This window comes from Rhinopithecus roxellana, chromosome 17 (assembly GCF_007565055.1).
Source record: "Rhinopithecus roxellana isolate Shanxi Qingling chromosome 17, ASM756505v1, whole genome shotgun sequence".
NCBI lineage: Eukaryota > Metazoa > Chordata > Mammalia > Primates > Cercopithecidae > Rhinopithecus > Rhinopithecus roxellana.
In genome coordinates this window covers 35,528,099-35,672,277 of record NC_044565.1, presented here as the reverse complement: position 1 = coordinate 35,672,277, position 144,179 = coordinate 35,528,099, and the positions used below count along the sequence as shown (strand labels likewise).

Below are 144,179 nucleotides of genomic sequence, written 5' to 3'. Positions count from 1 at the left end.
CTGTACCTACAGGTAATGAGCTGTCCCAGGGGAGGATGAGGATGGCATAAGCCTCATGTCCTCCCCATGCTGACCCTTTGGCTCCCAGGACAGGATGTTTGGCAGCACAGAGGTCCTGCCAAGGCTGTTGACGAATAAACACTGGCATGTTCTTTAGGAAGCCAATAAGGTGACCTGCAGTTTTCTGTGCAGAGGGTTGGGGTGGGGAGGAGGTGAGTGTGGCAGGAGAGATGAGGCTTTGCAGAAGTGTGAAGAACTGGGAGCCACTTCTCCTTTGTCTATCCTATAAACTTGCTGTTTCTGGAGGAAAGGAGTTTAGAGGAATGAAGACTGTGTTGGAGTCAGAGGCCAGGGTTTCAGGTCCTAGTTCCGTCACTTGCCAGCTATGTAAGACTGGGTACCTCACCGTCTTTGGGGCTGCAGTCTCAGCATCTGTAAAGCTGGGATGATGTACTTCTCAGGAGTGCTGGGGAAATCCAGAGAGCAAGTCCCTGTGTAAGTGCTGTGTGAAAAACTACACAAATATTAGTTGTCATAATCAGACACACCCTGTATTAATAGCTTTCATTTCACTATTGCACCTTACTTCTTCCCCCTTCTTTGTCCTTCTGTCCTGTTCTTCCCCTCCTATTTGTTTGCCCTGTGTTTCTGTTTTCCTCTTTGGTTGCAAGGGCAGATCTTTATTTAGTCTGCAAGAAAACAGCAGAGGGGAGTAGAGTGCCAGGTTTCTGGCTAGGACCTCTGCTTTCACTTTTCTTTCTTTTTTTTTTTTTTTTGAAACAGGGTCTCACTTTGTCACCTGGGCTGGAGTGGCACAATCATAACTCACCACAACCTTCAACTCCTGGGCTCAAGCGATCCTCCTGCCTCAGCCTCCCAAGTAGCTGGGACTATAAGCACGTGCCACCACGCCCAGCTAATTTTTTAATTTTTAATTTTTGGAGAACAGGTCTCAGTATATTGCCCACGCTGATCTTGCGCCCCTGGACTCAAGAGATCCTCCCGCCTCAGCCTCCCAATGTGCTGCCCTCACATTGAACCACTTTCCTCTACAGCTTTCAGACGGGCTTAGTGCTGAGGCCAAGGTTGGGATGTTCCAAATCCCTGCTCAGAGTTCCTTCTCTGTTCACATGCACTCTTGTCTCCACAGCTGGAGACTAAACTTATTTAGGGCAAATATTATGGTTTGTATTGCTTTGTACAAAGGCAGGTACACAGTAGGCAATCTGTAATCGTTACTCAGTGGTGCTGCTTTTTGGGAAGGGATAAGAAAAATGGGACAAATACTCTTGTAGCCTGTGGATCAGTACCTCTTGAGGGCACACTCAAGCAGTGGCCCAAAGGGACACAGGCTCAGGCTTCTGGCCTGAAAGAGTATAGGGCTGAGAGCTGGTCTCCAGGATGGGGTGCTGGGTGAGGTCCTGGTTGTCCACATGCTCTGGGCTGAAGGTTATTCTTGTTTCCTAGCCAGCAGAGGCGAGTTTGGGCAGGCTTCTGGTCTGTGGGTTAGCTTGTTTGAAATATGCCTCCAGCTGGTGCATGGTGCCGTGCACCTGTAGTCCTAGCTACTTGGGAGGCTGAGGTGGGAGGATAGCTTGAGCCCCAGGAGTTCAAATCCAGCCTGGGCAACATAGTGAGATCTCATCTCTTAAAAAAAAAAAAAAAGAAAGAAAGAAAGAAATAAAGAAATGGCAACCCCAATGATAACAGAACAATGTGGTGTTATGGTCCTGGGGAATTTCATTTGTTGTGTGTGGAAAACCGACCAACTGGACCTCTATCCTGTGGCTTAGAAGCATGGAAACTTAGACAGTTGCCAAATGGGGCCTTAGATATTTTCAGATAGCAGAGGAGAGCTGTTTAGCCATAACAGAAGCCCGTGTGGTTGATTCATTCATTTATCCGTAAGTCACTTCTCAGTTAGTTGAGTATGCCCTCCTTGGTGGACTCAGGGTGACATAGGCTAGAGCATCCCAGAAACTATCACAATTCCTTGGGAACTTATAGTTCATCAGGAAGACAGATACATTATGAATAGTTACCCAAATGTATATAATTATGGTAAGTAACATAAAGGCAAAGTATGGAGGGGTCATGACTTGCAGGGAGACCTGACCTAGTTTGGAGGGTCAGGAAAGGATCCTCCACATGGCACTTAAGAGATCCAAAAGATGAGCAGGGGAAGGGTGTTCAGACAGCCCTAATGCCAGCTAGTGCAAAGACTCTTTGGTAATTAGAAGAACACACCTCTTTAAGCCAGTTTATTGCTGAATCATTGTAGTAACTCTGCATCTGTGATGCCAGTGAGGCAAACGGTGTTCCCTGGAGTCATGCAGTGCACGGCTGGTGCAGTGCAAGGGAGGCTCTGGCTTCAGGAAGAGGAATGGCCCCGGGGTGAGCAGGAGCTCAGGCTATTAGAGGAAAACTCTGTGCAACCAGCTGAATGCAGGCAAACCAGGGGAAAAGAGAGAGTGAGGAGTGGGAAGAGGTGGGCCGGGGTTGAGACATGTAGCACATGGAAGTCTCTGTTAAGGATTTGAAGGATTTTAAGTCATTGAAGGGTTTTAAGCAAAGAAACAACTTGGTTATTTTTATATGTTAAAAAGCTTACTCTGGGGCCGGGCGCGGTGGCTCAAGCCTGTAATCCCAGCACTTTGGGAGGCCGAGACGGGCGGATCACGAGGTCAGGAGATCGAGACTATCCTGGCTATCCTGGCTAACCCAGTGAAACCTCGTCTCTCGTCTCTACTAAAAAATACAAAAAAAAAAAAACAAAAAAAAACTAGCCGGGCGAGGTGGCAGGCGCCTGTAGTCCCAGCTACTCGGGAGGCTGAGGCAGGAGAATGGCGTAAACCCGGGAGGCGGAGCTTGCAGTGAGCTGAGATCCGGCCACTGCACTCCAGCCTGGGCGACAGAGCGAGACTCCGTCTCAAAAAAAAAAAAAAAAAAAAAAAAAAAGCTTGCTCTGGTTGCTGGATGGAGAATGGTTCAGAAGGCCAAAGTGGATGTGGAAAGACCAGATAGGAGGATTTTACAGTCCTGTGCTTGTGGGTAGAAGCACAAAGATTAGAGAAATATTTGGGAGGTGGAATGGATAGAATTTAGGGATGGATGATGTGTATGTGGGAGGCATGAAGGGGAAGGAGGAGTCAGCCTTTAAAGACTGTCCTGAGAATCAGGAGCTGGCTAAGATGATTGCAAGGAGCATTCAGAGAGAGAGAGGACAGTGTCCTGGATGCCAAGGAAGGGTCATCTCTAGAAGGAGGGATCCGTGGGTCACTGTGTCAAAAGCCACAGACGTATCTGTGAGGGGCAACTTGGACTTGGCAAAGTCAGGCTTGGTGGATACATAAGTGTGAGAGTCAGGCTGGAACAGGCTGAGGAGTAGATGGGAGATGAGGAAGAGGAGAGAGTAAATGCAGGCAACTCATGAGATGTTTGTGAAGGAAAAAAGTAAGAGTGGGTGGTAGCCAACGGGAAATGTGGGTCTGGGGGGTCAGGTAGGGAGGATAACGTGGGAGAGAGTAGGATGGAAGGATCTAGTGGAGACAAAGAAATAGAGAGATACAGGACACAGAGAGGGCGAGTAATAATGAAATGTTCTGGAGAAGGCAGAAAGGGTGGGAGCCAGTTATCTAAGGCAAGATTGGCTGTGGATAGGGAGTAGGGGTATCTCCATGGAAACAGCAGTGAAGGAGGAGAGGATGAAGTAGATGCAGGTGGGTCTATCAGTTTGGTGGTGGGAAGCTGGTAGAGTTTCTTTCATGTGGGTTCTCTTGACTCTCTGGAGTAAGAGGCAAGATTGTCTGCTGGGAGGCTGAAGGTGAAATTTATGTGATGGACCAGCACCAGATGAAGCATGAGAAATTTGCAGAAAGAACAAAGGAGTGAGTGGAATCGCTAACATCCACATAACATTGCATAATTTACAAATCACCCACACGTAGTTCATCTAAACCTTATTTCAAACACATGTGTTGGTTGATATTATCCTCTATCTTTAAGATGAAAATAAGGTCCAAATGGGGTTCAAATTATTCTGGGACCTGTGCCCTCCCAGAAGGATGCTGAGGAACCCAATCTGCAATCCACCCTAACCAGCTTAGTGGTTTTTGTCTTTAGGTCTGTGCTGCGTGGGAATCCCCTTCCTACATTTGAGAAACTTCCCACCATGTGATTCTTAGGGTGAGCAGAGCTAGCCTTTCAGCAGAGAAGCCTAGAAGGCCAATCAATACCTGCCCTCCTGAGCCCCCCGGGTGTCTAGGATGCAGGCACGCACTGGTGCCTCGGCAATTGCACGGCACTGCCTGAGGCTCTGAATTGAGAGCTCGTGAGGCCAAGAAGTGGGGATGGTCCCCCTAGGGTGGTGGCAGCAGCAGCAATGGCAGTGACATCAGGTTTCCAGGGGCTGTGTCACCAAGGAAAGCACTTGCAGTGGTGACACAGGCTCAGGTGAACTCTTCAAAATGAGCCTGTAGGGAATCTGGGGCTGTGGTTCCAGGACCTGGCTTTCTTTTGTGCCTGCCCTTTTCCTGAACCTCTTTCTCCAGGCATTCTGGAGTCTTTGAGCTGCCCTTAGTAAAGTCTTTGTTTGCTCGGTTCAGGCAGAGCCATTTCTGTTGTTTATGGCCAACAACCCTGACTGGTACACCTGCTTAAACCAAGAGCAGAGTTATATCTGCAAGAAGAGCCTGCAGCTCACAATGGTGTATTTAAGTTCTCAACATCCAAGTTATGTAGAAGACTCCAAGTTGAGGAGTGGGCATTCACACTTGTTCAGGAAAATTAACCTCATTCAGACTCAGAAGAACAGAAATGCTTTGAGAAATCTCACAAAATAGGTGGGTACCTTATTCACATGCTAGGGGTTTTCATGTTACTGGAGGAGTTTAGGCATAGAGTGATCCTTGTGTCCAGAGCTTTGGAGCCAGTCAGAAATCAATATTGAGCCATTGGGTTGACTTTGCTACCTAGAATTCAGAGACAGTCCTCAGTTTCTTAGATATGCCTTAAGTCTCAAAAGTCAGGGTTGGTCAGGCGCAGTGGCTCATGCCTGTAATCCCAGCACTTTGGGAGGCTGAGGAGGGCAGATCATGAGGTCAGGAGTTCGAGACCAGCTTGACCAATATGGTGAATCCCTGTCTGTATTAAAAATACAAAAATTAGCTGGGTGTGATGGTGCGTGCCTGTAATCCCAGCTACTCAGGAGGCTGAGGCAGGAGAACCGCTTGAACCTGGGAGGCAGAGGTTGCAGTGAGCTGAGATTACGCCATTGCCCTCCAGCCTGGGTGACACAGTGAGACTCTATCTCAAAAAAAAAAAAAAAAAAAAAAAACAAAAAAACAGGGTGGCATTTATTTGCTGTTGATACAAAGGTTGCCAAAAAAGCTCATTCTGGCTTCTGGAGGGCTACCTAAAGAGTGGGTGATTGATTGGTGAGATCTACCACTGGTACAAAGATGGGGCTTGTGCCCATCCCCGATTTAGATTCAGATGTTGGAGGCACAAACTCCTGAAGGGCACATCATGGTTAACGCTACCTTCACATAGACTTACAGGTTTCCCTTGGGCAGATGAAGTAGCCAAGATATTATGTTGCCACTTTGGAGCCCTCAGTCCAAGCCAAGATTGAGTGAGTATAGGCCCTGAATTTCATTCATTTCCTAGTATGAATTCCCTTTGATTTGAGGGGATCTGACAAACTGTTCTCTGTTACCTCTGTTGTTACTCTACAAAATATTCTTTTTAAAAGACATTTATAAATCAACAATAATAGTTATTTTAAGACACCAGGGTTAGAAACTGATAACTCAAACAAAAGTAAGCAGAGGCATAGATAATTTGATGAATATAATAACAAGCTCATGCTATTAGAATTATGTAGAACACTATGCACAGCCATAGAGATACATTTTCTTTTGGAGCACGCAAGAAACATTTGTAAAAACTGGCCACATACCAGGCTGCAAAGGAAGCCTCAATAAATTCTGAGGAATGATAATTATGCAGATTATGTTCTTTGAATATAACACTAGAAGACTAAAAGTTACCTAGAAAAATCCCATCGGAATAAAATTAAAAAATGAAAAATCTCATATGTCTGGAAACCAAATAATATTACTAAGAAATTCTTCAATTAAAAGGGAGGCTTACTTGTTAAATTCCTAATGAGTATAAGAGAAATTAATAAAAATAAATAATGATTAATGCTAAATGACAATAAGAATCCTTCCTATCCAAATAAGCAGGACATAGCTAAAACAGTTGTCAGAGAAGAAGCTATTGCTTTAAATCTACTTTTTCGGAAATAAAAAACTTAATATCAAGTGGGTTAAGAATTCTACCCAAAAGGTTTGAAAAGAATAACAGAACAAATCAAAGTAAACAAGGAAAGAAATAATAAACATAGGGACAAGAATCAATGAAGAACGAACAAACAAATACAAACAATAGACAAACTAGACAAACACAACAAAAAACTTGTTTTTCTTTTTGGAAATATAAACAGCAGGAACTATCTTATTAATATTTCATAGTTAATGAAAATGTGAATCAAAGACTAATCAGCAAAAAGATTAATAAACAAGATACAGATGGAAAAGGGAGAAACAGCTATATGATACAGCTGGTAAGATAACTAAATTATGAATAACTTCATCTTGCTAAATTTGGAAACCTTATATGAACTGAAAATATTTAGAGAACATGATTGGTATTGGTCTATATAGGCAAAAGAAAAGCCTATATTGGTAAAAGAAGAAATAGAAAACTTAGATAAACCAATAGGCACCAGAACATTAAAGTGGTAATCAAAGACCTCCACTCCAAAAAGGCACCTGGCCCAGACAGTTTTACAGTAAAATTCTAGCCATCTCAAGTTAGAAAATAGAGAAATAACAAAAACGACCACTCTCGTTTTTGAGCTGAACATAACATTTGTTCCACAATTAGATAAGGATAATAATAGAAAATTACTGACCTCTTTTGCTTATGATTCCAGATATAAAAACCCTAAAAAAAAGTTGTAGCTTATTAAATGTTAATATTAAAAGTATTTATTGTCTTTTGGTAAGTTTGTTCAGAAGTAAAAGGATGGTTTAACATAATATAATTCACCACATTAATACACAAGATCAGCTTATGTATTGCAATAGAATTTCTCAATACCAGCAAAAACTGATTAGAAAATATAATTTAAAAATAATATTCATGAAGCAACAAAAACTATTACATATTTAGGAAATAAACAAGATCTCTATAGGTAAAATATTAAAACTTTTAAAAGCTATAAAAAGAAGCATGAATAAATGGAGTAATTTTTACATATTTTAGTCAGATGACAATATAAAGTTGTATTAATTCTCCCTCAATTTTTTGATTTTTGAGACAGAGTCTAGCTCTGTTGCCCAGGCTGCAGTCCAGTGGCATGATCTTGGCTCACTGCAACCTCCTCCTCCTGGGTTCAAATGATTCTTGTGCCTCAGCCTCCTGAGTAGCTGGGATTACAGATGTGCACTACCACACCTGGCTAATTTTTCTATTTTTAGCAGAGATGGGGTGTCACCATTTTGGCCAAGCTGGTCTCAAACTTCTGACCTCAAGTGACCTGCCTGCCTTGGCCTCCCAAAGTGCTGGGATCACAGCTGTGAGCCACCGTGTCCGGCCACAATTCTCCCCAAATTAACCTATAAAGTCAAGGCAATCTCAACAAAATTCCAGTAGGATATTTTTAAGGAGCTTGATGATGTATTTTAGAAGTTGTATGGAAGATTAAGAGGTTCATGAATAACAACTTTGAGAAAGGAGAACACAGGGAGGAAGCTTGCCCTATCAGATATTAAGATATATTGTATCAAGATATTAAGACATAGCCTTATTGTGGCAAAATAGAACAGAGTAACAGAGTAGAGCACTCAGTTGACAGACCCATGTGTGTAAGGAATTTAACTAATGATAAAGATGACCTACTAAGGGAATTGGATCCTGTGGCAGATTCCATTCCCAAAGAGGATTGTAGCGTTATCTCCCTCCCATGTGTGCTTCTTTACAAAGTGACTTTGAACCTCTTCCTATTAGAGGTGAAATGTATGTTTCCTCGCCCTGATTCTGGGCAGGTTTGTGATGACACTGGAAGTCATGCTAAATGATTTCTGAAGTTATATATAAAGCTAATATAGCCTGAGCAAGTGATGTTAAGGTTTTATAAAGTCATACAGCTTTTGAATTTTTCTTTGGCTTGGAACTCAGCCATCATAATGTGAAGAAACCCAAGCAGCCTGTGCAGAGGCGCTAGTGGAGAGGAACTCAGGCGCCCCTGCCCTCAGTCTTAACTGAACTCTCAGCTGACAGCCATCACCAACTTGCCAGCCACAGGAGTGGGCCAACTTGAGGGTGGGTCTTTCAGTCCCAATGGAGCCATTTCAGCTGACATTCCATGGTAAAAAGATGAACCATCCTTGCTGATCCTTGCCAGTGCTGCAGGTACATGAGCAAAAAAATGTTTTTGTTGTTTTAAGCCACTATATTTTGGAGTGTTTTGTTATATTGCTGTGTTAAACAGGTCTCTGTGTCATACCGTATACATATATTGGTTCTAAATGTTAAAGATAATACAGTTTGTGGAATATTATATAATAGACTATCTTTGTAACATAGGAGTGGGGAAGGATTTCTTAAGCAAAATCCTAAATACACAAATCGTGTGCCCAAAATGGATGACTTTGATTAAATAGGAGGTAAGCAATTTTGCCCAATGAGAAATTGATAAAATGAACAGAAAGGTAATTGTTCAGGAGACTCTAGTTGTAAATATCAACAGTCTAATATTTGGAATTTATAAGGAACTGTTGCAAATCAAGAAAAAAAAAAGCAGCCCCTATGAAAAAGCAATCAAAGACTGAAAACTTTCAGTTTACAAGGAAGCTCATATGACTAAAAAGCATATGAAGTAGGCAAACTCAAATGAGTAGAAAAAAAAAAAAAATCAAGATTTTATGTTACACGTAGCCTAGTGGCAGAACTTGGAGAGCAGAGGATATTAGTTTCTTAGGGTTGCCATAGCAAAGTACCAAACACTAGGTGGCTTAAATAACAGGAACTTATTTGCTTATAGTTTTGGAGGCTAGAAGTTCAAATTCGAGGTGTCAGCAGGGTTGGGTTCTTTTAAGAGGTGTGGGAAAGAATCTGTTCCAGGCTTCTCTCCTAGCTTACGGTAGTTTGCTGACAATCTTTGGCCTTCTTTGGCTTGTAGATGCCTCATCCCAATCTCTACCTTCATCTTCACATGATATTCTCCTGTATCTGTCCATATGGTCTTCCCTCTGTACATGACTGCCTTTGCATCCAAATATTTTCCTTTCTACAAAGACACCAGTTATGTTATATTGGGACCCTTCCTAATGACCTCAACTTGACTGCATTTTGAAACATGGTCACATTCTGAGCTACTGGGAATTATGACTTTAACATGTCTTTCTTGGGGGACATATTTCAATCCATAACACTGAGTATTGTGCAACGTTGGTGGGGATGTGAGCCTTCGAAACCCTCAGGCTGTGCTGGTGGGAGGGAGAATGGGAGCAGCCTAGCAGTACTCAGTGAAGCCAAGTATACTCACACCATGTGACACAGCTTTCCTGATCCCAGGAATACATGCTGGAGAATTTCCCATAGAGATTTTTTTGTGTGTATTTTTAGTAGAGATGGGGTTTCACCATGTTGTCTAGGCTGGTCTCAAACTCCTGAGCTCAAGTGATCAGCCTGCCTTGGCCTTCCAAAGTGCTGGGATTACAGCTGTGAGTATACCGCTCCCATCATAGCCTCCCATACAGATTCATAAGTACATATATGGGAAGATAATCACAGCATTGTTTGTGGTAGTGAGGAGTTGGAAATATTCTAGTTGTCCATCCTTGTGGGGCTGGATATGTTAAATCTGGTGGGTACAGATTATGGAACAGTATGCAGCATCTAGGAGAAATGACTAGATGCATGCCTGGCAATGTGGATAGATCTCAAAAACATCATGCCAGGTGAAAAAAGGAAGAGACTGGATGATATCTAAAACATGAGAACATAACATTTCTGTACGTTAAAATATATGCATACAAAACAATAGTCAAAGCACATATACATATAAGCACAAGACAATGCTTGTCAATATGGGGAGAGAAACTGGGCTGTGGAATGGAGATGAAAGAGAATTAGTAGAAAGTGGGGCATGCAGGGTTGTGTGTTGACCTCAAACAGTAATGTCTCATGAACAGAAGAATTTGTTCAAATCAACCCTGAATTCTGAAACACACAAACACTTTCCCATGAAATACTCCACTTCCATTGATTGACTGATTGATAGATTTATTGAGATGGATTCTCGCTCTGTCACTCAGGCTGGAGTGCAGTGATGCGATCTTGGCTCACTGCAACCTCCACCTCCCAGGTTCAAGTGATTCTCCTACCTCAGCCTTCCAAGTATCTGGGATTACAGGTGGCTGCCACCATACCTGGCTAAGTTTTTTTTTTTTGTATTTTTTTGTAGAGACGGGGTTTCACCATGATGGCCAGGCTGGTCTCAAACTTCTGATTTCAAGTGATCTACCTACCTTGGCCTCTCAAAGTGCTGGGATTACAGGCGTGAGCCACCATGTCCAGCCTGAAAATGCTTTTATCCTATGAGAGTTTTAAGATCTTAAGGTTAGTGGAATGGGACATCAATTTTGCAACATTAAGAATTAAAAAAACAAAAAAGGAAAAAATATCTTAAGGTTGGAAGAGACCTTCCTTTCAACAGTCCTGTCTTGCCCTGCACTGCTTGTTGAGGGAGATACAAGAGAAGCAAGATGCACTTCCCGTCCTCAGGATGATTCATCTTGATGGGGAGAAAACATGCTCAAGAAACAATTCTGTGATGAGGCAAGTCAGCATGCAGCTCAGCAAAGGGAGAGGGACTGGGGAAGAGCAGGATGTCTGTTCAAAATAAAAATAGGTAGATGGAATGTATTGACTTCAGAAGAATTTGCAAAGGACTCCCCAGGCCCTCAGCTTGCTGCCCACTGCCAGAAGCCACAAATTTCACCTGTTCTACCAGGAAGCTCACCTGTGACCTGCTGATGGTGAAGAGGCTTTGCAGGAGGGTGGGCTCACCTCCCAGCTTCAGTCAGATTACTTTTATACCTAGGGCTCTAGATTAAGATTTTCCTTGACCAGGTGTGGTAGCTCATGCTTGTAATCATAGCACTTTGGGAGGCTGAGGGAGGTGGATCCCTGAGCGAAGGAATTCAAGACCAGCCTGGGCAACAGGGCGAAACCTCATCTCTACAAAAAATACAAAAATTAGTCAGGTGTGGTGGTGTGCGCCTATAGTGCCAGCTAGTTGGGAAGCTGGGTGGGAGGATCACTTGAGGCTGGGAGGTCAAGGGTGCACTGAGCCATGATCGAGAACCACAGGTCTACAGGACAAAGTCCTAGTGCCACAGCAGGGTCTTCTGGGCCCTCTCCTCCTCCCAGTCTGGCTCTAGCTGACCTCTTGAACTTCCTTGGATCCCAGGTACTGCCATTTTATGAATACCTCCTCACTCTCTTGTGCCTCTGTCTGTTGAGTGAATTCCTCATCTCCCTCAAGATTTATCTCCAGCATCTTTTCCTCTTTGGAGCATCTTTTCCTCTTTGGACTCTCTCCTTACCCATCACCTTCCCCTACCTAGAGCTGATCCCTGGCTCCTTTATTAAAGCATTCACCACACCCTGTGCTGCAACTTGCTTGCCAGTCAGCAATGAGCATCCCAAAGACCAGCCACACCCTTCGCCATCTTTGTCGCCTCAGCAACCAACATGGCGCCTGGCACTTAATAAGTGATAAGTGAACATTTGTGAAGGCAACATGTGAATTGCTACATGTTTGTTTTTCTGAGTTCCTGTATTTGCTTGCATAAAAACATATGACATTTATTTATTCATTTTTATTTTTTTACAAAAGTTTATTTTATTTTTTATTTTATTTTATTTTTTGGGATGGAGTCTTGCTGTGTTGCCCAGGCTGGAGTACAGTGGTGCGGATCTCCGCTCACTGCAACCTCCACCTCCCAGGTTCAAGCAATTCTCCTGCCTCAGCCTCCTGAGTAGCTGGGACTACAGGTGCATGCCACCATGCCCAGCTAAGTTTTTGTATTTGTAGTAGAGACAGGGTTTCACTGTTTAGCCAAAATGGTCTTGAGCTCCTGACCTTGTGATCCACCTGCCTCAGCCTCCCAAAGTGCTGGGATTACAGGCATGAACCACTGTGCCTGGCCAAGTTTATTCTTAAATGTGCAAAAGGCTCCAAGACAACTCTTTATTCTAGTTTTAGGTGGTAAAAGATATTATGGCAGAGAATCCAGATGTTTGAATAGAAATGGAATTGACGGTCATCATCATCTCAGGCACAAGGAGCAGCTTATTTTTTGCCAGATTTCTTTTTTTTCCCCATTATAATACTTCTAAAAAAATTGGCACATTGTACATATTTATGGGAACAGTTTGATGTTTACATAGATGTATATGTCGTATAATGACTAAACTAGGGCATTTGGCATATTCCTCACCTCATATATTTGTATTTTCTTTTTTTTGTTTGTTTGAGATGGAGTGCAATGGTGCCATCTTGGATCACTGCAACCTCTGCCTCCCAGGTTCAAGCAATCCTTCTGCCTCAGCCTCCCAAGTAGCTGGGATTACAGGTGTATGCCACCACGCCCGGCTAATTTTTTGTATTTTTAGTAGAAACGGGGTTTCACCATGTTAGCCAGGCTGGTGTTGAACTCCTGACCTCAGATGATCTACTGGCCTTGCCCTCCCAAAGAGCTGAGATTACAGGCGTGAGTCACCACGCCTGGCTGCATTTGTAATTTCTTTGTGGTGAGAACTTTTAAAATCCTTGCTTCTAGCTATTTTCTCTTTCTTTCTTTCTTTCTTTCTTTCTTTCTTTCTTTCTTTCTTTCTTTCTTTCTTTCTTTCTTTCTTTCTTTCTTTCTTTCTTTCTTTCTTTCTTTCTTTCTTTCAGACAGGGTCTCATTCTGTGGCTCAGGCTGGAGTGCAGTGGCACAATCACGGCTCACTGCAGTCTCTACCTCTTAGGCTCAAGTGATCCTCCTACCTTAACCTCCCAAGCAGCTGGGACCACAGGTGTGCACCACCACATCTAGCTAATTTTTAAATCTTTTTGTAGAGTTAGAGTCTCTCTGTGTTGCCCAGGCTGGTCTCAAACTCTTGGACTTAAGTGATCTCCTGCCTTGGGTTCCAAAGTGCTGGGATTATAGGCGTGAGTTGCTGTGACCAGCCTTCTAGCTACTTTCTAATATGTAATACCTTACTGTTAACCATGGTCACCCTAGTGTACAATAGAGCAACATAACTTATTCCATCTTTCTAATTGTAACTTTGTACCCATTGACCAGCCTCTCCCCATCCTCCCTTCTCCTCTCCTCTTCCCAGTCATAACCACTGTTCTGTTCTCTGCTTCTATGATATCAACTATTTTTTTTTTAGAGCCCACATATGAGTGAGATCATGCCATGTTTGCCTTTCTGTGCCTGGCTTATTTCACTTAACATGATGTCTTCCATTTCAACATTCTGTTGAAAATGACAGGATTTCATTCTTTTCTATGGCTGAATAATATTCCAGTGTGTATATACGCCACATTTTCCTTGTCCATTTGTCCATTGATGGATAATTGGTTGATTTTATGTGTTGGCTATTGTGAGAAGTGCTGCAATAAAAATGAGAGTATAGGTATCTCTCTGACATACTGATTTCATTTCGTTTGGATACATTCCCAGTAGTGGAATTGCTGGTTCATACGGTAGTCCTAGTTTTATTTTTCTGAGGAACCTCCATACTGTTTTCTACAGTGGGTGTGCTAATTTTTTTTTTGTGGCAGATTTCTTAACTCCACCTGTGTCCAGGGCCCCTTCAGCTTCTGTTTGCTTCTGCTTGAAAGCCACATCTTCCTTGTCCATCTCCTTGGCCTGTTCCTTGTGCTGTTTCGGGGGCTGCTTTTTGCCACCTTTGTGTCCAGACATGGCACCTGCTGCCTCTTTAAAAACATATGGCATTTAAAATGGGGCTCTTTCTCTCCATCTAGCATGGGGGTTATAGCAAACTATGGCCTGTGGACCAAATCCAGTCTGTGATCTGTTTTAACCCACAGGTTAATAATGGTTTTTACATTTTTAAAGACATAAAAAATAAAAACTGAGAAAATTATGTGACAGAAAACTGTATGTGGCTTGCAAAGCCTAAAATACTTATCTGACCCTTTACAGAAAAAAATTGCCAGCCCAGGGGACACTATCAGAGGCCACTATGAAAAGTCATGGGATTCCATAGGCTGTGAGGAGTGGATTTGCACTAGTTAACACTAGCTGGCACTTAGCTAACATAATCATTTTTTTTTTTTTTAATGTGCCAGCTACTGTTCTAAGGACTTTACATATGTTAACTCATTCAATTCTCCTCCAAACCCTGAAAGACAGGCATTATTGTTAGTCTCATTTTATAAATGAGGAAACTGAGATACAGAACTTTTGATGTGGTTAAGGTCCCACAGTGGGTTTTGTTCTGATTGACCTGAGACTCAGCCGGGCATGGTGGTTGAGAACAATGGGCTCTTGTGCCACTCTGCCTGGTTTTGGTCCTGGCTCCATGATTTAAATGAGTCTCTACTTAAAGTGCTTAGCTTAGTACCTGGTATAGCATGGGAACTAGGTAAGTGTTCCCTAGTATTATTGGGGTCTGCAAAGTCACATTCACAAATAGCTTCTGTTACTATAATGGAATAGAGAAGATCACTCACTAGAACTAGAGAAAAACAGTCAGATTGGGAGAACTATGTTTCCTAGCACACTGTGCATGATGAGGGCAGTCATGGATAGAGAGTGCGGTGTTGACATAAAGGTGTGTGAATTGAATGAGGGAGCAGAATGATGATGTAGGATGTGTGTGTCTGTGTGTGTGTGTGTGTGTGTGTGTGTGCATGTGTGCATGTGTATATAAATGTGGGGGGACCGTGAGAGAGGGAATGTGGGAGAAACTGTGTGTATGTTTAGCTGTTAACATAAGTATAAAACTTTGGAGACAGAATGAGAATGTCTAAGGAGGGTTGTTGATTGGGAAGGTTTTGGGGTAAAACACTTGCATAAAACTTTATAAGAAAACCCCAAGACTGATACTGTTTTTCAAAGCTTCTGGAATGTTACATATGTTTTCTTTGAACACATCTTTGAGACTGGATCACACAGAGACCAGTATTTGTATGGATTACGTTGTGTATTGACTGAACACAGGAATTAGTATTGGCCTCTCCACCCATGATCCTAGAAAGTGATTTTTAGCCCAAGACAGGAATGTCTGAAAACATTCTAGAAACAGATGGCTGAGAGTAAACCATGAGCTCTATGAAGTAGAGTGCCTCTAGAACCATTGCCATAGGTCAAAGGTGCTGGGAACATTTAAAAATCTCTGAGATGAGTCCCAGGCATCTGGTGGTGGTGGTGGAACCGGCTTGTACCACCTTGGAGGAGTCAATTGTCCATAGACATTCCCAACTCCATCATTCAGCAACATCCATTTGGTAGCTTGAAATTGGCCATGATAAAGGTATTTACATTATAGAAATTGACAAATGCTACACATCAGAGTTTTGTTCCCTCACTTGGAGCTGGTTGTTAAATATTTACCAGTGCACCACCACAGACATCAGGCTTACCTCTCTTATCAGTTCCAAAATCCTAATAATAAAATGAGCATGGTAACAGGCACAGAATCACTAGGAGAGGAAACTTATTTTAGTGGTAACATTTTATTTTTAATAGGGTAAATAGCAGTTCTTAGTTTTGAGAGGTTTTTCAATGGCAATTAATCTAATTTTGTCCTATTTTGACATCAGGCATTCTAGGAAAACACAGTGGATGTCAAATGATTGGGTTATGTTTAAATGGTATGTGAGTGAGTGTGTGTGTGTGTAAAGCTTTAAAATAATTGGGTTATGTTTAAATGGTATGTGTGTGTGACTGTGTGTGTGTGTGAGAGAGAGAGAGAGGAGAGGGAGGGAGGAAGGATGTTTGTGTGATGGGTGGGTAAGAGTTTTGAGCAGATGCAAGACAAAGAACATAGTATATGTTACATGAAATATAACATATTTTAAGATAGTTATATGAAATATGTATATAAATTTTTTGGTCAATTACTTGTTTCATTCAGGTTTATTTTTCTTTGTTTTCTGGTCTTTTTTATAATTGTGCATTGACTTACTGTCTTTCCACTAGGATATTACAGAGAGAGAAGTGTATTTTTAAAAGTATATTTATTTAATGCAAGTCATACCCTAGGAGAATAAAAGATTACTGAGTCATTGTCCATGCAGAGTTGAGTATTTTGTTGAGATTTTGAGTTTTCAACAATAGCTAATTTTCAATAAAGAGATTATGCTGTAAAATTGAAATGGATTTGGAAAGGAGTCAATTAAAGTTTCACACAGTTATGATGTAGAAGTTTGTTATTATCAGTGGTTAGCTCTAATTAACACAAGAATGTGATTTCAGATGACATTGAAGGGGTGTGTAAGTGCCTTTTTTGTGTTTCTCACTGTTTATGGAAGAACCAACTCTTGTGGAAAATGTAGACTTTGCAGCCATTGGAATATAATTATGTGTGTTTTGTTTGTTTTTATAGAACAGATGCAAGACAAAGAACATAGTATGAGATATTGGAATGTAATTTCGAAACATATGTTTCCAAAATTATGGAAACGTTCTGGATGATAAATAAATCCTTTCAGCCTCAGAGGGTACAGGCTGCAAGGCTGAGGGAGAGCCGAGTGTTGGATGGGGAAGAACGTGGTTTAAGTAACAGGCTGAATAGTAAGCACATCAAAGCCATTAAAGCATAAACCCCCAGATTTAAAAATGTGAGAGGCGAAAGATTATGTAGCGTGGTCTGTCGGCTTTATAGAACCCGTTTCAAATGAGAGATAGAACAAAAGAATGTGTGATTGAAGCTCTTGAAGAGATTTATTTCAGGAGAGAGGCAAACATTTTGCTCTGATACCAATTAACCAGGAGAAAGCACCACGTCATAAATGCCAATATTAAAAATGTAAATCCTACACCCGAGGGTATATTGAAGACAGGTCAAAATTCTTTGAAGATGGAATGCATGAAGAGATAACAGGAAGAGAGCCTTCCAGCTGCTCAGCCTACCTGTTTAGTTTAGTTCTGTGTCCTGTCTGCTGATGAGATTTTCCATGGGGAAGCAGGCTCTTGTTTGGGGTGGTTTGGCTACTTGACCTATTATGCGGGATTTAGATCTCCTTCAAGAGAATTTATTATGGGAACTCTAGAAGATCTTGTTTATTATACTCTTTTATCTGTAATGACTTGGAGATGCGCCAAGGTTTTTCTAGCATAGTTTGGATAGCAGAGTTCACATAATGGATGTGTAAAGGTATTTACAAAATGCAGAGTGAAAACCATCAAGTGCTATGTATACCACTTTTATGCCTTTTAAAGTATGTTTGCTTCCATTAACTTGGTTGTTCCTCTCCATAATTCTGTGCAAAAGGAAAGGCATACAGAGTCATAGTCTTTAGAGCTTGGGATGAATTTAGGGTGATTTAACCCAACCCTTTTATAGTAGAAAAGAGGCCCAGGGAAGTTGAGAGATTTCATCCCTGTTAGTCTCTTGGGGAAACGAAGCAAGGAGAGATTTGAGCTTCTCGGCCACCAAAAGCATTGCATGTTGGATCCTGGATTTCTGTCATTGGTAATAAGGCAACCCAGTCTTCTGGGAAAGGAAATACACAAAAAAGTCAAGCAAAAAGTGTTGTCTGCAACAGAGATGTCTGTTGCTACAAAAATATTCAACTCCTCTTCACTGAACCAGGATAATAAATCTCTTTACCTTCTGTATTTTGGTGCATTGAAACATTATCTTTTATGATCATAGGTGTTGCTTCATTATTTAAAGCTTACTTGTTATTGCAGGAAAGACAAGCTTGCATTTGATTTATAATGGAACCATTGTGCTTTGAGTTAAATGGAAGTTCAAAGGAAAGTGAATTCTGAATAAGAATAATTGAAGAGATTCAAGGTTCATTTGAGTTTATATTCATCAAGGCAATTGTCTCCGAAATACTCTTATTTAAAGCAACGGGACAGATCGTAACTTACAAACTTCGCCTTTATGACATCACTTTATTCTATATATCATAATCAGAAATGTTAAGCCTCAGCAGTAATTTATACAAAATGTATTGTTACAGAGTTGTAAATGTCATTAAGTGGTAGACTTATGCCTCAGTGTCATGCAAGTTGAACCTTGGATTTAAAAAAATTACCCATAATGCAAGTATTCTATAAAAATATTCTTAGTATTCTCTCCTCTACTGCAGACTCATATTAAAAGTTCAGTTCCATTTTCCACCTGTACTCTGCTCTGGGAAGTGCAACCTTTATTTCTCCTTCATGTTTTTAAAGTCACCTTCTTAATTCTGGTAGAACATAACTCAAACAACTGAAAATGTTAGGAATGGATTTACAGTCCCTCTGGCTACTCTCTATCTGGGATGGAAAAGAAAGTGAAGCTGGAGATAACTTTTCCTGCCATCAGGGGACATCTAGAGAGGAGAGGCGATTAATTGTAATGTGCCAACTAGTTTTGATTATTCAGGGACTTGTGATGGAATTTGTGGATTATTCAGGTCCCTGGTTTTCTGTTTTGGTTAATTTCACTGCTCAGTGGCACCTCCGGAGGTCAGGGACAACTGTTCCCCTATGGAGTGTCCCCAAAGAGACAGTGGCAAAGGAACCACCTCCTTTTGAGCAACTACTCTGTGTCAGACACAGGGAGGATTTATTAGTTTTTTAACATGTGTATTCTTTCATTAATTTCACAACAAACCTACATTCTATTTTATAGACAGTAAAAGCTCAGTGTAATTCATTCATTTCTCAATCTCTATCAAGTGTATTCTGTGTGCTAGTCCCTGGGGTAAAACAGTGAATGAAGGAGATGGGTCCCGGCTTTCTCTGAGCTTAGGATGCAGGAAGGAAAAAAAATATAGTAGACAAATCATCAAATATATAAAATTACAAACAGTGATAGATGTAATGAATGAAAATTTAAAGGGATCACAAGATTTGTAAACAGGGGATCAGATCCAGTTTGTGGAGTCAGAGATGGCCTCCCTGAGGGCATAAGCCTTTGTGCTGATGATTGAAGAATGGAGTAGAAGCTGTCAAAACTTGCATGGCGAGCCCGCAGCAGAGCTGGGATTCCAACTCAGGTCTGCCTGATACCAGACTCTCTCCATACTGCACTACTACAGACAGTTGAAACTATGCCCTGACACGGAGACCTTTGACTCCCAGCCCCTAGCCGTGCTCCACCAGCTGCCCCAGAGATGCCGTGTCCATGGGAGTTGGTGATGGTGGATTGGAAGCTGAAGAGCTCCTGTGGTTTCTCAGCAAGTTTAACTGGCAATATGAAGGAACCCTCACTCTCTGTGCATTCTTTCCATTTTCTTCATGGTTCTGTCTAGATTGGATTTAGGCACTGGCAGGAGGGGTGTCCCTCTGGCATGACTCCTGATGGGGTTGTGTGGCTAATTTCAAACACTGGGAGGGGCTTGATTAATGACCAGCTCAAACCAGAGTTTAGAAACATTGCCTGGAGCCTCTGTAAAACTCCCCAGATCCTGCCTCCTTGTCTACCTCCCTTTACTCAACTCTGCCTCCCCTGATCTAAAGCCATCTTGGAGATTGGCTACCTGCCTGAAAAACTCCCTGACCTGCTGAGGAACTGCAGCAGGCAGTCCTGTTAGCAGCTGTGGGAGGGTTGGAGTCTGACCAGAACATTCCTGGCTCATGTTTCCACCCACTCCGTGTCTGCAGGGTGAAATGCCCCATTGGATGCGGTGGCCACCCCAGAGCTGCACCTTCTAGCTGGATACAGGGATGGGAGTGAAGGCGAGAAGTCTGGGAAATAAACCATTTTCTTAAGTCTTCTGCTGATTTCCACCCCTCTGACTAATTATAGCAGGGGCAATGATTTACCAAAAGGAGGCATTTTTGACTTTTTAAAGACACCTTTCCAAAAAACAAGCAAAAATTCTCCTCCAAGCAAAACTAACCGCCGCCCCCGCCCCCGCCAAAAAACCTAAAAGCCAAACAACTCAAAAGTCCTTCTCTTTAAGCCTAAATTTCCACCATTTGTGACTTACTTTTAAAATTTTTTAAATTTTTTATTTATTTATTTTTAAAATTTTATTTATATATTTATTTATTTTTGAGACGGGGTCTTGCTCTGTCGCCAGGCTGAATTGCAGTGGCACGATCTCGGCTCACTGCAACCGCCACCTCCCGGATTCAAGCGATTCTCCTGCCTCAGCCTCTCGAGTAGCTGGGACTACAGGCGCGCAGCACCACGCCCAGCTAATTTTTGTATTTGTAGTAGAGACGGAGTTTCACCATGTTGGCTAGGATGGTCTGGATCTCTTGACCTCGTGATCCGCCCACCTCCACCTCCCAAGGTGCTGGGATCACAGGCGTGAACCACTGCGCCTGGCCTGTGACTTACTTTTTTGGGTTACACAGCATTACTTTCTTGCTTCAATGTTTTTGTGCAAATGCACGCTGTCTGGGGAGAAGCAAAGTTCTTGAAGTTGAAACCACCTAAATGTGAATGAATTTATCATATCCCTTGTTTGTATCTGGTGAACGGGTAGCTAGAGGGCCTGGGGTATCTGGGGGAACAGGTTGCTGACGTGGGGACAGGATGGGGGCAGCCACTTTTAATCGTTGGTCTGAGCTCTCCAGCCTCCGTTTTGCAAAAAGCAAAAATACGTTATCGTCACTAGGGGGCGGAAGTAGGCCAGCAATTGGTCTCTAGTACTTGTTATCAGTTCTGAAAACCAAAGTTGGCAAATTTGCATTATTAGTGTTTTATTTTTGTTAGGAATCCCAAGTCTCTCTGAGATGGTATGAGTGTGAGAGTTAGGCTACTGTAGTGTAAAGAAGCCACTCCCCAGTAAAAGCCCTGTGTAGGTAAAGCAGATACCCAACAGAGTCTATCAATGGGCTTTGAAATTGTTCACGTTTTTATTACGAAAATTCACTGAAATTTCTCAGATCTAAAATTCAAATAAGAATGTTTGAAACCAAACTGGTTTGTCAGACGCATAACAGCGCCCTCGATTTCACAAAAGGATGAAAACTTACATGCAGATGTATTTTTTTTTTTTTTTTTTTTTTTTTTTCTGATTATAAAGAACAAATTCTCTTCAGGAATGGTTAAAAAAAAAAAATCCACCCCCCCTCAGTAAAATTCATACTGTACTGTTACGGGTGGCTCTGTTCTTACTGAATAAATCTTGCTTAGCAACTTACCTCCAGAGTAAATAATAAATCACTGCTGAAAGCTTCAGGCGTTTAGCTCTGTCTGGGCAGTAAAACTTTGTGATGGTCTTGACAGCATTTTGTAAAATCATAATTGCTTAGGGAAAGTGATTCTGGATGTCTTAAAATGTTCAGAATTAAGGAGTAGCTGTTCCTTTGAGGGAACTTATTCTAATGCCGTGTGTGTGTGTGTGTGTTATTCTTTATATGAATTCTAGATTATAATTTACACACTCTTATCATTTCTATTAAGAATATGTAAAAATTCGATTAGAAGCACAGCCACACGTATCATACCCAGGTTTTTCAAAAAAAAAAAAAAATCTTGTGACAATTAGGGCCAAGATACTCAGTCATCTGTGCATAGTATACTATATGCAGGCCTACCTTTATATATACATATAGTCATGGATTGAATTGTGAGCCTCCCCAAGATTCATAGGTTGAGGCCCTAACCCTCAGTATCTCAGAATATGACTGTAATTGGATATAGGGTCTTTAAAGGGGCAAAAGTGAGGCTGGGATTAGAGCCTCTTTAAAGAGGTGAAAATTAGTGGCTTATCCCTGCAATCCCAGCACTTTGGGAGGCCAAGGAAGGAGGATTGCTTGAGCCCTGGAGTTTGAGACCAGGCTGGGTAACATAGCAAGACCCTATCTCTCTAAAAAAAATTAGCTCAGTGTGGTGGTATGCCTGTAGTCCCAGTTATTTGGGAGGCTGAGGTGGGAGGATTGCTTGAGCCTAGAGGTTGATGCTATGGTAAGCTGTGATCGCACCACTGCACTCCAGCCTGGGCGACAGAGTGAGACTCCAGCTGAAATAAATAAATAAATAAAAAAAAAATTTTTTTTTCTTAAAAAGTGGCTGGCTGGGCACGGTGGCTCATGCCTGTAATCCCAGCACTTTGGGAGGCTGAGGTGGGTGGATCATGAGGTCAGGAGATTGAGATCATCCTGGCTAACATGGTGAAACCCCGTCTCTACTAAAAAATACAACAACAACAACAAAATTAGCTGGGCGTGGTGGCGGGCACCTGTAGTCCCAGCTACTTGGGAGGTTGAGATAGGAGAATGGTGTGAACCTGGAAGGTGGAGCTTGCAGTGAGCCGAGTTTGTGCCACTGCACCCCAGCCTGGGAGACAGAGCAAGACTCCATCTCAGGAAAAAAAAAAAAAGGTGGTAAAATGAGGTCATTAGGGTGGGCCCTAATCCAGTGTGACTGGTGTCCTCCTGAAAGGAAATGATGCCCCAGACATACACAGAGGGAAGACCATATGGAGACACAGGGATCAGGCAGCCTTATACAATTACAAGCCCAAAACCAAAGCCTCAGAAGGAACCAACCCTGCTGACATCGTGGACTTCCAGCCTCCAGAGCTGTTTGATGTGAAATTGTTTTCAGAATAACAGATACAACATTGTTTTCAAAAGTCAATGTGTGAAAATGATATATTGGCATGTTTGAAATAGAGCTTGTGATTTGGTTGTAACAATTTTAATATCATTTTTTTTTTTCTTTTTTTGAGACAGGGTCTCATTCTGTCGCCCACGCTGGAGTGCAGTGGTGCCATCTTGTCTCATTTCAACCTCTACCTCCCAGGTTCGAGTGATTCTTGTGCCTCAGTCTCATGAGTAGCTGGGACTACAGTCACTTGCTACCGCATCCAGCTAATTTTTTGTATTTTTAGGGCATCACCATATTGGCCAGGCTGGTCTCAAACTCATGGCCTCAAGTGATCCACCCACCTTGGCCTCCTAAAGTGCTGGGATTACAGGCATGAGCTACTGCGCCTGGCCTAATATCAGTAATTTTTAAGTACAATTGTTGAAAATGAAATAAAATATTTATTGTTTATTTATTTATTTTATTATACTTCAAGTTCTAGGGTACATGTGCACAACATGCAGATTTGTTATATATGTATACATGTGCCATGCTGGTGTGCTGCACCCATTAACTCATCATTTACATTATGTATATCTCCCAATGCTATCCCTCCCCGCTCCCCTCGCCCCACGACAGGCCCCAGTGTGTGATGTTCCCCTTCCTGTGTCCAAGTGTCCTCATTGTTCAATTCCCACCTATGAGTGAGAACATGTGGTGTTTGGTTTTCTGTTCTTGCGACAGTTTGCTGAGAATGATGGTTTCCAGCTGCATCCATGTCCCTACAAAGGACATTAACTTATCCTTTTTTATGACTGCATTTTCTTAATCCAGTCTGTCATTGATGGCCATTTGGGTTGGTTCCAAGTCTTTGCTATTGTGAATAGTGCCACAATAAACATACATGTGCATGTGTCTTTATAGCAGCATGATTTATAATCTTTTGGGTATATACCCATAATGGGATGGCTGAGTCAAATGGTATTTCTAGTTCTAGATTAGAAATTCCTTGAGGAGATCTAGAACTAGATGTACCATATGACCCAGCCATCCCACTACTGGGTATATACCCAAAGGATTATAAATTATTCTACTACAAAGACACATGCACACGTATGTTTATTGCAGCACTATTCACAATAGCAAAGACTTGGAATCAACCCAAATGTCCATCTGTGACAGACTGGATTAAGAAAATGTGGCACATATACACCATGGAATACTATGCAGCCATAAAAAAGGATGAGTTTGCGTCCTTTGTAGGGACATGGATGCAGCTGGAAACCATCATTCTTGGCAAACTATCACAAGAACAGAAAACCAAACACCGCATGTTCTCACTCATAGGTGGGAACTGAACAATGAGATCACTTGGACTCGGGAAGGGGAACATCACACACTGGGGCCTATCATGGGGAGGGGGGAGGGGGGAGGGGGGAGGGATTGCATTGGGAGTTATACATGATATAAATGATGAATTGATGGGTGCTGATGAGTTGATGGGTGCAGCACACCAACATGGCACAAGTATACATATGTAACAAACCTGCACATTATGCACATGTACCCTAGAACATAAAGTATAAAAAAAAAAAAAAAAGAAGTAAAAAAAAAAAAAGAAATTCCTTGAGGAATTGCCACACTGTTTTCCACAATGGTTGAACAGTTTACAGTCCTGCCAACAGTGTAAAAGTGTTCCTGTTTCTCCACATCCTCTCCAGCATCTGTTGTTTCCTGACTTTTTAATGATCGCCATTCTAACTGGTGTGAGCTGGTATCTCATTGTGGTTTTGATTTGCATTTCTCTGTTGGCGAGTGGTGATGAGCATTTTTTCATGTGTCTGTTGGCTGCATAAATGTCTTCTTTTGAGAAGTGTCTGTTCATATCCTTTGCCCACTTTTTGATGGGGTTGTTTGTTTTCTTCTTGTAAATTTGTTTGAGTTTTTTGTGGGTTCTGGATATTAGCCCTTTGTCAGATGAGTAGATTGCAAAAATTTTCTCCCATTCTGTAGGTTGCTTGTTCACTCTGATGCTAGTTTCTTTGCTGTGCAGAAACTCTTTAGTTTAATTAGATCCCATTTGTCTATTTTGGCTTTTGTTGCCATTGCTTTTGGTGTTTTAGACATGAAGTCCTTGCCCATGCCTATGTCCTGAATGATATTGCCTAAGTTTTCTTCTATGGTTTTTATGGTTTTAGGTCTAACATTAAAGTCTCTAATCCATCTTGAATTAATTTTTGTATAAGGTGTAAGGAAGTGTTCCAGTTTCAACTTTCTGCTTATGGCTAGCCAGTTTTCCCAGCACCATTTATTAAATAGGGAATCCTTTCCCCATTTCTTGTTTTTGTCAGGTTTGTCAAAGATCAGATGGTTGTAGATGTGTGATATTATTTCTGAGGGCTCTGTTCTGTTCCATTGGTCTATATCTCTGTTTTGGTACCAGTACCATGCTGTTTTGGTTACTGTAGCCTTGTAGTATAGTTTGAAGTCAGGTAGTGTGATGTCTCCAGCTTTGTTCTTTTTGCTTAGGATTGTCTTGGCAATGTGGGATCTTTTTGTTTCTATATGAACTTTAAAGTAGTTTTTTCCAATTTTGTGAAGAAAGTCATTGGTAGCTTAGTGGGGATGGCATTGAATCTATAAATTACCTTGGGCAGTATGGCCATTTTCATATTGATTCTTCCTATCCATGAGCATGGAATGTTCTTCCATTTCTTTGTGTCCTCTTTTATTTCGTTGAGCATGGTTTGTTGTTCTCCTTGAAGAGGTCCTTCGCATCCCTTGTAAATTGGATTCCGAGGTATTTTATTCCATTTGAAGCAATTGTGAATGGGAGTTCACTCATGATTTGGCTCTCTATTTGTCTGTTATTGGTGTATAAGAATGCTTGTGATTTTTGCACATTGATTTTGTATCATGAGACTTTGCTGAAGTTGCTTATCAGCTTAAGGAGATTTGGGGCTGAGATGATGGGGTTTTCTAAATATACAATCATGTCATCTGCAAACAGGGACAATTTGACCTCCTCTTTTCTTAATTGAATACCCTTTATTTCTTTCTTCTGCCTGATTGCCCTGGCCAGAACTTCCAACACTATGTTGAATAGGAGTGGTGAGAGAGGGCATCTCTGCCTTGTGCCAGTTTTCAAAGGGAATGCTTCCAGTTTTTGCCCATTCAGTATGATATTGGCTGTGGGTTTGTCATAAATAGCTCTTATTATTTTGAGATACGTTCCATCAATACCGAATTTATTGAGAGTTTTTAGCATGGAGGGCTGTTGAATTTTGTCAAAGGTCTTTTCTGCATCTATTGAGATAATCATGTGGTTTTTGTCTTTGGTTCTGTTTATATGCTGGATTGCGTTTATTGATTTGCGTATGTTGAACCAGCCTTGCATCCCAGGGATGAAGCCCACTTGATCATGGTGGATAAGCTTTTTGATATGTTGCTGGATTTGGTTTGCCAGTATTTTATTGAGGACTTTTGCATAGATGTTCTTCAGGGATATTGGTCTAAAATTCTCTTTTTTTGTTGTGTCTCTGCCAGGCTTTGGTATCAGGATGATGTTGGCCTCATAAAATGAGTTAGGGAGGATTCTTTTTCTATTGATTGGAATAGTTTCAGAAGGAATGATATCAGCTTCTCCTTGTACCTCTAGTAGAATTCTGCTGTGAATCCATCTGGTCCTGGACTTTTTTTGGTTGGTAGGCTATTAATTATTGCCTCAATTTCAGAGCCTGTTATTGGTCTGTTCAGGGATTCAACTTCTTCCTGGTTTAGTCTTGGGAGAGTATATGTGTCCAGGAATTTATCCATTTTTTCTAGGTTTTCTAGTTTATTTGCATAGAAGTGTTTATAGTATTCTCTGATGGTAGTTTGTATTTCTGTGGGGTCAGTGGTGATATCCCCTTTATCATTTGTTATTGCATCTATTAGATTCTTCTCTCTTTTCTTCTTTATTAGTCTTGCCAGTGGTCTGTCAATTTTGTTGATCTTTTCAAAAAACCAGCTCCTGGATTCATTGATTTTTTGAAGGGTTTTTTGTGTCTCTATCTCCTTCAGTTCTGCTCTGATCTTAGTTATTTCTCACCTTCTGCTAGCTTTTGAATGTGTTTGCTCTTGCTTCTCTAGTTCTTTTAACTGTGATGTTAGGGTGTCAATTTTAGATTTTTCTTGCTCTCTCTTGTGGGCATTTAATGCTATAAATTTCCCTGCACTCACTGCTTTAAATGTGTCCCAGATATTCTGGTATGTTGTATCTTTGTTCTCATTGGTTTCAAAGAACATCTTTATTTCTGCCTTCATTTTGTTATGTACCCAGTAGTTATTCAGGAACAGGTTGTTCAGTTTCCATGTAGTTGAGTGGTTTTGAGTGAGTTTCTTAATCCTGAGTTCTAGTTTGATTGCACTGTGGTCTGAGAGACAGTTTGTTGTAATTTCTGTTCTTTTACATTTGCTGAGGAGTGCTTTACTTCCAACTATGTGGTCAATTTTGGAATAAGTGCGACGTGGTGCTGAGAAGAATGTATATTCTGTTGATTTGGGGTGGAGAGTTCTGTAGATGTCTATTAGGTCCACTTGCTGCAGAGCTGAGTTCAGTTTCTGGATATCCTTGTTAACTTTCTGTCTCATTGATCTGTCTAATGTTGACAGTGGCGTGTTAGAATCTACCATGATTATTGTGTGGGAGTCTAAGTCTCTTTTTAAGTCTCTAAGGACTTGCTTTATGAATCTGGGTGCTCCTGTATTGGGTGCATATATATTTAGGATAGTTAGCTCTTCTTATTGAATTGATCCCTTTACCATTATGTAATGGCCTTCTTTGTCTCTTTTGATCTGTGTTGGTTTAAAATCTGTTTTATCAGAGACCAGGATTGCAACCCCTGCCTTTTTTTGTTTTCCATTGCTTGGTAGATCTTCCTCTATCCCTTTTTTTTGAGGCTGTGTGTGTCTCTGCACGTGAGATGGGTCTCCTGAATACAGCACACTGATGGGTCTTGACTCTTTATTCAATATGCCAGTCTGTGTCTTTTAATTGGAGCATTTAGCCCATTTACATTTAAGGTTAATATTGTTTTGTGTGAATTTGATCCTGTCATTATGATGTTAGCTGGTTATTTTGCTTGTTAGTTGATTCAGTTTCTTCCTGGTATCAATGGCCTTTACATTTTGGCATGTTTTTGCAGTGACTGGTACCTGTTGTTCCTTTCCATGTTTAGTGCTTCCTTCAGGAGCTCTTGTAGGGCAGGCCTGGTGGTGACAAAATCTCTCAGCATTTGCTTGTCTGTAAAGGATTTTATTTCTCCTTCACTGATGAAACTTAGTTTGGCTGGATATGAAATTCTGGGTTGAAAATTCTTTTCTTTAAGAATGTTGAATATTGGCCCCCACTCTCTTCTGGCTTGTAGAGTTTCTGCTGAGAGATCTGCTGAGAAACCGCCATGGTTTTCAGCTCCATTAGGTCATTTAAGGACTTCTCTACATTAGTTATTCTAGTTAGCCATTCGTCTAATCTTTTTTTCAAGATTTTTAGCTTCTTTGTGATGGGTTCGAAAGATCTGACGGGCTTTCCTTTGTGGGTAACCTGACCTTTCTCTCTGGATGCCTTTAACATTTTTTGCTTCGTTTCAACTTTAGTGAATCTGACAATTATGTGTCTTGGAGTTGCTCTTCTCAAGGAGTACCTTTGTGGCATTCTCTGTATTTCCTGAATTTTAATGTTGACCTTCCTTGCTAGGTTGGGGAAGTTCTCCTGGATAATATCCTGCAGAGTGTTTTCCAACTTGGTTCCATTCTCCCCATCACTTTCAGGTACACCAATAAGACATAGATTTGGTCTTTTCACATAAGTCCCATATTTCTTGGAGGCTTTGTACATTTCTTTTTACTCTTTTTTCTCTAAAGTTCTCTTCTCACTTCATTTCATTCATTTGATCTTCAATCACTGATACCCTTTCTTCCAGTTGATCGAATCAGTTACTGAGGCTTGTGCATGCATCATGTAGTTCTTGTGCCATGGTTTTCAGCTCCACTGGGTCATTTAAGGACTTCTCTACACTGTTTATTCTAGTTAACCATTCGTCTAATCTTTTTCAAGGTTTTTAGCTTCTTTGCGATGGGTTCAAACTTCCTCCTTTAGCTCGGAGAAATTCGATCGTCAGAAGCCTTCTTCTCTCAACTTGTCAAAGTCATTCTCTATCCAGCTTTGTTCCATTGCTGGCAAGGAGCTGTGTTCCTTTGGAGAAGGGGGAGGCGCTCTGATTTTTAGAATTTTCAGCTTTTCTGCTCTGTTTTTTCCCCATCTTTGTGGTTTTATCTACCTTTGGTCTTTGATGATGGTGACGTACAGATGGGGTTTTGGTGTGGATGTCCTTTCTGTTTGTTAGTTTTCCTTCTAACAGTCAGGACCCTCAGCTGCAGGTCTGTTGGAGTTTGCTTGAGGTCCACTGCATGACCTTTTTGCCTGGGTATCAGCAGTGGAGGCTGCAGAGGAGTGAATATTGCTGAATAGCAAATGCTGCTGCCTGATGGTTCCTCTGGAAGCTTCATCTCAGAGGGGTACTCAGCTGTGTGAGCCTCCCAGTTAGGCTACTCGGGGGTCAGTGACCCACTTGAGGAGACAGTCTGTCCGTTCTCAGATCTCAGACTCTGTGCTGGGAGAACCACTACTCTCTTCAAAGCTGTCAGACACAGACATTTAAATCTGCAGAGGTTTCTGCTGTCTTTTGTTTGGCTATGCCCTGTCCCTAGAGGTGGAGTCTACAGCGGCAGGTGGGCCTCTTTGAGCTGTGGTGGGCTCCACCCAGTTCGAGCTTCCCAGCTGCTTTGTTTACCTACTCAAGCCTCAGCAATGGCAGGCGCCCCTCCCCCAGCCTCGTTGCTGCCTTGCAGTTAGATCTCAGACTGCTGTGCTAGCAATGAGGGAGGCTCCATGGGCATGGGACCCTCTGAGCCAGGTGCGGGATATAATCTCCTGGTGTGCCATTTGCTAAGACCCTTGGAAAAGCGCAATATTAGGGTGGGAGTGACCCGATTTTCCAGGTGCTGTGTGTCAGGGTTTCCCTTGGCTAGGAGAGGGAATTCCCTCACCCCTTGTGCTTCCTGGGTGAGGTGATGCCTCGCCCTGCTTCGACTCTCACTCAGTGGGCTGCATGCACTGTCCTGCACCCACTGTCCAACAAGACCCAGTGAGATGAACCTGGTACCTCAGTTGGAAATGCAGAAATCACCCTTCTTCCGTGCCGCTCACGCTGGGAGCTGTAACCTGGAGCTGTTCCTATTTGGCCATCTTGGAACCGCCCCGAAATAAAACATTGAAAGAGACCCATATGATTGAACTGATCACCCCCCTGTAAGTTGCCAGTGAACTTAGTATGTGTGTCTGGATTCAACACAATTACATGGCTGTTTCAATTTCTCATCCTTTGGAAGTAGGAAGGCACCTTTTTAGATGTTGTTCTTTTCTATCGTTCCCCAAAATTGTCACAGGACATTTAACCCCAAGTCTTGCATAGTAAGTGAAGTCTCTTTCTTTGTCTTATTTTACCCAACAAAACAACAGTTTGTTGTTTCCAGGCTCACGTCTGGAGTGGGACGTGACCAGGGAGGCTCAGGTCTAGCCCAGCCAGAGTCATGGTAACCTTCTGGAATCTCAGCATCTTGCCGCAACATATAGGCATCTCTCTGAGTTTCCTTATAGCACTAACTTTCTCTATAGTAACTAAGTTTTTGAGGCCAGTGAGTAAGCGCAGGGCTGGAAATAGTGCTGTACTTGACAAAACTGCAGAGTTCAACATTCCCACCCTGGCCCATGGCCTGGTGACTCCTTTCCAAGGCTGTTTCTGCATCTAGGAGACCCACTAACTTTACCTGTAGGTACTGTAGGCTGATTCTCTGGGTTGCTCTTCTTTTCCATCTCTCTCCGCTATCAAAACTGGTCCTCCAGAGAGTATTGGATAGGAGTCATTTACAATGTAGTGCAAATTCCTCATAGGTTCCCTGGCCCCATGGCAAGGACACTTAAAATCACATCTGTTATCTTCAGGACTTCCTCCTTCTGAGAGCAGTTCCAAACATTTAGGAGCAGGTGGAAAGGCATCTTTCAGGGGCAGGAGATTTTTCCTATGCATCACATCTGGAAGGCAGTTCCCTTCTTTGCTGGTGGAAAAAGCCAGGTGTGAATAAAAGAGCCATGTTAAGTAGTTGCTCTGAACTCTTAGTGAACAAACACACATTTGTGACCAGGATTAGCAGCCCGGGTCTGGCTGACCTCTTTCGTCTTTGTCCTCTTAAGAGGGGGTGTGTATTTGGATGTATGTTGCTCACTCTGGGCATGGGAGAAGTACCTGGTGTTATACTCTGGCTGCCTGAGTCCTGTGGGTAGTGAGACAGGACAAGCATGGCAAGCCTCTGAAAGATGCTTTCTACACCATGTCTGCCTGATGTAGTTTGGGCAACAGAGCCTGGTATACACAAGGAGAGCAATAAAAATTTTTTTTGGATGGGTCAATGAATGGATGAATGAATGAATGAATGAGTTCTAGGAGCTAACAGGTAAGACCCCACTTTGGATCTTCCCTTTTGCTTTCTTGCTGTCCACTCTAGTTAGCCATCAGTATGATGCCTTGGTACCATCACTGCCATGCTGCTAGGCTCCATACCGGACCTCCTACACTATGTTGTATGTTATACTGTGGAGTATGTATTACAAGTATACATACAAATGCTGTAACCACCATGAGATCTATACAAAAAATTAGAACATTTAAAAGAATGAGAAAATTAAGTGTAAACAAGTTCTAATATTTTTTCCTACACCCCAGTGGATATAAATGCACACCTGGGTGCGAGTTGGGCATTACTTTGGAAAGCACTTGCTGAGGGCAGTGGTTTTATGTCTGGCTAGAATCTACATTACATCTGCTAGATGGAGAGAAAGCAGGATTCAATTGAAATATTCACTGAGGGCCTGCCTGGTGGTGGATAGTCTGCTAAATGCTGAGGGTGATAGTGACTCCATGCTCTGGATTATTCTAGGCAGACCTGATTTAAAATACTCTCTCTCACTTTCCCACAAATACACTCATACTGGCTGGTTGCATGCCCAGATTTTTAGTATAGAAAGTGCTGGCCAGGCACGGTGCCTCATGCCTGTAATCTCAGCACTTTGGGAGGCCAAGGCAGGCAGATCACATGAAGTCAGGAGTTTGAGACCAGCCTGGTCAACATGATGAAACCCTGTCTCTACTAAAAAAAACAAAAATTAGCTGGGTGTGGTGGCTCATGCCTGTAATCCCAGCTACTCAGGAGGCTGAGGCAGGAGAATGTCTTGAACCTGGGAGGTGGAGGTTGCAGTGAGCCGAGATCATGACACTGCACTCTAGCCTGGGTGACAGAGTGAGACTCTGTCTCTTCCAAAAAAAAAAAAAAAAAAAAAAAAAAAAAGTGTTGTGACAAGAGCTTTGGAAGAAACAAAAGATGTAGAAGACTGCTCTTGTTTCTCAGGTCTTATTTTAGGTTATGTTGTTAGGAGAGGCCCCCAAGAAGGGGCACACAGGAGCCTCAAATATCTTGGTAACGCCTGTTTCTGAACCCAAGAGGAGGGTGCTCAGGCTTTCTTTTATTCTTTATTTTTATTTTTTGAGACAGGGTCTTGCTCTGTCACCCAGGCTGGAATTCAGTGGTATGATCTCAGCTCACTGCAGCCTTGACTTCTTGGGTTCAAGTGATCCTCCTGCCTCAGCCTCCCGAGTAGCTGGGATTATGGGTGTGTGTCACCACACCCAGCTATTTTTGTTTTTTTTTTTGTATTTTTTGTAGAGATGGTGTTTTGCTAGTTGCTCAGGCTGGTATCAAACTCCTAGGCTTAAGCGATGGTCCCGCCTCGGCCTCCCAAAGTGCTGGGATTGCAGGGGTGAGCCACTGCACCTGGCTTCCTTTTATTATTCATATCTAATTTATACATATATGCCATAGGTACACTTCTGAAAGAAGTATTTTATGAAAAGCAAAAGAAAATAAAAAAGGCATTTGAAAGCATGAGGCCCTCTGGGACTAAGTGCAAATAGAATGAAGCAGACAGTACATTACACAGATCAATGGGGCTGGGATGCTCTGGGGAAGCTTTGCCAATGTGGTTGTCAACTGCGGGGCCTAGCAGCACAGTGAAACATGGGCAGGTAGAGAGGCACTGGGGACACTTGGGTGACTTGAACAGTGAGAGTTAAGCATGGAGGTGGAGCCTGGCCTGGAAGGTAACATCAGCAGGAGGGCAGCAGCCAGGTGGTCACGCTGGGTTACAGTGGGGATCCAGTAGAGAGATGGGCTAAAACTGGTTGGAGCATGTTTTGAAAACCATATTAAAAGGTTTCAAAATTGCATTGAGGGCACTGAAGAGCCCTTAACCAAAGTGAATGAACTTTTGGGAAGGCAAATTTGAAGCTATGGGGAAATGACAGCTGTTGATGGCATCTACTTGATACCTCCTGATTCCATTTACTTATCTGTTTGTACTGCAACAATAGCCTCCTTACTGGCCTCTTTCTCTCCCATCTTATTCGCTGCTCATCTGTTTCCTATACTTTTGGCTGACAGAGCTTTAAAAAATGCTGTCTGAACATAATATGTCAGTTTCCAGCTCAAAAGTCTTTTGATGGTCCCTGCTGTCTTTTGAATGAATCTAAACGCCATCGCAGGACATACAAGGCCCTGTGTGCCTTTGTCCTTGTCCTCCTCTCCAGCATTGCCCCCAACTTCCCACTCTAACCAAGGGAAGCACCCATGCTTCCCTGAACTCTCTACACACTCCCCTTTGTACCTGGGTCAGGAGGCTGCTCCCCAACCCCAACTTCCTCTTACCCTGACTTCTAGTCATCCTTCAAGAGTCAGCTCAGGTATCACGTCCTCTAAGACCTTTCCTACTCGAAGGGTGGCCTGTGTATCAGCAGCATCTTAGCATCTCCTGGAAGCTTGTTGGATGTGCAGAATTCCAGGCCTACCTCAGATTTACTGAGCCAGGAATCTTCATTTAACAAGAACTCCAGGAGATTGAGATGATGATCCGGAAGCCCTGCTGTGGGCAGCCTGGTCTATCCCTTTGCACCACCCACAAGGTCAGATAGTGGAGCCCATGTACTCTCTTGAAACCCTCAGGGGAAGGCATTGTTGTCTTCTGTTTACTTCCCTGTCTTCCTTACCAGTTCCTGAATTCTGAGGGCTGTGACCACATTTTATTCATCTTTTGTGACTCAGTGACTATTCTAGTGCTAGCATACAGTAGGTGCTCAATAAATGCCTGTTGCCCATGTGAACAATCAGTAATTGACTTTGGTGACCCAGTGACTATTCTAGTGCTAGCATACAGTAGGTGTTCAATAAATGCCTGCTGCCCATGTGAACAATCAGTAACTGACTTTGGTGACTCCGTGACTATACTAGTTAGCATACAGTAGGTGCTCAATAAATGTCTGTTGCCCATGTGAACAATCAGTAATTGAACTTTGGTGACTCAATGACTAGTCTATTGCTAGCATACAGAAGGTGCTCAATAAATGCTTCTTGTCCATGTGAACAATCAGAATAACAGTGGTCTGTTACTCTTGCACCATCGATGACCAGCTTAAGGAGGAACCTGTTTTAGATCCTTTGTTGAAACTTGGTTTAACTTCCTCTTTTCAAGCATCTTTTTACTTCTAAGTGAGCTGCAAGGCCAGTCAGGCCCTTGGTACCTGCCAGAGCCCCGAACTAGTACTGGTGATGCTGATGCTTAAGACCAAGAGACTCTCATGTCTGGCAATGCTTTAAAATGGCCACCCCTTGGGGCATGCACCAACTAACTGTGCCTGAAAAGCAGCTTCTTCAATTGAACATTTTCCTTCTGATCAGAGATCCACTTTGAAGACTTTTAAATTTGGCTTAAAGTGAGGATTAAGGGACTAAGTGACATGGGGCACCACCTTTGCCTCTGTACTGTGGAGAGCCCTCATCAGGACTCTTGACTCTGTGAGAAGAATGGGGAAGCCACTCCAGCCCCAGAACTGTTTTTTTTTTTTTTTCCTTTTATCTGGGAAAGGGAGATGAGTGACCTTCGTGCCAGAACTTCAGCAGAGAGAAACCTTCCAGTCGGCATTGGATTCGAAGGGACATATTCATGGTCCAGTTAAAAGAGCCTAAAGCACCATTCCAAATGGAGGCAGGGAAGAGAGGACTTGAAGGTGGAGGCTTGGCTCAGACATCCTTGGAAGGCTTCTTTACTCTTTGCAGTAGAACAGATTTTTGATTCCTTTCCTTCCTGCCCTACCCTCATGGATTTCCTATCATATTTGGACTCAGGAAAGTGTACTATATTTGTGACAAAAATAATGCCTTGCATTGCTAAGGACTTAACCCTTCAATGTGCTTCCTGATCTTTGATTTCACTTGCCTGTCATGAGAGGTGGCAGGACAGTTCTGCTGATCTCATTTTAGACACACAGGAATGATGACACAGGGAGGGGAAGAGATGAACATAAAGTCATGCTGGTAGCTGGGGACAGAGCTCAGGTTGGGATTCAGGCTTCTGACTCTTGGTCCAGAGATTTTTGCAGCCTGTTTCAGATTTTATAACGTGGGTTCCTGCACATGCATACCATGTGCCAGGCTTTAAATACACACTCTCTAATTCTCACTTCTCACAGAGATAGGTGCTCTATCTTTCCCACTCGACAGACAAGCGAGTCAAGTAGACATCCCTGTCTTAATCAGGCGAACTTTCTCTCCTGCAAGACCAAGCTCAAATGTGACTCCTTAAGATTCTCTCTCCTGATTTTCCCCACAGTGATGGCAGCTCCTCTTTCATTCTTCTTTTGAACGTCTTTGTCTCTCCTCAATTGCATCCATCCTATGGGATCGTAATTGTTTGGCCTATGAGTGGTTTCAGGGTATCATTTCTTTTTGTGACAGGATTCAACACTGGATAATAATATTCTTTCTCTTTCCTTCGCAATTTCATCTAAAGTTTTGTTTCCTTGGGGTCCTCTGGAGTAAAAGAAAGTATATTATACATCAGGGCACATTTGACAGATGTAAGCGATTATACTAATAATGGGATTATTTCCCAACGTGTCTAATGTATTCAGACTTATTTCAAATGAATTGAGTTTAAAACCCATCCCTAAAAATGAAATGAGATCTTTAAGTTGTTCCTACCTACCTATTTCTTTTATCTGGATTTTAAAACCTTTTTGTTTTTAATATGAAAATGTTGTATTGCCTGTAATTTACTTTAAAATACTTTGCCACAGACAGCCTGATATATATATAGAGAGAGTATATTTTTATATGCATATATATTGTATGCATATATACATACATATATATTTTATATATATACACACACACACAATTCCATGCATGTACAAATGCAACTCATGTTGGCATATGTGATATGTGTGTGTTTGTGTGTAGATTTATTTTGCTGTATATCCTAGGGGAAGTCTGTTGCCCTAAAAGGGAACATACACTTTTGGGGTAGGTATTTAGTGTTTTGAAAGCTTCTAATCAGAAACTCACACTCCAGAGATAGACTTTAGCTATCTTTATATCTAACCAATACCAGAGGCTTTGTTATTTTTCACAGGTGAAAAAAGTGGTGTTCAAATCTATTGATTGGCCAGAAATATTGCAGAGGTCCTCTGCCCTTGTGTATATATGGGCCATAGAAATCTAGTCTAGTAGTCTATACCTTTCAGGTATGGTGCCTGAGGCTTCATTCTGAAATGATCTTATGCCCAGTCATTGATCAGATAATTTTGGTCTCCTAAATCTAATTGTAAGGTCAGTTGAAACCTGCTGCTAGATGATTGTTATGTTTGCCTTTGGTGAACTTCAGATTTCCTACAAGGGCAGAAAGCTGGAACTTCTTCAAACTTGCAGACTAGATTGTATGATTGTTTGGAGGCCTGCTTGCTAAATGAATAAATGTGTATGTGGCAGAATTAAGCCTTGACTTAATTACATTGTTATCAAATGGTGAGGGGAGGGATCTGTAGACTCCAACCACTTTTAACTCTTAGATGCCATTCATGTTTACTAGGAAGAACGTAATAATTGCTAACAGTTATTATGTACCAAATTGGCTTAGGTACAATCACAACTGAAGATTATGGAGTAACTGAGTTCCCTCTTTTAGAGTGGGCTTTGACCCATTAGATTACTTTAGTTCCATTTTTATGATATTCAAGGATCAGTCTTCTCAATTTTGCAATGGAGGCTAATAAAGTATCTTCTAAGCAAACAACAATAAGAGCATAATACCTTTAATAATGTCTTCGCTTACTCTTATCATACCTCCTAAATTTAGTTTTTAAAATGCAGTGGGGCCACAGATGAAATGGATGTCCATGTGACAAGCACCTTTCTTTCCAGAGAGGTGGGATCACTAGGCAGTGTGCAAAAAGACGGTAACCATGGCGGCGCTACTATCAATCCAGGACCACGGGGGAGACTCTTCAACTTTTTTAAATTTTTAAATTTTTTATTTTAGCACATTTTGCCACATGGGGCCTGTTAGGATCGAGGGGAAAATGATTGCTACAGATATTGTGGAACTCATGAGAATCCATGGAGGCTCAGGATGGGACGGTCAATTGAGCAAATCCTACCTTGCCAAGATGGGGTTTTCTCTCATTTCTGGTATTGGAAGACACAGTTTTGAAAACACAGTACAATAACAACTTGACAAAAAGAGCTTATACATAGAAGGGAACTCTGGAATGGAATACCCTAACTGTTAATTATGTTTGTCTTTGGATGATGGAAATACGGACCATATTTTTCACTCAGTTTTTGTTTTTTTCCCAAATCATTTTACTGTCCGATGCTATTATTTTGGGACATTCAGTATAAAGTTCTTCAGCTTTGAGTGGGTTCAGAGTCCTCTATCTGAGCTCTGATCTGACCACAGGATGAGAGCAACCCAGGCTGACCCCTTGGGTATTTTATAGGAGGACCTTTTATAGGAGGAAAGAGCCCAGAGAGAGAAGAAATAGATTTTCTCAAAGAGATGGAGGCTTGAATCATCTTAATTTCCTGTTGTAAGTGATGTGACCTTATTTTACATCTGAAGCTTCTAAAACAGGTCATGTTGGTCATGGAGGCATTTTTGCATGTCATTATATACTTTTCATAAAAAAATACATATATATATACACACACACATATATACGTTAAAGTTCCGTTGTGTAAACACAATCACTAAAGTTAAATGTTACATATTATGTCATTTAATGGCTATGTTATTGTTTAATTAATTATACTCCTGTAGCTGGAAACTGAAATCCCTTTCTTTTTTATTATATATTATGATGCAGATGATTATTCATACAGCTTTTTTGTCTTTGATAATAATAATGTTGGTTAGTACTTGTAGAGACCTTTCTATGTGTTGGGTTTTGTGCTAAGCATTTTGCATTCTTTTATTTAATCCTTACCACCACTCTATGATTAGATACAATTATTCTAGCCATTGTACAGATGAGAAAATAAAAACTTACCCCAGGGTTGTAGCCAGCCTTCTTACACTACAGCCAGCACTACACGGCCACTTATCCAGTCTACTGACACTAGATGTTGTCCATGTTTTTACTTTTGCCTTTTATCAAATATTTTCCCATCTCAACTAGCAGAAGTCCACAAAAGTATTCCTAATGGAAACACACTATTCTAAAACGTGGTCAACCACTCTCTCATCAGATGTTTAGATCATTTCAATAGTTTGTCATTTAGTCCTTCACAAAACTGAGTTTTATTACTATTTTTCCTCAGTTGCTTTTAGGGAAGCAGCATCAGTGTCAACTCCCACCAGCAGTCTAGGAGAACGCAGCTTCTCTGCAATTACAATTTTTAAGAATTGACTGCCAGTATGATAGGTGGAAAATGAGATTTCATAATTTAAACAGCATTTCTTTGAGCATCAGAAAAGCAGCATGTTTTTCACAGTGTATTGACCTCGTGTACTTCTTCTTTGTGAATTGCCTCCATGAAGTTTGTTCTTTTGCTATTAGTGTGATCATCTTTTTCTTATTGACACATAAGAACTTTTTATATACGAAGAACACATATTTAATTTTAAATAAGTTTATATTTAAAAGGAAACATGATTAACATGCAAAGAAAGTACAAACAACAGTGTCTTGGCTGGTCTCTAGTCTTGTTCTTCTCTAACTCCCTGTTTGTGTGGAAGAAAAAAATGCAAGTCTGATTAAGCCATTCTCCCTTTAATAGCTCCCAGTTGCATTTAGGAGCAACTCCCAAAAGGAGAACATGGAGCTTTTATGATGATCCTGCTTGACTCTCCAGACTCGGTTTTCTAATCCCCTGTATCTAATTCTAAGAGCCATTCATACTGAATTACTTTTAGTTTTCAGGAAGTGCCAAGCTCTCTCTTTGGGGCCTTTAGCATGTGCTGTATCCTCTGCCTGGAACTCTCTTCCAATTCTTCTTTCTTACAATGACTACTCATAATTCAGGTCTGGATTGGATACCACTTCCTTTAAACCAGTTGTTCTCAACCAGGGATGATTTTTGTTCCCAGGGGACATTTGGCAATGTCTAGAGACATTTTTGGTCATCATGCTGGAGGGGAGTTATGCCACCAACAGCTGGCAGAGGCCAGGGATGGTGCTGGATGTTCCTCAGCCCCCAGGACAGCCCTCCACAACAAAGAATTATCTGGCCCCAAATGCCAAGAGTGTGAGTTTGAAGGACCCTGGTCTAGATCTTAATGGTCTTTACCAACCCTTCCATCCACTCCCCACTATGTATACACACACATATTACATATGCTATAACCACATAGATCCATATGCTATTCTAAGACTGGTTGGGTGTCTCTCCTGGGGCCTCCCAGGACTATCCTGTGCTTACGGCTTTCACAGCTCTACTACACTGTGTTATAACTGTCTTCTAGGTTAGAAGCTTCCTGAGAGAAGGAGCATGTTTTGTAACACCAGAGCCCAGATTAGGATCAGAATATATGATTGTCAGAAGCAGTATAGCATAGTATGGACTAGGGAGACAGAGGGCTGATATTTGAATCCCAGACTCTGCTACTTACTAGCTGTGTGACCTTTGACAAATTACTAACCTCTCTGTGCCTCCGTTTCCTCTTCTGTAAAATGAGGATATTAATAGTACCTACCACATAACATTATTAGGAAGAATACATGGGCTAATATTCATAAGCTGCTTAGAGAACTAAGCTCTATGTAAGAGTTAAATAAAGGAATGATAATGGAAAAAGCATTTAATCCATGCTTGTTGATAAATGACAGGTGTAGGCCTCACTCTGCGTTCAGCCCTGTCTCACTCAGCATGTGGCAATTTTTGCCAACCATTTAAAAAGTTTCTTCATAGTTCTTAATTTTCCTTGGCTCACATTATATCTTTAACTATCTCCGTAGTCACGAGCTGCTAATTTTCCTAAAAATATGTCCCTGTTTCTATTGTGTAAAGAGACAAATGAGAGTGAGCCACTCATCCGATCACAAACACACACACCCCCACCTTGGAAACAACTTTCTTTTCAATAGAATGCACCTCTGGTTCCTAGTTTTGTGTGTGGCATATACCATGGAGACACCTGTACAAATGAATGTCTTTAGAAAGAGAGAGATTTATGCCAGGTACGTGGAACACAGTCTGAGCAGCACTGCATGCCGTATCAAATCAGTGTGTGCTGTTACATATTTGAAGTTAATTTGACGTTGGAGCAAACAAAGTGTGTTTATAGAATAGTTAGGCCTTATTCTCAATGCTGTGGCTAAAAAGTTTTATCACAATGACTGATCAGTGGTTTTCTTGTTTTTGAAATTCCATAGCAACACACAAAAATAAAGCTGTTGTGAATATACCAGTACTTATGTAATTCCAGTATCTTGTAGGAAGAGTACCTGGGGGCGAAGTCAACAAATTCTTAGTGGAATCTTCTCATTTCTTAGAATGTAATGTGGTTGGATGTTTGGAAATTGGTACGAAAGGGGAGAATCTTTTGTAAGCGTGGTCCAGTCTTCCAAAATAGCTATAAAATGTATGCTCCTGCTCATCTTTTGTGTGTATGTGCATCTGCCTTATATGATGTGGCTTTGTTTCCTTGCCATGGGGGGGAATTGGTTCAAGGTCTTGTGAAATGAATGCTTCCATCCGGATCAGCAACAGGAAACTTGATGTGAGAAAACAAACTGTGGGCATGCCGTACTTGGTCAATTTTTTAAAAGAATTTTTTTTCTTTCAAGGAAGCTCATTAAGCTCCCTAAAATAGTGTACTTAATCATATATACAATAGAGGGGCCCTTTCATGGGGGTGCCACTCAATGCCTGAAAGATATGTCTAGGAGGGGGGGTCTTCAAGAGGCTGAAGGTATGCTGCAGGGGTAGACATGGAGACTCCTCTGAGCACATCTCCCTCAAGTCATTCCCATCCACTGGACAGGCCTTTTTCTTTTTCTTTTTTGAGATTTAACTTTCATTTTGGAAACCACAAAAGTAATTACATCGTGCTCTTTTGAAGTTCATGAGCATACATGTTGGATCTTTCTCTTGCACCTTGCATGTCGTTCCTCCTCCTTATCAAGGCAAAACCTCCCAGCTGTGGTGGCGCAGACCTAGGACCCCATTCTCAACACCTGCTGTGCTATTAACACAGGTGGGGGCAGAGCAGATGGGTGCTAGGATGTCAGAGTCAAAGTGAGGACAAAGGGAGAAGAGCATCGCTGTCGAAGGGATGGAGCAGGATTGGGGTTGGGTACAGGGAGGCAGTGCAGCAGACACCAGGTGTCAGCGCTGGTGTCAGGTGTTGCTCTTGTAGGAAGCCAGACTGTGCCTGATTCTCCAAGGCAGGAGCCAGTGCAGGGCCTGGGCAACTCAGAGCGTACAGGGGAGAGTAGCCAAGTGGCCGCCCAGAAGAGTTAGGAGGGCAGGGCCACCACCTGCCAGCCCACAGTGTTCCCACTGAAGAGGTCTTAAGGCTAATCTAACTCTTCTCCTGGAACCCCGTCTCCTCAGTTACTTTCTTAGGATATTCTGGTGTTTTTGCTGGGTGCTTCTACAAAGAACTTGTGTCCCTCCTGATCTCCTTTAGAGTGAGGTGTGGATCACAGTCCTCAATTCTTAGAATTAGTGTCAGTTTCGTCTCTCCTCCACCTAATCCCAATCCCCCTTGACCTTGGCATACAGCATCCTGTTTCCCTGTGGTGTCTTGGTATCCAGAACCTCTCACTACTCATTTGATAACCTTGGGTGATTGTGGGCTCTGTGTGGCTGTCAAACTCTGGTGTCTGCTGCTAAGTATTATTTTAATTTATCTTCATCTAAATTCCTCGTAGCGCAGCTTTTGAAACATAAGATTGTCTTATTAAGAGGTACTTATTGTAAAGTAGAGTGAGCTGCACCTTTGATGAAGACAGAAGAGGCCAAGTTTGATGGGTTGGACATCGCTAGACAAAGACAGTAATTAATGACTTAATTGCCTCTTCATCCTTTCCTTAAAAAAAAAAAAAAAAAAAAAAGGTTTTCTTCTTTTCCTTTAAAAGTTACCAGGCTGAAAACTGGAATTCCCAATGCTATCTTATAGTTTTTTTTTTTTTAAAGACAAATGAAAAATAAATCGGAACACAATTTTTCTATTACATTTTCCTGTAACATCTTCCTCACTTTCTAGAATCATTGTCTATTGATTTTACCTTTAGTGGCTTTGGAAGTTGCAGCTATCTGTTTGTGGAGAGTTCAGTACCTCGTATAGATTTCCTTGTGTTAGTTTAAATGCTGATAAGATACGTGGCAAATTAATGAAATAAAAATAGCTTTGTCAATAAACAGAAGCGAAACCACTTTCAACATTTGTTCAGTACTCACTGCTTTTCAGGGCCCAGACAAAATTAGTGGGTAGGATTAAAGAATATATTCGTCTTTTATCCCATGTTTGAGTACTTGATCACAGAGGCATGGTTTAATCCAAACATCAATAGCACCTTGTCAATACCGTCAGAGACAGCTGTCAAAGTGGACTTTGGGTTTGTTAGAGCTTTGTGTTTTATCCTTTTTTAAGGTCATGGAGTATTTTCTTTGATTTTTGATGCTGAAATCTTTCTTAATCTTCTAAACTTGGGAAACATCTGTTAAGATTTAATGGGATGGCTTTTGTCTTAAAATTAGAGCCCATCTTGCAAATCTCTCCACCTCCCTTCTCTTCCCAGCCCCCAATTAGGAAAATGGGGAGTGGGGGCAGAGGAAATGAAGCCCAGGTTCTTCATCGGACGGAAGTTCTCCGGTCAGTGTGTGAGTTAGAATGAATCTCAGGCCAGGAATGACACTTTTGAGGGCTGAATGCTATAAACCCAGAGTTCAATTTTATTTTGTTTCCTAGTGACATTAGCAATTTCCCTGTAGCGTGTCACTTAGTCTGGGATCTGAGTGGCAGATTTATGGGTCCTATTGAATAATGAAACAAAAATGATGTAAGGAAGAGAAACAGCTGGAAATAGGAATTTTAACATTTCCCCGTAAACCTCCTTGTTACTGGATTGCATGGTGTCAACAAAATTTAGTAGTTAAAATAGCTGGAGGTACAGTAACAGCCTCTAAAAATACATGCCTCCAAATGTGTACAGACAGCTGTCATGTCTGTTGACAGAATATATTAGTCATTATCCTCATCAGTAGATACAAAATCATTGCCGTTTTCCTAATGTAGGTGCTTCATACCACATAATTGCTAGTGATTTTGGAGGTCCTTGGATAAAGTCACCGCCATTGTAATCATGGTGTTTTCATTTAGCTTGATTTTTATATTCTTAACCTGGATGTTAACACCTCAGCCAGAGCTCTTCACAGGGAAGTATTAAAGTATTCCCACTTATTGCTTCAGACACATTCCCACCTACCGTTGGCATGAAAGTCTGGACTAGAAACTTCTGTTCTGAATAAAGAAGGTGATCAAGGCCGGGCACGGTGGTTCAAGCCTGTAATCCCAGCACTTTGGGAGGCTGAGGTGGGTGGATCACCTGAGGTGAGAAGTTCGAAACCAGCCTGACCAATATGATGAAACCCTGTCTCTACTAAAAATACAAAAATTAGCTGGGCTGTGGTGGTGCATGCCTGTAATCCCAGCTACTGGGGAGGCTAAGGTAGGAGAATCACCTGAACCCAGCCCACTTGCAGTGAGCCCACTCCAGCCTGGGCAACAGAGGGAGACCCTGTCTCAAAACAAAACAAAACAAAAAAAAAGTGATCAAGACCTTTCACACCAGAGGTGCCCATATTCCAATCTGAACCTTCTGTAAATGTAGTATTAGAAAAATGTGTCTAATTCCTGAAAATTGGATGAATACCACCATCTGAGGATTTCTTGTCCCTTTTAAAAGGCAGGAAGGAGCCCCCATTGCACAGCATGTGGGAGGTGGAGCCTGGATAGGGGTTTTGGGATTCAAAGCCAATTCAGTGCCACATTTAGGAGCCAAGCATTTTCTAAGCTTCAAATTTTTAGTGGAAAATGGTAGTGATCATAACTACCTTATAGCATTGTGCAGACATGTCGTGAAAGCACTGAAAATGTGCCTGTTATACAATAGATGATTGAAAAACCTTGGCTGATTCATTGCTTTCCTTCCCCTATTCTCTTTGTATTCTTCCCTCCACTGAAGTCTTACCACCCTCTTCTCCCCACCTTCACACAAACATGCATCCTTGTCTGTTTTCATTTAAAGGCTTCCAGATTTAGTTACGGTACCAGGTAAATCTGGTACCAGATTTACTTCTGAAATGGAAATAGAATGACAACCTCAGCTCCCTCTCCCCGGCTGTTCTCCAATTTGGTAAGATCAAGAATTCTCATTGTTATAAACAAGAATAAAACATTAAAAGTTATGAATACTGTATCAGGCACTGTGTGAAGTGTTTATATGTATAATCGCATTTAATCCTCACAATGACCCTCTGAAATAGGTACAATTCTCATCCACATTTCATAGGGGAAGAAACTGAGGCTCAGAAAGGTTGAGTCGCTTGCCCAGGATCACACAGCTGAGAGTAGTGAAGCCAGGCCTTGACCCAGGCAGCCTGTCCCCAGAAGCGGCAGGAACAGCGTGCTCAGAGAGCAAGGCAGCCCCAGGGTCAGGCGGGGGCTGGAGGCCCCTTGGCTGCATCCTTTCTGATGTGGTAGGCAGCGTCTACCACAGACTCAGTCCTCAAGCCGGGGAGGAAGGCCTCCCATGCAGCCGAGGTGGAGCGGGGACCGCCCTTCTGGGAGGGCGTGCTGCTGTTCATAATATGAGAGTGGGGTCCTGTCAAGGGTTGTTGTTTTTCCCCCCTCTGCCTCTTCCTCCCACTTCTGACAAGGTTTTCAATTAGCAGCTTGTAGAGGCCCAGCCTGTGGTCCCCATTTCAAGCTATATGCATAACTGAATTCCCCAAGAGGGGATTAAAGGGCAGAGGAAGGTGGGGGGTGGAGGCTGAGGCCCCTTGAACGGGAGGACCGAAATGTGCTGTGGGTATGGGCTGAAAGTAACACCTCGCCTCGTTTAAACTTGAGTGGGGCCAGGGGTCACCTGGGAGGTGACTCTCACAGAGATGAAAGGGGAGATGACTGTGGCGGCAGGATGCGGGGCCCCTGGGCTGGTGGTTGGGCCTCCCTGCCTCGTGTCTGGTTTCTGGTGGGATGGATACAAAACTGGTGCAGGGAACTGCTCAAGTTTGTAGGTGCTTAGGAAGAAGGAACTTGCTCTCCATTTTGGGAGGTGAATGAAGCTCCCAGCTTCCTGGTGGCTCTGCCCCATGGGAGGCCTTGGTCATTTTGAGCCTAGGCTGTGTGTTTAATGCCTGGACTACTTTGAGCCAGTGCCCTCCTCTCTGTCCAGAGCAGGGAGGACACCACTGTTCTGCAGGTGTTTCCGATGGCTGCCTCCTCTTCACTGCCAGGCTAGGTCTACACTTTCATCCGGTAGCCACATTGACTTTCTTTTTATCTTTTGAAAGCAGGATCATTGTTTTAAGGAAGGAAAAAGTCAAGGTGCACATGCTTCCCAACACACATAATATGCATTTGCCACCTCCAGCACAGAGCTTGTGATCCACCTGAAAACGAGGGCTTGTCCTGTGGAATGCCAGCAACGTGCTGTGGTCCACGCTGAAAGGAATGTCTCATTTGAACTTCTATGGGGCCAGCAGTCATCTGAAAAATATGACGGATCAAAGCCAAATGCTGTGTTCTATCATAGAGGGGTAAAGAGGATTTCTAAAAGAGGTTGTGAGTGGCCTTTAAATACCCAGTATGGGGTTGATGTCCCTTTCTTGTGATCCCCAGACACAGTTTGCTCTTGAAGAGGAATGAGGGCCTGGGATATGTCATTGATGGTCCTGAAAGGGATCTGCGTTTGAGTAGGTCGGAGAAGATGTTCTGGAAGTCCGGAGGCTAGGACACGCTCCCTTCTCTACAGGCTCCAGAGGGCTCTAAGGAGCAGTTCGAGATGGGTAATGAGGATCCAGGCCCTGGACCTGTTCTGTGGGAAAAAAAAGTGAGGAAAGTGAGTTTCTGGATAAATCATGGTGATCCTTGAATTTGAAGTTGTCCCCAAAGTTTATCCTCCTCATCAGAGCATATGGTCGTAGCTTCTGTTTTTTCTGTATTTTCCTTTTCTTCCCCTGCCTTTTTTCCCTCCCACCTCACCACCCACCCCCTCTGCAGCCTCCCCCCGCCCCCCAGCAAACACATTCTTTTCCCCAGCCAACTGCTTGTTGAGGGCTGTGTGGGGGAACTAGTTCCCCACAAGACAGAGGAACATGTGAAAACAGGCCCTTGATGAAGCTGGACTCAGGGCCACCCACTGCCAACATTTTCTAGGTGAACAAGAATGAATTACAAACGCAGGCTGGACCTCGGTGCTCGGAGCCAAGCCAGCAAGAATTGCCTGTGTTGAGGACAGTGAGGGGGGCACACACACACACACACACACACACACACACACACACACACACAGAAACCTGCCTCCCAGGGAAGACTGTGAATCTCAATGGTGTTTCCCTACACATGGTTTCAGCATTTAAAACATCCTGCAAATGAGGCTTTTCCTGTTCTGCACTGAGTGGGCTCTCCCCTTCTCCTGCATCTGACATCCCTGCCACCGCCCACTGATTGGGCGGAATGATTTGATGGGGCATTCATCAGGAGGTTTGGGTGTCCCCGACGAGTAAATCCACTTGCTGGTAGGAGTTCCATACATAAAAGGGAAAGTATCACATTTTCCTCTGAATTCTTGAGGAAATTGCTCTCATATACAACACCAACCTTTGGCTGCGCGACAGAGACGGAGTGTCGTTTGCATGCCATTACCAGGCTGTAAAGTCTGGTCAGGGCTGCCTTTTCGGAGTTTCCAATCTTTTGGGATCCTGGGAGGGTCACCCTGCGGGTCAGGTTTGTTTAGTCTGGTCCGTAATGGTGTAAAGTGGCCTTGACTGTTGAGCCTCCCTAAATAATGCCCTATCTGTTTGATACTTCAGCAGTCCCTCGGACTTGTAGATATGTTTCACTTTCTAATATTCGAGGCTGAATTGGATTTCATTGTTAATAGAAGGGAAATTGTTTCTAAAAACAACCTCATCTTGCTTTGAAAGTTAGCCAGAGTTCAGAGGGCCCCTGCATTTTAAGGGGTGATCTACATTTTCTCTGGGAAAATCATAGCACATTTCTGTGTTTTTGTATGCGTGTTACTCACTCTTTGCAGCTTTTTAAAGGGATTCATCTGAACATATGTCACTTTAAAAAGCTTTGTATTAAAGTATAATGTGCATAGATAAGACAGCACATATAATAAGCATACAGTGAATTTTAACGAACCCAATACATTGTAGCAACTGACCCCAGACTAAGAAACAGAACATCGTCAGCACCCCAAAAGCCCCCTCATGCCTCTCCATGGGAACATATACTATTCTAAATTTCTCTTATTTATAATTTATTCAAGGTTTTCTATATTGCACCTTATTCTGTTTTTCTCAATGGTATAACATTCCCTGAATCATCATATACAAATAAGGGAAAATAATTTGTCTGATCTGCTGGGTCATAATAAACAGCACCTATCTAGAATCCTTGAATATGGCATTGTAATGTCCTATGGAGCTTTGTAAATGCATCAATATCTTGCCAAAGTGGGGTTCATTGTTATAGGAATCCTTTTAGATGCTCAGAGCTTGCTTCTTTATCTATTGTACACAAGAAAAGCCTGGTTTCACAGACGAGTCTAAATAGCATTGGTCTATCTAGCTCACATCCTAGTTTTGTGAAATATTATCTTTATTTAATTTATTTTATTTTATTTTATTTTTTTGAGACAGGGTCTTACTCTGTCACCCAGGCTGGAGTGCGGTGGTGCAATCTTGGCTCACTGCAGGCTCTACCTCCCGGTTTTAAGCAATTCTTATGCCTCAGCTTCCTGAATATCTGGGACTACAGGCGTGCACCACCACGCCTGGCTAATTTTTGTATTTTTAGTGAATTCGGGGTTTGGCCATGTTGGCTAGGCTGGTTTCAAATTCCTGACCTCAAGTGATCTGCCCGCTTTGGCCTCCCAAAGTGCTGGGATTACAGGCATGGGCCACTGTGCCCAGCCCTTTTTTTGTCAAATACTATCAAACCCACTTTATGAATGTTAAGTAATTAAGTCCTTCGGGGTAGAGAGAATAGTGGTGGAAGAAAGTTATTCATTGCAAACATTTTTGCTCGGAGGCTTTTAGAAGTAAATAGGTTCTTCTCCCCAATCCCACTATATTTCAGAAGGAATCTTGTTCGAAGCCCTATAAATGGACTTCTCCCCTCCTTTTTAAAAGTAGTTCAATTTCTTTCTTCCCAAGCTCCTCAGCTCCCAGAGCAGCTTTCATTACGGCAACATAAATAAAAAGTGACATAAAATTATACAGCCCTGTGTAAAGTAGTTTAAGGAAAATGTCTTTTATGGCAGCTTTTATGGTTTCACCAATTAGTTATTAGATTTTCTCCATTTTTAATTCGCTGTCCTGCATGTGCGTTCTGAAAGGTTTCTTCCCCCCTTTCATCTCTTAGTAGTAACAGGGCTGGGGGACGTTGAGCCCCTGTTTAGCTGACTTTCTTGTTTCATGAAGGCTTTCATGACAGCCTGTTGCTAGATGTGGGCAGAGCAAGTCCCTTGGGAGGGAAGCCAGTGTTGAGCCATTCTGTGAAGTGAGCAGAGTTTCACCCCACCTTCCTGTATGAACACTCAGTGTCCTGTCTCCTGCTGAGGGTAGCAGCAGGCCGGCTACAGGATCCCATCACAGCAGGTGGACCTTAAGCTGATAAATCCTGAATTTTTAGTAACTTTCCAAACATTCCTGGGGAGTGAGAATAACAGAGATTTACTGCTGCCAAAATTTAATCATACAGAAAAAGCAAAATTTAGATCGGCATATAGATTATTTTTTAATGCGACCACTCGACAGCGGAGAACAAGGAAGTTGAATACTCAGCGCAGCCGAGTCTAGACCGCTGCAATTTGATTCATTTAGGGGAATTGTATTAGGCTTTCGCTTTGGCTTGGGCTGGGTTGTATCTGTTTGGAAGTGCATGATGTCATCGTGTCAAGCGTGTCATAGCCAAGGCATTCTGGTATTTATGTTGACTTCAGATCTAGCCCAGAGTACATGGCAGGCTCAATTTATTGCTACTTTAACTTTGTTTAGTCATGGAGAGGCTTTATTTATGTTGGTAAATTTCAAACAGTGGCCAAAAGTAACCGCACAATGAAAAGGCCTGCCAGATTCATCATCGATAAATCACCTTGTTGCTGAGTTTCTTTAATTAAGGAAAAATTCCGTCTGTGGATCCCTGTGGTTGCTGGAAGGAAAGGAGGGTGGGGAGTACTTTGATTAATCCATCTATCAGCCTGGCTTTGGAAAGTGAGTCTCCTGTTTCTGATTGTAGCTGGGCAAAGATCTAAATAAAAATTTATCTTGTCAAAACCTATGGGCTAACTGAAAGCAAATAAAGAAGTTTTATGGCATCCACATAAAGTTAAATAAATAACGAGAAAGCGCAGTACGTCCTACGGACATTTTTCAGTACAGTACGTGGCTCTGTTCTTTGGGCAGAACTCATTAACTTAAAAAAAATTACCTTTAATGGGCCACTCGTTATCGTCATCATCAAATGCTTCGCTTATCTAATGTTCCAGTGTTTAATACCTGATTAAAACCAAAGGCGGGGGCTCATGGCTTGGTGCTGTTGGAACTAGCCAGGATAGAACGCACGGCAGGTGGGGCTTCTAAAGGGTAAAATATGGACGTTGCAGACAGCACTGCAAGTATCTGGGGGAGCTTTTAAAATGGATCCCTCTAGAAGTTAACTGACCTTCCTGAGGATGACATAGTGTTGCAGGGGGAGGACAACAGGGTGAAGCTTTTTGTGTCTGAATGAACAAGGGACTTCATCTCTGGTTGAACTTACCTTTCATGTGGGGGCTTCTCTCTGCTAGAAAAAGTCTAGAAAAATATATTGGGATTGGAAGCCTCTTTTCACCAAATGCAGTTTAACCAGACTTCTGTCTGGGTTTGGGCTCATGGTGGAGTCCATTTTACTTCTAGGTAAAAAAAAAAGTCCTTGAATCAGACAAAAGACAACAGGTAGTGACGGAGAAGGCCAATTCTCATACTAGCACATACTTCAAAGTATTTGCTTTTCCTTTTTAGGTTATGGAAAGGAGGCTGTCTTGATACCAAGCTTTAGGATCCACCCACAGGAAAAGGCGATTTCTCAAGTGTCGAGTCTTGGCACACGATGCATTAGGCAATCAGCCCCTGTCTGTTTGATGGAGTTGTACAATAAACATGAGCTTGGGGGAATCAGGAGCATTTCGAGAAGCATCTCTGGTGGAATCCTGATGCTGGAGGCCTCACTTTGGGATGTGACATTTTTGGGTTGGCTGACTAAAGCTATTCCTGGAGGTCAGCTGGTGGTTTTGCAGGTTCTTGGCTTTTTCCTGCATTCTGTCATTGTGCCTTGACTGTTTTAGTGGGGCAGGATTCCCCATGACTGAGGATGGTGGTCGTGGTGATGGTGTGAACAGTAAGACTGCCCTCTGCATCAGGTTAGGAGATGTGGGAATGAGACAGAGATGGAGGGGTAAGTTCTGACTTAATCAACCGGATCAGCCTCACTAAACCAGGTAGGTTTCAAGCATTCCCAGACACTAAGCCTATTCTTAAATCTGCAATGCAATGTTGGTGATTTTAGCCTTCTGGAAGACCTTTCCTTAGGTTAGTGTGACAACAATTTGCTTAAATGTGGGACAATGTAAGGTTCTCTTGGACTCACCTTAGTTCCCCTAATTTAGTGCATCAGAAAGGGCACTTTGATTTATCCCAGCATGGAGGTCAGAGATTAACAACAGGACAACAAGCGTATACTAAACTCTTGCCATGAATGTAGCAAGTGCAGTGCAGTGTGTAGACGCCATAGAATCCTGTCATGGCCTTTGCCCTGAAGAGGCTTCTGATTTTGAAGAGGTAGGATTTATATATGTTAGATTGAAAGTGAGGACTCCTGCAGATGCAGTTGTAAAATGTTGTCATCCTTTCCTTCTAAGCCTGGGCTGTGGGGTTAGCTCTCCATTCCCTGGGTTGGATCTAGAGAAAGTTCCATCATTTTTCTGCCTACTCCAGGATCTTTTGTTTGCAAAAATGTTCTTAATTCAGTATTATCACAGTGGTTTTCAACCCGGCCCATCAGAATTGCCTGGGCAGCTCTTAAAAAATATTGATGCCCAGGCTACCCCCAAGATCAGTGAAATAAGAATCTTCGGTGATGAAAAAAAAAAAAGGATCTTTGAGGATGAAGCCCAGATATCAGTATTTTTAAAGCTTCCCAGGAATTCCAGATGGATAGCCAGGGTTGAGAACCACAGAAATGAAATGTGCAATTCTAGATAAATCATGAAAAATTCCAATTTTATTTAAAATGAAAACCTCTCCTGTTCTCTTTCTCTGGCCTACAATTCTGAGTTAGGGAGGAAGGCTTGAGAAGCCTTGACTTCTCACCTGAACTTACAAGTGTTTTCCTCCTAGCCAGCTTGCTCACCGATGTTGCTGACTGCTCTGAGGTTGGGGTGGGCAGGAGGGGAGGACAGCTAATGGCTGGGAGAGTCTCATGTGACAGGCATCAGTGCCACCTGAAATGGCTTCTTCTGGCTGTGGGAGAAGTTTGAGGTTGATTTGCTTTGGGGACAGAAGCAAAAATTTGTGTATTCTTCGGAGATTGACTTTCATCTCTGGGAGTCTCTTCTCTACAGTTTCTTTGGTTTTCTAGTGATCTGACTCACACAGAGAGACTCTGCTGTGTCCCAGTGGCCCCCAGGAGGCCATCTTAGACAAAGTCCCTTAAGAGGGTGCCAGGCCAGCTCTCCCTCAGTCATGCAGGCCCTCCTCTCCTCTCTCTGCTTTCAGCCCTGGTACCCACCCTTTCCCTTTAGACTCATTCATCCAGCGTTCTGGCACCACCCTCTGGTACCCCACAGACTTCTGGGGACCTTGAACAGGCTCGATTATGTCTCCCGGAAGCTCATTCCACCAGGTTTGAGGTGAGGAGAAATACCACTTTGGCAGAAAACACTAGTTGTCCCCCAATTTTTTTTTCATTTGTTCTCCTACAGTGACAGAGTGAGTTTCATCTGCAAATGTGGCTTTTCAGAATAAAGACAACATTTCTCAGTTTCCCTAGCAGCTAACCACCATGGGACTAAACTCTGATCAATGGCGTATTGAGTCCCATTGTCATGGTACTAAATTCTGATCAATGGCATATTGGGTACAGTACATGCAGTGTAGGCAACTTCCAGGAAATATCTTCAAAAGGAGATGGCATGGCCTTCTCCTCAACCCGCTTTTTTACTGGATGGAAGGCAGTTGGCTGAGATCTTGGTTGCAGAAGTGGGAGCAGCATGTTGAGGAGGTTGGGCAGTAGGCAGGAAGCAGCCTGGGCCCCTGATTAGTCATACACACACTGACTACTGAAACGTGCATGTGTGAGGGAAAAAAACTTCCATCTTTTAAAACCCACTGTTCATTATTGGTAAAGCCTGAGTCCTGTCCTATCTCTGTCTCTCTCCCCACCGGACAGCATGAGCTTCACCACTCGCTCCATCTTCTCCACCAACTGCCAGTCCCTGGGCTCTGTCCAGGCACCCAGCTAAGACGCCCGGCCAGTCAGCAGCGTGGCCAGCATCTATGCAGGTGTTGGGGGCTCTGGTTCCCAGATCTCTGTGTCTCCCTCCACCAGTTTCCGGAGTGGCATGGGGTCTGGGGCCCTGGCCGTGGGGATGGCTGGGGGTCTGGCAGGACGGGAGACATCCAGAACAAGAAGGAGGCCATGCAAAGCCTGAATGACCGCCTGGCCTCCTACCTAGACAGAGTGAGGAGCCTGGAGACCAAGAATCAGAAGCTGGAGAGCAAAATCTGGGCGCACCTGGAGAAGAAGGGACCCCAGGTCAGAGACTGGCCATGCGCCAGTCTGTGGAGAGCAACATCCATGGGCTCCGCAAGGTCATTGATGACACCAATGTCACTCGGCTGCAGCTGGAGACAGAGATCGAGGCTCTCAAGGAGGAGCTGCTCTTCATGAAGAAGAACCAAGAAGGGAAAATAAAAGGCCTACAAGCCCAGATTGCCAACTCTGGGTTGACTGTGGAGGTAGATGTCCCCAGATCTCAGGACCTCACCAAGATCATGGCAGACATCTGGGCCCAATATGATAAGCTGGCTCAGAAGAGCCAAGAGGAGCTGGACAAGTACTGGTCTCAGCAGATTGAGGAGAGCATCACAGTAGTCACCATGCAGTCCACCAAGGTTGGAGCTGCTGAGATGACACTCACGGAGCTGCTTGGAGATCAACCTGGACTCCATGAGAAATCTGAAGGCCAGCTTGGAGAACGGCCTGAGGAAGGTGGAGGCCTGCTACGCCCTGCAGATGGAGCAGTTCAACAGGATCCTGCTGCACCTGGAGTCAGAGCTGGCACAGACCTGGGCCAGGGCAACAGTGCCATGCCTAGAAGTACGAGGCCCTACTGAGCATCAAGGTCAAGCTGGAGGCTGAGATTGCCATCTACCACCGCCTGATGGAAGATGGCAAGGACTTCAATCTTGGTGATGCCCTGGACAGCAGCAACTCCATGCAAACCATCCAAAAGACCACCACCCGCTGGATAGTGGATGGCAAAGTGGGGTCTGAGACCAACAACACCAAAGTTCTGAGACATTAAGTCAGCAGAACCAGGGGACCCTTTGGGGAGCAGGAGGCCAGTGAAAAGTTCAGAGGTTAAAAAAAAAAAAAAAAAAAAAAAAAAAAAAAAAAGCCAGGCACAGTGGCTTATGCCTGTAATCCCAGCACTTTGGGAGGCCGAGGCAGGTGGATCATGATGTCAGGAGATCGAGACCATCCTGGCTAACACAGTGAAACCCCGTCTCTACTAAAAATACAAAAAAATTAGCTGGGTGTGGCAGCATAGTGCACCTGTAGTCCCAGCTACTTGGGAGGCTGAGGCAGGAGAATCGCTTGAACCAGGGAGGCAGAGGTTGCAGTAAGCCGAGATTGTACCACTGCACTCCAGCCTGGGCCACAGACCGAGACTCCATCTCAAAACAAACAAACAAACAACCTACAAGCAAATCCACTATTGTTATGGGTTGTCTGACACAACTGAACCTAATACTAAGTAATTCAGAATTTTGTCTTGAAATGGAGTGCTAAGCATTAGCTTGGGAAGGTGATAGGCTGCAGAAACATAGATGTTGCAGAATAGGAAGAGGGTCATCCCCATTAGATGGTAGCAAAAAACATTGGGTAAAATTGCATCTGCTACACCTCAAAAGGCAGACCATGTGTTAGTGAAAATGGTAGAAAAAGCCTAGAATGTTGGTGGTCAGGCAGCTTTTTGCTGCTTTTAGCAAAGTCCTACAGGAGAGAGTTGAATTCAGCTGAAAGCTAGTTAGTCTACAAGCGGATGTGGAAGGAAATGTCGCTTTGCTAAGGGAGGCACTCTGGGATGCAGCCTGCACTCTAACTTGACTGAGAGTCTAGCAATTTGGAGGTGTTTGAAGTGTTAATCAAGCTGACTGTGTCTGTACCCCAACTTGAACCTGCCCCAAGAGGTGGCTGCAAAATGACAGCCTCGCTGACATGTAGCACTGTGGCCCCAAACCCTCTTCAAGCAACTTACTTTACGAGTTCTCTGCCATCATGGGAATCAGCTTAGCTGGTTGCAAAAATCAAATCTTACCAAACTTTTGTTTCAGTAGCTACTATGTTAAGAGAGAGACAGGTGTGGCCAAACACTGGCCAGTAAGTAAAAAGCCTGAGACTTTAGGCTTAAAAGCTGTGTCTAGATGACATTGTTGTCTGTGGTTTTTCACACATGGAAACAGATAAACTGGAAGCCTACTAAAATTTTGAGGGAATCATATTGGAAACAAAAAAACCTGTGAGCAGCATTCTGTAGAGTAATGCCTGTGTTCCAGAGACTGCATTAGCAGGAAGAGTGTGTCTGTGAAAGGAGATTGTGTGTGCCCTCCAAGGCCCATTTCAGATGTGGTCAAGAGGATGATGGATAAAGGAGAAACTTCCAGAAGGTAAAGCCAGGGCCAGTGGACAAGGGGATTATTCTCAGAAAGGAGAGTGAGAAGCTGCCAGAGTGTCCAACCAAGGAAATGACTTCACTATCAAGGACAGGAGCCTTTGCTATTCCTGCCCAGTGGGATATGATAATAGTTATGGGCCAGTGACTTCTGGGCATTTCCCCTTCTCCCCATTTCCAAATGGGAGTCTTTAGAAATTGTTGTTATCTTGTTTCTTCTCTACCATTTTAATTTTAGGTATGTGATGGGAAGATAACTCACTATTAGCATATAGATCACCTGACCACTGAGAGCTGCATCTGGGCCTGAGGGAGAGGACTGGGCACCAGTCATACACTCTGGATTTAAGCTGAATGCAGTTACTGATTGGGTTATTGCCTTCCTTTATGGAAAGGATGGGTATGTTCTATGTATTTCAAGATGGGTGCACATGGGCATTTTTAGGGTTAAAGAGGTGGATTGTAGGGCTAGGCACAGTGACTCATATCTGTAATCTCAGAACTTTGGGAGGCCAAGGAGAGAGGATTGCTTGAGTCCAGGAGTTTGAGACCAGCTTGGGCAACATAGTGAGATCCCCTCTCTACAAAAAATTAAAAAATTAACCGAGCATAGTGATGTGCATCTGTAGTTCCAGCTACTTGGGGGTCTGAGGTGGGAGGATTGTTTGAGTCTGAGAGGTTGAGGCTGAGGTGAGCAATGATTGTGCCATTGCCCTTCAGCCTGGGTAACAGAGCGAGATCTTATCTCAAGGAAAACAAAAAAAAAAAAGAGGTGGATTATGGAAGAAACACCTAGTTTCCTCACTGTGTCTTCCGCAGTGATGTAGCCTTAGACTTTTGACTGGGCATAGGGCTTTTCAGAATAAAGATTACATTACCCAGTCTTCCTTGTAACTAGGGTTAGTTATGTCACTCAGTTCTGGCCAATGGGCTATAAAGACTGTGTGTGTGCTGTGTTCAGGAAGTGTCCTTAAAAGGACTTAGACCTTTCTCCTTTCTTACTGGTGGGAATGTAGATAGATTCACCATATCAGCCTTGAGCCATTACTTTAGACATTTACATGAGAGAGGAATACAGTTCTTTCTTTTAGAAGTCATTTGCTTTGTGTTTTCTTTCACTTGCAGTTGAATCCAATCCTGTAAGGGGACGTTAAGACAGAAAGCACACTAATAGGAGAATGAAAATGTCTATTTCCCAGGTTGCTCAATTTCAACATTTTATACCATTAAGGACAATGGTCACAAAACTGTTTCTCAGACCATTTCCCCCCCATTTTTTAAAAGTTTTATTTTGTTTTTAATTGACACAATAATTGTACATATTTATGGGGCACAGCGTGATGTTTTGATACATGTATACATTGTATAATGATCAAATCAGGAGAATTACCCTATCCATCACCTCAAACACGTCATTTCTTTGTGGTGAGAACATTCAAAATTGTGAGACCTTTTCCTTGGAATTCTTGCATAGATGGTTTGACATCTTGCTTTGGAAAGTGAGGATAGCTGACACCTATTTTCTAGGTGCTCTAGAGGAGTCAGAAAGAGTTCTATTTTAACATCCTGTTATAATCATGTATAAAAACTAATAGTTCCAGAAAATGCACACTATAGTTAAATGACAGAGTGTGTGTTATAGACTACAAATGCTCAAGGAATATAGAGAATGGATACATTATTGTAGGCTGGATTCGTTAGAGAAGTTTCTGAGGTGTAACAGACTTGAAATGGAGGGAATGAAGGTCTGTGATAAAAGATAAGAGAGTGTGCCAGGTGTGCGTGTATGTGTAGGGGTGAGGCAGTTCAGACTGCACAGGTAAAAGCACTGAAGTAGGAATGTGCATAGTTCACACGGGGCCCTTTGTTTGGATCTTTATAGTTCTTGGTGAAACTTGATCTCTATCCACTTCCTTGATTTTTCTTCTCCTTTGTCTTCCAGGGTTGATTTATGACTGCAGGATGGTGTCTTGACCACCTACTACCTTTATTGATGGAAAGTAACACCCCTCAAAGAACCTTCCATGTATTTATGGGTGTTTCAGGAATGGAAGACACCACTGTCTGCTTTTCCCAAATTCATTCTCCCATCCAACCCCAACACCAGTACATGTCCCCAGTCCAGGTATTTCCCTGCTCACAGACCACAGTTTTGTTTGGGAATCAGGCAGCTGCATTGTTAAGGAAGCTTAGACCCCACTCACATAAAGAGAGATCGTCTTATTCCTGTAAGCCAAGCAAGGGAATCTTGTTCCCCTGTTCTGTGGTTGGTAGAGGAACTTGGCATGTAGTACAATTCTGGCTCTTGAGTTGCAAGGAGGACTGGAGAAAGAGGGTGCTGCTTCTGGGAAAGTTATCTTTGCCAGGGATACAAGGAAGGGGTGTTCTGCCTTACGCGTTGTGTGAGCTTGTGATGCCTAAACCATCCACAGTCATCTCACCACCATGAAGGGACAGCCTGAGACAAAAGCCAACATGCCTGGGAGGGCAGAGCAGAAAGACAGAAAGTCCCTGGGTCTTTAATGGTGTCATTGGATTGAGAACCACCCAACCCTGAAATTACTTGACTTCCAGACTCTTTGTTACATGAGAAAATAACCCCTTTTTGTTGCTTAAGCCATTTTAGCTTGGTTCATTTTTATTTGGTGGATTTGCCAGAGTGCTGCTCCCTGTTCAGAAACGACCTCAGTTCTTCTCCCATCAAGGGTGCTATTTGGCAGCTTCTGCTCCTCATACCACCTGGACAGAGGCTACCAGGGCTCCTCCTGCTGGGGAGCCCTTTGCAACCACTACATTGACCTCAGGGGAAACAGACCCAGCTGTTACTGTTGACACTTAATCATAAGCATGGGATCAGTCTTTGCAGGAATTATCACTTGTAATTCCAGACAATGCAGCAGAGCCTGGGATATAACTTTTAACAAGACTTCACGGAAGGATCGAGGTTGATGGAGGGGGAGTGCATATGCACAGTAGCTTGCAACTGAGGCATGCATGGCTCAGGCCATTTTTAGAGTGTCTTGGTAGCCCAGCTCCCGGTCTTATTGCTGCTTTGTCTGGGGCAACTTAGCTAACACCTCGCCCCCTGCTCCCTGTATTCTACTTCCGCCCCCGGAGAGAGTAGAAAGATTTCCCTCACACTAGTCCTTGGGCTGTGCAAACTGTGGTCCAAGGACTGGCAGTATCAGCATCACCTAGAAAGTTATGAGAAATGCAGAATCATAGTCCCTGCCCTAGACCCAGTGAAATATAATCTGTATTTTAATAAGGCTTCTAGGCAATTTGTAAGAACATTAAAGTTTAAGAAGTTATTCTAGTCTAAGACTTGCCTCTCGCACCTTAATTTCCTATTACAGATTTGAACTCTACCCGGGAGGACTGACTATGGGGACTTTTTTTTTTTTTTTTTTTTCAGGGAAAACTCCACCCTCATAGTGATTGTGGACTTTTGGGCTCAACAAGATACTTACACAACCCCAACACCACTACATAGTCTCAAATCCAGGCTGATCAGTTTAGAAAAATGCTCACTATGTGACATAAAAAGCCCAATCCAGGTAGGGGTTAAGCCTGTTCCTTTTTTTTTTTCAGTTTTTTTAAAATTATAAAAGTAACATTAAAATATTAACATTTAAGACAAAAGTGAATTTTATATAAGTTAATATTACCTTCTCATCCTTCTCCACATACATATATATTTAATTTTTACATATTTGATTTAATATTTAATGATTCAATTTTATATTCTACATTTGTATTCAATATTACACTGAGACAGGCTTCCATTCTGTTATTCTTTTTTTCTTTCCCATAGCCTGTATTTGCTCATTCTTACATCACTGAGATAATTAATGTTAAAAACTTGATTCACATTTTTGCATACCTTTCTCCATCCTCATGCAAATATATGCACACATGTATATGCCCTTTTTTTGGGGTCAGTTTCTCTTTTCTTACAAAATAAATTATATTAAGCATTTATATCAGGTTGGTTTTTTCCCCCCTTAACCATTATGGCAGGCTCTCCAGGTCAGTAGGCACAGAGATAACTCCTAATAGCTGCATAATATTCCTTAGTATGGATGTATTATAACTGATGCAACTCTTTTCTCTTACTAATGAACATTCAGGTTGCTCTGGTCATATGTTTCCTTACACAAAGGGTCTTATGTATTCCATAATTTTACCTCTAAAGACAGATGCCTGTAAGTAATATTGCTGGGTCAAAGGATATATAGGTTACAGTAAGCTAACTGCTGTAACAAATAGACCCTAGAATATATCATCTTTCAAATATAATAAAAGTAAAATAGTCCACATTAGTTCCAGGTACTCAGAGGTCTCTGCTACACATAATCACTCTGGGATTCAGGCCACAGGAGCTTGCTACCTTTGACAAGTAAATGTAGTGTCATAACTGAGCTAGGACTCAGTTGTCTCCTACAGAAGAATCTGGAAAATGTAGTGTAGGTGTGCTCAGAACAAGAGGAAACAAGTTTTTTGAATAGTTAGTTTGTGCTACAAAGGGTCAATGAATATTTAATTTAAATATCTATTACCAAGTTGCTTTTGCAAATGGTGGTAACAGTTTACATTCCCACTAGCAATATGTGAAAGAGTCCGTAATCTGGAATCCTTGCCAGTGCTGGATGGTATCATTCTTTAAATGTTTCCAAATCTATCGGATGAATAATTGTATTGCTTTAATTTACATTTTCTTGATTATTACTGGTTGTCTTTTCATAAGTTTAACAGTCATCTGGTTAATTCATTTCTTTCCTACCTGTTCTATGTTCTTTTGTCTCCTTTCTTGCCTTCTTTTGGATGATGATGATGATGATGAGGATGATGATTGTTATTTTTGAGACAGAGTCTCTGTTCTGTTGCCCAGCCTGGAGTGCAGTGGAATGATCTCAGCTCAGTGAAACCTTGTCTTCTCAGATTTAAGCAATTCTTGTGCCTTGGCCTCCCGAGTAGCTGGAATTACAGGCGTGTACCACCCACGCCTTGCTAATTTTTATTTTTGGTAGAGACAGGGTTTTGCCATGTTGGCCAGGCTGGTCTTGAACTCCTGGCCTCAAGTGATCCACCCACCTCAGTCTTCCAAAGTGCTGGGATTACAGGCGTGAACCACCACGCCCAGCCTGGATTATTTTTTATTATTCTATTTTCACCTCTTTTAGTCTGCTAATCTTACATTTTGTTTTTGTGCTCTTTTAGAGGTTATCCTAGAATTTAAACATAGCTCCTAGACTTTTGAAAGTCGAATGTGATGTTTCAGGTTGGGTCTCCCAGGAGACAGACATTGAGGTGTAGTTATTGTTCAGAAGGTTTACTGGGGAAATGTTCTTGGCTTAACACCAGTGGAAAGGAAGGAGAGGAAGCAGGTTTGTTAAAGGGAGAAGTTGGGTTGTGCTGCAATTAGAATGAAAGACTAAAGCGCTCTCCAGGGAACCTTGGAAGTGGGGATGGCTTTTCAGCATTGTCTTGAGTTTGGGTAAGGGGCCAGGCTTTTATATCCACACATTAAGCAGTTATTGGATGTAGGCTGCCTTGGGAAGGAGGCATGTCACTGGGCAAGGTGGCCCTTTTCAGCTGATGGCAACTCATAAGGAGAGGTGACAGCTGAGGGAGTAAGTCCCTAAGTCTTGAAGGGGAGGTCTGACTGGCACGGGTTAGATTACACCACATGTAAAACAGTACTTTTACCTCCACCCAAGCAATTCAAAGACCTTAGAACACTTTAACTTCATTTGACTTCTGATTTGTATTACTATTGTCATTTATATTTTTTCTGTGTATATTTTAACTCCCTTGACATGATTATTATAGTTTTTACATTATATATTCTTTTATGTTTACCCACATACCTTTTCTGTGGCTCTTAATTCTTTCTGCATTTCTAAGCTCCATTTGAGATCCTTTTCATCTTCTCAAAGAACCCTCTTTAGAATTTCTTTTGGTACAGATCTACTGGCAATACATTATTTCAATGTTTCTTTATCTTAAAACATCTTTATTTCACTCTTTCTCTAGGGATATTTTCACCGGTATAGACTTCCAGGCTGGCAATTATTTCCTTTCCTCTGAAAATGACATTATATTGCCTTGATTCTTGAAGTTTATTTTCTCTGGATGTAGAATTCTTGGTTGATAGCTTTCTATTCCAGCACTTTCAGTGTTTTACCAATGTCTCTGGTATCTTAGTTTCAAGTGAGAAGTTCGTGATATTTTGAATCATTGTTTAGCCGTGTGTTTTGTATTCTTTTCTCTGGTTGTTATCAAGATTTTCTCTTTATCTTTGGTATTCAGCAGTTTGAGTCTGATGATACTGATGTCATTTTATGTGTGTATGTCCTGCTCATGAATCACTGAGTTTCTTGAGTCTGTAAATTTATGTGTGTCACTAAATTTGGAAAAAATTGGAAATTATTTCTTCGTTTTTTTATGTCCTATTGTCTCTTCTTCTTCTTCTTCTGGGATCCAGTTATATGTATGTTGGACATTTTGATATCGTCCCACAGGTATTCAAAGCTCGTATTCTTAGCTAGAATCTGCCTTGTGGTTTTGTGCTTTGGGTGTTACCCAGAGATTTGGGCTGTTTAAACACAGAAATTGTGGTCATTCTTTCTGACTGTATCCTTTCTGAGACTTCCCTCTCCCTTCCAGTGGCTGATTATCATGAACTCTGTCTTCTGCTTTTTTCAAGCCAGTGCAGTAGAGGTTTGCTGTTGGAGTTCTATCAGAACTACAGTGTGCAGCACCGACTTTGGCCTACACTCAGGCAAAATACTGTAAAAATGGTCAACTCACCCCATGCTGTTCCTTTTTTTCAAGTGTCTACTTTCTTTCACAATTTACCTGTGTTTGTTCACTTTCCAATGTCATCAGGTTTTTATTTTTTCTAATTTTGTCCAGAGTTTATAGTTGTGATATGTGGGAAATCTGGGTATGGTAGCAGCTACTTTACCATATTGGAAGTGGAAGCTCAGCTGTTCTTTTTTTCAGCACTTTGCAAGCATCATTCCTTTGTCTCCTGGCTTTGTGAAGCATGTTCACTATGTACTGGTTTCAGTCTCAAGGAAGAACTCTAAACACTGCACTAGTTTCAATTCACTTGCATGAATCTGGTAACACAAGAAATTAAGTGAAGCAACCTTTTTACTCATAGATAGGCAGCAGAGGGCAATAGAAACCTAGGATTCATGATGAGCTGGTTCCCTAAGGCTCAGGAAAGCTGCCCAGGGAGGATGGAGTCTCCTATGCATTTATCCCACTTTTCACCACAGCTGAGGGTGCCTGAAAATGTGTTCCACTTTGGGTTTTATACCAGAGGAGACTGGACTCACTGTGCTAAAGTGTTGCAGGAGATCTTGTTCCAGGAGGGACTGGAACAGAGCCCAGGCTCTTCTGTCTAGTTCTTCCTTATCTCAGGCCGTTGCAATACCAGCATATTCTATAGTTATTCTAGAGAATTGTAAGGGAAAAAAGAAAGTAAGAATTGGTCACCAATGTCATCTGGGGACATGTCCAGCAAGCTTCAGTTATTTCTGTTGGGAATTCAGCTGTCAGTCTTATTGTCACTCTATTAAAGGTAATGTGTCCCTCCACCGCTGTCCCATCTGCTTTTAGGATTTTCTCTTTTTCTTTGACCTTCAAAATTTTACTGTGTTTATTAAGATTTGGATTTCCCACAGCCTGGCTATTTTCTTCTGGCCTATCTTCCATATAACCATTATCTTTTTAACTGCTGCTAAGCCCCACTCTTGAATTTTTAATTGTTGTATTTTGTATTTTTGTTGTATTTTTGTGTTTTTTGTTCTATTTGTTGTATTTTTCTGTTCTAGCATTTATACTTGATCCTTTTAAAAAAGTTTACAGTTTGATATTTTCCATTTCATCATATAGTATCTTGAACAAGTTAATCTCAATTGCTTTATAATCTGTGAAACTCAAATGTCTTGATTTTGTGTTAGTCTGTTTCTATTGTCTATTCTTTTCTGTTGGTCTTTGGTTATTTGATCTCATCTCCTAGCATGCTTAGACATGCATATAAGAGCTGTAGAGCTAATTTGAAGTTCCGTATGATGTTACATTTTTCCAGAGGACCCGTTTTGTGTCTGGCATGAAGTTAACCCAGGGACAGATCACCTTGATCAGACCTGGGATTGAGATGATTGGAAGGTAGGCTTCAGATTTTGAGGTCGGATTAATTTTTGTTCAACATTATGTCTAGGGTATAGCCAGTGGGAGTCCCAACTGAAAGCATAATGTGGTTACCAGGGCACCTTCTCTTTGGTGATCTCGGAACTCCAATTTTTGCTTACCTCCCCACCTGAGACTGTCAATGCTCTGTCTAGTCTTTCAGCTGCCACTTTCTGCTCAGGCTTTCAACCTTTTAGCTATTGCTTTGAAACCTGTGAACACCAAGAGGGCAAAAGCAGTGATGAATATTGGACTCAATTCTCTGCAGTTTTCTGTCCAGGAATGTGGCTCCTCAAGTCTTCCTCAGCTTGGTAGGTCTCTGAAGCCAACAAATACATTTTAAAAAGTATCTTGTCCAGGTGTTCTAGTTGTTTTCAGTGGGAAGGTGAGCATTTAACAAGCATTGCCACCATTGCCAGAAATGAAGATCATCAGTTTTTTGGTTTTTTTTTCTCATGAAGGGGTTTAGTGTCATGAAGGGATTTTTTTTTCTCATGAGGGATTTTTACATGAGAAAAAAAATTTGTTAATTTTCAAAGCTTATGAGAACAAAAGAGAGTAAAAAGGAGAAGACACAGGATGATTGTTCCTCAGTATCCTTGGGCAATTGGTCCCAGGATCCCTGCAGATACCAAAATCTGTATGTGCTTAACTCCCCTACGTAAAATGGCATAGTATTTGCATGTAGCCTATGTATGAACATCTTCCTGTTTACTTTAAATCATCTCTAGGTTATTTAGAATACCTAGTATAATGTAAATGCTGTGTAAATAGCTATTATACTATATTATTTTACAGTTTGTATTTTAAACAATAATTTTTCTTGAATTTTTTTGAGCCTTGATTGGTTGAATGCACAGATGCAGAACTCATGAATATGGAGGGCTGACTGTATACCTTCAATGTCCATGAATTGCATCAACATTTTATTTTATGAAAATATACCTCTGCTTTATATTATTTCTCTGTCAGCAAGGTATTGCTGTTTTTATGTGATCCTTTATAGCATAGGGGAAGGCTCTAGAATCTTACTATTGTATATAAAAGGGGAACAGTTCTCACTGCAGGGTTCCCATGTGGGAAGAATAAAGTAGCCATCAGGCTAACAGCTTTCCTAGCATGGACTGCTGTAACTGTGTAACTAGATCTGATCTGTCATAACAACTCAAGTCATAATGCATCTCCTACAATGGCTGAGTTGTTTACAGGATTTTAGTTTGAGGTAGCAGAGGTTGTGTTCACGGCAGAGGAAAAGGTCATATGTATTCCCAGCCCAAGTGGCCTAATTCCTTATCACCAGGCATGAGACTCAGTGATCACGGCAGAGCTACCACCTTCGCTGTGACACCCCGTCACACCCTGTCTGCTTATCCTATCCATCCATAATCCTGGACTCCCCTGCTTTTGGCTTCATCTACCTATTTCTTCACCCTTTCATTCTCCCACCTGTTGCCTTTTGCTGCTAAACCCACATCTTCATCCCCTTAGTTCCACTGCACAGACCCATGCCTATGTCAGGGAGAGAGAAGGGAGCAGGGTCTCAAGAAAAACAGTGTGTGATAATGAGGTGCACAGAGCGCTTGTGCCTGTGATGTCTTCATTAGAAGGAACATAGGGGAAGACCTGGGGGCATAACAAATCTTGGGCTTCCTCACTGCAGCCTGCAGGTGACATGACAGTGATCTTGTCGATTGCATCAGCAGCCTTTAGGAAAAGTATAAAAATGTTCTCACTAGCAGATTAATAGCTTCTTCAGCTTCTCTATCCCTCCTCCTGTTTAGAGGTTAACTGTGAAAAGTTAAGAACCCTTTAGCAGGCTTTTTGGAAAATCCAGACTCTGGGATACTCAGAACAGTTCGGTTTCTTTAACAAATAAATTGCAAGGGAAAATATTGAGGAAGATCTATAGATGGAAAAAAGACAGAAAAGAAATAAATCAGTTGAAATGTATAGGCATTATTTGGATTCTTATTGAAACAAATACACGGTTAAAGTAGTATGACATTTATTAGACAAATTAGAAATTTAAACATTAACTGGACATTTGATATTAAAGAATTGATATTAAGCTTTTAAGTGTGATAGTGATATATAGTTAGATCTTGCAAATGTGAGTCCTTTTAGAAACACATAGAAAATATTGATGGATGAAATGAAATAATTTTGGGGATGGGCTTTGAAATAATAGGATTGGGGAGAGTGGGTGGGGGTCTAGGTGAAACAAAATTGTCCACGAATTGATAGTTGTAGAATCTGAATAAAGAGAACATAGGGGTTTGTTATACTATTTTGTCTACTTTTGCGTATCTTTGAAGTTTTTCATAATAAAAAAAATCTCTGTATTTCTGGACAACTTTGCAGAAAGAATCCCCAACAACTAATAATACAATTCAAAACCCTGTCCATCCCATTTGCATAAGAGTCCCCAAATGAGGTCTCTAGCATAAAGAAGCTTCCAGGTCTAAAGAGCATAGCACATATTGTGGGGTGGATCTTCAATTTTGCAGAAAATGTGTGTTGGCCTGGAGTCTATTCTCTTTTAGGTTTAGTGCTTGCAAGAGATCATTCAGATTATTCTATTTGTGTGTGTGTGTGTGTGTGTGTGTGTGTGTGTGTGTGTGTGTGTGTGTCTAATACCTACTTCAGTGCCTTTGAAATGTGGTTTCACCACATGCTACAAGATTATCCCCCTTGTTTATAGAAGAGTCCTGGTCCTGAATATTCCAGACAGAGCATCAGTGGATGAAATGGAGTTTCATAGGATTTGTATTCACATAGATAATATTAGCTGAATCCATACTTGGTGTCAGGTGTTAAAGTTAGTATTTTACATGCAGTATTTCCCTGAAATGTTCACAATTACTCTATAGAGAATTATACTTTTTTTTTTTTTGAGAAAAGAAAATGGAAGCTTAGAGAGTTGACATAACTTCTCCAAGGTCACAAAAATAGAAATTAAGATACAGAACCAGCTGGGGCTTGAAATCTAGGTTGCTTGACCCCTAAGGCTGAACTCTGCCATGAATTTTATGGTACTTCAGTTTATTGCAGATTAAATTAACTGATCCTGGGAAACATAGGCAAAGGTTAAAAAAAAAGGTTAAAATAAAAACAAACGAAAAGCCAAATGCCAAAGCTCTAAAGACATCTTCAGGTTTGCTAGAATTTAAAGGTATCTTATGGGGATGGGCCAAATGAAGTGGTTGCCATTCTGGGAGTGACCTTCCATAAAGCTTTCTGGATTCTGCTTCAGAGGACTTCACAACTGCATGTGATACAAATATTTTCTTCTCTTTCTTGACCATTGAAGGCACAGGACAGATGGACTTTCCTGAGCCACAGTAGTTTGCAACCCTGGTGATGACCTGAGACCTTGTTTTCCACGGGTGCTGTTACACTGCTATTGGAAGAACACCAGGAGAGGCTCAGCTTCTTAACAGACTGTCAGCGTAAGGCTTTCTCCTGGGCATGAGACAGTGGCCAAGGTGAGTTTAGGAGGGAAATAGAGCAGCCTTTTGTGAAGGGCTCCAGTGTCTCCTAGGTTAGCTTCATTTTCCAGATGGTTGGGGACACATAAAGCCTGGGAAAGACAAACTGCCCTCCATGGTGGAGGTGGGAGGAATTTTGTAATGCAAATAAAGCCCCAAGATGGAGAATAATTTAAATACATCCCATCCTAGAAAATTCTCTAAGGCTTATTTCACAGTGCTCCAAGTATGCTCATTATTTTTGAATTATTTCCAAGGGACCTGGTAGAAGACTAAAAGAAGCCTGTAATTATGTGACTATTGCCGTAGGATGTTGGTTTGTCTATGAACTTGCAGTCTTGGATAGTGATACCATTGAGAGGAACTCTAAAACTGGAGCTAGCCAAGGTCAAAATCACTTGGAAATATGCACCATGCTGGAGTGGCTGCAGAATAGACTTCAGAAGGAGATATCCATTCCAAAGACCTAGTATGTGAAATACCTGCCATAAAGTATATCAGCTGTTTGTTGCTGTCTTGAGGTCACTGGACTAGAGTCAAGCACCAGGGGTAAAGAGAAGGTCATTTTCTAAGAAATGCTCAGATCACTATGGGGAGCAACACTCATCAGCAAATGAAATTCTGTTGCCCCATAAACTGTTTGTTGGCAGAGGCTCTTCCTCCAAGGGGTGGAACTAGAGACTCAGAACTAATACTCACTCTCCTCCCTGCTCTTGGTATCCAGCTGTTTGGCAGGGCACCTGTTCACAGGAACCCCAGTGATTTCTCTAGAGAGCAAACTTTAGGAGGGCAATGGGATTTGCTCTTTTTTTTTTCCCACCAGAGAGAGGGAGATGAAAAATCTCCTAGGGATTCTTTCAGGATTATTAAGGTGAAAGTTTGAAGCACTGACTTTACAAGATGGGACTCTCTACAAAATAATTCTGTTATTAACAGTGATTCTGGGTGCTTCTTGGTTCTCTGACTCCTCCTTTAATGTGTTTACTCAGAGGAGAATTCAGAGAGTATATTTCTTCCTTCTTGCCACCTTTTAGTTTTAGTTCAATTGCTTATTTTGCCCAATGACTGGTACCACAGAAGAAGAGTTATTTATTTATTTATTTATTTATTTATTATTTTTATTAAGATCTTTAAAAAATTTATTATTATACTTTAAGTTCTAGGGTACATGTGCACAACATGCAGGTTTGCTACATATGTGTACATGTGCCATGTTGGTGTGCTGCATCCATTAACTTGTCATTTACATTAGGTGTATCTCCTAATGCTATCCCTTCCCCTTCCCCCACTCCATGACAAGCCCTGGTGTGTGATGTTCCCCACCCTGTGTCCAAGTGTTCTCGTGTTTCAGTTCCCACTTGAGTGAGAACATGCGGTGTTTGGTTTTCTGTCCTTGCAGTAGTTTGCTCAGAATGATGATTTCCAGCTTCATTCATGTCCCTGCAAAGGACATTAACTCATCCTTTTTTATGGCTGCATAGTATTCCTTGTGCATATGTGCCACATTTTCTTAATCCAGTCTGTCATTGATACACATTTGGGTTGGTTCCAAGTCTTTGCAGCACTATTGTGAATAGTGCTGCAATAAACATATGTGTGCATGTGTCTTTATAGCAGCATGATTTATAATCCTTTGGGTAGATGCCCAGTAATGGGATGGCTGGGTCAAATGGTATTTCTAGTTCTAGATCCTTGAGGAATTGCCACACCGTATTCCACAATGGTTGAACTAGTTTACAGTCCCACCAACAGTGTAAAAGTGTTCCTATTTCTCCACATCCTCTCCAGCACCTGTTGTTTCCTGACTTTTTAATGATTGCCATTCTAACTGGTGTGAGATGGTATTTCATTGTGGCTTTGATTTGCAGAAGAATACAGGTTTAATGAAAACAGAGCTTTTAAGAGAAGTTGTGAATTTGTCTGTTTGTGTGGACTATCCCATAACTCTGCCTGGGTCTCTTGAATTCATATGCAAATAATTTATCGAGACAGTGCTCTCAGGAGAACAGGTAAGGAAGTGGAAGAACCAGGACAGGGAACAGGAAGAAGCCATTCACATTGCTTTGGCTGTATAACAAATTACCCGTAAAACTTAATGGCTTAAAACTATGGCATCACTTACTTTGCCTGCAAATCTGCAATTTGGGCAGAAATCCATGTGTACAGCTTGTTTCTGCTCTAGTTGGCATCAGCTGGAGCAGCTCAAGGACTAGGGGTAGGATTGTATAAGAGACTCATGCACTCTTATGTCTGGTGGTGGAGTCTGGCTGTAGGGTGATGCCTCAGCTGGGGCTGTCAGCTGGAACATCTAAATGTGGCCTCTCCACAGAACATAATATTGAGAGAAAACAAACGTGGTAAAATGATACCATTTTCAATATGATACTGCGTATAGAAATTTAATAAACAGCCCACTGTTATTTATTTACAAATCCATGTATAAGTAGTAAAAGTATGAAACTATGACTAGATACACAATAACCTCAAAATAATTATATCTGGGTGACATGGTTTGGGTATGTCCCCACCCAAATCTCATCTTGCATTGTAATTCCCACAATTTCCACGTGTTGTGGGAGGAACCCAATGGGAGGTGATTGAATTATGGGGGTGGGACTTTCCCGTATCATTCTCATGAGATTGAATATGTCTCACGAGATCTGATGGTTTTATAAAGGGGAATTCCCCTGAATAAGCTCCCTTCTCTTGTCTGCCATCATGTGAGATGTGCCTTTCACCTTCTGCCATGATTGTGAGGCCTCTCCAGCCATGTGGAGCTGTAAGTCCAATAAACCTCTTTCTTTTGTGAATTGCCCAGCCGTGGGTATGTCTTTATCAGCAGCATGAAAACAAATACACTGGAGAATTATAGAGGCTTGAACTTCATCTGTGATATTTTATGTGTCTAAGAAAGATCAGAATCAAACATGATAAACTATTAACATCTGTTATGTGTGGATGAAGACTCTTTCTCCATACTATTTTTTTCTTTTTTTACTAATATACAGACAGGGTCTTCCTTTGTTACTCAGGCTGGTTTTGAACTCCTGAGCTCAGGCGATCCTCCTGCCTCTGCCTCCCAAAATGCTGGGATTACAGGTTTGAGCCATCATGCTTGGATCAAATTTTTCTTCTTATAAAGGAAAAATTGGGGGAAATAAGCACATCTTTTCAATTAGGGATGTTTACATTTGTACTACCTAAAAAAAGGCAGTAGTGTTGACGTAAAAACAAAACAATGTAGAATGAATTAAAAAATATGAAATAATGGAGTGTAAGGAAGTTAGAAATGAGTTGGAGGTTAGAAATTTGTAATGAAGTTATGCAGGGTGGTGCACAGATACTACAAAATAAAACTTTTCTTGGATATGGAGGGAAATAAGATAAAGATTAAAACGATGTGGGGTAGGGTAGAGATGGAGGCCAGAGGAATGAGAAGAGGGAACATGACCATTGGTGCTGTTGAGGAAGAGCTCACGCTCCATATTGCACAAAAGGGGCCATCAGAGATGTAATAAGCAGAAAGTTTCCTGAGGCAAAGAAAGTCTTGAATGTAGATGGAAAGGACTCACAGAGGTCCTGATATGGTCCAAGAAAAGAGGTCTACCCTTAGACTCCTCCTGTGTCTTTTGAATTATGAGGCTAAAGAAAGCTCTTTAAGCATCTGGGTTCAAAATTAGTCTACAAAGGAACAAAAATCAGGCTGGCCTCAGAGTTCCCCCTAGAGAACTAAAGAAGCTGATGCCCACCTACAGAGTTTTGAAGGTTAAGAATTGGGGATGTCACAACCCAAGAATTGCGTTAATTTGTGAAGACAATATTAAAAATTCTGCAATATGCCAAGCTGTACACAACTGGAAAAATTACTCAAAGTTTTACTCCAGCCAATTGAAGGATTAAGGACTTGGAAATCATTATGTAAAAAGATTTACAAACAGCTTTTTATTCTGTTTAGATTCTATAATAAAAAATCTAATTATATTAGGTATTTTCAAATGGATTTATAACCCAGGGGCAAAAAAAGCTAGGGTCTATAACCCTTCCATTAGTTGTTGTTGTTGGTTTTTGCTATTTCCATTAGTTGTTATTGTTGGGTTTTGCTATTTTTTCAGAATCAGGAAATACTTTTTTTTGGGTAATATTCCTTACCTCATGGGTCAGATGGAATCACCTTCTACTTAAAACAATACAACCTACTTCCTTTCTAGTACAAAAAAAGGGCCTGCAATATTTAAATGACAGGGCATTGTGTTTGCAGAATTACTAAACGCAGAAAGTATTTTTTTATCCCTCCATTGAAACTGATTTTTATTCAGCAATACAAAAAAATTGCATTGACAAAGAACTTGAGTAATAATTTTATGCTTCTTAGAACTCATTTTGAATGACCTGAGTATACAGGGTTTTTTGTAATTATGAAAAATGAATAACCTACCAGTGGCAGATATAATCTGTGATTAAAACCTCTTTATAACATCTTCCAACTAGGAATTGTGAATGACTCTTCTTGGGTTAATTGTACTTAAAATCAGAATATGTAATATAATCTTAACCATGTTAAATTATGCATAGAAAAAAAGTTTAAAGAAATAAAATAGTAAATGAGGATATCTGAGTCATGAGATTCTGGGTGATTTTAATTTCTTTGTGTATTTGTATATTTATAATAAACTGTATATTTCTTGTCACAAAAATGAATGCTATTATGAAAATCAGCATGTACAATTTTACCTATGCCATATGATAAAATTATGTGAATATTACACATGAGGAGAAGATTGAGGGGGTAAACTGTTGTGTTAAATGAACAAGACAAGTCTTTGGATGTTAGAGCTACAAATGATTTATTTTCCTTTTTTTTTTTTAAGACTATATGTGTGGCAAGACTATATATTTCTTTCCAATTGAAAAAGTTCTTTATTTTACAAATATACAGAAATAAAATATATTTTATCCAACATAGCAATGCTAAATGGGCATATATAGGAAAGGTATACCATATTTTCTATTTTTAACTCTTTAAAACTCCAGCCGGGCACGGTGGCTCACGCCTGTAATCCCAGCATTTGGGAGACTGAGGCGGGTGGATTGCCTGCGGTCAGGAGTTCGAGACCAGCCTGGCCAACATAGTGAAACCCCGTCTCTACTAAAAATACAAAAATTAGCTGGGCGTGGTGGCAGGCACTTGTAATCTCAGCTACTAGGGAAGCTGAGGCAGGAGAATTGCTTGAGCCCGGGAGGCAGAGGTTGCAGTGAGCCAAGATTGTGCCATTGCACTCCAGCCTGGGCGACAACAGCAAAACTCCGTCTAAAAAAACCAAAAAACTGTAGCCCTCTCCTCTTGCCAGTAAGTTGCTTTTAAAATCAATGGCAGTCCAAACAGTGGGCTAATACAATAATTTTAACACAAATAATTATAATGAAGATAACATAATATAAATAAAATAAATAATAAAGCTCATTTTAATAAACATTATTATTTTAAGTGAAATAACTACAATGAAGTTAGTACTTTTAAATACAAGTATTACAATGAAACAGAAGATCTGAATTTTGGACTTGAAATTCTAAACCACAGGGTTTTAGAGAAGAAAAGGCTTCTGAGTTGAGATTGTATTTAACTTCCTTATTTGATGGATAAGGAAACTGAGTGGGGAGAGGCGAAATGAGTAGCTCTGAGTTTCACATTAATTTGCACTTGAACTCAGTTCCAGATTCCCTGCACAGTAATTTCTCTTCCCATAACCATGCTCCTAGTGAGGACTGCCTTTGAGTGTGGATGCAGAGGAGAGTGACATATGCAAAGGTGAACAGAGACTGTTCACCTGCCCATCTTCCTATGCAAAATAAAATGGGGAGTATTTTTGTGTTTGCAATTATGCGAGGCACCATTTGATTCTCATGTCATAGCTCCATGGCTAAAGCTGCTTGGTGACCATCTTGAAAGGAGGCAGAAAATCTCCAATGCTGTCCTTGCTCAGATTATCACTACAGAATTTCACTGGAGGAAAATCTATGAACATTCTGCTGAAAGTTAAGTAGCTTCCAGTATTAAACTATCAACATGTATTTAGTTTTTCTTAACTACTTTCTAGATTAAAATCAGTGCAAAATTTACTTCAAAAGATATTTCAGGTTTTATGGAACCCACTAGACTTGCAAAATGATTTTTAAAAATTGACCAAAGAACCTATCTCTGTATTCTAGAGTCTGGAAGACAAGAAAGAGAAGAGTGATGAAGAAAATGATCTTACGGGCATGGCAGTGGTGGCCTGGTGCTAATAATGATTTCATTTGCAGTGGGCAGGCGTCCAAGGGTATTCTGGGCAAGTCTTATTTCCCAAGGCAATGTATTCTAGTCTTACGAGAGCACTGTAGCAATTTTTTTTGAGATACATTTGAGATTGGACTCTGGCACAAAGTTTTTCTCAATATGAAGCAACGTAGTGACATATTAGCTGGAATTTGAGGCTCTCCTTTGATGCAGAAGTGATCAGATTTACCGTTTCCACTAGATGGCATTAGAAACTTCTGAAGCCATGAACTAATTACTAGTCACCTTTGTTAGGCTGTAAATTACACCTGCAGGTTTTAAGAGGTAATTGGCAATAGACTGTCTGGTGTGTTTTAACTTTGATGCCAGGTACATGGTTAAGACATTGGTATCAGATCTCACCCTTGACATAAATATCTTCTGGGATTATCAGAATGTCATTCCACATCTCATGTTCCAAGCAAGAGTTTTGAAAGCAACATATACCCTCCCTCACTGTAAATCAAAACCAAGTAATACCAGCTCCTCTTATCCTAGCTAGGCAATCAGTTTAGGGCAAATTTATTAGGTAGAAAGGGTAAACGAAAATTTGTTTTCCCAGCATGCAGAGAATTGTTTTTGTTGGTGTGTTTTGCCATATTTCAAACATGAGGGAGTGAAAACAACAACAGAATCTGAAGATTTATCAGCTTCTCTTAGTGGTGGTTTTAAGAAAACTGGGTAGGTTTTTAAATTATACATGAAAACGTCCGGGATCTAGAATGGATACATGTCCCAGTGTTTCTGAAAAGTCTTTGCCCCTTCAGCTGCTGTGTGTAGCTAAACCAGGAAACGGTAGGTTCGGTGTGTGCATGTGCGAATCTTTTTCTTTTCTCAGTGGTGTGTTTCCGCACCTGCCGCTGTCGCCACTACCACCATTGCCTGCTCCCTAGCCTGGCTTTCATCATTTCTTCCTGTTGATTGGTGTCACCTCACATGCTTAGAATGTCTGCCTGTCTGTTCAGAGTGTGAACACATTCCTCAGAATGCTGATCTGTTCGTTTCACACCAGTGTCAAAATGACTTATTAAATTCGGCACCTCCTGATACTCAGTGGCTGATGTGTTGCTGTCCAAACAGTAAATGACAATAAGCATATGCAGCTGGTGAGCCTAGCAAACTCATTTAATTTGATAAAAATGTCACTGCAACATGCTTTAAATCGCTGTCCTTTTCATCATTGCTAATTGCTAGCTATAGACCTTTTTTCCTATGCTTAATACAAGTGTTAGAATACTACCCCTTCCAGCCTGATTAAGAATTAAAAAAAATGTAGAATTCCTTTTCAGTGGCAGCATTATTTCATCAAGAGATGGATTTTGCTCTTAATTAGCCAACATGCCACTAGGGAAGCTTCAGAGTCATGGGTGTGAAACAGCCTCAAGCAGGAGATCAATCTAAAGGAAAAAAATGGTGGCTGGGGAATAATTGGCAGCTCCGGTGAACGTGGGCTGGTTATAACAGTGACAGTATGTTCCAGTGGAATATCACAAACCTCTCTCTCCTATTTCCAACTTGGCATATTTCAAGCTCAACAAAAGCTGAACAATATATCCCATGGTTATTTATCTATTGTTTTATATTTTTTTCTTGCTGCTTCACTGAGGTTTTTTCATGTGTTGGCCTGACAATCTGGACATTTCTCCGGAAAGGATTAGGGGATTAAGAAGGAATACAAATTCAAAAAATAATAATCCTTCAGTAACTTAGTGCCTAAAAACAGATCTGGAACTGATCCATACACCAGAATCAGGCAAACCTGCGTTAATTTGCTAAACCCAAAGTTGATTTAACACCCCCACCACCCGCCACCCACATACCCATACATTGAACTCAAACTTTTTCAAAGGATGTGCACCAGATTGAACAGGGACTGTTTTATTATACAGGCAAAATGGAAAAAAATTGCAACATAATCCCCCTCCCCGCCAAGCGAACTGATACTTAAGTTGGTTAAAACCTACATTTTTTTCTTTTAAAATAAGCTTTGTGGGTGGAGTCTGACTTCTGGAGCAGGTAAGCTCATAGCCACACAGGCCATCAGCCTCTCTGCCCACCTATTTGCACCTCCTCCCAGCAGGAGGCTTTATCTGGGATTTGACTTATGCAAAATGGAATGAACAAAGGAGGGGAAATTTGCCTCTCCTCCTGATATTCTTGTATTTCAGAGCTTGATAGCCTTTGCTAGAAATGGAGCATGGATTCTGGATTAATGTCTACTTTATTTATGTGGTTGAATGTATATTTTTCAAGTTGCTTATTGAGGAAAACATAATCATTTTGGTGCAGATTCCAAGTGATGTCCCCAGTCATCTTCTGTAGTCTTCCCGCTGTGATTGGCCCATCTAAATAAAACAGTTAACCTAATTTTAAATACAATTTTGCTTTGACTCCCCGTCTATATCTAAAGTAAGGAGGGACATTTTGAGCACTAGGCAATCACAGACTGCCAGAGGTCATTTCGTTTTCTCCTGCTTGTGTGCTAGTGATACCTTTACCTCTGGTGTATAAAAAAGAAATGTCTTTGTGGTATTTCCAGGAAGGCCCATGGAAGCTCTTTTTGCTTAAATTGAGCAATGCTACAGAGCTCATCAAAATGAAGAGGGCAATGGGAAGTCTGGGTCCTGGCTCTGAACTCTTCTGGATCAACATGTCTCCACCTGGGCAGTTCCAAGTGAGAAGAACCAAAAGTTCTGTGCCTTGGTCAACATGGGGGCGGGGTAGAGGTACCATCAATCATATTAGTGCTCCCAGTAACTGGCTTGGGGTGTTGATGAGAGTGTGTGTCCCATGCCTGGCAGGTACATAGTGGATGGCTCACCAAGAGGCCCTCTGATTGACATACTGGGACAGAGGGGACCCCCCAGGCTTTCCTCCCACCTGGGGCTCCCCCAGTCTCAGCTGCAACTCCATTTTTCATATCTTGCTTTACAAGGTCCATTTCAAGTAGGTTTTGAGCCCAGCTTAGTAAGATAGCATATTTACATCATCCTGAACCCAGGGGTTCTCCAAGTTTTGGCCTCATTGTAACCCCAGCTCTCATTTATTGACTGCAGAGACTTTTCTAGAATTACTATATTTATTCCTGAAACAAGCTAGATGATGTTTTTACTGACCACATAAAAGTTTTCTTCTCTCTTGCATAAGCAATGTATACATATATATAAATATATTCTCTTCACTTGCCCTTGCCTAGTTTAAACCTGCTTCCAGAAGAGTCCACCCTTGTGCCTTGGCCTGTGTGCCTCAGTCTACAGTTTTGTGTACCCTTACACATACAGCCAGGGGCCTGTAGAAATCATCCGGAGTTGTCAGGGTGGGTTCTTTTTCCCAAATGTGAATGGTATTACCCAGTATGTGTCATTCCATGGCTTGCTCTTTTAACTACATGCTGTGTCTAGGAGCTGGCCATGTTATTCTATGGAGAGATGGTCATTCCTCTGAAGAACTGCATGGGCTTCCATAAAATAAAAAGAGCAGAGTTTGCTTAGCACTTTCTCTTCATTTCAGAGACGATAAAACAGGGGCCAGGAAGGTTAAGTGACTGATCCAAGGTGTTCTAGCTACTAAGCATTAGAGCATGGGTGAGAGCCCAGGCTGGGCTGACTTTCCTGCATGCCTGGCTCCCCCCATATTATCAGGTTTCCTTGCCATACTGCCTTCTTTCTCCTCTCTGCACTATTTTCTCATCTGCTTTACTCTTGAAGCTACATTGGGCTTGAGGTTCACGTTTCTGCCACAAGTGTCCTAATTCCTGGGGCCAGATCTATACTGATCCAGAAAGTACTTGAGGATGAACATTTTGAACAACATTTTACATACAGGCAGGGGTTGTCTTTCAGCATTTTAAATATTTTATTTCATTTTGCTAACCAGGTAGTTTAAACGCTTGTGCTGTTGTAACCTTACAAATCTTTTAAAGAATTTTTTCCCCAGCAGGGTCTGCTTCCTATATTTAACAGGAAAGCATGTAGGAGGGATGTGGGAAGCAATTGCTTGGGGGAAATGTTGCCCTCACAAACATGAATATGGCAGTCACAGTGGTTCCTAAACAAAGGTTTATGGTGGTATCGTGGGTCAACAGGAATTTCTGTTTGTGAAATGGCTGCAACATCAGAATGGGAGGATAGGCTGAGTAACTCAGCTACTTTCTAAATGAAAGAGCTTTTATCCTCCCCAAAACCTTTCACAGTATTTGAGACTCAGTGGCTAGTTCTAAAGAGGACCCGTTCTTGAAAATGGTCCATTTAGCAGCAGTTTGAGAAGTCGTCAGCGAGTACTCATGGATGGACTATCTCAGAAAAAAAGAATATTGTTAAAAAAGCCCTGTTTGTAAATTCTGTTTACTCATGGAATGAACTCATTTTTGCATCTCAGTACCAAGATTTGGAACTTCACATAGATGTATTTGAACATAAAATTTTAAAGCCATTGTTGCCCCAGCTATGTGCTATAGACCCCCCCACCGACCACCTGGTTAGTTTTCTGAGAGTTTCTGCGGGAAAGGTTTACAATGGCTGGTTCCTGGTTTGATGTCATATCGATAAATTATGGTGCTTTAAACAGATGTGATCTCACAGCATAGAATTCTTCAGGGTAAAGCTCGTGAAAAGGTTTTTTCCCCTCTTGGTTTCACTGTAGTTTTGTTGTTTGGAGGTTTTATGTTGTTCATTTAGTTCCCTGGCTATTGGGGTTTTATAGTCGTATTTCCTTTGTTTAATATAATTTCTTTTTCTCTTTTAGCTGTTTTTGTTAGGGCGCCCAGAGGCTTCAGTTATGAGTGGCTGTAAAGTAAAATATATTATGATTATTACAATGATAAAGTATACACTTTTAAGAGTCTGCTTATATTGACCCATATATTCTCTTTTTTCCTCTCTCCAAGATACATACAGAGGCACATTGGAAATGCAGTAGAAAATGGCTGCAGATTTAAAACCAGAAGTTAAGAAGAGTGAACCCGAATGTATAGCAAGAGAGCTTCAGGCTGGACTGGCTTCCAGCAGAAGTGGGACTGGAAACCTTGGATTCTGTTGCCTCTTCTCTGTGACGTGGGAAAACATGTCAGTATCTGAACTTGAACTTGGTAGTTACTGCTAATTTCCCAACCCTTTCCAAGCCACGTAACTCCCCTGGGGCTTAGTTTTCTCATCTATGAATTGAGAGATGGTATGTTTTTCATCACGAGGTTGCTATAAAGAGATAATGTGTGTGGAAGCACCAAGCATGGTCCCTGGCATACAGTAGGTGCTCAATAAATATGAACTGGAGTACACATGCACTCTGCTCCCTCCTGCCCCCTCATAGTGCCTGGTCTGGCTCTGGGCTCCCTGGGATATGGTAGGTTACCAAAGCGGGCACTAAGGCATGTCTACCTGTGGTACCTTATTACCTAGGTTTCCCATGCTACCTGCTTCATTCTAGTCACAGATTTCAGGCTTCGTTCGAACAGAGCCTCACTTCTGCTGGCTGTCATGCTCAAAAAGGGAATGATGACCACTCAAGCATGATATGATAGTGATTTATGAATGTCATTCCTCCAGACAGCATTTGGATTATTATAGGTTTTGCTTTTATTTTATTTGGCACTAAAAAGGCATTGAGAGCCAAAGGGAAGTCTCTTTAATGGTGGGATTTAGGCGCTATAGCACATTTCTTTATGGAAGGGGAGAAAGATTTTCATCCTGAAACCCTCTGTGTCATACCCCATAGGTCGATGCTGAGTCTCTCTCCTCATACTGATCTCTTTTTGCACTGGGTTGAAATAGTGTCCTCCCCAAATTCATGCTGGAACCTGTAAATGTGACCTTATTTGGAAATAGGGCTACTGCAGATATAATCAAGTTAAGATGAGATCATATTGGATTAGGGTGAACCTTAACTTCAATATGACTGATATCCTTATAAGAAGAAGGACATTAGGCCACAGACGTAGGCTTAGAAGGAGTCAGGCTATTTGGAGACAGCAGCAGCACTAGGAGTGAAGCATCTATAAGCCAAGGAATGACAAAGTTTGCTGGCAACCACTAGAAGCTGGAGGAGGCAAGGGAGGATTATCCCCAAGAGCCTTCAGAGGAGGCATGGCCCGGGCAACACCTTGATTTTGAACTTCTAGCTTTTAGGATTTGGAGATAATACACTTCTGCTATTTTAAGCCACCTAGTTTGTGGTCTTTTTTTTTTTTTTTTTTTTTTTTGAGACGGAGTCTCGCTCTGTCACCCAGGCTGGAGCTGGAGTGCAGTGGCGCTATCTCGGTTCACTGCAAGCTCCGCCTCCCGGGTTCACGCCATTCTCCTGCCTCAGCCTCCTGAGTAGCTAGGACTACAGGCGCCCGCCACCACACCCGGCTAATTTTTTTTTGTATTTTTAGTAGAGACGGGGTTTCACCATGTTAGCCAGGATGGTCTTGATCTCCTGACCTTGTGATCCGCCCACCTCGACCTCCCAAAGTGCTGGGATTACAGGCGTGAGCCACCGCGCCCGGCCTTTTTTTTTTTTTTTTTTTTTTTTTTTTTTTTTTAGAGAGTCTTGCTCTGTTGCCCAGGCTGGAGTGCAGTGGTGTGGTCTGGGCTCACTGCAACCTCCACCTCCCAGGTTCAAGTGATTCTCCTGTCTCAGCCTCCCGAGTAGCTGGGATTACAGGCACATACTACCATGCCCAGCTAATTTTTTGTATTTTTAGTAGAGACAAGTTTTTGCCATGTTGGCCAGGCTGGTCTCAAACTCCTGACTGCAAATGATCTGCCCACTTCAGTCTCCCAAAGTTCTGGGATTACAGGAATGAGACACTGTGCCTGACCTAGTTTGTGTTGCTTTCTTACAGCAGTCCTTGGAAACTAACACACTTGACTGAGCAGGATGCTTGCTGATGGCCTAGTGGGCCCAGTCACAGGGAGGGGTGGAAGGGAGATTTTGGTGGCAGGTAGTTGATGTTGGCTGGGACTGTGCTTGGCGTGGTTAGCAGGAGGAATGCGCTCTTCAGATGGGGCAAAGACATGTGTAGGTTGTGTGGTGGACAGTGTTACAGGGGTTTCTGAGAGCCCAGAAAGTGCTGTGGGAAACAAACTGGGTTCAACAGGAGTGTGCCTCATTTTACAAAAGGAATGCACTCCCGAAGTATTTCAGGGGAGCTAAATTTTTCTTGAACTTCTCTAGGAGAAAGTGAAGTTTGAAGAGATCACTGAAATTTCAAGAAAGTAGAAATCTCCTTGTAAAGTGAAAATCCACCCCTGTCCCAACCTGGGTATTGTTTATTTTGGAAGTTCCATCCGTCTACTTGTGAAAGTGAGGCCTTCCTGAAATGCCAGGTCTCTCCTTCTGAGAGTCCAAGAAGATTTGGGAGAGGGAAGGGAGGCCGACTTTCACTCATTTTCTAGAGACAAGAAAAAAAAAATACCATACAACTCTTCTAATTTAAGAATTCGAGAATGATCTCTTTAGATACTTGATAATTCATTTCTGAATGTTAAGGAGTAGAATTTAGCAAGAAGAGGATATTGTGTGTCAAAATAGAGGAGGGCCATGCTTGATCATTTGAAATAGTGGAGAAAACCAGTGCTGTTGAAACATCCATTCAACAAATATTTCCAAGGCATTCAGTTGGGCACCTGGGGAGAAAGATATTAATAAACTCGATCCCTGGCCTCGATGACATGGTTAATGAGCCTCCCGAGTAGCTGGGATTACAGGCGCATACTACCTGGTGTATGCGGGGATAGTGTGTGGGGGGATAGAGAGATTTGTAAATATGTAGTAATAGCAATAGCTAACATGTTTGAACACCTGCAAAATACTAGGCCCATGCCAAGTTCTATACATGCAAGACAGCATCATTTATCCCTCCATAACCATATGAAGTGGTTCTATTACTCATCCCGTTTTGCAGATGAGGGCGCTGAAGCTTGGAGAGAATGAATAACTTGCCTAGTGTCATTTCACCTAAGTAAATGGCAGAGCTGAGATTCACACTCTGGTCTGGAGCCCTGAAGACTCTATTCTTCATCATGACAAGTGGTTAAGATGTATCTGCTGTATGGGTCCAAGAGCCAGACTCTGTATTCAAATATCACATACCTATCTGCTGTTAACTTGCCCTTGAACAAATTACTTCTAGGTTTCTCCGATGAGGTTATAGAGATGTTGCAAGAATGAAATGGCCTAATGCAGACCAGGTGCTTAATGCAGCACCTGACACGGCAAAGACAGTCACAAAATAGCAGCTTTTGTTACTGTATGGGCAGGGGCTACTGCAGATGATGCCTAGAGAGCTGTGAAGAGTGAGGGGTTCCAGCCGCTCTCAGTTGGGACAGCAGGGCACAGCTTGCAGATTAGGGTCTGCCTCCTTCCGCATTGTACTTTGGCTCTTCTTTTTTTTTTTTTTTTTTTTTTTTGAGACGGAGTCTTGCTCTGCCGCCCAGGCTGGAGTGCAGTGGCCGGCTCTCAGCTCACTGCAAGCTCCGCCTCCCGGGTTCACGCCATTCTCCTGTCTCAGCCTCCCGAGTAGCTGGGACTACAGGCGCCCGCCTCGGCACCCGGCTAGTTTTTTGTATTTTTTTTTAGTAGAGACGGGGTTTCACCGTGTTAGCCAGGATGGTCTCGATCTCCTGACCTCATGATCCGCCTGTCTCGGCCTCCCAAAGTGCTGGGATTACAGGCTTGAGCCACCGCGCCCGGCCTATACTTTGGCTCTTCTTTAGGCATGGATCAGGACAAAAAGACATCAAAAGGGAAGTTAAAAGGGAGACTTGTGTGTGTGTGTGCTTTGGAATGGTGGTGGGGGGTGCGTGGTGAGGTGAGGAAACAAACATCTGTAGGTTGACTTTTATAGAACCCCATTTTAAAAGTGGTATTTAATGGCTTCCGTGGGTCTGTTTAAATGTATTCCACCATATTATTTGGTAGATAGGCCAAATAATGGGATGGGAGATGCAGGTATGCTAGTTAAGTTCCCCTAGCAGAAGTACTTTCAGCCTAGGTGGGTTAAGGGAGTTAAGAACTTGTTGAAAATGAAGTGCTGTATGGTAGCTGCCAACGGTTGGAAACACTTTACCTAAAATCATTTGAATGCAAGAATACTAAAACAAAGTTAGTTCTTTGAAAACAGCAATGGTTTCTGAAATGGTTCTGAGAAAATGGCAGGTAAATTTACATGATAGGACATTTTGCTTGAGACTGAGAATAGGCTAAAGCTGCTGGTTCTGGTGGCATTTTGCAGTGCAGAGTCTTGAACTTGAAGCCAGTGTTTGGCTAACTCCTAATATAACCTTAAAAATTGGGCTCAAACATCACCTCCTCTAGGAAGCCTTCCCTGATCTTCCCAGAGCCCCTATCTATGCTCTCAAAGCACAGTCTGAACACCTCTATTGTAGTGTTCATCATATTTTGTTGCAGTGATCTTTTTAGATTTTTTCCCCCAATTTCCACTACCATCTTATTTCTAGCACCATGGACTAAGGACCCAGTAGGTGCCCAAGCTAGTCAAACTGACGTAGATATTACTAGGTTACCAAGAGAAGAGAAAGGGGAATGAAGACAGAAAGGGAGGAATCTAAGACCGCCGACAATAGTCTCTCATTTAATCATCTTATATCAAATAGACCCTGGCTCTATGTATTTGAATTTAAAATCCAATGTATTGTCAATCTGGGCCCCTTTTATAGAATAATTCTTTATTCCCCATCCAGACCTGGAAAAACCACAAACCTCAGGCAGTTCGTGTTACTTTCTTGGAAGCAAAGCAAGCATGGCTGGCTTGGGTTCAAGAGAAAGGAGGGAAATTGATCCATCTTTCCTTTCCTACCCTCCAAGAGAAAAAGGAGACCAGTTCAGCTTAGGCAAGATCCCCTGTCAGGCAGGGACCAACAACTTAGGAAGTTTCTACACTGTCCAGGTCAGTGGTGCCACCCTTTGTCTCTGAACCTGCTTCTCCAACATGGTGGGCAATGGGGGAATTTTGCATAAACACTTTCTGATCAGCTGTGTCATCTCGGGGGCAGCTCTACCATCTGTGCCTGAGATGTCAAAAATAATTCTTCTAAGTATCTTCTCAGGCAGCTTTGGGATGATTTCAAACTTGAGAAAAGAAGCTGAGGGTAAAAAATTACATACCATTCCAAATCAGAGCAGACAGGCTGTAAAGTTCTAGATTTTGTTTGAAATTTCTCTTCAGTGTAGAACAGCATCTTTGTATTGACAGAAGCAGCCCTTTCCTTAATATAAGCCAAGACACAGCCATAAACCAGGTCGACAGGTATAATGTGTTTGGCATGTATTGTTATTTGTTACCAGGAGGGTTTATAGCCCACAACTCACCCTAAACAGATGAGTTCTAAATGCTTGGATTACAAATGGCTGTAAATTTAAATGTACCCAACTTGTCTTTGTTAGAGTGAACCCAGAGCACATGGCTTTCCACCCGGACTGGTTGGTTACTGCTGCCCTATTCTTTGATGGAGATTAAAAAACAAACAAACATACCTGATTGCAATGGTGCTTTGAAACCCCTAGATCCTGAACTCCTTTGGGGGAGATCTGAGAGTGGGAGCAGGGCCCTGTGCAGCCAATTCAGCCTCCCAAGCTGGCTAACACCTGGTGAGTTTCTTCCCTAAGTTTTGGCGGAGGTGACCACTATGGTGTCAAGACTATGGACTTGGGAACAGATAGACTTGGGTTCAAATTTCAGCTCTACCACTTACTAGTTGAGGGACTTCAGCCCTCATCTAGTTCCCTTTTTCATTATTTGTTTTCTCTTCTTGAATGGGGAATACTTTAACATGTTTGAAGACTTAAACAATATAAGGATATGTGTGCTCGGAATCTGTTCTGTCCTGTCCTTATTCATCGTGCTCACCTCTACCCTGACCATTGTCCTTAGATTCTTAGTGTTTCTTCTGGTGCTTTTTATGCAGACAAAAGCAAATTTATTATATATATTATTATTTTTCTTCCTTCCTTACCCAAAAAGCATCCTATTATATATACACTGTCCTGAACATTGTCTTGTTTTTTATTTTTTCATTCATAGTGTCAGAACACAAAGATGTTCCTTATCTTTAAACATTTAAAAATTATTATTTTTTTTTGAGATAGGGTCTCATTCTGTCACCCATGACAGTGAGCGAACATGGCTGTCTGCAGCCTCTACCTCCTGGGCTCAAGTGATCCTCCTGCCTCAGCCTCCAGAGTATCTGGGACCACAGGGGTATACCACCATGACTGGCTAATTAAAAAAAATTTTTTTTTGTAGAGACAAGATCTTGTCATGTTGCCCAGACTGTCTTCTTTATGTTTCATAGATGTATATTATGCTATAGCATGGATATATCATAGTTTATTCAACCAGTACCCCATTGCATGGTTTCTAGTCTTTTTCTATTAGAAAAAGCACTACAATGAACATCCTGGGTTGTATGTCCTATGTTTACTGGTATGCCTGTAGGAATACCTCTGCTGGGAGAAAGGATAAATGCATCTGTAGTTTAAGTAGAGCTGGAATCATGTGGTTCTAACTTCTTGAAGATTTGTTTTAAGAATAGTGGCTGAAATGATGCTATTATCTCATATTAAAGCATATTGTAACAACAAGTCATCCAAAACTTATTGTATTTACTCCCAGGTAGTACCATGCTACTTGATAATGGAGTGAGCATGGACTTGAGTCCCATAGTCCTGTGTTTTGAATCTTAGCTCCACCACCTACCAGAGATGCTATGTTGGACACACACCACAAGTTTTAAGTCTGTCTGTTTATCCGGAACAGAGTTGACCTCATAGTGGGTGCTTAATAAATATTCCTTGATGGAATACTATAGGGACACTGTTGAAGATGCTGCTGCTTGGTTCATTCCATGTCTTCTTCATGAGGACCCCCAGCCAATCTCTTACTGTCTGTCTCAGGGTTGACTGTATTTCTAAACAACTGGGGTTTGATTTTATCCCATGAACACTGTGGATCATGCAATGGATTATGTTTTTTTCTTTTCACTTTGGCTGCTAAGAGGCTCAGAGCCAAGTTTGCTATTCTCCTCTAGCCAGCATCCAGTCTTTTAGGGCAGACATTTTAAAAACCAGTGTTTCCCAAACTTGGCTGTACAGCTTAATCACCTGGGACACTTGGAAAAATCCCAATGGCTAGAACACACCCCATATTAATTAAGGCAGGACCTCTGGGGGTAGGACTTAGGCGTCAGTACTTCTTTTTTTTTTGAGGTGGAGTTTCGCTCTTGTTGCCCAGGCTGGAGTGCAATGGCATGATGTCGGCTCACTGCAACCTCTGCCTCCTGGGTTCAAACGATTCTCCTGTCTCAGCCTCCCAAGTAGCTGGAATTACAGGCACCTGCCACCAAACTTGGCTAATTTTTGTATTTTTAGTAGAGACAGGGTTTCACCATGTTGGCCAGGCTGGTCTCTAACTCCTGACTTCAGGTGATCCTCCCACCTTGACCTCCCAAGGTGCTGGGATTACAGGTGTGAGCCATTGTGCCTGGCCGGCGTCAGTACTTTTTAAAGCTCCTCAGGAGATTCTCATGCACAGACAAGGTTGAGAACAGGTATTCTAAGATAAACATACCCCTGCTTTTTCTCAGTTTTTCTGTTCTTATTTTTCTTTCATAGTAATGTATATTAGTTCTCTTATCTCCTGCACTGTTCCCATCATCTTCCATGTAGAAAATAAAACATGGCTTTTTATAAGTTAATGGCAACCAGATGCTTGAGAATAAAGCAAGCAAAGGAACAGGGAAGGAAATCAGGTATGTCACTAGGGGAAAAATCATTTATTCATCTATGCACGCATCATTCATTTATATTCAACAAATATTTATGACATACTGTGGGCTCAGCTCTATGTTATGGGGGGTGGGAATTACCTTTCTGTTGAAAATCATGTCTAGGAGTGGGAATTACCTCTCTATTGAAAATCATGTCTAGGAGAGATTCTTTCTAGATAATATGTTTTTTAGGTATGTGATAATTTCAGATTGTCTAATAGGAGCGGCGTTTCTGACATTTCTTTTCCCCTCCAGGGAGAACCTTGGCATTTACCCAGAGAAACATCCTAATGTGTACCGCAGCAGGGCGTGGTAAAGAACCTAGAAACATGTCAGTCAGTAGAAGGTGTGTTGGCCCCCAGAAAGCCAAGCATTTGTCTGATGAAGCATGGAGTGGATTCTGGCTTATAGCTTTCATCACTCGGCTGGGTCCTTTGTCAGCTGAAAAGGTAGCAGCTGAGAGCATTAGCAGAAACAGTCGATGGGCTAAGCTCTCTGTGAGAGCTGCAGACTCAATCAAGGAGGGCTGGGAGCCCAGGTGTTGGCTGTCATGAGAAGTCCACTTGCGGCAGTGGCAGTGATCTTCATAGACACAGGCTCACTGTGCTCAGAGCCCCATTTTCCCACTGACACTGGCCAAGATGCATCCTGGCTGTGCGCAGACCCTGGAGAGAACGAACCGATAGTGGCAACACTGGCACAGTGGCCAGCCAAGGAGGGAAAAGCAAAGCAAAGAGGACTGAGGCAAAGCAAAAAGAACTGAAGATATGAAGACACATACCTCTACTGGGAAGAGCTCTTCATAGAACAAGGACAATGGCCAGCAAGGTGCCATGCCTGAAAGTATTCAATCACCAAGTCCAGCTTCCTGGTCTTACCTATGTCATCGGAAGTGTGTAGATTTTAGGCTAAAGGGCTACTTTGGTTCAATAGGTGGAAACAAAAATTCATTAAGCATCCTGGAATTATTGCTGAACTCAGGGATGAGGGCAGCTTCGATTTCTTCTCTGAACATGGAATTGTTTGCTGGATTTTGCAGGCTTGACTCCTTGACTTCAGCAGTGCAGTTATAGAAACAAGCCAGCAGCAGTGGCCACACCTAAGCTGGGTCGCGCCTTCGAGGCAAGTGTCCCTGCCAAGGTGGGAAAACCTGAGACGCTCCCCGGTGGGTGCAAATATGTGGGAGAAAATTGAATAAAATTTCCCCTGGGGCGCCCCCCAGGAAGCATGCTTCCTTCTCCACTCTCCATTTGGCTCTCATTTTCAGTTCCTCTGTGTCTAGGCAAAACCTTTATGTTGTTTAAAATGAAATTAGAACCGAAAGGAAGCAGGGAGCAGTTGTGGCCAAAGATGACACTGAAAAAAGGTGGAAATTGGTGGCAGCACCAGGTTTTCCCTGCTGGAGTTCGCACCCCTAAAATAAGCAGGCAGAAAGTTGGGAGGAAAGCAGAGCTGCAGGCCGCTCAGTCACTGGGTTCCACCATGGGATACCCAGTGCCGTGCTGACCCCAGAGCAGATCCAGACTCTCCTCCCGACTCCCTCACCCCTTCCTCTCCTTTGGGGGTCCTCACAGCACCCCCTACCCCCAGCTCTTACCCATGCAATGCACAGGCCCTTCCCTAGTTCTGAAGGGATTTATGCCTTTTGGAGGAGCAGGTTTTAAAGCCAAAAGGGCTTTTTGGTGATGTGCAAGAGCCCAAAGGCTGGCACCACGGCCTGGCCGCTGGGTGCAGGCCAGTGAGGCTCATACTCGCTGGCCCCAGGGGTTGGGGGTTGGGCGTGGGGTGGGGGCTTTCCCTGGATCCTAGGTGGACCAAAGTTATCTCAGAGGAGTGAGGACTGGAGCGGGATGCTCATGCTTCCGTCCTCAAGGGGCAAGCGCTGCAGGGAGAGGCTCCCGGCTGACACCCTTTAGGAGGCCTGGAATTGGGGCAGCTTTTCCTGACAGAGGGCTGTCTGGCTTGCTGAGCTGGGCTCTGCCAAAAAGCCATCTCAGCCCTGGCTTTCATGCTAACGTAAGGAAGTGATTATGACTGGAAACTTGAACTTGGAATGTGGTCTCTCCAGGCCCAGGGTACTTCTAGTGTGCCTCGTCGGGTAAAACAGGCTTTTTCAGCTGCCCTGGCTGCCTTGCCATGGAGCGGGAAGAGCCCGTAGCTGCGAGGTGTAAGCTGTGGGTCTGGCCTGGCCTGTCACCCTGAGTGTGAGGGGACAGCACCCTCAGCATCTCTGGGCCTCACAGGAGGGTCTCAGCCCCTTTCTACCTCAATAAATTTTATGTAATCAAGTGTGTTATTCATTTGGTGTCTTTCTTTCCCCGTAGTTTGTGTAGAAAGGAAGTGGAGTTGTGGTAAAAAGAAACCCAGTGCAGCCAAAACACACATACACAAAACCCCCGGGCATCTCTCGGTTGAGTTTCGCTTGTCAGAAAGTGCCGGGAAAAGACAGCTTGATTTTTCTTTATGCAGCTTGTCTGCAAATGGCACTTGAACTGAAATATTCCCTTTCATCTTTGTGACAGAAATATGATTCAGTAATTCTTTGTGAAAATGTAGATGATACGCTGCCGTAGTTATAGTGAGTTAGGTTTAAGTGGCAAATGCCTACTGATAAAGACTTCATTAAAGACACAATAGCAGTGGGAGGTCATTATAGTAATTACAGTCCCGGCTTTATTGTTGGGGTCCAGTACTGAATTGTAGCAGCACATTATCACTACATAGTGTCTTGGTCTGATGAGGCAGTGATCCGGCTCAGTGCACTTAGACTATTTCACTTGCCATGGGATCGGGACTTTCTACAGTTGCCCTGGTTCCACTTTATTTTCGTGTAGACTTTGTGCCTCATTTAAAATATGTGATAAAATAAATCGGTAATCTCCTAAGGGTGCATTCTGTTTCATCTTTTTCTGGATACATATTAGACTGGCACCAGTGGCATGTGAAGGATTACGAAGGTACTCTGGCACTTCTTTTACAACTGCACACCTGTATGCCTGATATTGGGGAATTCTGAAACCTTGGAGAGAAGTCTTGTGAGGCCAGCATCTTTCTCGTTGCCTGGGATAGGACAATGGGTGGTGTCCTGTGGAGGTCTGCAAGGGATCGACTTTGGTTGATTGTGAAGTACATGAAGCTGTTGTCTCTCATTTCGGAGCAAAGAGGTACAGCTCTCTGCACCTCCTGAGGGCCTCTGCTTCCAGGTCTGTCACATCACTTTGAGGGCACTGCTCCAGGCCAGACCGCAGGCAGAGTGCCTTTGTGGATTTAAGGACAAACCTCATGCTTGCAGGACAGGGGCAGGGCCTTGAACTGGGTTGTCATGCAGGTTGGAATGTTGGTATCAAAGAATAAGAGTCATTAGCAGTTTGCTAATGTAGTTGAGAATATTGTCAGCATCATTACAGATGATGGGAACAGTAGTCACTGGGGACTCCAAAAGGAGGGAGGGAGAGAAGTGAGGCAAGGGTTAAAAACTACCTATCTACTATGCTCACTACTTGGGTGGCAGGGTCATTCATACCCCAAACCTCAGCATTATCCAAGATACCCATGCAACAAACCTGCATATGTATTCCTTGCATCTAAAATAAAAATTAAAAAAGAATATTGTCAGTATCATTTCAGAGCTATCCCCAGTTGAATACCATAAGGTAGGGGTGGGTTAATCATGAAGGTGCATCTAAATGGCGCCTTCTGCCTCTTAGAAATCTGGGATAGTAGTTTGTGGGTTATTAGACATCTTGCTTATCAGTTAAAGTTGTGGAAGTCTTACCCCTTTTTCCTGAAATCACTGCCCCTAGACATTACCTTGCCTAATGACGCTTCAACAGGCATTTCTGCTCCTGACCAGGGCTAATGAGATGTCAGATGAGACTCATTTAGAGTGATTTTAGAATATGCAGAAAATATACCTCAAAAATATCTTCCTCGCTGTTTTGTTGCTATGACAGAAATCATCCCAATAGCAATCCTTTGGGTTGTGTTAGAAGTTACGAACACCTTTAAGATGAATAACAGTGTGGCCCAGAAGGTGTTCCTTGACCCTATTGTAGGAGTGCTAGGCCATCAAGGATTAGATAAAATTAAATAACACCCTCACATGTCCTCCCAGGTCCTGGATCCTGACACTTCTTGAGCTTCTTGGCTGGTTTCTGACTTCATTGCTGATTGAGACTCTGGCTTTTGGCTACTCCATTTGGCTCTTGGCCTCTCCCAGCCTACTGGTTGGAATTCATTTTGGCTTTGCTTGGTTGACTCATCTGCTGTCTCCTGGACTGACTTTGATGTGTGGCTGTGTCTCTTCTGGCACCTACCTTCAGCAAGTCTCAGCCTTGGGTTTTACCACATCTCACCTGTGCTCAGGGCCTTGGTGTAAAGTGCCAATAATCCTCAAGGGAGTGGCTCCCCTACTTTAAACCCTTTAAAGGGGTTGGCTTCCAAAAGGCAAAGTATTAGATCCTTGGGTGGAGAGTGGGATTGGGATGATAGATGGGGGGGAGGATATTGAATAGTTGGGGACTTCAACATTTTGCTTTCAGCAATTGATAGAACTAGTAGACAGAAGATCAGCAAGGATACAGTAGAACTGAAAAATATCGTCAAACAATAGGATCAAACTGACATTTATAGAATATTTCACCCAACAGGAGTAGAATCTGCATTCTTTTGAAGTACCCACAAAACAGTCACCAAGACTATATCCTGGATCATAAAACCAGCTAAAATGTTTTAAAGGATTGAAATTGTACAGAATATATTCTTGGAGCATAATGAAATCAAACTAGAAATTGATAGTGGAAAGACAATGGGAATCTGTAGATCAAAGAAGAAATCTTAAAGGAAATAAAACAAAAATACAACCAAATAAAAATGAAAAAAACGTAATCAATATTTGTGAGATGCAGTGTTGAGAGGAAAATTTATAACACCAACCACTTATGTAAAAAAGATAAAAGATTTCAAATCAATAACCTAAGTTCTCATCCCAAGAAACAGGAAAAAGAAGAGCAAAACAAGCCCAAAGCAAATCGAAGAAATGAAATAATAAAGAACAGAAGTCAGTAACACTGAAAACTGGAAAACAATACAAAAAGTAATGAAACAAAAAACTAGTTATTCAAAAGAAATTAATGAAATTGATAAATCTCAAGCAAGATTGACAAAGATTAAAAAAGAGAAAATATACAAATAACCAATATCAGGCATGAAACAGAGGCTATCACAACAGATTCTGTAGCTGTTGAAGGGATAATAGGCGAATATGCTCAGAAATGAGAAACTTAGAAGAAATAGACCAATTCCTTAAAAACCGCAAGTTACTGAAACTCAGGCAAGATTAAATGGGTAACATAAATAGTTGTATAACTATTTAAAAATTAAATTTGTAATTAAATAGCTACTGAAAAAATTTTCCAGGCCTAGATGGAAGGATTTTACTAGAGGATTTTTATCAAATGTTCAAGGAAAAATTAATACCAATTTTATACAGTCTCCCACAGAAAATAGAAGAGGGGGAAACATCATTCAACTAATTTTATGAGGTGAGTATTACTGTTGTTCCAAAACCAGGCAAACACAACAGAAAAAAAGAAAACTATAGACTATTATCTCTCAGAAACTTAAATGCAAAAATATTCAACATAATTTTAGCAAATCAAATCCAGCAATGATTAAAAACAATAATAGACTATGACCAAGTGGGATTTATTTCAGGTATACAAAGCTGATTCAATATTTAAAAATGAATCAACATAATTTACCATTCCAGCATCACTGATAATGTCACTTGGGTCAGAAAACAAATTTAACACAATTTATTCCTATTTATAACAAAGACTCTCAGTACATTATGAATAGATGAGAACTTCCTTAAGCTCATAAAAAGCTTCTAGAAAAAATGCAGGTAACATTGTATTTAATGGTGAAGAACTAAATGCTTTCCCTCTGAGACTGGGAACAAAGCAAGAATGTCTGCCCTCGCTAGTCTTATTTAACATAATACTAGTACTTCTAGCCACTGTAACAAGGCAAGAAAAAGAAAGAAAAGGCATTCAGATTGGAAAAGAAGAGAGAAAACTGCCTCTACACGCACACAGACACACACACACAGACACACACACAGACACAATGCAGGTGTAACTGGTGAAATCTGAATAAGCTCTATGATTTGTGTTGTGTCAGTTTCCTGGGTTTGATATTGCACTGTAGTACAACAGTTCAGCAAGAAGTTAACATTGGAATGGCAGCGTTGGGGCTAGGTGAAGGGTGTCCAAGACCTGCTTGTACATTTCTTCTATTTTCAGATAACATAATTGTGTATATAGAAAAATCCACCCAAATCTATGAAAAAACTTCTAGAAATAAATGAGTTTAACAACGTTGAAGGATACAAGATCAACACACAAAACTCAATTGCATTGCTATATACTGACAATGAACTAAAATTTTAAAAAGCTATTTACAAACGCTGCAAAAAGAGAAATACTTAGGCACAAAATATGTGCAAGATCTGTATACTGAAAATGACAAAATGCTGATGAAAGAAATGAAAGACCTAAATATTTGCAGAGACATGTCACGGATTAGAAGACTCAACATAGTAAAGATGTCAGTTCTCTCTAAATTGATCTATAGGTATAATGTTGTTTCTATTAAAGCCTGCTAAAATTCACATGAAAAAGGAGGGGCACTATTATAGCCAGAATAAATTTGAGAAAAAAGAAGAAAGTGGGAGAAATTATTCTTTTAATGTTAAGGTTTATTATATAGTTCTAATAATCAAGGCAGTGTGGTGTTTACAGAAGGCTAAACACATGAATCAATGCAACAGAATAGGGAACTCACAAACAAATCCACACAAATATACCCAGTTAATTGTTGACAAAGGAGCCGAAGCAATTCAATGGAGGAGGAATAGTCTTCAGTAAATGGTGCTGGGGCAATTGGATATCCATAGGCAAAAAACTGGATGTCAACCAAAATCTCACACCTTATGCAAAATTAACTCAAAATGGATCATGGACTTAAATGTGAAACACTGAACTATACAATTTCTAGAAAAAAATAAGAGGAAATCCTTGTGAACTTAGAGTAGACAAAAGGTTTATAGACTTGACACCAAAAGCATAGTCCAGAAAATAAAATATTGATAAATTGAACCTCATTGAAATTTAAAACTTTTTGCTTTGCAAAAGACCATATTAAGAGGATAAAAAGGCAAATGACAGACTGGGAAGACATTTGCAAATTGTGTATCCGACAAAGGACTTGTATCTAGAATATATAAAGAACTCTCCAAATTGAACATTAAAAAACTAACCATTTAGAAAATGGGAAAAGACATGAACAGACATTTTTAAAGAGGATGTACAGATGATAAGCACATGAAAAAATGTTCATCATCATTAAGCATTAGAGAAATGCAATTTTAAACGACAATGAGTTACACCTCTCAGATGTTTAAAATAAAAAATAGTAATAACTTCAAATGCTGGCAAAGTTTTGGAGAAATTGAATCATTAATATATTGTTAATGGAAATGTAAGACTATACAATCATTGGCAGTGGCTTAAGAAACTAAACATGCAACTAGCATGCAACTCAGCAATTCTTCTCCTTGGGCATTTATCCCAGAGAAAGGAAACTTATGTTCACTCAGAAACTTGTACAGCAATGTTCACAGCAGCTTTATTAATAGCCCCAGATGGGAAACCACACAAATGTCCTTCAATGGGTGGTTGGTAAAACAAACTGTGGTACATTATACCATAGAATTCAACTTAAAAAGGAAAGAGCTATTGACACATGCAACAACTTGGATAAATCTCAAGGAAATTATGCTCAAGGAAAAAAGCCATTTGCAAAAGGATACATACTCCATGATTCCATTTATAAAACATTTATGAAATAACATAATTATAGAGATGGAGTGGTTGCCAAGAATTAGAGATGTAGTAGGGTCAGGGGGGTACAGTAGACATGGATATAAAGGGGTAGCACAAGGGAGTCTTGTGGTGATGCAATAATTCTGTATCTTCATTGCACTGGTGGTTATACAAAGCTACCATGTGATAAAATTGCACAGAGCTACACACACACACACATACACAGACACAGACACAAACAAACACAGGTATAACTGGTGAAATCTGAATAAGCTCTATGATTTGTGTTGTGTCAATTTCCTGGTTTTGATATTGTACTGTAGTACAATAGTTCAGCAAGATGTTAACATTGGAATGGAGGCATGGGGGGCTAGGTGAAGGGTGCCCAAGACCTGCTTGTACATTTCTCTACAACTTCCTGTGAATCTATAATTATCGCAAAATAAAAAATAATAAAAATCCAATAATCCTTGAAGGAGTGACTTCTAAGCCCTAGATGGGAAAGTACTGATTCTCGGGTGGAGGGTGAGGCTGTCATGGTAGGTAGGGGAGATGATATTGAAAAGGGAGAAGGGAGCAGAAAGGTTTCAAAGAAAAATTGTATTTCCCATTTATTTGGGGGCCAGGGATTGCCAGGATGTTATACTGAAATAGTTTCGGGGTTAGGGTGGGTGGGAACAGAGCGTTGAAATGCATAGGGCATGTTTAAAATTTTTATTTATCTAAAAAATTATTTTTTGAACAACTGAAAAATACAGGAGAGTAAAACGAAGAAAATTAAAGCCTATTCGTATTCTTAGTACCCAGAATTGTCCGTTGTTAACAGATGGCATCTTTGTTTCTAGTCTTCTTTTTTTTTTTTTTTTTTTTTTCTGTTTACATTTTAAAGAAAAATCACTCTTGTTTTTTCCAGGGAAGTTATATTTTATGGTGAGAAGCAAGGAAATGGGCTAGAGAGATGGGAGGAAGTAAAGAGATTAACAAAAGCCAAAGAGACTTTTTGCATCTTCTTGCTGTGTTTCTTCACGTCGATCTTTTCTGCCTGAGCAAGGGAGGCTGAATTACTTGAAGTGTTGAAGAGCTCTTTAACCGCACTCGGTTTTCAAGCGGATGTTTTATGGCACCACGATGATCTGGTTTACTGCTAAGGAGCAGATGCCCATGGCACAAAACTCAGGTAATAACTGAGTTTGGAGGCTCAGGAAGGCAGATAATTTTGAATGAATGTAGTATTTAGAAATGATTAACCACCAGAAAGTAGGGAAATCATTTATTATGAGTGTAGTCTGGGAAGTTAATTTTTTTCTGTTTTATTTCTGGCTACTTAGATATTTTCCACTTCAGTAATTACTTTTTAATTCCAGCTAAGTGAATTTGGAATTCCAAACATTCCTGGAAATATAAATTTTAGTATCTGAAAATCAAATAAGAGTGAGTGTTGTACATTCTTTGTGCAACATACATTCCATCTGCGGCTGGGACATCTTTCTGCTTGGAACAAAAGTTTTAAGATGAAAGTTTGATCTCTTAACCTTTTCATCCTTGTCATTTTGGAAGCAGAGTTGCCATCTGTCCTTAAGATACTGTAATTTATAAAGGAAAGAGGTTTAATTGATTCACAGTTCCACATGACTGGGGAGGCCTCACAATCATGGTGGAAGGTGAGTGAGGAGCAAAGTCATGCCTTACATGGTTGCAGGTAAGAGAGCATGTGCAGGGGAACTCCCCTTTATAAAACCATTAGATTTCATGAGACTTATTCACTATCACGAATCCAGCATGGGAAAGACCCACCCCCATGATTCAATTACCTCCCACTGGGTCCCTTCCACAACACATGGGAATAATGAGAGCTACAATTCAAGATGAGATTTGGGTGGAGACACAGCCAAACCATATCAGATACCAAAAAGTGATCTTGGAAAAAATGATGGAATTCTGGAAAATAAAATGTGTCTTAATGAGGAATGTTAGGGAGAACTGTGCATATACAGGGAATTTGAAGGACCAAAGGCACAAGGTTGCCAATGTGAGCTTGACCTGGAAAGTCACACAGAGTTCTTTCTTGAAGGGAGAAGTGAATTCTTTCTTGAAGAGGCACGTCTCCAGGTCTGTCACTGACTCCTTGTCCACAGGAGAACAAAGGTCACCTGTTAATGCCCAGGCATGATGCTAGTTTCAGAAGGTGCTCACTCTATGGGAAGAGGGAGAGAGTAGAATAGACACATTGGATTTGGGAGGTATACTTGTGGTTGTTGGGGTGGGGGTATGTTTTGAGTGCATTGTGATAAATCTGAATTCCTTCAGATGAATGCCAGAGACTTTGGGGAAACAGAGCATAATGAATGGAGAGCAAATTAGAAATTACAGTACTAGGTGAAACTTGAGTCTTGAGAAAAAGCCAAGCTGTAAAAGACCAGGGGAAGAGTGTTCTAGGAAGAGGGAACAGTGTGTACAAAGCTCTTGAGGCAGGAATGAACTTTGTGTGTTCAAGGAACAGAAAGAATGTCAGTGTGCTGGAGAACAGTGAGCAATGGGGATAATAACATACAATTAGGTCAAAGACTGTAGTTGTTCATACTACCTGCTCTATGACCTAGCAATTTTACTCGTAGGTATTTATCTAAGAGAGATGAGTGAATATGCCCACCAAAAGACCTGTACAAAAATGTTCACATAATTTTATTTATAATACCCTCAAGCTGGAAACTACCCAAATGTCCATTAACAATGGAATGAAAAAATTAATGTGGTACATTCATACGATGGATACTATCTAGTACTGAAAAAGACTGAACTCATGCTGTATGCAGTGATCTGGATGAATCCCACAGGTATAATACTAAGAAGAAAGAGTCAGACATAAAAGAGTACATACTGTGTAATTTCATTTATACAAAGTCCAAGGACAGGTAAAATACTCTATAGTGATAGAAAGAATCATGGTATCTGTGGGGAGGTATTACCTGGGAGAGGACACCAGAGAGCTTTTTGGCATACTAAAAGTGTTTTATATCTTGATCTGGGTGGTGGTTATATGAGTGTACACATATAGGTAAAAATTCAGCAAGCTGTATGCTGAAGACTTGTGCGTTTTAAAAATGTATGTTATTCTTCAATTAACAAAAGTAGAAAACATTTAAGTCATTGGTTAGGCAGACACCAGACTATGTAGGACCTTGTAAGCCATGGCAAGAATTTGGGATTTCATTCTAAGTACAATGGGAAGTCACTGGACGGTTTCAGCAGGGTAGGAACATGGCTGGATTGCATTTTTAAAAGATACTCTGCTGCCATGTCAGGAGTGATAGCACGAAGAAAAGTTAGAGACCTTTGTGGAGTTCAGGCAAGAGAGGATGACATTGTGAACTAGCATCCCAGCACTAGAAATGGAAAGAAATAGATAGATTTGAGATTTAATTTAAAGGTAGAGCTGACAGACCGACTGCTGGATTGTGGGTAGACAGAGGTGCTGAGTCCGGTGCGACACGATGCTGGCAGCAACGGGAGGAGTCTGCTGTGAGGAGCACAGATTGTTGCTTGGCTCCCAGCATCTGCTGTCCTGGGAAGCACATGGCATCCCTGGTAATGAGGACTGTACAGTATTTCTCAGACTTCCTTACAGCTAGGTACGAGCACGTGACCAAATTCTTGCTTGATCATGCCTTTAAAGGATAAGGGCATGGCTGTCCCTTCCTGGTGGCTGGAATGCTGCTCCATGGTAATGAGCCTTCTGCAACAGGTGGACAAGGATGACACCTTAGGGATGACGATGCAGCAACATAGAAGGAGCCTGGACCCTTGATGACATTACAGAGCTGAGCTCCCAAACAAGCTCAGACTTTTATGTGAGCAAGAAATAAATCTTGGTTAAGCCACTACAATTTTGGGTTTCTTTTACATGCAGCCAACCGATGGCAGATCAAGCATTCTCCCCAGGCCTATAAGACATTGAAGTCTTTCAGCTTCATGTGAGTCAGAGCCCAGGAAAGGGGATGGAGACAGAAATCTGAGAATCATTAGCATGTGGTACCTAAAGTTCACCTACTTATCTATCTGCTTCTACAAACTTGACTTATTGCCTAGCCTTAGCTATTGTTGCCAGCATTTGTATCAAACTCTCTGCTCTCAGGTCTCGGGCCCTTGAGGTCCACTGTAAAAACAGCTTGTGAAGAGCTTCTAGGCCCCCATGTTTCTCTCTCTTGTACTGAATTCCCTGTGCTCTATTGCCAGCTGGTCACACTCATGTTGTCTCCACCTAGCAGAGAACTAGTCCCGAGAGGCAGGGATGCATTTTTTGCTCTATTGTGTTCCTTCTGCAGACATCACACTATGCCTGTAGGCACAGCTCAAGAAACATCCCTAATTATGAAACAGATCTTAAAAAGTGCTTGCAGATAAATGAAAATATTTCCAAGGAATCTAGACTAGGGAGCATCAAAATGATTTCTCTACTCAACCTACCAACACTAACCTCAGAAGAGGTTAGTAGAAGTGTATTTGCTGGAGTGCAATTAGAGTAAGAGCTATTAAGGGCATAGATGAATATAGTAATGGGGTTATGGATTGGCGTATGGGCAGGCCTGCACATGAGTGTGCACATGGGTGTGCTGGGAAAGAAGGGCAAAACATTAAAATGTGTGGGATGAATGTCAGTTGCTTTCAGAGAGACAAATGCAACCCACCCATTTCTCCTCACTTGGGACACTCACTGATTGGGAGCAAGGATGCATTTAGTTAGGAATCCCAGTGTACTGCATAATTTCATCTTGGAGAAGCTGATTGGGTTGGGGTATCTGTACAACCAACCAACAGCACGCCTAGCATCAGCACCCAAGAAAACCACCTCGGAGGGAAGGAAGTCACTAGACAAACATGTGCTCTCAAAATGTTTCCGATTGTAAGTCCAGTTGAAAACATTTCATCTTATTGGTTCTATTGCCCCTGGGTTTCAGCTTGTCTCTTTTCATGTGCCAGGCCCTTTGCTCAGATGCAATAACTCTTGAAATTCTGAGAGAGAGAGAAATTGCTACAAAAGCACTGGATTCCAGCCTGAACTTCCAAATAGAGAACAGAGGGAATAAATTTCAGAACGGGTATATCTCTCTGAGATAGAGACACTTGATTTTCTCCCAGATATTTATGTTTTTTATACTTTCTATGTTTTCTTCCTTCCTTCCCTCCTTCCCTCCCTCCTTCCTTCCCTCCTTCCTTCCTTCCATCCCTCCTTCCCTCCCTCCTTCCTTCCCTCCTTCCCTCCTTCCTTCCTTCCTGCCTTCCTGCCTTCCTTCTTTCCCTTCCCCCTCCTTCTTTCCCTTTTCCCTTCCCTTCCCTTTTCTCTCCCCCTTCCCTTCCCTTTCCTTTTCTCTCCCCCTTCCCTTCCCTTCCCTTTTCTCTCCCCCTCCCCCCTCCCCTCCCCTCCCCTCCCCTTCCCTCCCCTCCCCTTCCCTTCCCTCCCCTCCCCTCCCCCCCTCCCCTCCCCTTCCCTTCCCTCCTCTTTTTCAGAGCCTCACCCTGTCAGGCAGGCTGGAGTGCAGTGGTGGAGTCTCGGCTCACTGCAACCTCTGCCTCTCAGGTTCAAGCTATTCTTGTGTCTCAGCCTCCCAAGTAGCTGGGATTATAGGTGTGCACCACCACCCCGGCTAATTTTTGTAGTTTTAGTAGAGATGGGGTTTCGCCATATTGGCCACACTGGTCTCAGTGTGGCCTTCCTTGTGTGTGTGATTCGCCTTCCTTGACTTTCTATGTTTTCTTGAATAATAGCTTGGCCTCTCTTAACAGGCAAGGAACCAATGTTTTTGTATAATAGAGCAAACAGGAAATCTGGGACAATAATGTGGGAGGGAGAACTGATGGAACAAGCATGGAGGCTGTGTCCCCATTCTGCACTGTCACAGTTGGCAGTGTGACTTGGGCCAGATAATAATGATGGTGACTATGCTATTTTTCTAGAGCTTCCATAATAAATTCCAGATGGCTTAAACAGCAGAAATTTATTTTCTCACAGTTTTGGAGACTGGAAATCCAAGATCAAGGTGTTGGCAGATTTGGTTTCTCCTGAAGCATTTCGCCTTGGCTTGTCTTTTTGCTGTGTCCTCACATGGCCTTTTCTCTGTGCACCAGCTTCCCTGGTGTCTCCTCCTCTTCTTGCAAGGACACCAGTCATTTTGGATCGGGGCTCTACCCTTATGACCTCACTTAATCTCAATTACCTCTTTAAAGGCTCTATCTCTAAATACAGTCACATTCTGAGGTATACTAAGGGTTAGGACTTTTAACATATGAATTTAGGGGGACACAATTCAGTTCATAATGGTGATAGTAATAATAATAATATAATATTAATAGAAGGCTGCTGGAAATCCCAAGACATAAAAGTGATAATAATAACTAATAACTAGTAATAATAATATAATGACAGAAGGCTTCATTTATTGAGTTCTTACTTAGCCCAGACACTATTATAATTGCTGTCTATGAATTTTCTCACTTAATTCTTAAAGCAACCCTATGAAATAGTTACTATTATTATCTTTCACAGGAACACAAAAGCTGTCCAAAGAAACACATTCAGTGAATTATAGGGTTAGGATTTTGACTCCAGAGTCTCAGGTCTTATCTCCTAAGCTATACTAATTCCAAACATCTGGGGCCTTCATGTTATCTGTGTGTACAAAGGAATAGATATCGCTTAGAATCTTTTTCGTTTCTAACATTCAAGGCTTTATTTGACTACATTTTTCTTGTTTATTGAACATGCTACTTTGAAGGAAGGCCCGGTTTTAGGTGTTTTGGAAGATGATGAAGCAGGACTGGTTTTGCTCTACATTTTCAAGGACTCGCCCGTTGCTTGGTCTCTTGCATTATTGCTTATGATCAAATCACCTGCTTGGATCCTGGTCTGTGTTTGGGTGTGACATTCCCCCTTACCTGAGTTTCGTTTTGTTTCCTCATCTCACCATATTCGATGGTTTCTAAGGGATTCGAGTTCTGTGTTGCTTTCAGCAGGGTTTCCAGAAACAGGGACCTGCTCTTGCACCCAAGTCCCTAGTCCTAGTGCCAGGGTCTCTGTTGCCACCTGTCTGCCTGTGCCTCTACCATTCACCTGCCTTAGGCCCCAGAACCCCACTTTCTCAGGTAGGGTACTAGTTGGTGACCTGCTTTGCTCCAGGAAGCCTATGCAATGCCTGAACCCCATTTCTCCTAGCCTGAGCCCTTCTTGGCAGCTGTATTGCCCCTTTCTGGGGCTTGTAAGAAATGAGAAAGAGAAACTTGGTAAGATGGGGGCCAAATACTTGGCTTTAAACCCACAATACCCTGAGCCATGAAAATAATGGTATTACAATCTAACTTTCAGCTTGTTGCAGGATTACATTTCAGGAGGTGTCCCAGTTGCCTGCCAGTTACCATTTTTATGTCTTGGGATTTCCAGCAGCCTTCAAGCACATGCTGGCATTTCAGATTCACTTGGTGCAATTAAAGAAATTGCATGACTGCCAGTTTCTCCTCTTTTTTTTTTTCTCCTCTCAGATAAATTGTAGAATTCAACTTGATTAAAACATTTATTAAGTGAGATTTAATAGATTCCAGTAATGCTCTGTGTGTGTGTGTGCCCTCATTATCCATTTCTTCCACGTGTGCCAAGAATGGCCATGTGCATAGAGAATTGTTCATGGAACTCACTTTATTCTGCAATTTACCAGCAATGTCAAATTACGGGGTTTAATGGATTCCTACACAAAAATTCCTAGTGTGGTTGTATTAGCAGCAAGTTTCATTAAAAAGGGCTATTTTTCTCTACCGAGATTTCAGTAAAGAGACAATGTTTATTTTTTCAGTGGAAAATTGATTGTAACTAAGAGGATACTTGGCTTGAAAGTGGGGAATTATCATATCATATGATTAAATGAAAGCTTACCTTGTTATAAGGTAACTAGACATATCCCAGTAGAATTGAGACAATGTTTGATTAAGCCAGATTTTCCTACTTTATATTCAAGGAACAAATTAAAGAATAATTGAGATCCTTTTCAGATCTTTTATAAGCTGCATATATAAAGCTTCAGCTCCAGGTGGCAAAGCAATTAGCTGATGAATAAAATCAACCCCACTGTCATTTGTCAGATGTTTAAATTCTATAAACCAGATAAATTAATGTGTTCCTTAAGCCAAATAAACGGTCATGCTCTCCATGTTACCACTCAATTCCCTTGGGGAAAGGTTGGATGCATGCTCATGGAGAGGCTAGAATCTACTTAATCAGAAAGGTTGAAATTAAGTTGCCCATTTGATTTTCTGAAATAATGTCCATCTGGCACAAAATGTATTTTCCAGGCAAAGTTGTTAGACATGGTGGTTTGGTTTGTTTAGTAAACTAAGGATAAAACTGGACTCAGTGCTGCACGCCGCTGGCTTCGTTAAAGATCTTTTCATTTCCTTGTACTTGGCGTTGAAGTTATTTATAAGCAACTGAAAGTGCTCTGGTTTCATTTATTCCTTGCTCCTGCATATTAATACAGAGAATTAGAATTTTTGTTGCCTTTCTGCTTCCAGATTTATTTCTCTGAGGTGAGTTTCCTGAACAAGTACAACATACTGCCATTGCATGTTGACATGAGCTTTTCTGACGTTGACATCCAGATAAGGTAGACTTAAGTTTCAGAGGACATTATTTAATTAGCTGGTGACTAATTTTTGTTGGCTGGTTCTGCCCTGCTATTTTCATTATAAGCATTGCTTATAGGGGCTGTTGACTGGGCTTTTACTCCTAGTCACCTGCTTTGGTTTGCACGGCTTTGATACTTTGGTCACTGTGAATGGTCCTTTAGAGTCTTGCTACTCAAAGTGTGGTCCTGTGACAAGCAGCATTAGAATCACCTGGGAGCTTATTGGAAATGCAGAATCTCTGCTCCACTCTGATCTATTTGATGATTGCATGCATTCTGTCAGTGATATGGTTTGGCTGTGTGTCCCCACCCAAATCTCACCGTAAACTGTAATTCCCATAATCCCTATGGGTCAAGAGCCAGACCAGGTGGAGGTAATTGAATCATGGGGGTGGTTTCCTCCATGCTGTTCTTGCAATAATGAGTGAGTCTCATGAGATCTGACAGTTTTATAAGCGTCTGGCATTTCCCCTGCTTGCACTCATTCTCTCTCCTGCCGCCCTGGGAAGAGGTGCCTTCTGCCATGATTGTAAGTTTCCTGAGGCCTCCCCAGCCATGTGGAACTGTGAGTCAATTAAGCCTCTTTTCTTTATAAATTACCCAGTCTCAGGCATTTCTAAATAGCAGCATGAGAACAGACTAATACAGTTACATTCATATAATAATCAAGTTTGAGAAGCACTGTGTTAGAGGCATTGTCTCCTTGACTGTGGCTAGGGTTGGAGTTATGAAGTAAAAGCATGTAGCCAGTGGGAATATCCACTTTGTAGATTTTCTAAACCTCAAAGCGTCTTTTTCATATTTTATTCCCGTTAGCCACTAGCACTTAAAAAAGGATAACAAAAAAGAAGAGCTAGAACTCATTCATTATAATATTGATAATTGTAGCACAGCATTCTTTAGGAACTGTAACAAAAATTGGCAATTATTTATAGAAATTGAATTTAGATCTTGAAGTCATTACCAAGAAGACTCTAGATGAATTTCTTGTTGAACTGCCAGCTTGCTATCTATTAAGTGCAAAATATTGGTCCCCCTGTGGCATAGTAAAGAGACAACTGGATTGAATACTGAAGCACCAACTCATCATCTGATTATGGGCAAGCAGTTTCACTTTGAGCTTGATTCCCCCGTCTGTAAAATGAGGAATTTGGAAGCAGATGATTCTGGGATCTCCTCAATATCTGAATGTTTATAATTTGATGTGACTATGTGGAAGTCTGAGCAAGACATTCTGAATACATCAACCCAGAACTCTTCCAGTGTCTGGAAACCAACCCCATACATAGGTTCTCCTGATGCTGTTTCACTAGTATCATCCCTAGTATTCGTTTTACAGAAGTTTGGAAATTAGCTCATCACATGAATTCCCAGGGATCAAGAGGTTGATCTTTGGGTGTGATGCAGGCATGTGCATGAGTGCACATTTGTTGCCTATAGTGTAAGTTATTATTTATGCTACACAGGGTGTGCAGAGAATGAAGCAGCAGCATAAATAAGTTTTAATGTAAGGAAGAATATGAAACTCATGAATAGCAGAATGGAGCAAAACTCAACACAATCTTTGCTATAAATGAATATTTGAAATTTTTCCAACCCCTGGTGTGTTGTATGCTGTTATTATTTTTTTTAAACCACAATCTGTCTTTTATTTCTTTCTTTTTCTTCCTCAGTGCGTTTTATTCTGGTTTTCATTTGAAGGTTCACTTTGGGTTGTATTTGTGTACTGAAAATGTTAAGGTGATTATTTTTTGATGCAAATGGGCATGGTTTCAAGATTTAAAGAAGTGCTACTGAGAGAAGTCAGGCAGTTAAAGAAAAGCCTTTTCTGTTCTCTTATATTTGGAGAGCAATCCTCTTCAAGGGCTGTGTAGGGAAGAGATGGCCTGGGAACCTCCTTCTCATTGGGCAAATGATTTGCTCACTGACTCCTTCAAAGTTTCCTTTCCTCTTTTCTTCTTTCTTAACTCAAAACTGAATTTATTACCTACTATAGGTTCAAAACTAGAGATACAGAGAGGAAAAAAGACACCATCCCAGCCCTTAAAGGCTCAGATCTAGCCAAGGAATGCGTAGTCTATAATTTCTGTCTCTACTGATAGCTCTCACTCCAAATGTTATTGTAATGTGAGCTTATAAGAAAAGTCGTAATGGTTATTTGAGAGCAATTTTATTTTCAGGTTACACAGTGTTCACTCAAATTCTTGTAGGAATGTGTGTGTGCAGGAGCATGTGTGTTGAGGGCTTTGAGTAACGGCTTAAGTGATATTAATAAAGCAGATTTCCAGTCTCCAGAGGAAGGCAGATTCTCAAGGCAAAGTATGACATATTCTAGTAAGTGGGTTTATGTCTAAAATTGAATACTTTAATATCCAGGGATCTTTTAGGGATCTTCCTGGGAATCTTCTGGCTCTTAAAGTCAATCTTTTTTTTTTTTTTTTTTTTTTTTTTTGTTTTTTTTTTTTTTTTGAGACGGAGTCTCACTCTGTCACCCAGGAGGCTGGAGTGCAGTGGCGCGATCTTGGCTCACTGCAAGCTCTGCCTCCCGGGTTCACGCCATTCTCCTGCCTCAGCCTCCGGAGTAGCTGGGATTACAGGCGCCCGCCACCTTGCCCGGCTAGTTTTTTGTATTTTTTTTTTTTAGTAGAGACGGGGTTTCACCGTGTTAGCCAGGATGGTCTTGATCTTGTGACCTCGTGATCCGCCCGTCTCGGCCTCCCAAAGTGCTGGGATTACAGGCTTGAGCCACCGCGCCCGGCAAAGTCAATCTTTGTAGTTTCTCTGTGTTGTAATTTTGGAGAGGCAAATTTTTTCTTGTCAAATTTTGCAGGCATAAGGCTGTGCTCTGTGGATACAAAAGTGTGCCAGTCCTAAGGACTGGTATCTCAAGCCTTAGTGGGAAAAAAGTATCTCAAGCCTTGGTGGGAAAAAAGTCTCCCAGGGAGCTTGTTCACAATGCAGATGAACCCCCTGGCTGCTGCTTCACACCCCAAATTCTGACATGGTAGGTATGAGATGGGACCCAGGAACCTGCATTTAGAAAAGCTTCCCTCAAGTGTTTCTGATTTAGGAGGGCTGAAGACACACTTTGAGAACACTGGCATGGAATTTCTTCATTTGAATCATAGCTAGGGATAAGCCTGTATATGATATACTTTAAAAAGCATTTTATAATTCTTGATGGAAAGAATGTTATTAAAATTTATTCATTTCACAATCTGACAAATGAATAGAAGACCCATGAGGCTGTCTTACATAATGTTCAAGAATTTAGGCTCTGCTGTCACACATTTTATTTCCCATTCCTGTGCTTGCTGGAAGCATGGCCTTGGGTAAGTCACTTAACCTCTCTAAGCCTCAGGTTCCTCAGCTGTAAAATCGGGATAATAACAACAACAATCTAATCAGGCTGTTATGAGGATTAAATGAAATAATTTATATAAAATGCTTAGCACAGCACCTGGCACAGAGTAAGTGCTCAGTAAACTCTGGCTGACACTGCTATTAGTTTGTAATAGGAATACAAAATTACAGTAAATAAGAGTGTATCCTTTTATTGCACAACTTTCTTCTTAGGTAACTGTGAGCACTTTGCAGAGTCCCAAGTTAATCAGCACAGAATCCCCAGGAAACAGTCCAGGATTCTGTAGTTACTTTATACTGGCCCCTTTGACCTGCTTATGCCATTTTGTGTTAAGTCCGGTTGGTAGTGGCTTTGCTTCATGGGTTTGATGTCTAAGCCTCTTCCAAGCCTGAGCACATGGACTGATTCTACTCAGAAATGAGTCTAAGAAAGTGTATCTTCCTCTTCCCAAGAGTGCACACATTTTCTTTTGATGTGATTGTCATTTACTTGATAAACTGTCATTTACTTGATAATCCTCTCCAACAAGATGATCTCTTGCTGGGAAGGATTAACCCAATTGACAGTCATGGTTTGGAGACCATGGCTGGCATGGTCTCAGGTCAATAACTGCAGAGAACAGACGATTCTCGGGAGGACCAGTGGTGCCTCCTCCAGAGACTTAGCGTTTCGATTTTGTTTAGGTGTCCATATGCTCATATAATTCTCCGGGAAGTGCATCTAGGTTTCACTTCAACCTAAAGCTTGAGATTTGCCTGATTTAAGATGGTTTGTTTCCCAGTGCTTTGCAAAATCCTAGCACAGTCTGGGCTTTTGGTTTTCTTATTGATTGAAATGCTAAAGTATTATTAGAATCATAAGAGATAAACAGACTTATTGTCACACTAAGCTCTCCTGCAGTGGCCCGCAAACTGCTGGAAACTGGAATCACCTGGAGAACTCTGCTGAAACCCTAAGGTTCTGATTCAATTGGTCAGGGGGTTCACTTTGAGAATGGGACTTTGAAAGGCTCCTCAGGTGATTCTAAAAGTCAGCCAAGATTGAGAACTTCTGCTTTACAGGGTGATTTCACACGCTGTCATCTTTGGCTTTTTTATATACGTGTTTTCTGATATGTCAAACTCATCCCTCCAACTTCTTCTCCATAATTTGTGAATTTTCACAAATAGAATTTCAGAATAACCCTGAGTAGTGGTTCTCAACTAGGGGTGATTTTGCCCCTTCAAGGACATTTGGCAGTGTCTGGAGACATTTTTGGTTGCCCCAGCCAGGAGTGTGCTACTGGCATCTAGTGGGTAGGAGACAGGGATGCTGCTAAATATCCTACAACATACAGTATAGCCCCTACAACAAAGAAGCATTCTACCCCAAATGTCAATAGCACTGAGGTTGAGAAGCACTGCCTTAGCTTAGCCACTCTCATTTTACAAGTGGGAAAATGTGGTCCAGAGATGATAGCTTGATTTGCCCAAGGATTCATGTGTAATTATCAGCAGAATAAAATTTCTAACAATTGGAACATTATGGTGGAACCCTGCCCTTATTCTCCAACCCTCTCCCTTTTAACCTACTGCCCTAGGGACATTAGTTATTCATCTTGTTTCTTTTCCCTCCTCAAATATCCCTAGGCTCTCAACAGTAGTGATTTGTTTTCTGTATTTTAGTATTTCAAATTTCTTGACTAAAAAACAGAAGCCAAGTCTACTTAAGCTAACTTGCATAGCCTAATAAGCATCACTTTTCTTTGCTCTAGGATGGCATTGTTGCAACTTGTTGCTAGGTCTGGTTTGTTTTGTGCTGATCAGCACCTCTGATTGGAAGTTATATAAATCTTGGTTAATTTAAAAAATGGGCAAATGAGGTAAGTGTTACTTCATAAATCTAGTTTGGCGAGCAAAATGTTTCTAATTTAAGGACCCACAAAATGAAATTATAAAGGGGCTTCTTGGTGATGAAAAGAACGTCAGAGTCTCCCCAGGCCTTCTCTAGTGCAGGGTGTGTGTGTGTGTGTGTGTGTGTGTGTGTGTGTGTGTGTGTAATGCAACCTCTCAGCCCCCAGATGCTTGGACAGAGTTTAGGAAGGTGATGGAGATTTTGAGTTAAAGACCTTTGAGTCCACCTTTCTTCATTTACATGTTCCTTGAATACCTCTCGTCTTAACCCCAGGAAAGTAATTAACTGGTTATTTCTGGAAGGTAGGATTTGGGATCATGCATGGCTAAAATGTATTTTTTTAACTTCTTTATTCTCTGTGTGTTTTTTCCTGTGAACACATTTATGTAATAAAAAGAAGCCATTTAATCAAATAATGTAATTTTATTCTCAACATTCAGTGCACCAAAATCTCTTGGGAGCTTAACAAATCGCTTGGGTACCATCTCCAGAGACTGATTGAGTTGATTTGGGGGTGTGGTGGGGGTGTGGGAATGAGTAGCATTTAGTGACTTCCCAGCTGATTCTTAGGTACAGTTAGAATTAAAAACTCCTGTCTCAGAGAGCAGTTCTCAAACTTGTCTGCATACTGCAATGCCCCGAAGAACTTCAGAACACCTATGCCTGGGACCACCAGAGAGGTTCTGATTTAATTGGTCTGGGAGTGCAGACTGGGTTTTGGGAGTGTTAAGATTTCCCCAGGTGATTCCGAAATTGGAAGGGCTGGGTAGTATCTCTGAAGATTTTTTGGGGGGTAGTTTTTAATGTTGCTGTCTTACTAAGGAGGTGTACCAACCTGCCCCTGCTTTCTGTTAAATGGGAGTTAATAAGGTGGGATTGCTCTAAACCTTGAGCACAACTGTTTATAATGCTAGAAGCAATAGTCCCTCCTCCTCAGGGTGAAATAACAATGTTACAGGAACACCAATTATAAAGATAGGTTGTGTGTTTAATTGTTGAGAAAAGGATGAGCTTGAAGGAGATTTTGCTTATTAAGACTGCTTTACCTTTATAAACGACTGTAAGTAGATTCATCAAGAATTGGGAGCTGCCTTGAGCTACAAACAAGCCTCTGCAATAGGTACTAATAATTGTTTTTAGCCTCCAGTTATTTTTGTCTTTTCTTTTTGCCTTTTAAAAAAGAGGGTAGGGGTGAAGAGGGCTCCCTATACTTCTGTCTTAACAGACTCTCACTATGATGATGTCCAAGTTGAATTCTGAATTTTCTTTGGTTAGAATAGCCCTGTAGCTTTTTAGAATTATTTAAAAGGGCTGCCTTCTTTGTTACAACAAAAAGTCTTCTTGGAGGTGTGAGCGGTTGAGCTCCCCCAGTGTGGTGGTGCTAGGAAGGGCCTCTGGGGTGAGGTCTGCAGGTGGGCTCCATAGCAGTGAGACTGCAGCGAGGCAGGACCCTGGGTCTGGAGAGCATTCCAGCTCTAGCCACGTCTGGCTTCCTACTTCTCCACAGAAGCCACTTGGGAGCAGTATGGCCTTGCCTATGAGGGAGGCTCAGGGAAACTTCCTGGAACTGACCGGCACAGCCAGGGAGCCTGGAGCCCCTGGCTGATGACAAGTGAAATATTTCACAGAATATAAATCTTTCATCTTGCAAATGCTCCTTTGGTGAGAAATCAGACAGCGGGTAAGAATTGGGCAAAATCCTTGTCCCAGCAAATAAAATGAAAGGATGGAGCCTCCCATCTTTGTTCTGTGATATGATAGTATGAAGTTTGTGGAAAAGATTTCCTGCTTATGATGGGTCCATTGATCATAATGGGATCCTGAATAGGAGACAATAGTATCTCCCTTTATCTCACTGACAATAGAAAGAGGTGCGGGGAGAGGGGGAAGGACAGAGAAACAGAGGGAGGCTCCCATCAGCCCTGATGTGATGATATTTCACCCTGTGACCGTTTCCAGGTTGTAAGCTCTTCTGACAAAAGTCAAACAGAAGAACACATGACTAAGGCCTTTTCAGTCTAGTTCTTGTAAGCAACTGTATGAACTTTGCAATGTTATGCTCGTTCTGGGTCTTTGAATTAGACCCTTTACAACATGCGCACTTCTCACATCCAAGAAGACCATATATAAAGTATTATTTTGCAGTATTATTATGACATGTCTGTAACTGTGCGATTAGCATTGTATCCGCGTTTTTGGCCCTCTCTACTTTTTCAGGCTTTTAAGATTTACTTAGAAAGGGAGAGAAGAAAGGATATACAGGGAGCTGGGGGTAAAAGTCAAGGGAGCAGTTGGGAAGAGACACAGGAAAGGGAGAAGAATGAGATGACTAGAGGATCCTCTTCCAATTTGCCAAGGTCATGGGGAAGCAGGAGTTGAAGTGTAAGCCTTGTAACTTGATTTTTTGGTAAGCTGTGAACTACCTCTCAGGTAACACCCTTTCCTAAGTATTATCTAATGACAATATTTGCTCAATTCCATTGTAGTCATCAATCCCTTGCTGAGAATAAACCCAACTTTGGGAGGAGAGTAGGAAGAGTTGTCAGATGGGAGAACAAACACATCCCACTGGCAGCTTCAGCTTCTCCCTAAAAGCAGGAGGAGATAAGGACCCCTCACTGCCATTTTTACTGTCCTGCATCTGGGGTGGATTTCCAGTTTCTGAGATACACCCAGATCCTGGCAATTCGAGGCTCATGGCCAGCTTGGACCCAGCATACAAGCTTGCCTATCTCCTCTGCTGTCTCTCCCTCTGAAGATTAGAACCAGCCAGTGCCAGGTGGGCCAGCCAAGATGTGTCCTTCTTGGTGCTCTTGGGAGCTTCCCACACCCCAGGCTAGGGGGTGCCCCTTTGGTCCTAGGGGTGATCTGGTATGTCTCTTGCTTTTGGGATTCTGAGGGGTCCTGGCCTCTCTGGGGCAAAATGGAGATTTCTAATCATGTGCTACCTGAATTTAACCTAAAAGTCAGTAAGCTACCACGCCAGCTGTTTCTTCAATGAATCCCTAGTGAGACATAGAAGCAAACAAACTTGGGCTCCGTAACTTTGGCTAATAAAGGTCAAAAGTCACCTGAAACCAGACTTGCAAGAAAGTGCTTCATCATAGGGGTGAGATTCAGGACTTCCGTGTCAAACTTTCAGGGGCTCTACAAAAACCGTGAAACAAGAGCTTGTCCTGGGAACACAGGTTATACATAAATAACCTATTACATATTGTGACACAGAAAGTTCTTCAGGTAGACAGATGGAAGCCAGTAGGGTTGGCACAGTGTCTTTGTCCATTGCTTGGTATGGCAGGATTTATGGCGATTCCATCCTTGAGCATGGAGTGATAACGGAGCCCATAATAAACATGCAAGGCACAGTGCTAAGTGCCTTAGGTATATTTTCCCATTTAATCCTCACAACAACCTTATGAAGTAGGTACTATTACATCTCTATTATGCAGAAAACACTTTGCTCAGAGAGGTTAAGTCATGTGTTCAGGCTCAGCTGGATGGAAGGTGGAGGAGCTTCCAGAGCTCGTGTTCTTAGTGTTCTCCCCTTTAGAGGTTCTTTGCTGCTACTGAGGGGGTGGAGGGGATGTTTCAAGATGTTGAGCCTCATGGATTTTCCTACTACAGGTTAATAGATGTGAGAATAAAATCCTCCCTTTCGTTTAGATTAACTGTGCCAACTAATTAATTGTGAGAACATAAGGCTGAGAGACTCCAACTCTTCAAATGTACTAGGTGAAATGAAAAACTCCTTCTTGACTTAATTGTAGTTGCTTTAAATAGCAATGTTGAATCTTCACGTGGGACTTTCAGTCATGGCTTTGGACCACCTTCCTCTTGAAAGTAAGTTGAGAAATCTACAATTCCTAGGTAGATGAACAAACAAAATATCCCCTGTCCCTGACAAACAATCATTTACAAAACCAACAAAACTGCAGTAAGATTTTCTCATTTTGTAGGGGATTTCTTTTTTTTTTTTTTTGAGACGGAGTCTCGCTCTTTCGTCTAGGCTGGAGTGCAGTGGCTGGATCTCGGCTCACTGCAAGCTCCACCTCTGTAGGGGAATATTTTAAGGACTGTTTCTCTACTTACCTTGAAAATTATGGGCATCTTCACCTGGGACTTGGGCAACAAGGTCCTCAGTGGCACTATCACTGAATGACCAGACTTGATGGCAGGGCAGCTTGAAAGGTGGTATAGGGACCAGCACAGCGGTGTGGAAAATCTGGCTCTGGCTGTGACACCCATCTATCCCATGACTCGAACTAGCCCCCATCACCTTCCCTCAGCTTGCTTCACTGACTTGGGATGGGAAGAAGAACACCTGCCCTCCCCACCTTGCTGGTCATAGGCGTTCCTGGAGAACATGTCAAATAATGAAGGTCCACATGCAACTCGTATGTTGTGTGACTCATTTTGCTCATTGTAAATACTTGACTCACACTTTCTAGATGCCAGGTACTGTGCTTTATTTTAACTCATTTAATTCTTACAACAGTCCCACAAGGAGATATTACTTTCATCTGGATTTTGCAGATGAAAAAATGAAGGCACATAGGAAGCAATTTGCTCAGGGTCACTTACAACTAGCACATTGTGTGATATTGTAATATAACGAAAAATATATTTTTAGTCTTTGTCTCTAGTTCCTAGCAGAGAGCTTCTGAAACTCTTGTGCTTTCCTAAGTGATAGGGGTGAAAGGAGCATCTTTTGTTCTTCACCATAAGCCATTTTCAAACATACCTGAGTTATATAATGCTAATAATGCTAATAATGCTAATAAGGTAACTCTCGGTGAGCCTCAAGATAGTCTCAGAATAGGGGCTGGTTGCTAGAGGAACCAATCACTTGATTAGAGAATTGGAATTTTCAGTCCCTCACCCTGACTTCTGGAGAGGGAGAGGGATGAGATTGAATTCAATCATCAATGGCCAATGCTTTAATCAACCATGTCTATGTAATGGAACATAGGAACCCTAAACAACATAAAAATCCTTAACAACAGGGTTTGATGAGCTTTTGGATTGATGAACACGTTGAGGTGGTAGAAGGCTAGAGTTCAGGAGATGACATGGGAATACATGGAAGCTTTGTGTCCCTTCCCGTATACCTTGCTCTGTGCATCTCTTCCATTTGGCTTTTCCTGAGTTGTATCCTTTTGTAAAAAACCAGTATTAGTCACTAAACTGTTTTCCTGAATTCTATGAGCTGTTCTTTCAATTTATCAAACCTGAGAAGGGTTCATAGAAACCTCCAGTTTATAGCTGGTTGGTCAGAAGTATGGGAAGCTTGAGACTTGTGATTAGCATCTGATATGGGGACTGTCTTATGGGACTGCGCCCTTATGGGATCTGATGCTAATCACATAGATAGCATCAGAAAATTGAATTAAATTGTAGGACACTTAGTTGGTGTCTGGAGAGTTGAAAATTAGTCGTTGGTGTGGAAAAATCCACACACTTGGTGTCAGAAGTGTTGTGAGTATAAACAGATCGTAGTAACATGGTATAGCCAGACTAAAACCCAGGCTGTCTGAATACAGTATGTTTCTAATAATTGCTACAGTCCTCTATCTGACCTCCTTCAAAGTGTATTTAGTTTTGACATATCTTTTTTCTTCTGGTGGTAGTGAGGGTTCTAATATTTCTGAATAAAGAGGTAATATGTTTGTGCAGCCTAAAGGAGGCCGGAACTACAGCTTAACTGTTGTGAGACCCTGTGGCCTTCAGATTGCAGAATCTTGCCTTGTGGAAGATCATGGATCAGTTTGAGGACTCTGATGTTTTTATTTTATTAGGTATTTCAAGTGCACCACTGTTTTTTTCCCCTAGAGAATATAATATTGTGTCCTTATTGTATTTTTGTAAATTGTAAAATTACTTCTGTAGTCACATCATTCATTTATATCATTAATATGTGACTTATAGTTGAGTTAGTGCCTCCTTGACAACAGTGATTATTGGTGTGCCTCTCAACATCCAGCAGAATGTGGGAATGTAAGTCACTCAGCAAAAATCTATTGATTTTATTTGTTTTTATTAATTTAAAAAATTACAACAACCTGTGTTCAGTGTAGAACAAATAAAATAATGCCAAAATGCCAGTGAAAAGAAAGATAAAACCTCCTATAATCACACCACTCTGTGATAGTTATATAAAAGCAATATCTGCAGAATTTTGTTTACAAAAGGCTGTGATTCAAGAATTTTATACCCAGCCAGGTTGTCTTTTATGTGTGAAAGTGACAGAAATATATTCTCTGTAGACCATGTTTCAAAAAAATTCTATGATAGGCAATTTTCCTGTACAAGATTTAACATGAGTCTCTGTTGAAAAAAGTGCTTGAAGATAAATTCCAGGTGACCAAGGGTGATAGATGCTAGAGCGAACGATTAAAATAGGAAAGCTAGAGTATAAAAAAGGTTGGGAGCAAACACTGAAGCCAGTTAATGTACATTTATTTATATATCTAGTTAATTATAAATATTAAAGACTATATATAAAGCTTTAATTGTATTTCTCTTTGTAAAATAAAAGCAAATATAAAAATATCACCTAGAATGTATATAGTACAATAGTAATTATGTGGTAATCTGAATCTATATCTCCAGCTAGTGTCATCAAAATCTAAGATGGAAGCTCTGGGAATGGGTGGGGTGAAGGAATGGGCGGAAACGGTATGAGTGGAAATTGGGGCTGGGGTGGATTTTAAGGCATCTGACTTGGACTACTAATCATTTGAACCTGGGGTTTGTTTATGCCCTGAAAATGAAATGTTATTAGTCAAGTGAGGATGATTATTATTTTAAGTAATGCTATTCCTTAAAATATTTAGCTAAGTGACTTCATGGCTTTTAGGCAATTACATAATTTCTGCATTTTGTTTGTTTTTGAGCCTTGTTTTCTCTGAGTTCCTGTTTTGCTGCTAATCTTCAGTGTGTGTTTCTGAAAGTAACCATGATGATGGGAAGCATATTTTTCTGTATGCTTATGACTGGTGTCTGACTACCCTACTGGTACTAGAGATTAAAAGACACTTTCCTGTAATTAATATTTTCCCCTGTGTTTCATCTGAAAGTTGTTAAGTTGAAGCTGGAATTATAGATGTGTGTACATCTCTCTTTAAGGAAACACACAAAACAAATGGGAATTTACCAAATGATATCATTCTCCACTGACTGAATTTATGTATGACACTTCTTGAATGTAGTTTTCTCATAATGTGGGGGCACACTTGCATTGGAAATAGCTTCTTTGAGAAATGTTGGATGTTGCAATTTGATAATATCTTATGTGTGTGTTTGTGTGTAGGGGGGCTGGGAGGGAAGGGAGGATAAGGAAGGATTCACAGTGTTCAGAAGAGGACTGATGAGGTTCCCTCCACGAGCAGGCTAGTAGCGCAAAGCCTAATCAACACTTCTGCGAGGAAGTTAGCAGCCTTCCTCCTGACCTGACTGCTTCCACTTCTGGTGGTGGCAATGCTGTCAAGCCTCATTACTGGAAAGTTCATCTTGTTAAATTTCCACTTAGAGCAGGGGATGTGTTAGGAGATAGCTCAGACTCTGTGGCCATTATGACATCAAATTCAGACAGTGACAGTCCGAGTGGTAGTCAAGGAGTTTTGTTTATAGCTTCATTGAAAAATGTGAACATTGGCTGAGCACGGTGGCTCACACCTGTAATCCCAGCACTTTGGGAGGCTGAGGTGGGTGGATCATTTGAGGTCAGGAGTTTGAGACCATCCTGGCTAACATGGTAAAGCCCTGTCTCCACTAAAAATACCAAAAAAAATTTAGCTGGGTGTGGTGGTACATGCCTGTATCCCAGCTACTTGGGAGACTGAGGCAGGAGAATTGCTTGAACCTGGAAGGTGGAGGTTGCAGTGAGCTGAGATTGCACCACTGTACTCCAGCCTGGGTGATGGAGTAAGACTCCAACTCAAAGAAGTAAAAAAATGTGAACATTAATAAATGACTTAAGAAGTCATCGTATCTGCATACTACTGGATTAGATTTAATAGATTCAATCTTGGCTGAATAATGAAAGGAGTTTGGCATGAGTTCCAGGGTCAAAACAGAAGTAAAAACAAAACCAGTGATGGGCAGAGGCTTGAAATATAATATATTAATACACCCACCAGGTAGTGCTGCATTAATAAATAAACTCAGAAATCTTAGGGGGTGAAGGCAAAAAAGCCTTATTTCTTGCTTGCATAAAGTCCTATATGGGCTAGGCGATCCTCTAGGCAGCACTCCCTCTGTCTTGTAATGCTGCCATCTCAACAGGTGGCCTCAAGGGTTGCCAAGGCAAAGGACTAGAGGTCACTTCCTTATGCTGTGGCCCAGGAGAAACTTCTGCATACCTTTCACTGGCTATGACTAGTCACATGGTTGTACCTAACTGCAAGAGAGCTGGGGAGTGGAGACTTTCTGAGTGACAGGAGGAGGGAAGGGTATAGGTGAGTGCTAGAAGCCTCTACCACACATGGGAAGCGAGTGTGTATGTCAGCGTGGAATCGGGAATGACCAGAGTCTGATGTTATGAATATTCAGCATGAGATTAATATATATTGAACCTAATAATATCTTCATAAATTTTAAAATAATCAGCCTCTTTGGATACCTTCCTTGGCCACTGGCATACCTTAGCAGGATTACCTACTATTAACATCTGGTCTGGTCTGTCTGCCTAACCTTCTGGTATCCTCCCTGCCTTGCAAGGGTCGTCCCTCACTCTGTGAGACCCATAGCTTCATGACACAGGCGGTAAGGGTGTGGTGAGACCTTACCAGGGCATGCTCTTGACACCTGCAAGTGCTCTACTGCTGCTGCTGTTCCAGACATGCTGACACAGGCCCTACATAAGCACCTTCCTGTCTGGTGAACTTCTATTGCTTCTCTGTATAGTGTGGTTGGTTGAAAGAGTGGTTTTAGGAGATAGACTGTCTAGGTCCAAATCTTGTCTCTGTCATTAGCGAAGAATGAGACCCCGAGCAAGGGACTTAACTTCACTGTGCCTCAGTTTCTTCATCTGTGGATATAATAATAACACCTTCCTGTTAGAGTTGTTGTGATGACTGAGTTAATACACAAAAAGCACTTAGAATAGTGCCTGGCAAGTGGAAAGTGATTAAAAAACATCAGCTATGATCACTCTTCTTCAAGACTCAGTTCAAATGTAACTGAAACTTTCCTGACCTTGCTTCTTTTCTGGGTGCCTTCAGATTCTGCAAATGTCTCTGTTGTAACATTTATCATGGTATATAATAATTATTAATTTACCCATTCTTCTCTCCGTTAGACTGTAATTACTCAAGGGCAATGTACTGCTCACCATTTACTCTAGTCCTTGACAGAGTGTCTAACACGTAGAATAGATTACCAAGTATTTTCTGAATTGATGGGCAGAGCCAGGGTGGTAGAAATTGCTACAATTCAGCCAATATACAGTTCTCCTCTCCTTCCTGTGCACAAAGCAAAGCTATGTTTCCCAGCTCCCCATGCATCTAGAAGAACCACATAACTGAGTTTTGGAATGTGGGCAGAAATGATGTGTGCCACTTTTCAGGCTTGTCCTAAACTCAATGCACAATTTTCCATAGCTCCTTCTCTCCCTGTCATTCAATTGGCTGGATATGGTAGCATTTTAAGATAGAACAAGCCCAAATCTCTGACTCACCAGTTGGAAGAGAGGGACCTAGACTTTAAAATTGTGTCAAGCTTTTGAAATCTGAACCTGTTTGTTATAGCAGTCAGTGTATTTTACCTAGCTAATAAAACAAGAATCTAGACACAACAACATTTTTTTTTTCCTGCAGGTTTCATGGCATGATATGACTCAATCCACAGACGAAGGCTGCTGAGCCCGGGACAGCTTATGGGACCAGCCCATATGAGAAGCACAAATGTACAGAAACAAACTGAACCCAAGGAAAGATTGGTGATACTTTGGGAGGGATGACAGAGGAAGGGGAAACACATTGTCCATCCCTGTCCCAGCAAGGAGCCAGCTCCCATTCAGCAGTCTCTGTGAACATCTAGGTAGCTTCCGCATTCTTTCTGTCCAGTTGTGAGCAGCCACCAACTATGATTCCCCTTTTCCAGCAGGCTTTGCTTTCACATCACAAAGCATCATCCTGAGAAACAATTACAGTTCTTTTTAGAGTTCTGTTTCCTTCACAGGTATCTATTGTCCTAATAAATGGAATTCCTTGGAACACAAAAGCATTTATTTCTTCTTTTAGCTAATTTAATTTTTACAGCTCTGGTGAAAAATATTTTATGTTTTTACTCAATGTGATTTTAAGACAGTTTATTCTTGGATTCAATTTTGTTTTCATTTTCTAGAAAATCAATTTGATTCACAGAAAGTTCATTCATTTAGTGGCTTTCCTTGCACAGTGGTTAATGCTTAAGCATTTGATCAAGCATTCCTCTTAGCAATATCTTTAAAAGGTTCAACCGGAGAAGGTGTTAGATGAGGGAAATCCTCTACATTTGGGGGAAAGCCTCTTTCCTCTGGACTAATTGAAATGGAAAATCAGTCTGAATTGGTGAAATTGAATTGCAAACTATTTTTTCAAGGAGATTCCTGTGTGATTTCAAGTTGCTCAAACTAAACTTAGTAAAGGGCACACTAGCAAAGCTTTTTAGGTCATCTCCATCTAGCTTCCTAGTGAAGAGGCTACATTGTCTGGGTAAGGACCCGCAGTTCGTCATTTCACGCTAAGAAAATTTAGGACAGGGACACACATGAGGAGTTTAGGAACGGAGCTTTAATAGGCAAAAGAAAGGGAGAGGAGAACAGCTCGCTCTCTAGAGTGAGAGAGAGGAGACTTCTGAGAGGAAAAGGCCAGCTGGTGGCAGATGGCGCCAGATTTTATAGTCCGGCTTGAGGAGGCGTTGTCTGATTTATGTAGGGCTCACACATTGGTTCAATCAGGTGTGACGTATACAAAGCACGCGGGGAAGGCTGGTCACCCCACCCTCATCTTATTATGCAAATGAGCATTCCCTTTGGCTGGGGCTTCATTTTGTCTGCTCCTTACTGTACACGTGGCTGGCAGAGAAGGGAAGATGCAGTCGCCATTTTCTAGTCGCCATTGTCTAGTCCCAGGTAGTAGTTCTTTCCTGCTAGCATTCACCGTGAAAGCTCCCAGCGTGCTTGTCTATGTCTGCAGCTCGACTTCACAGGCTGCTCTTTGTTAGAAAATGATTTGGGGCAGCTTTTCTTTAAAAGAAAAACCTTACCGAGGACTTCTGGACTATCTGCCTAAGGAATTTCTTCTTAACTCCTGTATCACTAGTAGTTGGAATCTGTATCTGTAGCTATATCTATCTTACAAAATTTTCCTGGGTTCTTGAAAACTCTTTGCTCTCAAGTCCTTTAAACATTCCTCTTATACTTTTGTTTACTAAATTATGAAGAAAGACTATTAGCAAAAGGAAGTCCTTGTCTGTATAATTGTATTTTGTGAATTATAGGCTTTTATATTTAAAGTCGGGTGACGATTCATGCTTGGAAAGAAATTTCTTGACTAATTGATCATGGTTTTTTTTGAGACAGGGTCTCACTGTGCTGTCCAGGCTGGAGTGCAGCGGTGCGATCTCGGCTCACTGCAGCAGTCTGCCTCCAGGGTTCAAGTAATTCTCCCACCTCAGCCTCCTGAGTAGCTGGGACTACAGGCTCATGCCACTATGCCTGTCTAAGTTTTGTATTTTTTGGTAGAGACAGGGTTTCGCCATGTTGGCCAGGCTGGTATCAAACTCCTGACCTCAAGTGATCCACCAGCCTTAGCCTCCCAAAGTACTGGGATTACAGGTGTGAGCCATTGCGTCTGGCCTAATTGATCATGTTTTTAGTGTTCTAACTAAGGGATTTTTGGATTGAATGATAGGTGTTTTTGATTTGTTGGTGTGGCTTTGGAAAGGAAAACTGGCCCTTCTGAAGATATCAGTTCTTTCCTGGAAAGCAATGTCAGAGATAGCTATAAGGCAAGACTTGTGTTTTTCAGTGTGAGACATTGCTCCTTTATGTTTAGGGCACTGCTTGTGCTATAGCACAGAGGAGGCATACTCTGGAAGGACATGTTTCTCTGAAGTGAACTTTAAAGTTCAATGAACAGATTTTACCGACACATAGGAAAGTAGATGGTGGTCATGTAAAATGGAATATGCCACTCTTGATGTTTCCTTCTTTGTGTTATATTCTATGCCCTCAGATGGGTCTTCAGTTACCCATAGTGAAACATGTAAGCCTTGAAAAACTTTTTGGTGAGCTCATAGATTATCTATAAGATGGTTTATGGTCGTCTATATTATAGGGTAACAAGATAATTTTATCCTCCAAGTTTGGACACTTTTGAAAGTAAAAGGTGGGGTTATTAATATGTCAAGGAAATAAGCAAAAATGGGACTTTTCTAAGCAACCTAGACATATGGTCATTCTACTTATGAGAAATGTGTGTCTTTTATAGGTTAGATATCAGATCCCATAAGAGCGTGTGGCCAAGATGGCCAGCTCCACCAAAGTTTCATACTCTCCCTTCCATAGCATGGAGTTGTGCTGGGAAGCAGTTTTCCCAGCAGGGACAACATCTTCTAGTCCCTTTACATCTAAGTAGTACTATGAGACTGGATCATGCCAAAGAAATGTTTTGGAAGTGAAATGTTTCACTTTGGAACCAAGGAACTGAAAAAAACAAGTATGCCTCCACCTTCCTCACCTTCCTCTTCACCCATCTCTATCTCCCTCTGTAGGCTGAATGCAGAAGTCTCCAGGACCCTAGTGGAGGGAAGACCTACAAGATGGAATGATTTCGAGTCCCAAATGACCATGTGAAACGCTGCCCACTGGTCAGAAACATCCATATTGCAGTCTTTAGGGCACACAAAATTAAAATATATTAAGCATCTTAGGTTGTCACATTTGTTATAGCAGCTAGCATTACCATAGCTAATACTGAATGCTTTAATTCAATACATCCAACCACTATTGAGAATCTACTCTCTTTCCATTGGGAATACAAAGACATGTAAGATCTGGTCACTGTCCTCAAGAAGCTTAGAGTCTGGGGGAAGTACACATGTATATACATAATGGTAATTTAAAGTTTTGAATAAAAGGAAATTAATTTAATTTTGAATGCTGATTTGAGTTGTCTGCAGCATATTCAAATGGCACTATCTTCTATGTAGATAGAGGGAGCCCAAGCCAAGAAGAGAGGTCTGGTATCAAAGATTTGCTGAATTCACAATTGCAGAGGCTTGTGTCAGCCCCTTAGAAAGAATTTGAGGACTCCTTGGAAAGTAAGAGAACTTCCCTCCACATTCCTAAGGATTATTTATTTATTTTTATTTAAAAATGTTTTTTCTTTATTCTTTTTTTAAACTTTTAAGTTTGGGGTACATGTGCAGGTTTGTTACATAGGTAAACCTGTGTCATTGGGTTTGTTGTGCAGATTATCACTCGGGTATTAAGCCTAGTATCCATTAGTTATTTCTCCTGATCCTCTTTCTTCTCCTACCCTCCACCCTCCCATAGGCCCCAGTGTGTGTTGTTTCCCTCTGTGTATCCATGTGTTCTCATCATTTAGTTCCCACTTATAAGTGAGAACATGCGGTATTTGGTTTTCTGTTCCTGTGTTAGTTTGCTAAGGATAATTGCCTCCAGCTCCATCCATGTCCCTGTAAAAACATGATTTCGTTCTTTTTAATGGCTGCCTAGTATTCTGTGGTGTATATTTACCACATTTTATTTATCCAGTCTATCATTGATGGGCATTTAGGTTGATTCCATGTCTTTGTGATTGTGAATAGTGCTGCAATGAACATGTGGACATGTGTCTTTATGGTAGAATGATTTATATTCCTTTCAGTGTATACCTAGTAATGGGATTGATGGGTTGAATGGCATTTCTGTCTTTAGGTCTTTGAGGAATCGCCATACTGTCTCCCAAATAGTTGAACTAATTTACACTCCCACTACAGGACATAAGCATTCCTTTTTCTCCACAATCACACCAATGTCTGTTTTTTTTTTTTTTTTTTTTTTTAATTATAGCCATTCTGACTGGTGTTAGATGGGATTTCATTGTGGTTTTGATTTGCATTTCTCAAATGATAATTGCTGTTGAGCTTTTTTTCTTATTATTGTTGGCTGCATGTATATCTTCTTTTGAAACATGTCTGTTCATGTCCTTTGCCCACTTTTTAAAGGGGTTGTTTTTCCCTTGTAAATTTGTTTAAGTTCCTTACAGATGCTGGATATTAGACCTTTGTCAGATGCATGGTTTGCAAAAATTTCTCCCCTTCTGTAGGTTGTCTGTTTACTCTGTTGATAGTTTCTTTTGCTGTGCAGAAGCTCTTTAGTTTAATTAGATCCCATTGATCAATTTTTGCTTTTGTTGCAATTGCTTTTGTTGTCTTTGTAATGAAGTCTTTGCCTGTGCCTATGTCCTGAATGGTATTGCCTAGGTTGTCTTTCAGGGTTTTTATAGTTTTGGGTTTTACATTTAAGTCTTTAATCCATCTTGTGTTAATTTTTGTATATGGTGTAGGGAAGAGGTCCAGTTTTAATCTTCTGCATATGGCTAGCCAGGTAGGTATTACAGCACCATTTATTGAATAGGGAATCCTTTCTGCATTGCTTGTTTTTGTCAGGTTGTCAAAGATCAGATAGTTGTAGGTGTGAGGTCTTATTTCCAGGTTCTCTGTTCTGTTCCATTGGTCTATATGTCTATTCTTTTATCAGTACCATGCTGTTTTGGTTAGTGTAGCTCTGTAGTATAGTTTGAAATTGGGTAGTGTGATGTCTGTAGTTTTGTTCTTTTTGCTTAGGATAGCCTTGGCTATTTAGACTCTTTTTTGGTTCCATGTGAACTTTAAAAATAGTTTTATCTTGTTATGTGAAGAATGTCAATGGCAGTTTAATGGGAATAGCATTGAATCTATAAATTGCTTTGGGCAGTATGGCCATTTTAATGATACTGATTCTTCCTATCCATGAGCATGGAATGTTTTTCCATTTGTTTGTGTGATAAAGATGCTTTAGATGCAGCTGCACCGTACCCTATTAGAGCTCACTCCACCAGTGGGATTTGTGCTCTAAAGATCTCTTGGCCACTGACTTCATATTGAGAAAGAAAAGGAAGCCAGAACTTCCTTGTATCTGTAGATCCTTTTTGTAGTTTACACATTACTTTCATGCACATTACTTAGTTTGAATCTCATATTCACCCTGTGGTCTTGGCAGGGGAATTCTCTTTCCCACTGAATGTCCCCAGGTCTTGCCCCCCAGCAAGTAGGGGAGATATTTCCTATGGCCTAATGGCTGAACTCTGAAGGCAGTCAGCCCATTCTTCACCTTACTGTGGGACCTCTTGAGCTCTCTTCGGGATTCATGTATTGTTTCTGGGGTCCCCCAAGGATGCCTCACTTGGGCTCAGGAGCCAGGACTCACATATTCTGTCACATTGTGCTGACAAATAGTTTTCCACCCATATTCAGGCTGATGATGGGGCTGCTCCCAGTGAGACTAAAGGAACCTTCTACTCTTCTCTTTCTTCTGTCAGACCCATGTTCACCAACTCCTCCTTTTCTAGCAAAGGAACATCTATCAACACCCGCAAATGTCTGGAGGCATGGGTGTCATCACCACAGTAGATGTGTCAAGCCTCAATTTTGAAGGTACTAGTTTACCCTTGAATGTACACATAATACACACACACACACACACACACACACACACACACACACACACACACATACATAAATGCACACACTCTGAGACTCAGAGACATGAACTAACACATTCTAGGCCATCCCATTTTTGTTTTCATAAACTGGATATAGAACCCAGGACTTTTTATCCAAATCTATTGTTCTTCCCTTTGCCTATCCTGATTTAAAGAAAAAACGTTCTGTAAAAAAGTTGCTCAGATACGCAGAACTATCTGCTAGAAGCTTGAACCAGTGCCACAGTGGAAACTCTGCGTTTTGCCTCATTCTGTAGAGTTTAGGGAGGCTGCTGTGCCCATCCTTGGGAATTCTCAGGACAGTTGGTTGAATAATGGTGGCTTTGTCATAGGAGCACCCTAAAATCTTCCCCCAGAGTGAGTGGTGTCAATGTTTTCATTATTTTTGACTGTGGTTTGTAACTTGTCATAAGAATTAGTTCCGGCTTAATTGAGGGCCTCATGTTGGGGTGAAAGAAGGAAGTGTTCTTCTCTCTCAAAATGAATAAAAAAATATAAAATGGAAGACTCTTAAAATGCCTTTTATAAGATCCTGACACCCTAGGGCTTGTCAGATACAGCTGGGAGCAGCAGCACGTGGGAAGGGATGATCCCCTAAGTGTTCCCAGTCCAGCCCCCTGTCTGACTTGGAGATTGTTTAAAGGTCTCTTGGGGAGTAGAAACAGTCCGTTTGTTGCCGCTTCTTTTCTTTACCTCTTAAAAAAAAAATCTCTTTATTCTGGGGTTGTACTGCTTGAAAGCAAGAAGGCCTCTGGGCAGCATGTGATGTGTTTCTTCCCCAATTCCCTTGGAAAAGGGTATTCAGTCCTTGGGTGAATTCTAAGCTCTGCTCTGGACCTTTCAAGTCTCTTTGATCAAATCATGCCAGTCTCACGTCCATTCTTTCTTCTCTATGCTAATCAGATGCACTAATTCGTACTGAACTGTTAGTAGGTTAAAGTGTGATGCTATGTCAAGTACACTAAAAACATTCTTACATTTTTCCAAGGACTTTTATTGTCTCAGTGTAAAACTTTCTCCAACCAAGTCATGGAATCCTCCCTTTCCTCTGATTCCCTGGGCAGATTCTCAAACTTTAGTGAGCAGCAGAGCCACCTGGGCAGATTGCTAGGCCTGCCCCAGAGACACTAGCCCACACATAGGTGAAGCCGTTGAAGCATGCCACAGTATCATGTGAGAAGTAAGTCATGAACTCTGCAGATCTTTCTCAATACCCCTCCCACCATGCCTGGAAATCTCCCTATTAATGCCTTCAAAAAATGTGAACTTCATACTTGCTATGTGGAAGGCTGTAGGCTTGGGGCCAGGAGCCAAGCTTATACTCTAGTGGAGGAATCAGGACACACATTTACAACACACTCTGATAATTACCAATAGGTGACAGCTGAGAAGGGAAGCGAGCAGAAGAACCCTAGGGTGGTGTTACTCTAAGTGTGGTTCCTGCACTGACAGTGGCAGCATTACCTAGAAGCTAGTTAGTAATGCAAATTCTTAGGTTCCACCCCAGAGCCTTTTACCTGTGGAAGTCAAGTTAACCTGTGAATACCCTCCATCCTTTGCTTATACCTCAGGTTGCCCCTTTTTGTCGTGGGCACTGACAGGTCACAGCTTGCTGTCATTTCTCTTAAAGAGAAAATGAATGACCTGTAAATCTGTTATCCAGAGATAACCACTCTCACTATTTAGTGTATCTTTTCAGACTTATTTCCATGCAATGTAGATATACATAATGAAAAACAACATAGAAACAAAATTCTATTATATCACAATACTGCTTTTTGAATTTCTTTTTACTGCAATTAACACTGTGGCAGACTATCTTTCCATGTAAATAAAGTTATGTTTGCCACCTTAATTTTAATAACAGCATAATATTTCCTTGTATGGACGTATTATAAATCATTTAGCTATTCCCTGTGGTGCAAGTCTTCCCACATTTTTAGAATCTCTAAACAACTTTCAGAAGAATATCCATGCACATACATCTTTGTGCGTATCTGAGATAATTCCATTAAAATTAAGTAGGTTCTTTTCTGTAATGTGTACTTCAGATGTAATTTGCAGAACATTTGTGTCAGAGAGACTCATTTAAGAGATGAAGACTTCCCATTTAATAAGTACTATTAATCACGATGCCAGTCTTCCATTTTGTAATCAGAAGTACACGAAGATAGAACAAGTTATGCTGAAGTATTTTTATTTTACATAATTAATGGACTTAAGGCCATTGGTAAAGGACCTTGTCAGTTATCACGGGACAAATACACTCCAGCAAATGTAAGCGGTGAGATAAGACTCTAATATGTGTTTCTCAGATTGCTGCTTGCTGAAATGCTTCTTGAATTTTTGGAAACAAAAGTGAGTTTCTGATATAATTGGAAGATCTGCTTATACAACTCTGATTTTAAAATAAGTCTATACACAGTATCAGCAGATTGATTAAGAAGTCTGCTGGTGGTGATATTTAAAAGGTTGGCAGATTTTCAATTCAAATTGACACCATTCAAGACAGAGGCATAGCTGATGTTTATTTAAGAATCCTAAGTCATGTCACAGATTCTGTGGAGAACATCTGATATCTATAGAGAGCTTGAAGTAAAGTCCTGGGAAAAATGTGTTCCAGACGGTTACAGATGTTCTCATATCAAATCATATTTCTATGAAAAGTTATGTAGCATGTTCAACTGATGGCACAGCCAATGTGAAGGAACAATTTGAGGTTTTCTTCCTGTTAAAAAATAATTGATTCTATCAACTTTATGGGTAGTGTTAGTCACATATTTTGAGTGTTGCAATGGTAGATTTAGAAGATGTCTGAACCTCCAGTTAATCCCACAAAATTTGAGTCTATGGTATCCACTTAGAACAATTTGCATGCTGCAAGCTGTGTAGAAACTCCCTGAATCTTAACTGAATGTGTTACCAAATTAAGCACATTTTGTAAGTCATCAGGTATCACATCACACCAGTGCATACATGAATGTTTCAGATGTTGGTTCTGAGGCATTAGACATGGTGGAAGGCTACAAAGAGGGCCCTGAAAAGGATTAAAAGGGCTTTGTCATTCCCTTGTGGGAACTAATGGAAACTCAGGAGAACATATTCCCACATTGGAGATTTTGGTGTAAACACCAGACCAATGATAAAGACATCCAAAGAATTACCACAGAGGCTGCTATTTAGATTAACTTGTCTGCAGAAAAATTTGACCTGGAAATGCCACAGTTCAGAATATGGATTCTGAAACCATCAAAATGAGATGAAGTCAAGAAGACAGAAAAGGTTTAAGTATTTTATGAGTAAAAGGGGTTCTTAAAGACAGATGTAACTATAAATAATACTCTAGAAGGTTCTTCACCTCAACTGTGTTTGTATGTGATTTGAGGATGAATTGAGAAAATAAGTTGCCATTCAATGATATTTTCAGGGTATTTACAGAATCTCAGTGTAGTTACCCACCTGCCTTATGTTTTGCTGAAGCAAACATCTTTTTAAAAAGTATTAGTAATCTGCTGAAATAATTTCTACCGAGATCTAAAACATCCACTTTGCAAAGCAGAGCTCAGTTTGACACTGAGAAATTTAAGGAATTATCCAAGTTTGGTGTGGCTTAGGCTATGATAAATTGATGTGTTTACACTGTGACTGTGCTGGTGAATGGACAGTGATTTACGGAGTCAGGAAAGGGAGACAAGGAGGTGGCCTTAGTGCTAAAATTAAGCCTGGTGCTAGGGTGATCAACCATCTAGGTTTGCATGGGATTAGGGGTGGAGGGTTTCCTAGGATGCAGAACTTTCAGTGCTAGAACCAGGTCAGTGCAACAATAATCTCTTTGTGGGTCATCAAGACTGTGACTTTGTGGGAATGGACCCACCTCTTTGTTTCTTTTAATACCTGTTTCCCCTTCAGAGATGCCACTGAGACCCATTTAAACCTAACTTCATCTGGATATCACCATGGGGGGCAGGTACATGCATGTGTCTGCACACAAAAAACATGCCCATCTCTCTCTCTCTTTGATTGTGTTTGCCTCAGGCTCTGCCTTCAACATCCATGTTAGGAATCACAGAAAAACAGAGTCTCAAAGATTCTTACAATAAGGGCTTGCTCTGTATAAAGCACTCCAGTGGTTTCTGAGGGCACATGGGATGATGTAATACAGAGATTAGGAGACTAAGCTCACCCTCAAGGAGTTTGTCCTATATTAAGAAAAATAAAACACACCAGCAAACAGTTACATCAGCAGAAAGAATGTGATAAATGCCCTAAGAAAGATACCAACAAAGTGCTATAGGAGTTCATAGTCATTAGAGTTTTCATTCAGTTCACAGGTGGGTGGTATTTGTATTGAGTCTTGAAGAGGGTGGTGATGGGCAAAGATTAGGGAAGGCAGGCTCCTGGGGCATGCAGATTGCTTAAGCCTTGGGGGGTCCCTGCCCTCAAATCACTTACATTCCAAGTGGGAGATGGAACAGTGAACAGTAGAGCCTTGAGAGTTCAGGGAAAGGAAAATATTGATCTGTGTCAGGTAGAGAGGAAAGATGTAATGGTGGGTTGTGCTGTGAAAAAGGACTAGGTTTTTAGTAAGCAGAGGCAAGCTGGAGGACACCCAGGTAGAGTCTTGGAATGTAAGCAGAAGGCCAGAGGAAGGAATGAGCACCGCCATATTTTCTGACACCAGGAGGTGCCTGGGGCATGGTACGTGTGTCTTGGAGTATGGGAAGAGTTGGGCTAAGAGGATGGCCCAGATGACTGAGCTCTAGAAGGCCACACTGGTAGTATGGGAGCTTGGCTTTAAAGAAATGAAGCTAATAGGAAATTGTAGAGACTTCCTTGGGATGGTTGGGATGACATGTTAAAAGTACTTGCTTAGAGATTCTTCTGTCAGTTGTGCACAAGATGGCTCAAAATGAGGGAGGGGGAGAACCTTCTTCAAAGGTTCTTTCAACAATCCCAGAATGAGTAAGTAAGCATTCACTGGGTGTGGGGTTCATATGGATGGAGAGGCAGGAGGAAATCTGGTAGACATTTTGAAGGAGGATGTGACAAGTGGATTTGGTGACAAATTGACTCAAGGGGATGAAAGAAGAGTCAATTTACTTATCTTTAAAGGTTTTTCAAGATGATCTGTAACATTCCTTTCTGTACTGGGAATTCATAACTTCCAGGTGTCTAGACTTAGGTGCTGGAAAACTGCCAATACTTTCCTTCCTGCCTCTTTTCCATCACTTAAACCCTTTTATTCAGTACCAGATATTGTAGGGAGTAAGGATGTAGACCTGTCTATGGAACACTTTTTAGTTTAGGAGGAGCTATGGACATTTAAACAGATAACTGTAATTTGACATGATAAGTACTATTGTGGAGTTATAGTCAAAGGACTAGGAGAAAACCAAGGAAGTACAACCAGCTCTGCCTGGAAAAGTGAAGATAAGTTGACAAGGGTGATTAAGGGTTTGTTAGGCAATATATGGGGTGGGTGCAGGGTGGAAAGAAAAGAAAAAACAATGGGAGAAACATGAATGAGACTGATGTGCAGGACCCTACCAGTGATTTGTCTGGCTGGAACCTAGGGTGGATTGAAGTGAGAGAGGAAGGGAGAAGGGAAATGGGAGATTTGTCAGCAGAGTTAGATTGTGGTCAAATGAAAGAGGACCTCATTCCGTGAAAGGAATTTGGACCTAATCTTCTTGCTAATTATGAGTTAGTAGAGATCTTTAAGGACTGTAGTAAATGATCCAACTTGTGTCTTTGGAATTAACTCTGATGACCCTGGAGAGGGTGGACTACAATGGGGAGAGATTGGAGACAAGGAGGCCAATAGAGGTTATTAGAATTCAGGCAAAAGACAATACATAAATGGGTTACTTGGGAAGGTATTTGGGGAAAGTTGAGTTCAATTTTGAAACTATATTTTAAGAGGTGGCAGAGCATTCATTTGTGGATTCATTTTTCCCTTGCACTCAAATCTTTATTAACTTTGCCAGGTACTGGGGATAAGAAGATAAATAGACCACTTCCACGACCTCCTTCAGCTCATTTGCAATGATTCTCACTCTTTTTTTCTGTGCCAACACTCTTAAGAGACGTGAAATACAGTTTTGGGAGTAGGATGGCAGGGGATGAGAAAGGCATAGGAAAGGAATAAGAATATGGAGGAGGGAGTATGTCCTTGATGGAGAAATAGCAGAATGTGGGGTGGCATGATGTGCAGATATCCCCCATCCCCAGGGGGATGAAACACCTGAGCCTGTTTCATTTAGGAGACTTTCAGCTTTCAGTAATAGAATACCCTACTCAAAATGGCTTAAACAATAATGACACTTATTGTGATATATAACAAGAAATGAATGGATGGCCATCTCGGTTGCTCAGTAAAGTCACTGAGGAACCAGATTCCTTATGCTTTTCTAATCTGCCATCCTTAGCATGTTCCTCTCAGCCTATTTCCTCTCATGATTACAAGACGGCTGCTGTAGTTCCAGGCATCACAGGCAGAGGTGACTATGTGTAGCAGAAGAAAGAGGCATCTTTCTTCCTTGTGCATCTTTTTTTCTTATGAGCAAATAATCCTATCCCAGAATCTCCAGCGGACTTCTCATATCTCAGTGGCCAGAACTGGGTTGGAGGCCCACCCTTGAACCTATCACTGGCAAAGGAAAGGGGGAAGCAGGAAACATTGGAAACAAAATTATGGCTGTTAGCAAACAAGAAAGTGAAAATGGCTTTTGAGTAAGCAAACATTCCTTCTGCTGAAATTTGCTGGCTGTGGGAAAGAAGTTCTTTGCATTTAGAAATAGAGCCTTTGTTACAGATAAGCAGTTTGGGGTTAGAGAGATAGATTTGAAATACACTAGAAAAGAGATAGTGTTTGTTTGTTTGTTTTATTTTTTATTTTTATTTTTTAAAACTAACCTGACATAAGTTTTGTGCTTCATACATCTTAATTCATGGAACCTCATCAGGATACTTAACAGGGAGGCCTTTTTCACTGAGGAAAATGAAGCTCAGAGAGGTTGAGGAACTGGGGATGATCACACAGCTAGTAGATGGCAAAGCTGGCAGTGGATATGCTCACTTTCATCTAATTATGGAGAATTTTGAACATACACAAAAGTAGGCAGAATGGCATGATGAGTGTCCCATGTATCTGTACTTAGTTCCAACCAACAACAACCCTTTGCTAATCTTCCAGTCACCCTCCTCATCCCCTCTTCCCTCTGTTATTATTTTGGAGTAAATTCCCCACCATTGTATCATTTCATCACCAAGTATTTCAGCATGAATCTCTACAAGATAAGGTCTGTTTTCTTTTAAAGATAATGACAACCATGATACCTAAAATATTTAACAACACTTATTGATTGATTGTTTGTTTTTCTTTTTTTTATTATACTTTAAGTTCTAGGGTACATGTGTACAATGTACAGGTTTGTTACATATGTATACATGTGCCATGTTGGTGTGCTGCACCCATTAACTCGTCATTTACATTAGGTATATCTCCTAATGCTATCCCTCCCCCATCCCCCCTCCCCACAATAGGACCCAGCATGTGATGTTCCCCTTCCTATGTCCAAGTGATCTCATTGTTCAGTTCCCACCTATGAGTGAGAACATGCGGTATTTGGTTTTCTGTTCTTGCAATAGTTTGCTGAGAATGATGGTTTTCAGCTGCATCCATGTCCCTACAAAGGACATGAACTCATCCATTTTTATGGCTGCATAGTATTCCATGGTGTATATGTGCCACATTTTCTTAATTCAGTCTGTCACTGATGGATATTTGTGTTGATTCCAAGTCCTTGCTATTGTGAATAGTGCCGCAATAAACATACGTGTGCATGTGTCTTTATAGCAGCATGACTTATAATCCTTTGTGTATATCCCCAGTAATGATAACACTTTTTTAATATTAACATTTTAGGTAGTGTTTAATTTTCAAATTATCTCATAAATATCATCATTTTTTACAGTTTATTTGAATTAAGATCCAAATAAGGTCCACACATTGCAACTGATTAATAATGTTTTAATTCTAAATCTATAAATTCTTCCTCTGTGTCTTCCTGTCTCTCTCTCTCTCTCTCTGTCTCTCTCTCCCTCTTTCTTTTTTGTAATTAATCTTTGGAAGAAATCAAATTATTTGACTGGCAGAGTTTCTCACAGTCTGGATTTTGCTGGTTGTATCCCCATGATGTAGTTTGACATATTCCTCTGTCCTCTATATTTCCTGTAAATTGGAGTTGGAGTGACAGATTTGGTCAGATTCAGGTTGATTTTTTTTGCAAGGATATTTCGTAAGTGGTGCCATTTTCTTCCATTATGAGGTTCTCTTTTTCTTGGTGATGTAGCAGCCACTGATACTCAATGCCTGGATCCCTTAATTTACTAGAGGTTACACAATGGCGATTTCATAGTACAATAGTTTCTTCTTTATGGGTTTGCCAGAAAAGCTGCGATTTGAAAGCCTGTCTGACTTAAGATGGTGCCACTACTATTGTAGAGGAAGTGTCACGCCAGGGGAGGAATACAGGAAAAGGGAGGACAATTTCAAAGCATTTGAGACAGTACAGGAGCATACCCTGAAAAAGAAGGTTATCTGGGTCGTTTATACCCACAAATTAGCTAGTCACAAACACATAACCTGGTTAGAATTGTGGAGTATCGTACGTCAATCACAGCAATCATATCATGGCATAACCCCAAAACACATGTTGATTATTTACATTTTAGTGTGCTGTGCTTGAATAATATTTTTCCCTTGAAATCTACAAGTGAGATTGAGGGTCAGAGAGAACACAAATGATGATGTTTTAGTGTGCCTAAATAGAAGGCATTACATCAAGAGCAGAACAGTTTGAAGTCAGTGAGCATCTCTGTGTAATCCACATAATTTATTTTGCAGTCACAAAATTACAAAGCACTGTAGCAGGCATTGTGAGCCTCGTGAAGGAAACAGAAAACTCACAAACCAAGGAGGGGATGGGGCCAGTGAAATATACCTCAAGATAACAGTGGCAGAAACATAAATGGGTATAAACACAATCTGCTGTATTGTACTTCATGGCTAGAGCAGGGCTCTCAGAAGGGTTAAGAATGAAAGAATTGAGGGAGGTTAGCAGACTTCTTGTAGGAATTGAGGCAGGTGTGGAAGCTCCCCAGACAGGAGAACCTGGAGCCTGTGTGAGGGAGGAGAAGGAACACCTGGGATAGCCTGGAGTTGGGATACTCCTGAGGGTAACGTCAGAGAGGGAAGAAGCACCCACTCCATCCATAGATGAAAACACATTTCTGAATTATATTTCTAAAAATTATACTTTTATGGAAGAGGAAAGAGGGTGTTTTTCTCCCAGAATTGCATAATGTTGAAATTATTGATTAGATTTCTCCATTAGATTTCCTGTCAATTCTTGTTAATCATGGTAGTTTTGTTCTAAAAAGTCACAAGAACACTGAAATAGCAAATACAGAGCCATTGCTCCTAGGGGAAATATAGGGTTAGGTTTCTGTCAGTCTCTGGTCACAATTTTGTTAGCTGATCAATACATAACCTTGCTTTATGTGTATTTCTGTTTAAAGATGTTTAATATATATTGTTGATTCATTAACATTGAATGATGGTCAACAGAACTATAACTCATGCCTGAGTGAAGCTTATCTGACACACTTCTGTTTTTTGGAAGGCACCTCACAGCTGTCCTGAACTCAGGAACACTAGGCAGAACTTCAGCCCTACACTTGGGGGCCATTGTAAAGAGCAAAATCACTAACGAAAAGCACAAAAGTGCAAAAAAAAAAAAAAAAAAAAAAAAAAAAAAAAAAAAAAAAAAAGGTGGTACCAGATAGACTGCAAAAAGCACATTTGTTTACAATATGAGAGCTGAAATAAGAAGATAGAGAGTTGTCTTGTTCAAACCTCAGTTGGGCATGTGTGCGTGGGCCAAGTTAAATTTTTTGCTGTTCTGCCCATGTCTGCAAATAACCTCAAGAGTGCCCGCTTGGGGATTACAAATAGATTTTAGTGAGTTGGTGGATTAGTAAATATGGAATCCATGAATGAGACTTAACTATAATTTGAAAACCAGTGTTGAAAGATAAACTCGGGTTGGGGGTGGGGTGAACAATTGCAACAGGTTTTCTGGGCTTCCCCAGCACATTCAGGTTGTATCACTCAGCTAGGCATGCAAATCCTATTGATAAAGGTCTTTTTGTTGGAGAGGGAAGAAGAGAAAGAGACGAGGGTGTGGCCTTCAGAGAAGTAAGGAGAAACTGAAGGAGTTGTGTGAGGGCTTAGGAATCCAGGAAGTGGGAGTGTAAGAGTAATGGGGGAAGTCTCTGGAATCAGGACAACTGAGTACAAAAAACGTGGACAGGGGAGAGGAGAAGGAGCAGGAAGAAGGAGACCGCCATGAAAGCTAGAACCACACTGTGATTTGGGTCAGTGTAGCAAAAGCTCAGTAAGTCAGATTGTTTTTTTTTTTCTTTCTTTTTTTTTTTTTTGAGACGGGAGTCTCGCTCTGTCGCCCAGGCTGGAGTGCAGTGGCCGGATCTCAGCTCACTGCAAGCTCCGCCTCCCAGGTTTACACTATTCTCCTGCCTCAGCCTCCCCAGTAGCTGGGACTATAGGCGCCCGCCACCTTGCCCGGCTAGTTTTTTTTTTTTTTTTTTTGTATTTTTTTAGTAGAGACGGGGTTTCACCATGTTAGCCAGGATGGTCTCGATCTCCTGACCTCGTGATCCGCCCGTCTCGGCCTCACAAAGTGCTGGGATTACAGGTTTGAGCCACCGCGCCCGGCCCAGATTGATTTTTTGGCATAGGGCTGCCATATTCATCCTTTGCTCGGAGCTCTATGACTGAGTTTTTTACTTTTCAACCAATTGTGGTACCCGCTATGGACTGCTGGAGAGGGAAGGACAGCCATGGGTTTTGGTTCCGCCTTTGCTGGCCACATTAGAGATGCCTTGGGTGGAAGCCTCATGCCACAGAGTTACTTGCAGATGATTTAAAGAAGGATGCAGAACTGTTTTTCACTCGCAAAGAGAAAATTAATGCTAGAGATTTGATCCTTTAAGAGGTCTTTGAACTTGTAAACCCAGACACATATGTGTCAAGAATGGAAACTGGCAAAGACTGTATTCCATAGTTTGAACTTAATTGCTTTTGGTATGTACTTGAAAAGATAAAATATCCCAAGACGTTTAACTTTAGAAGGTCATTCTGTTGTGCTGCACAGTAAGTCATTTTCACAAGGATCTGGCCGAGATATTCAGTATCAATATGCAGGAATGGTTTCAATATGTGGTAGGCCAATAAAAACAAAGTCACTCTGACCCACACTTTGCAGATCTAAGAGGGACAGGGGAGCAAGTAGCGATAATTAGTTCCAGTTTCAGGGAAATACTGTAACTCTGCAGCCACATGCCTCTGTCCTGCCCACTGCACCGCCGCACCGTGTGTCTCTCAGGGAGCGGGGCTCAACGTCCCAATCTGTGCTTCTCAGGTGGGCACTACACATGATGTGGTTATGCAGTGAGGCCTAAAAGTGGGTCCTGTGGAGACAGGGAGTGTTGGTTTGATCTGAAATCATGGGACTCACAGAATTGGCCACTGGGTTTGGAAAACCCTCCATAGGAGCAAGCCTCAGTGAGAGGAAATAGGACCGTCCCACACCCCCTTGCTTTGCTGCACAGGCAGGAATGCTGCCCAGGGCCTTTGACCCACTTCCCTGCTTCTAGGACAGTCAGATCCAAGCCGTGGGGGGTCTGCTTACTTTTCACCCTTGCCTTAATTCATCAGCGTGCCCTTTCTCCTTTCAGCCTGGGGTTGGAGGGGTGGTGGAAAAGTGGGTCTTTCCTTCCTGGTGTTAAAAAACGGATTGAAGCATATGTGTGGGGCAGGGGAGGGAGGAAGGAAGGGTGGGGCCTCTGGAATCATACCCATCGTACTCAAATAGTACTCAAAAAGTTTTTGCTCTTCTGCCCATATTTGCAAATGACCTCAAGAGTGCCTGTTTGGGGATTTGTAAATAGACTTTTTATTTATTATTTATTTATTTTGTAATTGACATGATCTTGCTCTGGGGTTGCTGTTTATACAGAGTAACCCAAAAGAAATTAAACTTGCCCATTTAAATAAATCAATCTATTCTGGTTTGAAGCAATATTTTTCAGGTAAGCTCAGATTCTGTAGGCGTAAGCCTTTTCTCCTGCTCTCAACTCCTCTTCTCCTTCTCCCTGGGTGACATCTGGGCACAGGAAAAGGCTTACGTAACCTTGTCATGGTTGGGGCAGCATGTTTGCTTTGTTTCTTTCTTTCTTTCGTTTTTTTTTTTTTTTTTTTTTTTTTTTTAGTATATCTTGAGACAGAGTCTCGCTCTGTTACCCAGGCTGGAGTGCAGTGGTGCCATCTCAGCTTACTGCAACCTCGGCCTCCCCGGTTCAAAGGATCTCCTGCCTCAGCCACCAGAGTAGCTGGGAATACAAGCATGTGCCACCATGCCCGAGTAAGTTTTGTGTTTTTAGTAGAGACAGGGTTTCACCATGTTGGCCAGTCTGGTCTTGAACCCCTGGTCTCAAGTGATCCACCTGCCTTGGCATCCCAAAGTGCTGGAGTTATAGGCATGAGCCACCACACCCTGCGGGATGTTTTCTGCTTGCATTGTCCTTCTCTTCTGGCTTCTGTTGACTTCTTTTTGAGGTGCAGCTGATTTTGTCTCCTCTTTGGGAGTTAGTTTCAGCTACCAAGGTGTCTTTCAGCTACCAAGGTGTCTTGTGATTGTCAGCTGGGTGTGACTGCCCCTAGATTTAGCATCCTCTGCTTTGCCTCTTGCTGCTGTAGACCCTCTGGGGCTTAGCCAGGAACTTCTACTGGAACCTGGATTTATGTGGCCTACTTCCCAGCTTCTGCTATAGGATTATCTTGCCACACACTGGGCAACTTTTTAGCAAATACTCTCTTACTTTTCAGCTCCCTTCTTCCATGTCCACCACAGGGCTATTCGGGAGCTTCTAGATGTCCCCAGGCCAGGTATATCTCTGCGAACAAGAGAAGGCTACTTTTGGCCCATCTGCTTGGCATTTCTCTCTGCAAATGATGTTCTAGGGCTCCCGAACCCAGGGACCACACGTCTGTGCATGTGGAGCACAGGAGGGTGGGACACATTAAAGCACCAGCCTAAGTAGTTTTGTATTCTCCCTCAACCTATCTGGAATTTTTGTCTTCTTCTTCTCTTCCAGGGCCATCCCCCAGTAGGTGAGGAGATAGATGGGTAGAAAGTCTTGCCCCTTCTTCTGCTCAACAGGAGTTGCCCCCACATCCCATCCTCTGTCCTTTCTACACAGTAACTCACAGTAATACTCTGTGCTTAGTCCCCTGGGCTTTGTTCTTGATTTGTGCAAAGATAATTTTTGAATAGAAATAACATATTCTTCTCTTTCAACAAAACTCACTTCTAAGACAACAGTTTCTCTCTGACTTGAGAAATCTAATATAAAACACAAGGTAAAAAAAAAAAAAAGAATTCTTGGTTCAGGATTGTGCCTCTACTTTTCCTGAAACAACAAAGGCCATTGATTCAGTGGGCAGAGAGCTGCAAGGCAACATGATTTATGGGTAATGAAAAATACATTAGTGTAATAGTTTCAAAAATATGGTAGAAAGAGTTGGGAACTTCTGGATTAGAAGAAATGGATCAAATGAGGCTGCTTACATGCTGGGGTGGCTGACTCAAAGGAAAATGTAGCTGGATCACCACAGCTGGATATCCTTGGGTTATGTGGTTGCCTTTCTCAGCCTCACTGAACAGGGTCAGAAGACATGAGTCACAAAACTGCAGCAGGAAAGACAAACATGGCCTCTCATCTCATGGCTGCACAGAGGGGCAACAGAAGCTCCTGTGACTTGTGAATTCTTCTTGCTTAGAAGAATTTCTTCTGGTTTACATGGGGCTACCCCAGTGAGTTTTCAGGGGTCAGCAAACTTTTGTAAAGAGCCAGATGATAAATATTTTTGACCTTTCATGCCATGGGGTGTATGTCACAACTACTCACCTCTGCTACTGTGATGGGAAGGCAGCCATAGGTAATATATAATGGGAAAGTGGGCTGGAGTTCCAATAAAACTTTATTTAGAAAACCAGGCGGTGGGCCAGATTTGGCCTCAGGGTGGTAGTTTACTGATCCTTAATCTGGAATAAAGTGCTAGGTCAATGTAGAGAAAGAACTACCTGAACTGACTCCTCTATCCTGTGTCTACCTGTCTGATCCCCTCCCTACCTCCCATTCCCCCCACCACCCCATGCACATCTTCCTCCAACTGTGCATACAGACCAGACCATGTTTTTAACATTAGTATGACCCAGCCTTTGGCTTCACTCATCTATAGTCTCCAGGATGGAGAAACAGAAGTCCTGATTTTTTTTTTTTTAAAGAACACTTGTCAAGCTCAATGACTGTTATTTACAGAGGTAGTTTAATTTTTTAAAAATTTTATTGTTATCTTTTGCCCCTAGGAAATTTCCGGATTGGCTCACATTTTGATTTCCAGGCTTTCTGGGCAGGGCTGGTTGCTCAAGAGGTCAATATGCTGACGAATAGAGAAGACAGAAGGGCCAAGTGAGCAAATGCTCTTAACTGACCACAAACTGCAGGATAAGTAAGGCATTCTGCCTCTATTTGACAACATATAGTAATTTTCTATGGCTGGCATAATGCATTACCACACACTTAGTGGATTGAAACAAGGCAAATATATTATCTTACAGTGCTGGAAGATAGAAGTCTGGCATAGGTTTTATGGAGCTAAAATCAAGATGTTGATAAGGCTGTGATTCTTTCCAGAGGCTGTAGGAGAGAATCCATTTCTTTGCTTTTTCTGGTTTCTAGAGGCTGCCTACATTCCTTGGTTCATAGCCTCCACCTCCATCTTCAGAGCTAGCAACATTGCGTCTCTCTGACCATTCTTTCAATAGCCCTGTCTCTCTCTGACTATAGGTGGGAAAGTTTTCAAAGATTCAGATAATTAGATTGGGCTTATTTGAATAATCCGGGATAATCTCCCTATCTCAGCATCCTTAACCTTAATCCCATCTGTAAAGTCTCTTTTGTCATGTAATGTAACATTTTCACAGCTTCCAGGGATTAAGACAAGGAGATCTTTGGGGCACCATTATTTTGCCCACCACAGAGCAGGATCTTGCCTTGTGTTTTTCTCATACTTTCTGGGCACATAGAGGTACTTAATGAATCACTTGCATTTACTGGGATCTAAGCCCCTAGGCTAAGGGGAGCTGTTGAGGAGAAGCCCCAGTCTGCTGCATGAGGAGGGCATGACCTTCCTTAGGGGAAGGGAGGCTGAGTGGTATAGGACAAGCACTGAGCTCACAGGCTAAGGACTTGGGCTCTTGTCCCAACTCTGCCACACATCTCACTTGCTATCTCCGATCCCTCATGTTACCGTCTTTAGCATGGGGAATGTAGATTAGGCAGTGGTTTTCCAAAGCTTTTTAAGCACCAGGGGCCTTTCTTCAAGTCAAGCCTATAGAATTCCAGGTAAGAGTGGAGCTATAGTGTTTGAAGAAGGGGTGAGGCCCAGAGCCTTCCCTGTAGGCCTTTCCCAAGAGCTGCCTGGCAGCTGCAGAGATACAGTTTCTTTCCAGGTCTCCTGGAACGCTATTTGGAAATCACTGGACTAGATCAGAGTTGGCTAATTGCAGGCAGCAGGCTAAATCAGGTCTGAGGCCTGCTGTTGTTTGATTCCTGAACTAAGAATTCTATACATATATATAGTTTATTATGGTAAAATACATGTAACAAAAAATTTACCATCTTAACCATTTTTAAGTATGCAGTTTAGTGACATTACATACATTTACTTTGCTGTGTATCCATCACCACCATCCATCTCCAGAACTCTTTTCATGTTGCCTGCCTAAGACTCCGCATCCATTAAAAAATAAATCTCTATTTTTCCTTTCCCCAGTCCCTGGAAACCACCATTCTATTTTCTGTCTCTGTGAATTTGACAGAGCTGGGACCTTCTGTGTGTGTATCAAATTACACCCAGCACAATGTGTCCTAAGGAATAGTGGAGGCTGTGCACTATGGTGGCAGTATTGCTTATTTCAGATAAAAATTGGAATCAAAAGTCCAACAAAAGGAGATTCTTTGAATCATTTATGCTGTGTCTATAACATGGAATGCTACAAGGCTATTGAAAAGGCATCATAGATAAATATTTGTCGACATCAGAAGATGGATGTGATTTATTAAGAAAGAAAAATAGATCATAAAGCATGTCTGTATGTGGGTTTTTAAGTTGTTATATACTTGTTTTAATATATAGCTTTAATTAAAATATATGCATATAATTCAAAAAAAGATATACATGAAAATATTAACAGTGATTGGCCCTGGGTAATGGGATCACGGTTGGTTTTCATTTTCTTTTTACTGACTGAGTTCTTTTCTTTCTCTTGCAGACTTTGGGCCTTTCCTCTGGGTGTGGGTCTGCTAATCAGAGTTCAGAATCATCTTTCTTTTTTAAACCAAACCCGTCAAGCATTTTCTTCATTTTCTTCTTTTGGGTGCTTTAAAGCAGAACAAGGATGTTAAGTATCCTTTTTTTTAAGACTTTTACAACATTTTTAATTTTTAACAGTTGTTTAGCCTACACCTAATTCCACAGAAACTACTTAAAGCAACTCATTTGATTGTATCATCTCATTGCAATTTAGTTTTCATAGAAACAGCTCTGTTTTGGTTCTCCTATTTCATCATTTTTATGCATCTAAGCAAATTGCATACTTATAATAGCAGGTACACTTGGTATAGACAATTTGGGCCCTTTGTGAGTAAAACTGGTAGAAGTGGAGGTGCTCAGGAATGATAAGAGCAGCCTACTAGCTATAGGCATTCAGCGTGTCCTGGCATTCATCTGTAGTTTTCAGAGAGGGAATGGGGAGTATTGATCTAATGAGTTGGTTAAATGACAGTCAGTTGAGAAGATTTCTACCACATATATTTTCTACCACATTGCCTTCATCATATCCTCCACTTCTGCTCAAATCTGCCACCCTCCCTAGCTGACCTGACTCTGCAGTTTGGGGAACTGATACCCTCAGGCTTATTTCTAATGCACAAGGGTCTCCTCTCCCAAAATGTAGGGGATCTCATGCCAGCCATACTCCTGAAGCTAAAATAAGGAGTATGACAAAGGATGAGTTTGTTTGGATAGACTCAGACTTTGGGTTTTTAAGGCCTATCACTCTTGATCCTACTGACTTTCTCCCAGCAGCCAACGTTAAGGACACTTCATTCAGGGACTGAATGCAGCCATCCCTGCCCGATCCCTGCTGCTATCTCATGACCTATGCAGCCTTGTTTTGCCTGAGTTTGAGTCTGGGTTTTATACATAGGATACTACATAATAGGCCTTCAATAAATACTGATAGACTATGGTATGTCTGGGATATTTCTAGAGTTACCTGTAGTTTCTCTGATGATCGTGGAATAAAATCCCTTTCTTAATGTTTTAATTAGTTGTTTATGTATTATTATTATTATTATTTATTCCAGACTTCTTGGCACTTTTATATCTTTCTGCCAGCTGGGTTGTTGACCTCTTCAAAACCAGCACTGTGATTACATTTTGTAGACCAGTTTATGAGTCAGTTGGCAGCTGATCAGTTCCTCACTGCCAAATTCACAAATTTTCTTTGTTATCACTTGGATGACCCACTGAACTGGATTACATGGGGCTTCATAAACAGAATTTTACTAGGAATTCTAAGAGGAGTGGCTCTTGCATGAGAGAAAATATCTCGGGTTTGATCAGTGGAAACTGTGAATACAGATTCCAAAAATCTCAACACCTGTATAAGGTTTAGGTGTTGCATTATAAAAGGTCTTTAGTCTCCAGCTGGAATTCAGGGAATCAACCGAACAACTCCAGAGTTACTGATTATTTAGAGTTGTATTATTTATACTTACTCGTCTCCTTATAACTGCATATTGTTTCTTTTTCAGATTGCTGAGTTGAGTAAATATTTTCTTCCATAGAGGTAAATAAGCATCTCAAGAGCAAGTTGCCACATTTTGTATTTCCCTGTTTTCTTTTCTGTAAAATTGTGCAACCACGAATTATGACCTACTGATATTGGAATAAAATCTGTGGAAGTTTGACTACATGAGCCAGATGGGTACTTACACTAATGATTTCTGAGTGTTAACCAGTTAACCAGGGCCTCTCTTGCTGCTTCTTAAGAGACAGGAACATTTGTGTTAAAATAATGTATTGCTAGGTGTGACTCCAAGAGATCCTAATTTGTATCATCAGAGGTGTGACTTAGGTGTTTTTATTTGAAAGATGCCCTTCATATGATTCTGAAGTGTTCTGTACTTGCTTGTTTTGGTGAAAATTGTTTAATTCATGTTTTAATATGTTCTTGCATTGCTATGAAGAAATACCTGAGGCTGGGTAATTTATATAAAAAAAGAGGTTTAATTGACTCACAATTCTGCAGGCTGTACAGGAATTGTAGCAGCTTTTGCTTCTGGAGGGGCCTCAGGAAGCTTCCAATCATGGCAGAAGACAAAAGGGGAGTGAAGTGTCCCACATAAGAGGAGCAAGAGAGAAGCGGGAGGTGCTACACACTTTTAAACCAGATCTCGAGAGGGCTCTATCACAAAAACAGCACCAAGGGAATGGTGCTTGATATGGTTTTGCCATGTCCCCACCCAAATTTTCATCCTGAATTGTAATCCAAGTTGTAATCCCTACATGTTGGGGGAGGGACCTTGTGGGAGGTGATTAGATCAGGGGGGTGATTCCCATGCACTTCTCTTTTTTGCTGCCATGTGAATGATGTGGTTGCTTCCCCTTCTACTGTGAGTGTAAGTTTCCTGAGGCCTCCCCAGCCATGTGGAACTGTGAGTCAATTAAACCTCTTTCCTTTATAGATTACCCAGTCTCAGGCAGTTCTTTATAGCAGCATGAGAACATACTAATACAGTGCTAAACCATTCATAAGGGATCCACCCCCATGATTCAGTCATCTCCCATCAGGCCCCACTTCCAACACTGGGGATTATAATTTGATAGGAGATTTGATGGGGACACAGATACAAACTCTATCATTCTGCCCCTGGCCCCTCAAATCTCCTGTCCTTCTCACATTGCAAAATACAGTTATGCCTTCCCCGCAGTCCCCCAAAGTCGTAACTCATTTAGAGCATTAACTCAAAAGTCCTAAGTTCCTAAGTCTCATCTGAGACAAGGTTAGTTCCTTTCACCTATGAGCCTGTAAAATCAAAACCAAGTTAGTTATTTCTAAGATACAATGGGGGCACAAACTTTGGATAAATATTCCCCTCCCAAAAGGGAGAAATTAGCCAAAAGAAAGGGGTGACAGGCCCCACAACAGGGGGGCTGTCAACCCCACAGCAGGGCTATTATGAAATCTAAAACTTCAAAATAGTTTTTCTTTTTTCTTTTTTTTTTTGAGATGGAGTCTTGCTCTGTCACCCAGGCTGGAGTGCACTGGTGTGATCTTGGCTCACTGAAACCTCTGCCTTGCAGATTTAAGAGATTTTCTTGCCTCAGCCTCTCGAGTAGCTGGGATTACAGGCACCCACCACCACCATGCCTAATTAATTTTTATATATATATTTTTTTTGTAGAGACAGGGTTTCTCCATATTGGCTAGGCTGGTCTCAAACTCCTGACCTCAAGTGATCCACCTGCCTTGACCTCCCAAAGTACAGGGATTATAGGCATAAGCCACTGTGCACAGCCCAAAATGGTTTCTTTTGGCTCCATGTCTTACATCCAGTGCAAGGAGTGAGCTCCCAAAGCCTTGGGCAGCTTTGCCCATGTGGACTTTTCAGGGTTCAGCCCCTATGGCTGCTCTCATGGGCTGGTGTTGAGTGCCTGTGGCTTTTCCAGGCTGAGGGCACAAGCTGCTGGTGGATCTATTATTCTGGGGTCTGGAGGACAGTGGCCCTCTTAAGTTTTACTAGGCTGTGCCCCAGTGGGGACTCTGTGGGGGGGCTCCAACCCCACATTACCCCTGCACACTGCCCTAGTAGATGTCCTCCATGAGGGCTCCACCCCTGCAACAGGCTTCTGCCTAGACACCCAGGCTTTTCTATACATCTTCTGAAATTTAGGTAGAAGCTCCCAAGCCTCAACTCTTATATTCTGTGCACCTGCAGATGTAACATCACATGGAAGCTACCAAGGCTTATGACTTGGACTCTCTGAAGCAGCAGCCTGAACTGTATTTGGGTCCCTTTGAGCCATGGCTGGAGCTGGAGCAGTTGTGATGCAGGGACCAGTGTCCCAAGGCTATGCAGGGCAGCAGGGCCTTGGGCCTG

The 144,179-nt window shown here is 41.7% G+C and overlaps 1 long non-coding RNA gene and 1 pseudogene across 2 annotated transcripts; both read left to right on the top strand.

The window, feature by feature from the left end:
• Positions 1-50,874: 50,874 nt before the first annotated feature.
• Positions 50,875-54,098, top strand: LOC104656198 (annotated as a pseudogene).
• A 12,913-nt stretch (positions 54,099-67,011) lies between these two features.
• On the top strand, positions 67,012-118,171 carry LOC104656185. 2 transcript variants are annotated; one of them, XR_004054326.1, is made up of 3 exons: positions 67,012-67,159; positions 78,361-78,538; positions 117,867-118,171. It is a non-coding gene; the product is annotated as an uncharacterized LOC104656185 (long non-coding RNA). The 2 variants fall into 2 exon arrangements; XR_004054327.1 differs by lacking the exon at positions 117,867-118,171 and adding an exon at positions 86,498-87,884.
• The last annotated feature ends 26,008 nt before the right edge of the window (positions 118,172-144,179 follow it).